The sequence below is a fragment of the Mesoplodon bidens genome, assembly GCF_964165515.1.
Source record: "Mesoplodon bidens genome assembly, chromosome: 4".
Lineage (NCBI taxonomy): Eukaryota > Metazoa > Chordata > Mammalia > Artiodactyla > Ziphiidae > Mesoplodon > Mesoplodon bidens.
Window position 1 is genome coordinate 158,920,035 of NC_138160.1, and position 114,634 is coordinate 159,034,668.

Sequence of the window (114,634 nt, forward strand, 5' to 3'; positions counted from 1 at the left end):
CGCCTACAGGTTTCTTTGTGGACGTAAGTTTTCATTTCTCTGAGATAAACAGCCAAGCGAATGTTTAGTTTTAAGCTCCTCTATTATCTAGCACACGTCTGCTAAGGCATTATATATGCAAAGACTTTAGATTTTGTGTTTTAAAGGACCGGGCAGTTAGTCATTTTTCTAAAGGGAAATCATCTTGTTCTCACACGGGTTTTGTAAATGGGGCTTCTTCTATATAGAATTTGAGTATGAAAGAATATTAATGTGTTCTTTTTATCCAAGAGGTAATCATTTATTCTCATAACCAATTTGAAAAATCGAGAAGAGACAGGCATTGTACTGCCATTCCACTTAGGATGACATGGAAACCAGTGGTTGATTTGGTTTTGTTTTTCAATCTGCCAGCCCTGAACTGTCCTAATGGACCCCCCATGGGTTTAATGGCACAGTTGCCCCTAAAGGGGACACATCAGCCACACTGGCAGAAGTGTCTGTGTAAAGACACGGCCTCAAGCCAGCAGCCTGGGCTGAGCCTGCCCAGGCACCCGCCTCCCTCCTTCCCTCCCAAGCCTGGGGGCCCCACTGTGGCTGTAGCCGCTGCTTCTGTGCACTCAGAACATAAGCTCCTCCAGCCCCGTGGCCCTTTCCCATCTGATGCAGTGGGCACTCTGCGACTGGCTATGGTCTGGCGTCCAGGTGATAGCACCGTCTTGGCTGCAGCCAGCATCTAGCCCAGACCAGCATCTAGCTCATCTAGGCCACTGAGGCTCACGGTGGCCTCTGGGGCACCACAGAGGCCACTGTGGGCCACCATCAGGGCTGCGCACACATCTGGGCTCCCTAAAGTTGACTCACAGACCAGGGGCTCCTGTGGCCCATGAAGAGTGACAGCCAGAGAAAAAGAACTAGCAAGACGGAAGCCATGATCTTTTGTAACCCATCCCTTTGGCTGTATTCCATCCGTATTCGCAGAAGCTGCCTGCCCCAGAGCAGAATGTATAGGAGGACCTTGTTTCATTTAAAAAAGAAAACAACTCACCATATCTCATCAAATCTAAGATGCCCTAGATTGTAAGACCACCACTGTTTTATGTACCACAAAGAAAGAAAATGTGCTGCCATTTAAACTACAACACGTGGTTGACTGTAAGACATCCTGAGTTCAGAGATGCTCACAGTAAAACCATGTGCATCTTGGAACTGATGGAATTCAGCATACAAAAATTAAGAAGCACTTCCTGGAATGTTAACAGCTCATCCCTCTGCATGGAGCACCCCATGCTCATCTGGGTGACTTCTATCTACTCTCACTGCTCAGCTCAGGTGTCTCCTCCCCAGGCAAGATACCCCAGGACATTTTGGACTCTATTCTGGGAGCACAGAAGTCGCAAAATGATGGACTGCATGTCAGTCTGGTGTAGAGATCTATTCTGTTTGGCCCATGCAGGGGTTTTTTGTTTGTTTTGTTTTGCCCATAATCAAAACTTTTTTGAAAAACTGACACCAAAATAGGAGAGTGTTGTTGTGTATACCTTAAAAATTAAATGTAATTATATTATCTTGGTAGACTAATTCGAATTATTGAACTGATAAGTCTTTCTGTGACAGAACACAAAGCCAGGCAGTCGTGTGGATCATTGGTGGTGCTTTCTTCTACATGAACACCCTACTGTGAGTCTGGCCTTTTCTCCTGTCGGCTGGCACAACACTGTTGAACAACCTACACAAAGCACCACCGTCTGAGCATGGCTGAAAACCGTGGTAATCTTGAGCAACCTGGACATTTTTCATCCATAAGGTAAGAACTTGGACTTTGAACCAGCGCTTCATTTTGCTTTTTCTTCTCCTCTTCCAAGGATGGATGCAGTAAATCTCTAGCCAAAGGCATGTTGATCCTCTCTCAAGCCCAGCCCATCCAGATCTTTAAGGCGACACCCGTAGAGAGCAGCATGCAACCCAGAGCGCAGCATCAACTTCCAGGATCCCTGCGGGGTGTTTTTGTTTGTCTGTCTTTTGGGTTTTGGCTTGCTTGTTTGTTTTTTCTTAATTAGCAGCTAACATCTATAAATCAAGAGACTTACAAAAAATTCAAGTATCTGGCTTTTCTAGGAAAACCTAAAAATGTGACATCACTGGGCCCAGGTCCCTTGGGCCTGAAGATGTTTGTGTTATGACCCCTGCCATGGGCTTTGAGGGTTTTTTTTTTTTTTGAGGTACGCGGGCCTCTCACTGCTGTGGCCTCCCCCGTTGAGGAGCACAGGCTCCGGACGCGTAGGCCCAGCGGCCATGGCTCACGGGCCCAGCCGCTCCGCGGCATGTGGGATCTTGCCAGACCGGGGCACGAACCCACGTCCCCCGCATCGGCAGGCGGACTCTCAACCACTGCGCCACCAGGGAAGCCCGCTTTGAGGGTTTTGAGGAAGGCATGGCATGAGCTTCTGAAAGAGAGGGGCTGATGTGTGGCACTGATTTAATGAGGAGGCCTGAGCCAGGCAGAGGCTGAATGTAGAAGTGGAGGCCTTAGTGTCTGACCAGGGAGAAGAGATGAAGATGAAAGAGACAGGAAACAGGTTGAATTTCTGGCCCAGGCACTGGGGGCCAGGGAGGATGGGGGAGGCTTCCAGGTGGGGATTAAGTTGCAACCAAAGTGAGCAACAATGGAGTTGGGAAAGGTTTTGACACCCAGCTTTTTTATCCTCAGTTACTGGTCCCATTTAAGCAGGCATCCCTCATCCACCTTCTGTGGTCAGGTGGGGTCCAGTGATGAGGCCGAGGATCAGGCTTAATGTCAAGAAGAGACAAATCCCAGGCTTTTGGGCAATGTTAATCCCAGCTCTGGGTAAGACCAGTTCACAGTCAACTGGACAAGTGGTGGTAAGAGGAAAAGTAAGCTGCAAGGGCCAACGGGTTGCGCTGGGGCCTGGGGTCTTTGCAGGGGGAGGTCTTTTGCTTTGGGGCCACACTGATGCAGAGGGCTCTTCTCTGAAAGCCTTGCTGGGGAGGGGGTTGGCCTGCCAGTCTCACCCTCTTAATCTCAGCCACCTCCAATACACAGGGGCTGTACCATTAAGGACACTTGGAGTTGCAAGCGACAGAAACCCAGAGTAGAAGTTAATTTTTGGCTGACCTAAATAGGAAGACCAGAGATACATCCGGTTTCAGGACTGGTTGGATCCAGAGAGTGGGCAAGAGTGTTTCCACAAAGGAAAATCCCCAGATGAAGGCAGACACAGCAGATGCTACCACGGGGCATTTGCCTCTCAACCCTGAGGCCAGAGGAAGGGGGACCTCCCTTCCCTGCCCAAGGGAAAGGAGTGTGGGAATTTCTCCCAGACCATCTCCTACCACAACCAAATAACCTCCTCTGTGCTCAGCTAGACCCACTTTCCCTACCCTTAAAGAAAGAGGGCAAGTATTATATAACTCTGGGTAGCCCGTGAGCCCCCCCGCCCTTGACTCGGCTCACACCTATTTTATGTCACTGCAAAAAAGAACTAGGGAAGAAAGCAATTTTGAGAAGGTTAAAGTACACGAGGAAAAACATTAACCTTGTGAGTGGAGGCTTGCAAGTCACAAGGGACTGGATGCATTTAGGTCAGAGGATTGAGAAAATTCTGGATCCCTAATGTTATCTGCTCAAAAGTACCTCTGCTATTTGCTTTCCAGGATTTTGGTTTAGAAAATGATTAGCAATTTGGTTTCAGGTGCTGCCACGTTCCTCCTAGGCCCTGGGATTACACAACCACCTTTGTTCCTGAGAACAGTTGATGGCAACACCTATAACTTGCTGGATAGAAGTGTTTGAAGTTAGCATGATATGGAGTAACGAGCAGCAGGACTGAAAGATGGATGTAAATATTATCCCTGAAAGCTCACCTTCCGGTGTAAATCCATTTTCCAGAAGGAAGATGTCTGCAATCTCTTTTCCAACCGGGGATGAGTCAGTGCCCCCAGCTGGGAGGGAGCTGGAGTTTCCATGAAATGCTTTCCTACCTGGGAAAGACACGTGTGACGGGAGCAAACTTTAGAATGGCGTGCCCTGCTTCCACCTTCCTCAGCACAGCAAACGTTAGAAGTCAAGACCCTACCGGTCTAGAAACCTGCAAACCACCTAAATGCCCAAAAAGGAATGGAGGTGGGTCAAACCATCAGGTCCATTCACTTACTCAATAAATATTTATTGAGTGCCTTTTATGTGTCAGCGATCATCTCCGGGTAGGAAGTTTGCCGGTGATTTTTTTTTTTCTTCTGTAGAATTCGTCAGTGTTTTCCAAATTTTCTCAAATGAGCCTGTATCGTTTTTATCATCAGAAAAAATCAGTGATCATTCAATAAGAACAAAATCAACAAAAGGAACTTCTGCTCTGAGACCAGTCTGGCAGCATGCACCAGTTACCTACTGCTGTGTAACAAATCACTCCAAACGTAGTGGCAAAATCCAACAACATTCATTCATTGTTAAATTCTCTCGTGGTTCTGGGGATTGTTGGGGCTCAGCCAGGCATTTCTTCCTCAGCGACTCACATGCATTTGCATTCAGATGGTGGATGGTGCTGGAGTCATTTTGAAGGCTTCCTCACTCACATGTCTGACATTGGAGACTGGCTATTGCTGGGACCTCAGCTGGGCTAGAACACTAGCAAGTGGGTTTCATGTGTGGCCTGGGCTTCCTCACAGCATAGTGGTGGGTTCCAATGGCGAGTGTCCTGAAAGAAAGAGCCGGATGGATTCTACATTGCCTTATGAGCTAGCCTCCGATGTCACACAGTGACACTTCCACTGCAGTCTTATTAGAAGCAAAAGTCACGAAAGTTAGCCCATATTCAAGGGGAGAGGACTCAGACTCCACATTATGATGGGAGGAATGTCAAGAAATATGCAAACATTTAAAAAAGGGATTGCACAGTGTTTTCCTGAAACACAGCTCCCAAGAACCTCTACAGTCCTCCAACCCTAACAGCCATCCTACCCACGACCCCATGAGTCCCTGTCTTACCTGTCTTCTCAGCATCACTAAACCCCACCTTGGACCCTCTGTTCTCAGCAGAAGACCTTGTCCCCCTATGAAAGGGAAACCAGAGACAGTAGATGTCCCCACACATACCTATTCTTAGGGCTGAATCTGAACCCCCTTCCCAAGGTGACCTCTCTCCCCTCACCTCCTCCATGACCTCACCCAACCTATTGGTCCATCCTTTCTCTCCCTTTTCCTTCACATTCTTGGAATGTGCTCAGTTTCTTTACCTTAAATAAGCCAGTCCCTCAGAGCTTGGGGGAGGGAACCATACAGAAAGTTATTGCAATCAGCCAGCCCAGGTCAGATCAGGGCGGTGGGCAAAGGCAGGAAAGGGTCAACCAAAGGAAAGTCTCCTTTGGAAATAGAATGGCCATCCCCTCAGAGGTGATGGTACAGGGATTTTTTTGAACATGACTTTGAAGTTTCCAGCTTTGGCGTCCCATGTATCCTGGTATCTTTCCTACTAAATATGTAAGACAGAGTTCCCTCTGTCCTCTTAAATCCCCGAGCAGCAAGTGGGCCTGTATCCTGCCATGAGGAGGCTGAAAGACAAAGCCTTTCTAGAGAAGCGCAGAGAAGGGAAGTGGCAGGAGCAGGGTCCTGGGGCCGAGAGTGCCCTTCTCAGAGGCTGTGTCACCTTAGCCTCGCCTAGAGGAGAAGGAGGATGGCAGCTGTCACTCACTGAAGATCTGCTGTGGTGGCGTGTAAAAATGTGTACCCCAAGCTCACGAGCTGAGTCAAAACTGGCTCTGGTGAACCTGCATGCAGTACCAGCAATGACATCAAAGCTCTGCAGGGACCCAGGAAGAGAATGGAGAGCCTGGAAGTCGCCTTAATGTTTCAGGGTCACAGTTCATGCTCATTAGCCTATCCAACACCCCGTCCAACTGAGTGGAAACGACTTCTTAAAAAGCAGAATAGCTTCTGAAGAAACCGTATGCCTAAGAAACCTAGGAGAGAAGTTGTGACGACAAGTAATAAACGAATACCAAAACAAATCAGGAAGGGTCATGTGTACTGGATATTGTATGGCATTATTTTGTGTTGAACACAAACATACTCACTTTATGTGTGAAACAGTTGTTTAAATGCCAGATACTATGCCGAAATGTCTGATGATCCCAAAATGCCTGATGAGTTGTGAGGATCGGTGCCTAAGAGTGTATATTTGCAATGATGTTTGGGGAAATCGGTCGGGATTTCTGGATGGACTGGAGATGCGGGACGGTCTTTCCCATTCAGATCAAGGATGGCACAGCCCATTGCTCTCTGAAGTCCACGACTCAGAATCCAGATTTTACAGAAGACCCCGAATAGCCAAAGCTATCTTGAGAAAGAAAAACGGAGCTGGAGGAATCAGGCTCCCTGACTTCAGACTATACTACAAAGCTACAGTCATCAAGACAGTATGGTACTGGCACAAAAACAGAAATATAGATCAATGGAACAGGATAGAAAGCCCAGAGAGAAACCCACACACATATGCTCACCTTACCTTTGATAAAGGAGGCAAGAATATACAATGGAGAAAAAGACAGCCTCTTCAATAAATGGTGCTGGGAAAACTGGACAGCTACATGTAAAAGAATGAAATTAGAACACTCCCTAACACCATACACAAAAATAAACTCAAAATGGATTAAAGACCTAAATGTAAGGCCAGATACTATAAAACTCTTAGGGGAAAACACAGGCAGAACACTCCATGACATAAATCACAGCAAGATCCGTTTTGACCCACCTCCTAGAGAAATGGAAATAAAAACAAAAATTAAAAAATGGGACCTAATGAAACTTCAAAGCTTTTGCACAGCAAAGGAAACCATTAACAAGACGAAAAGACAACCCTCAGAATGGGAGAAAATATTTGCAAATGAAGCAACTGACAAAGGATTAATCTCCAAAATATACAAACAACTCATGCAGCTCAGTATCAAAAAACAACCCAATCCAAAAATGGGCAGAAGACCTAAATAGACATTTCTCCAAAGAAGATATACAGATTGCCAACAAACACATGAAAGGATACTCAACATCACTAATCATTAGAGATAGGCAAATCAAAACTACAATGAGGTATCACCTCAGACCAGTCAGAATGGCCATCATCAAAAAATCTACAAAGAATAAATGCTGGAGAGGGTGTGGAGAAAAGGGAACCCTCTTGCACCGTTGGTGCGAATGTAAATTGATACAGCCAGTATGGAAGACAGTATGGAGGTTCCTCAAAAAACTAAAAATAGGACTACCATATGACCCAGCAATACCATTACTGGGCATATACCCTGAGAAAACCATAATTCAAAAAAGTCATGTACCACAATGTTCATTGCAGCTCTATTTACAATAGCCAGGACATGGAAGCAACCTAAGTGTCCATCGACAGATGAATGGATAAAGAAGATGTGGCACATATATACAATGGAATATTACTCAACCATAAAAAGAAACAAAATTGAGTTATTTGTAGCGAGGTGGATGGACCTAGAGACTGTCATACAAAGTGAAGTAAGTCAGAAAGAGAAAAACAAATACTGTATGCTAACACATATATATGGAATCTAAAAAAAAAAAAAAACAAGGTTCTGAAGAACCTAGAGGCAGGACAGGAATAAAGACGCAGACATAGAGAATGGACTTGAGGACATGGGGAGGGGGAAGGATAAGCTGGGATGAAGTGAGAGAGTGGCATGCACATATATACACTACCAAATGTAAAATAGATAGCTAGTGGGAAGCAGCCGCATAGCACAGGGAGATCAGCTCAGTGCTTTGTGACCACCTAGAGGGTTGGGATAGGGAGGGTGGGAGGCAGACGCAAGAGGGAGGAGATAATGGGGGTGTATGTATACGTATAGCTGATTCACCTTGTTATAAAGCAGAAACTAACACACCATTGTAAAGCAATTATACTCCAATAAAGATGTTAAAAAAAAAAGATCATACCATCTCTTACAATTCAACAATAAGAAAACAAACAATCCAATTAAAAATGGGCAAAATAGGGATTTCCCTGGCGTTCCAATGGTTAAGACTCCGCACTTCCACTGCAGGGGGCAAGCGATCGATCCCTGGTCAGGTAACTAAGATTCCGCATGCCATGCAGCGTGGCCAAAAAAAATGGGGGGGCGGGGGGGGCAAAATATTTGAATAAACACTTCGCCAAAGGAGATATACAGGTGGCATATAAGCACATAACATCATTAGTCATTAGGGAAATACAAATTAAAACCACAATAAATACTGTCATACACTGGCCAGAATGGCTCAAATCTAAAAGGTTAAAATGTTGACCATACCAAGTGCTGGTGATGACGTAAAATAACTGGAACTCACTCACACTGCTGGTAGGAATGTAAAATGCGGCAAACTCTTTGGAAAACAGTTTGGCAATTTTAAAAAAATGTAAACATACACTTGTATGATCCAACCAATACAGTCCTAGGTATTTTACTTAATGCAAATGAAAGCATAAGTTCATAGGGACTTCTACACAAATGTTTATATCAACTTTACTTGTTATAGTAAAAACTGGAAATAACTCTAATGACTATTATTCAGTTCTGATAAACAAACTGATATATTCATATAGTGAAATATTACTCAGCAACAAAAAGGAATGGACTATTGATACATTCAGCAACACATATGAATCTCAAAATAATTACACTGAGTGAAAGAACCCACACCCCCAAAATTGTATATATTGTATGATCCATTTATATAAAATGATGAAAAATGCAAAATATTCAATAGTGATAGAAAGCAGATGGGTGGTTGCCTGGAGAAATTTCGGGAGCAGTGGAGGAGCTGTGAGGGTAAATAGATCACAAAGGGTCACTTTTGGGGGTAATGGATATGCTGATCATCTTGATTATGGTTGTATACATATGTCAGAACTCATCAAATTGTACAGTTCAATTACGTGCAGTTTGTTATATATCAATTTTATCCCAGTAAAACTATTTTTAAAGTAAAAAAAAAAAGTTCGTACAATGTGATCCCGTATTTTTTGAAGAAGGTGGAAAAGAAAGAAAAAAAGATACATAATCCACTTCCAAGTGTTAATGGCAATTCTCTCTAGATGGGATTATGACTTCTTCATATATGTGGGGGGAGAAATTTGTTCTGATTAAATATATTTACTAGCTGTCCTGCAATTGGCATGTACTGTATTGCTTTCGTAATATGGAAAACCATTCCCGACAAAAGTATGCTCCCTCCTACAAAGGGATCATCCCCCAGCCTTCATAAATTGGGGTGAAGCCCCCAAGCTGACGTCTGTGAAGGGCTGACCTTAGGGTGGCTGGAAACTCACATGCACCCCATCACTACCCCTGAGGTTTGGGATCCACCCCGCACTGGCTACCCCTTCTGATCACAGTCCCCTGATTTCCCAGCGGGAACCGCCCCCTCCCGCCTTCCACTCTATGGTTGGTGGAAGCAGGGCTGACTCCAACCCCGTGCTGGGCATGTGACCTGGGCCTGACCAATCAGGCCATCCTGCCCCCCTGGCTGCAAGAACTAGTGCAGGCAGGACCACCCAGGGATTTTCAGGAACTCTTAGGGAAAAGGCTCTCTCTTCTGGGGTTCCAAGATAAGTGGATGTTAGTCTGAAGCTGCCTGTGGAGGAAGGGGGTGACCTGCCATGTCGGGCAAATCCGCCTGAGAATTAAGCCAACATGGAGAGAAACAGGGAGGGGAGATGAAGGGAGACCAGTTCTTAACATCGTTATTAGAGCACCTGGATCCAGCGTGATTAAAGCCACTTTCCGTGTTATATGAGCCAGTGAATTCCCACGTAAGCAAAAGCTTAGGTGACTGCCCCGTTCCTGAACTCCCCTTGCCAACCCCAGGTCAATAGGCATCTTCACACCCCTCAACCCCTCCCTCTCCATCCTCCCCTTTAGATGATTTTGGTTGCTGGGTGGGGTCTGCATCAAGGGGGAGCAGCTAGTGCCTCTGCCCCTAGAGCTTATTTGGCCTCCCTTATTCCTGCTGCTGAGAGAATTCCAGAGTCTCTGGAGCCCAACTGCCTGATGGGAACCCTAGATCCCCCAGTTCCTAGCTGTGTGACCTGGAGCATCTTTCTGGTCCTTTCTGGGTCTTAATTGCCTCAGCTGCGATAACACTACCTACCTCAGAGAATTCCTGGATTAAATGAAATGATAAGTAAGCACTCAGTAAATTTATTAACATCACCATCACCTGCTGAACATAAACATCTCACCAAATATTGCTTTAGGCTCTCATTATAATAGCTTACCATTAATTTTATTTAGACTACCATTTGCTTTTTCTAAGCAGTCTAAAGAAGTCACTTCGGGCTCCCAGGGTTTCCGGGGCCCTTTCTAGGACACCTACCACCCTCCAGTCTAACTGTCTGGCTCCGGGTCTGTCTTCAACAGAATGCAGTCTCCGCAAGGCATGTGGAATCTTACCCCTCTGTGCTCGGCGCCCAGCACAGTGTGTAGCCAGTGTTCACACTCAGTAAGATGGATGAGGTCATTCAGGAAGGCAGCCAGGAGCTTGCAGAGTCTAGCAACTCACACCCCCTTCATCCTCTCATCCCCTGATTCACAAACCTGTTCAGGTGGAGGCAGAGAATGCGTGGAAGAGCCATCTCGTGCAAACCATGAACACCCTTCGGAGAAACGGTGACATTTCCGTCAGAAGCATGCTTGTTTTTCATACCAGTTAAGCTGTCATATTAAAACGGATGGGCCATTTCCTCATTTTTTCAGCCCATATTCCTTTGCTACTTTATGCATTCATTTCATCCAGGAGCACTCTGCCAGCAAACAGAGCTGTCAGGGGAGGAGGGGAAGAGCGAAGATGTAAGAATAACAAAAAAGAGACCATTTTACACTGAGCTAATTCTACCCACTGCCTTTTGTTGTTTGGATGGACTGGGAGAGGTGACCGATTTGCCCCGGTCTGCTCTGTCCCCCTCTCAGACCTTTGCCATGTGCGCAACTCCACTCCATCCTTACTCCTGATTCCTTTCATCCTTTCCTTGGCCTAAGCACCATTTCCCCCAAAATAAGGTCCCAAAGAGAAAGGGGAATGGATGCAGTGGCCATTGGGGTTATGGTGTGAGCTCTTGGCCTGAGTTTTGTCCTTTAATCCTCCCAGTGTCCCTAAGAGGTCAGTGGTGTTGGCTGTCCCTGTGTTCCAGAGGAGGAAAAAAAGAGGGGCGATCCCTGCCCAGGACATAGGGCCAGGGAGAGCGCAATTCACCCAAAGCCCTCAATTTTGACCACCGTGCACTATGGCCGGTTGACCAATACCACAGGCCCTGGGGCCTCGCTGTTAGGGACTGAGGAGAGGGGATTGTTAACACCCAACTCCCCTCACCCCAGCCTGCAGCCCTCATTCCCGACAGCATGGCTGAGACTCCCGCCTGGTATCTCTTAGATTAGCCCCCAGCTATTTTTATTCCGCCCTTGCTTAGGGAAGAAATACAGATTGGGCAAACCCTCAGGCCGGGCCCCAGGGGAGACCGCCATTCACCAAGGAAGAAAACAGAGCTGATTTTACATTTTACTATCTTTTGTTAAAAAATCTTTTTTCCAAAAATCTTTTTTCCTTAGAAGCATCTTCAAATTGAGTCACCCTGTTAGATCCCCTCCAGCAGGGCCTTTTGAGCCCCTTAAACTCACCCACACAGTGGTGGAGGCAGGACTTGTACCTGTTGAATGAAGTCCTATCTCCTGGGCTGCAGGGAAGAGGAGTCAAGGGGAGGGGCTTGGTGGAGGGAAAAGGAACCCAGGAAGGGGAAATGAGAGGATGTCAGGGAACATAGAGAAGCCTGCAGAAGCTCAGGCTGTGTGTGGGAGAGGTCAGGGATGAGCTGAGGTGGAGGGACCTCAGGGACATCTGAATGGAGATGACGGGGGTGTCCAGAGCTCACCTGAGTGGAGATAAAACTTTGGTATTTTTTTTTCTATTTTTGAATTTTATCTTTTTATTAAATTTTTTTAAAATTTATTTTATTGAAGTATAGTTGATTCACGATGTGTTAATTTCTGCTGTTATACATATATACTCTTTTCCATTATGGTTTATTACAGGATATTAAATATAGTTCCTGCGTAATGCTATTTTTAAAATTTTTTTAAATTTATTTTATTGAAGTTGTGTTGATTTACAGTGTTGTGTTAATTTCTGCTGTACAAAAAGTAATTCAGTAATACATATGTATATACATATTCTTTTTCATATTCTAACTTTGAAACTCGATGATGTTCCTTTAGATGATGGTGACAGCTCTGGGGACATGGATGGATCACCTTGCCTTTGAGATATATGTAGAGCTGGAGAGGGAAGAAGATCTAAGCCAGCATTTAAGGCTGAATAGAAGATGAAGAAAGGGAATTCCATGGCGGTCCAGTAGTTAAGACTCCGCGCTTCCACTGCAGGGGCTGTGGTTCGATCCCTGGTCAGAAACTAAGATCTCACATGCCCCGTGGTGCGGCCAGAAAAAAAGAAGATGAAGAAAGAAGAGGGGGCAGGAGTTGCCAGAGAAGCAGGAGGAAAACCGAGAGAGGGTGGTGTCACAGAGGTGGGAGGTGTCTGGGAAGGAGCAAGGAGCAGCTGGTCAACGCTGAGGAGGTAGGGTGGGGCTAAGTCCTTCAGATCAGCAGCCTGGAGGTAACTGATGACCTTAGCAAAGCTTGCTTTGGGAGAATGATACTAGTAGAAGCCAGATTGAAAGGACCCAGGGAGTGGGAGGTGAGGAGAGGGAGATGTGTCACAGAAGTCGGGCAGTAAAGAGGAGAAAAGACGGAGCAGTGGCTCAAGGGGGGAAAAAACTCTTCTGTGTCCTGTCCAGAGGGACGCCCTCTCCCTGCATAGATACCCTCCTCCCCCCCTCCCTGCACCCAGGGGCACAGACACCACTGTCATTCTGTATTGCAAGGGTCCCTAACCCCCAGTACTGGTCCTGTTAGGAACCGGGCTGCACAACAGGAGGTGAGCAGCGGGCCAGCAGGCGAAGCTTCATCTGTATTTACAGCCGCTCCCCATCACTCGCATTACAGCCTGAACCATTCCCCGCCACCCCAAGGAAATACTGTCTTCCACAAAACCGGTCCCTGGTGCCAGAAAGGTTGGGGACTGCTGCTGTATTGTACTGAAGGGCAGGGGCCTCCATTTCTGTGCAGTCCTTGGGGGTCTAACACACAGGGGAAGCTCGACAAATATTAGATGCTTTGGATGACACTGACAACAACAGTGGAGACGATGATGAAAATATAAATTCTTGAATATCAGAAAATCTCCTGTTTGGGGGATTGAAAGATCAGTTAGACTCACCGAGAAGTCTGACTAGTCAGGGCATCCCTCTCAGTCCCGTTCGCTGGTTCCTCTTTTCTCTTCATCCTATTTCTTCTCTGTTTATACTCAGGTCTCTGGGTGATCTGATCCAACCTCATGGCTTTAAATTCTATCTGCATGCCAGAGACTTCCAAATGTACACCTCTAGCCCCAACTGCTCTCCCAAACTCCAGACTTACGGAGACACCTGCCTGCCTGTCATTTTTTTTTTTTTTTTTGCGGTACATGGGCCTCTCACTGCTGTGGCCTCTCCCGTTGCAGAGCACAGGCTCTGGACGCGCAGGCTCAGCGACCACGGCTCACAGGCCCAGCAGCTCCGCGGCATGTGGGATCTTCCCGGACCGGGGCACGAACCCGTGTCCCCTGCATCGGCAGGCGGACTCTCAACCACTGCGCCACCAGGGAAGCCCTGCCTGTCATCTTAATTGGGTGTCATCTTGACTCAACATGTCCAAAACCAAACTCCTGATCGCCTTCCTCCTTCAGTTACTTAGGCCAAAAATCTCATAGTTCTTTGCTCTCCTTCTTTCAAGAATCATATCCATTCCTTCAGGAAACCCTGTCTGGTTGGACTGGTTCTCTCATCAAGATACACCCAGAATATGACCACCTCTCACGACCTCTACTGCTATCAGCCAGATGCAAGCCACCATCACCTGCCACCTGGGCGGCTGCCATTGGCCTCCTAACTGGTCTCCCTGCTCTGCCCGTGTCCCCTTCACCTTGGTATCAACACATAAGTCATATGAAGTCACTCCTCTGCTCTAAGCCCCCCGATGGCTCCCTGTGTCCCTCAGAGGCCAATCCTTCCCATGACCTACAAAAGCCATTCATGATTTTGTCCTCCACTGTCTCCCTGACCACCTGCTTTTGTTGTTGTTGTTGTTGTTGTTGTTTATAAGTTTATTTATTTATTTTTGGGTGTGTTGGGTCTTCATTTCTGTGCGTGGGCTTTCTCCAGTTGCAGCGTGTGGGGGCCACTCTTCATCGCGGTGCGCGGGCCTCTCACTGGCGCGGCCTCTCTTGCTGCGGAGCACAGGCTCCAGGCGCGCAGGCTCAGTAATTGGGGCTCACTGGCCTAGTTGCTCCGTGGCATGTGGGATCTTCCCAGACCAGGGCTCGAACCCATGTCCCCTGCAGTGGCAGGCAGATTCTCAACCGCTGCACCACCAGGGAAGCCCCCTGTTGTTGTTTTTAATCTATGTATTTATTATTTTATTTTATTTCTGGCTGCACTGAGTCTTCACTGCTGCACGCGGGATTTCTCTAGTTGCGGCGAGCGGGGGTTACTCTTCGTTGCGGCGCGCCAGCTTCTCATTGCGGTGGCTTCTCTTGTCGCAGAGCGTGGGCTGTAGGCACGCGGGCTTCAGTAGTTGCAGCACGCGGGCTCAGGAGTTGTGGTTCGCGGGCTCTAGCGCACAGGCTCAGTAGTTGTGGCGCACAGGCTTAGTTGCTCCACAGAATGTGGGATCTTCCCGGACCAGGGCTCCAACCCGTGTCCCCTGCGTTGGCAGGTGGATCTTAACCACTGCGCCACCAGGGAAGCCCTCTCTGACCACCTGTTATTCCTCTCCCGCTCACACTCTGTTCTAGCCATGCTGGCTTCCTTGCTACTCTGCACATGTGCCAGTCATGCTCTGATTCTGAGGTTTTTTTCCCCCCACACCAAGCAATTCTCCAACACCAGCTGGGTGTCCTCCAATTCAAGTGAATTCTGACACCACCTACCTGGAGAGTATCAGATCCCACAGGTAAGGGCTCAGTCCCACAAGACCATCCTCCCATCCCCCACTTCAGACTCCAATCACAAGTCCAGGTTGTCACCTGTGCTTCTGACCAACAGGCTATAGATAGAAGGTTCCCACAAACTCCTCCTCCTTGCGTTCAATTAATTTGCTAGAGTGGCTCACAGAACTCAGAGAAACATTAGTTTACTAGAGCACCAGTTTATTATAAAAGGATATAACTCAGGAACATCCAGATGGAAGAGATGAATAGGGCAAAGTATGGGGAAAGGGGGTGGAACTTCCATGCTCTCCCAAAGTGCACCACTCTCCCCAGTCTCCAGGTGCTCACCAACGTGGAAGCTCTCTGAACCCCATCCTTTTGGGGTTTTGTGGAGGCTTCATTACTTAGGCAGGATGGATTAGATCACTGGCCATCGATGACTGAACTCATGTTCGATAGACTGAATCTCCATCCCCTTTCCCCTCCGTGGAGGTTGGGAGGTAGGACTGTAAGTTCCAATCCACTAATCATGTGGTTGGTTCCCCTGGCAACCAACCCCCATCCTTCGTGCTTTCCAAAATTCTCCTCCTGAACATAACAAAGGACAAATCTATCACTCCTTTATCGTAGGAAATTCCAATGGTTTTAGGACCTCTGTGCCAGGAACACAACGAAGGCCAAATATATATTTCTTATTATGAATCACAGTATCACAGATGCTCCCACCGTAGCCCTTTGCTCTAGCTGGTCCCTGTGTGGAACCCTATACCCTCCGCCGTCCACTCTGCTCAAATCTTGCCTGTCAATGTGGCCAACTGTGACCTCCCAACTTAACACTGCAAACCTGCCCTCCCCCCATTCCAAATCTTCATTAGCTGGGGCCACATTTCCCAAAACACTTATTTTCTAACATAATGAATGACTTATGTAGTATGTTAATTTTTTAATTGAAGTATATTCAAGTATTATTGATTAATAATATTCGTTTCAGGTATACAGCATAGTGATTCAGTATTTTTGCAGATTTACTCCATTTTAAGTTATTACCAGATAGTGGCTATAACTTTCTGTGCTATACAATATATCCTGTTGTTTATCTATTTTACACATAGTAGTATCGGTTAATCCCATACCCCTAATTTGTCCCTCCTCCCTTCCCACTCCACTTTGGTAACCACAAGTTTGTTTTCTAGTCCGTTAATTATCATCTGCCCACCCTCCCCCCACGTACTACAAGTTCCAAGACGGCAGGGAATCTTTGTTTTGTTCACTGAGTATCCCTAACAAAGTGCCTGGCACAAAGGTGTTCAGTAAATACTTGAATGAATGACCCCTTGAAGACTGTTCTAATACTTTTAATTCCTTGACTGTCGGCTAAGCAAAATGGAGAATATAAACTTGCCTTACTGCTTAACAGTGAAAATTAAGATGATTCATGAAATGTCTTCCAAAAACTATACAAGTAAACTTTGTACATTTGCATATTTAAAAAATATCTGGTATCTTTAAAAAAAGAAAAAATCCATGAGAGCATTTCATGCGGACGGATGTAGCAAGACCACAGAGCAAATGTGAGTACTGCCCCCTCCTGGTTGAACATGGAGGTGTGGCTTTCTGCACCACCAGCCCCACTGGGGACGACTTACGAACTTGGTGGGGTTGCGAGATATGCTATCGATGACATTTCAAAATGGGTCACATTCAACCCTATTTTCAGACGGAGGCAAGGAAAAGAGGAATAAAGTGTCAAAAGGAGAATTTCTAGGGAGTACAGAGCCCACACATTTCCATATTGTGAGGAGGATGTTGACAATTAGTGGGAAGTAGTAAAGAAAAACGTTAAGCAAGAAAATCCTAACATGATCACATCCATCTGCTGCACTTACAGCTGGAATCTGAGTGGGAATTTCCCATCTGTGCTTTAGTCTCAGCTTTAATTTGACTATAAATAAGACACACATGCACAACTTGCACTGAGCGCCTTTTGGGGCCAGAAGTTGTTTAAGGATGATATATATATATATATAAACTGTGTATACTTTAACTCAGAACCTACTCATTAAACTAGTCAGTCTGAGGTGTGCAGCCAGTCTCTTCTAACTTGGTCCCAGGACGATGTGACACTTCATAACTGAGGCCTTAACTGTTGACATCCTCTGCTCAAACAGATCTAAACAGAACTTCTGATGCCCAGGCCAGCTTCCCCTGGAGAACCTGGCTGTTTGCTTCAGGAAACCTTGGGGCCCAGAGGCCTGAAGGTGGCTGGATTTGGGAAGCCCATGGCTCAGTCAGACAGAAGCTGCACTTGCTACTTTACATTTTTGTGTGATTCTCAAATGGACTCTACAAGCATCTATATGGACTCTCACCCCCACTTTACAGGGGGGGAAGTTGAGGCTTAGTGACATAAGGTAACTTGCCCAGGGTCATGTGGTTCCTTAGTGGTAGAGCCAAGACTCAAAACCAAGTCTTTGAAGCAAGGTTCAAATCCACATGTTCTCTCCACTTTCCCCTCTGCCCCCACATTACCCTCCCAGGGCTTCTGGGGCTATAAATAGTGGGGGAGGCTGGGATTTTGTGTGCGAGGTCAGCCAGGCCTTTAGCACAAGGAGACACTAACATCTCCCAGCCTGGCCTAGCCTGGGCCCTGCTATCCCCCAGGCCTCAACAGAACTCAGGCCCAGACAGGCCCCAGCTTATCACCAGCTTCACTCTTGGTTATATTTAGCTCTGGACCTCAAAGAGAAAGGTGTGGGCCAGCCCCTGAGATAGTGCACACCCCCAGGCCAGGCCAGGGCCACTGTGCGTAGAAAGAGGGTGTCTGCCTCATCCTCTTCAGACACTGGTGTGAGCCTCCTCCAGGGGGTGCTGGGTGCACCCTCCTTCCTGAGAGTCTGCGGGACCTTGTTCGTCTTGCTCCTTGAGGGAGGGACCATGGCAGTGTCTGTAACACCCTGCATGTGGCTGTTGATTAATCACTCTTTGTTGAGTGAACGAATCAGTGATCCAAATTCATGTTCTAGAAATCTGGACATCAAGACAGGCACACGAATTCCCAGAGGGATACCTTAGAAAACCGAATGCATTTCATGCTGTTAAATAGTCAACTTGGGACTTCCCTGGTGGTGCAGTGGTTAAGAATCTGCCTGCCAACGTAGGGGACAGGGGTTCGAGCCCTGGTCCGGGAAGATTCCACATGCCGTGGAGCAACTAAGCTCGTGCGCCACAACTACTGAGCCTGCGCTCTAGAGCCTGCAAGCCACAACTACTGAAGCCACATGCCTAGACCCCGTGCTCCACAACAAGGGAAGCCACCGCAATGAAGAGTAGCCCCCGCTCGCCACAACTAGAGAAAACCCGCATGCAGCAACGAAGACCCAACACAGCCAAAAATAAATAAATACATAAATTTTTTTAAATAAAAAAAAAGTTTAGTCAACTTTATTCAAGGAATGGACATGAGTTTCCATCCTCCTCTTTCTCCCCCTTTTCTCTTCCCTCCTCCAGATCTGGCATTAAGGCTGCAGTGGGGGAGGGGGACCCAAGAAGGACATCAAATCCTGGAGGCCGGCCCGAGTGCCTCAAGTGGCAGCCACCCACAGTGTGGGACAGCTCTTGGAGTCCCTGTGTCTCTGCAGGTGTCTCGATGACAGGCCTCCCTCCCCTTGCTCTGTTCGCCCCTTACAAGCCAGCCACCTGCAGAAGCTCCGGGAGGCGGGGCTGAGTCTCCACCGGACCTGCTGAGTGACTGGAGCAGACTGGGGGGCGTGGATCAGTCTGGCGGCCGGGGCCAGAGCTCAGGAGCGTGGCTGGATCCTGACACTGGAACTCAAAGGGCAAAAGCTGGCAGCTCTCAGATCTTACAAAAACGGAAAGAGCCGCTTTTTCACAATATAGAGAACCGTAGCAAGAAAGAGGGCGAGCGCAAGGAAAATGAGAAGCTTGTCAGTCAGCTCTCGGCGATTATATTTTGTGATGAGCTTCCGTCCCAGCTGGATGGTCCCCGACATGGACTTGAATTCTTCATTTGCATCCAGGATAGTCCGTGAAGAATTAACTGAAACAAAAGAGGGAGGGAGCCTGACTAACAAACTGTACAACACCGGATCCAAAGACTCTGCTCTGCCGGCTGGGTTCCCAGTCATTAACACTGTGCTCGGAAGCAAGTTCCTCTGAGCCGGGGCAAAGGATGTGAACAGAGGCAACGCAGAGGAGCACAGAACAAGGACAGGGCAAGGAGAGGCACTTCCCTGGGTCCCATCCAGCTCAGGGAGGGATGAGGTTTGTTTACATACAGTCACAGGGCCATAACTAGGAGTCCTCCCAACATGGACATCATCAGGGAAAAGGGCAGAGGACGGTTCCTTTCCTCACCACCAATCTCCGCTTTCTGGAGGAGGCAGGCGCTGCTGAGAAGAACCCCCGGCCGCAAAACTAACGCGGGTGACCGTGGACAGGCACTGTGAGGTCTCTGTGGGGGCAGGGCTAGGGGCAGGACTTGCCGCCGGTGAGGTGCACCCGCCGGGACGCCTGGTGGTCAGATCTGCTCTTTGTGGGATCGTGAAGGGGCAGGGATGTCCTGGGCTCTGCCACATGCCCTCACACACGCCAGTCCTGCAGTCCTGGGACACTGGCTGTAGCTTTAAACACGTGACACCTGTGCTCCAGCCCCTGTGTGAAACCTACAAGGAGGCACGTGTCCCTTAAGGCTCCTTGTGCCCACATGTCAAACTAACTGGAGTGTGGGTTTCTGGACCTGACACTCGAGGAAGGTTTCCCTGGCAAGATTCCTCTACAAAGCATAACAGGGCATCGTCAGAACATCCACAGAATGAAACGTGTTGTCGGGTGAGAGGGTGAGGCATGAAGGACAACATGTGAAATGCTTCCATTTCTGTAAGAAACAAGGCAACAGGTAGCATTTAATCTGCTTGTGCTCTGCGTGCTGGAGGGTCTCAGAAGGCTGTGAAAGAAACTGGTAACAGTGCGCCCCTCTGGCAGCAGACCTGGAGGTCAGGGGCAGGGGGAGGTCAGAAGGGAGAGCAGTCTTTCTGTTTCCCTCCTGTACTGTCCAGGGCTGTGCAGCCCGGAATCACGGCCACTAGACACATGGGACACCTGAGTGTGTAAAATGTGTCCAATCCAAATTGCCATGTCTCTGTGGGTAAAATACCTACACGATTTCAGAGCTCTAGTGTGGAAAAAAAAAAAGGAATGTCAAATATCTCAATAATTTTAACTATGAATTGCATATTGAAATGGCTAAATATACGATTACAATTAATTTCATGTTTGTTTTTACTTTTTTTAATGTATCTAATGAAAAATTTTAAGTGAATGTATGTGGCTCCCATTATGTTTCCATGGGACAGTGCTGGCCTGGAGGTTTTTTCCTTAACCATGTAATTTATATTACCTTTTCACAAAATTACAAGTTAATTAACAAATAAAAGAAATTACCAGAGGAAACAGAGTAGCGTTTTGAAAAACACAGATTAGAGAAGAGCTAAAACCGATCCTTCTCAAACTCTTCCAAAAAATTGCAGAGGGAGAAACACTCTCAAATTCATTCTACGAAGCCACCATCACCCTGATACCAAAACCAGAAAAAGATATCACAAAAAAAGAAAATTATAGACCAATATCACTGATAAACATAGATTAAAAAACTCCTGAACAAAATACTAGCAAACAGAATCCAACAGCACATTAAAAGGATCATACACCATGATCAAGTGGGATTTATCCCAGGGATGCAAGGATTCTTCAATATACGCAAATCAAACAATGTGATACACCTCACTAACAAATTAAGGAATAAAAACCATATGATCATCTCAAGAGACACAGAAAAAGCTTTTGACAAAATTCAACACCTATTAATGATAAAAACTCTCCAGAAAATGGGCACAGAGGGAATCTACCTCAACATAATAAAGGCCATATATGACAAATCCACAGCAAGCATCATACTCAGTGGTGAAAAACTGAAAGCATTTCCTCTAAGATCAGGAACAAGACAAGGATGTCCACTCTCATCACTCTTATTCAACATAGTTTTAGAAGTCCTAGCCACAGCAATCAGAGAAGAAAAAGAAATAAAAGGAATCCAAATCGGAAAAGAAGAAGCAAAACTGTCACTGTTTGAGGATGACATGATACTATACATAGAAAATCCTAAAGATGCCACCAGAAAACTACTAGAACTAATCAATGACTTTGGTAAGGTTGCAGGACACAAAATTAATGCACAGAAATCTCTGGCATTCCTATACACCAACAACAAAAAATCAGGAAGAGAAATTAAGGAAACACTCACATTTACCATTACAACAAAAAGAACAGAATACCTAGGAATAAACCTGCCTAAGGAGGCGAAAGACTTGTACTCAGAAAACTATAAAACACTGATGAAAGAAATCAAAGATGACATAAACAGATGGAGAAATATACCATGTTCTTGGATTGGAAGAATCAATATTGTGAAAATGACTATACTGCCCAAAGCAATCTACAGATTCAATGCAATCCCTATCAAACTACCAATGACATTCTTCACAGAATTAGAACAAAAAATTTTACAATTTGTATGGAAACACAAAAGACCCCGAATAGCCAAAGCAATCTTGAGAACGAAAAACGGAGTGGGAGGAATCAGGCTCCCTGACTTCAAACTATACCACAAAGCTACAGTAATCAAGACAGTATGGTACTGGTACAAAAACAGAAATATAGATCAATGGTACAGGATAGAATGCCCAGAGATAAACCCACACACATATGGGTACGTAATTTACGACAAAGGAGGCAAGAACGTACAATGGAGAAAAGACAGCCTCTTCAATTAAGTGGCGCTGGGGAAACTGGACAGCTACATGTAAAAGAATGAAATTAGAACACTACCCAACACCATACACAAAAATAAACTCCAAATGGATTAAAGACTTAAATGTAAGACCAGACACTATAAAGCTCTTAGAGAAAAACACTCTTTGACATAAACCACAGCAAGATCTTTTTTGACCTACCTCTTAGAGTAACAGAAATAAAAACAAAGACAAACAAATGGGACTTAATTAAACTTCAAAGCTTTTGCACAGCAAAGGAAACCATAAACAAGACAAAAAGACAACATTCAGAATGGGAGAAAATATTTGCAAATGAAACAACAGACAAAGGATTTATTGCCAAAATATACAAACAGCTCATAGGCTCAATATCAAAAAAACAAACAATCCAGTTAAAAAATGGGCGAAGACCTAAATAGAGATTTCATCAAGGAAAACATACAGATGGCCAAGAGGCACATGAAAAGATGCTCAACGTCACTAATTATTAGAGAAATGCAACACAAAACTACAATGGGGTATCACCTCATGTCGGTCAGAATGGCCATTATCAAAAAATCTAGAAACAATAAATGCTGGAAAGGGGGTTGTGAAAAGGGAACCCTGTTGCACTGTTGGTGGGAATGTAAATTGATACAACCACTATGGAGAACAGTATGGAGGTTCCTTAAAAAACTAAAAACAGAACTACCTTATGACCCAGCAATCCCACTACTGGGCATATACCCTGAGAAAACCATAATTCAAAAAGAGACATGTACCACAGTGTTCATCGCAGCACTATTTACAAGAGCCAGGACATGGAACCAACCTAAATGTCCATTGACAAATGAATGGATAAAGAAGATGTGGCACATGTATACAATGGAATATTACTCAGCCATAAAAAGAAACGAAATTGAGTTATTTGTAGTGAGGTGGATGGAGCTAGAGTCTGTCATAGAGTGAACTCAGAAAGAGAAAAACAAACACCGTATGCTAATGCATATATATGGAATCAAAAAGAAAAAAACTGGTACTGATGAACCTAGTGGCAGGGCAGGAATAAAGAGGTAGACGTAGAGAATGGACTTGAGGACATGGGGTGGGAGGGGGAAGCTGGGGCGAAGTGTTAGTAGCAGCGACATACATACACGACCGAATGTCAAACAGTTGGCTGGGGGGAAGCAGCCGCATAGCACAGGGAGATCAGCTCGGTGCTTTGTGATCACCTACAGGGGTGGGATAGGGAGGGTGGGAGGGAGGCTCAAGAGAGAGAGGATATGGGGACATGTGTATGTATATGGCTGATTTGCTTTGCTGTGCAACAGAAACTAACACAGTATTGTGAAGCAGTTATACTCCAATAAAGATCTATTAAAAAAAAACACAGAGAAGGGGTAAAAACAAACAGTCATGTAACAAAAAGCCCTCTCAGCCCTCTTTCTCCACGCCTGCTGCCATTTTGAAAACCTAAGTAAGAACCTGTTAAGTAAAAACCTAATAGGCCTTTCTTTTTTAAACTTCCTTTACAGAGAATTTTAACCATCACAAAAGTAGATCGAATAATATCATGAAGTGCCATGTGTCATCACCCATACACATGAACCACCAACTCCCTGGCAGTCCTGTCCCCTCACGACCCCCATTCAATTCCCCACACCTACAATTTTACAGCAAATACCAGACATCATATCCTTAATGGGCCTTTTAAAAATAATTGTGGTCCTAAAAGACTTTTTTTAAGAAGATGTTGGGGGTAGGAGTTTGTTAATTAATTAATTAATTAATGGCTGTGTTGGGTCTTGGTTTCTGTGTAAGGGCTTTCTCTAGTTGTGGCAAGCGGGGGCCACTCTTCATCGCGGTGCACGGGCCTCTCACTATCGTGGCCTCTCTTGTTGCGTTGCACAGGCTCCAGACGTGCAGGCTCAGTAGCTGTGGCTCACGGGCCTAGTTGCTCCGCGGCAAGTGGGATCCTCCCAGACCAGGGCTCGAACCCGTGTCCCCTGCATTAGGAGGCAGATTCCCAACCACTGCGCCACCAGGGAAGCCCCTAATAGACTTGTGAATTTGTGAGTCATAAAGAAAGGATTAAGAACTGCATTCTTTGACTTCCCTGGTGGCATAGTGGTTAGGAATCCTCCTGCCAATGCAGGGGACACGGGTTCGAGCCCTGGTCCAGGAAGATCCCACATGCCATGCAGCAACTAAGCCCACGCGCCACAGCTACTGAGCCTGCGCTCTAGAGCCCGTGGGCCACAACTACTGAAGCCCGTGCGCCTAGAGCCCGTGCTCCACAACAAAGAGAAGCCACCGCGACGAGAAGCCCACACACTGCAATGAAGAGTAGCCCCCGCTCGCTGCAACTAGAGAAAGCCTGGTGCATCAACGAAGACCCAACACAGCCAAAAATAAATAATTAAAAAAAAAAAGAACTGCATTCTTCTTTTTTCAATGGCTATCTCTCCTACAAAATGTACCCCAAGAACGACCCTCATCACCCCAGAAACCATCAGGGTCTGTGCAGCCTTCTCACCACTTAAATATATGGTCTGTTTCTGATATACGTGCTGGGTGTGGGTGTCCTGTCACTCGCACCAGAGGCATAAAAGCCCTCGATTCCAAGGCCAGGCCGGCTCCTCCCTCTTACGTTCTCCAAGGCCTCTCCCCAGGCTCAGGCCATGACCCCGGTGCACACTCAGAGGAGGTGACCAGCTGGTTCCGAGCCTAAATGCCCAGAAAATTTTCAAACACGGGGAGTGACCTTGAGGCCAAGCTGCTTGCTTTCCTTTTGCTTCTGCCTGTTTTGATAGTACACTGGAAAAAAAAAAGAGTGGTTCAAAATTACAGATAGTTTTTAGGGGTGGTAATGGTATTGTGGTTTTGTTTTGTTTGTTTTTTGTTTCAAGAGTCTCTTATCTTTTAGAGAAACATACTGAAATATTTATATGGATGACGTCTGAGATTTGCCTCAAAGTAATCCAGATGGGAGCATAGTGAGGACAGAGTTGAAACAAGACTGGCCAGGAGTTGACAACTGCTGGAGCTGGGTGATGGGTTCCTGGGACTCATGTACCAGGCTCTCTACTTTTGTCTCTGTGTAAAATCTTCCAAAAGTCTTTCAAAGAGTAAACTCTCTTCCTGTTTTCCTACACGGAGGATCCTGGGCAGGGCAGATTCTCTTCTGTGTTATAAGGGAGACATCATGGAAAAGCTTTTGGGGAGACCCAGATGGTCTCCGGAAGCTTCTTCTGTGGCCTCTGACTGCATCTTTTAAAAGGAGCTCACAGGACTTCCCTGGCGGTCCAGTGATTAGGACTCCATGCTTCCACTGCAGGGGGCACGGGTTCGATCCCTAGTCGGGGAATTAGGATCCCGCATGTCGCATGGTGCAGCCCAAAAATAAAGAAAGAAAAGGAGCTCACAGTAAAAATAACATTGGGGAGTACAACTGTAAGCTGATGAAATCCTAGCAGACTAGCTGCCAGCCAATAACTGATCATCTCTCTGCCTGGCCAGGGGGGTCCCCAGAGCCCTAGATGAAAAACAGACTCCCAGGCCCCTCCTCCAGCCTTGCTGGCACCCACTCTCCAGGAGAGAGCCCCTGGGAGTGCTTCTGCACATTTTGATGAGGGTGTGTGGATCTTGTAGTACAACTATAAAAATCGAAAAGGGAAATGAGAGCAGCGTATCCCACTCTGGGTAAGACCAGGCTGTCAAAGAAGTGAGAAGCCACACAGATCAGTAAGCTTGGGGGCGGATGGGGGGCAGAGGTGGAGGAGCCCAGGGGCAAGGGCTCTGGAGCCCGTATCTCTGGGAGCAGCTTCCCATTGCAGGCCCGGCTTTACCCAGCGTCTGCATGGCTTCCTCGCTCTGCTGGACCTGCTGGGACATCATCCTGCTGATCCCCATGAGGCTCTCTGTGATGGCGCTGGATGTCTGGGCCAGGCTCTCTTTGGCGGTTTTCCTAGAAGTCCAGAGTGGGAGGAGGAATGTCAACAAAAGTCCGGCTTCAGGAAAGCCCCAGATTCAAATGAGATCCCATTTTTTAATCTATCGAATTAGTACATATTTTTAAGTGATCATAGTCAGTGGTGACAAAGGCGTGCAGAGAGCATGCTCTTGAAGACTGCTGATAGGAACGTAAACTGGTGCTACCTTCCGAAAGCCATCTGGCGATGATATGTATTAGGAGCCTTAGAAATGTTCACGCCTTTGAACCAATAATCTCATCTGGGAATCTCTCCAAAGGAAACATCCAGAATGTGGACAAAGCCTTATGTACTGACATGTGCCCTGGTGTGTTATTTATAATACTGACAAACTAGAAATATAAACACACACAAACAGGGGATTAGTTAATATAAGGGAATATTACATACTATTAACATTTTGTTTAAAGAGCTTTTTAAAAAAACATGTAAGTCTTTGTGCAATGATACTAAGTGAGGAGAGTAGGAGACTAAATTTTATGTATGGTATGATATTGACTTTATAAAAAATATGGAAGAAAAAATAATGAGAGGAGGCAATATATCAAAACGTTTGTGAGTAGTACAATTATGACTTACTTTCAGTTTGTTATTCATATTTTTATTTTACTAATTTACTACAAATAAGAATATATTTCTTTCATACTTGAAAAAATATTACTTATAAAATTAAATACTAATTTTATGCTGAAAACAAGAAGGGGTTCCCCACAGTGGGTTTTGCACCTTGCCGATTGCTCTTTATTCTGTCACCAGAGCCCAGAAAGACAAAAAGACAGGTACCTTTGCCTGAAGAGGTCTCCTCCCTGGAGAAGTTCTGCTTTCTCTAGGTTGTCAATAGCAATTTTGCAAGTGAGGTTTGCCTTCCTCCATGAGGTCTGATTGCTGGAATTAGAAGGGTCATGTGTGAGTTTCTGTTGATGCCACCAGGCTGTCAGTTCAAGTCACAGCAGGTCTTCCTTCCAGCCAGGGAGTGATGGGAAGGCCACCCAAATTTGGCCCAGGGTCCATCCCCACCTCCCACCACTTCCTCCTCTTGGCTGTCCCCACAGCTGCTCCAGCTCAGGCCCCAACACCTCTTGTCTGGATCCTGGAGGCCGTCTCTGAGTTGTTTTCCTACTGCCCATTAACTGTCCCTCTCCCCACAGGACAGCCACAGGGAGCAACCTGGCCATAGCATGCCTCTGTTTACAGCCCACAATGGCTCCAGATTTCAGGGTAACATCCAAACTTCCCAGCGGGGCACACGAGGCCCCGTTCAAAGTTATCTCTTACACATTACTGCCTTGCCTTGTGTGTGGCTTGGTTCTGTTCCTCAAGAACCATGCCTCACTCATCTTTGTATCACCAGTACCCAGAACAACAGTTATTGGCCCATTAGCTGCTCAATCAATATGTGTAATAGGAAGTAGAAAAATCATTATAAGACAGTCTTCTTCAGTATTTCTTCAAGATTTGTTGTTCTTTACATACCACAGACCAATCATGGACAACACAAACACACTGTATTAGAAGAGTCCAGTCTGACATGATTAATTTACATTTTTAATCTGATCTCCTTGTGAGAAACAACGCAAATTTGGTGAACAGTTCCCTGGAGTTCGAGTGGGGTCTTTTTTAAAAAAATATTTTATTGAAGTTGATATATAATGTTGATATAGTTGATATATAATGTGTTAATTTCTGCTGAATAGCAAAGTGACTCAGTTATACATATATATATATTTTTTTTCATATTATTTTCCATGATGGTTTATCACAGGATATTGAATATAGTCCCCTGTGCTATACAGTAGGACCTTGTTGTTTATCCATCTTATACATACTAGTTTGCATCTACTAATCCCAAACTCCCAGTCCTTCCCTCCCCCACTCCCCCTTGGCAACCACAAGTCTGTTCTCTCTGTCTGTCTATCTGTTTCATAGATACGTTCATTTGTGTCATATTTTAGATTCCACTTATAAGTGATATCATATGGTATTTGTCCTTCTCTTTCTGACTTACTTTGCTTAGTACGATAATCTCTAGATTTGTTGCAAATGGCATTATTTCATTCATTTTTATGGCTGAGTAATATTCCATTGTATATACGTACCACACATCTTCTTTATCCATTCATCTATCGATGGACATTTAGGCTGTTTCCATGTCTTGGTTATTGTGAATAGTGCTGCTATTTACATCAACATAGGGGTGCATGTAACTTTTCGAATTATAGTTTTCTCTGGGTATATGCCCAGAAGTGGGATTGCTGGATCATATGGTAAGTCTATTTTTAGTTTTCTGAGGAACCTCCATGCTGTTTTCCATAGTGGCTGCACCAATTTACATTAGAGTGAGGCCTTTGTTTGATGGACTATTAAAAGGTTAACTGGGCTCCTCAGAGAATCAAACTCATGCACTAGAACTCTTACGCAGCTGGCTCACATCAATTGTGCTAACCCCCCGGAATATTTAAAGGGGCAAATGAGGGTACACGAACTGATAGGGTGGTTTTGAATAGCACCTCTATGTTGAAAGTGTTCAAATGAGCTCTCTGATGCCTGACCAGCATCTGCTATGCCGTCTCACACCTGATACTTTAAAAGAATCAATTACATTTTCAACTGTTTACAAGGGAGTTCTGCTGGGCCCTGCAATGCAGAGATAAATGAACAAGAGTGCTTGCCCTCAGGGCCTCACATTTACTGGGGAGAAAGACAAGCAAAAATATTTACTGTATAGCGTGACAAGCACAATAACCCAGGTAAGCACAAGTACGGTTTCAACACAAAATCGCCAAAGTATTAATTTACTGCTTTCTCTCCTCTACCCTGGAATTCTACATCCTGAATGGCCACTCTCAACTTTAAACCCATGCTGAGGTGATTTTGCTGGTGTAACTTGCTCAATTTTGCACAAGGGTCCTCTTTACTCAATGTTTATAATCTGAGTACCCATGGTGGCCTAGGGAAAGGAAAGCCATCATGACACAAAGTCTCACTGGTCCCCACTCACACATCCCTCCCTCCGCACAGGAGCCTCTACCACACCCATGTCTTGGTCAGTCCCTGTCCTCCTGACGGCTGGGAGTTATAAACAGAGCTGCTGTCAGCAAGGATGATGCTGGAGAGTTACTCAAATCAGAAGCAAAGCCACAGACAAATACAGAGGTGACAGAGTTAGTCCAATTAACAAGGATGAAGAGAAAACCTACAAGGAGGGAGGCATTGACAGGGACTTCAAAAGAGAAGGATCTGGCTACCAGGGGCTTGGAAAAGTTGATGGGGCCCTCAAATATTTTTGCAATAACAACCCCCTTTTTGATTGTGGTGCAAACATCAAATGTGCAGGGTCAGGTACAGTTTCATGCTATCAGACAATTTTGTTGGATAAGTCCCCCAATTTCAATACCAAGAAATAGCACATACCTTCAGTTATATAATCAAGGATTAGTATATAGCTGCAATGAAAACCTCCATTTTATTTACCATAAGCTTATTTACATTTTTTTGTTTCATTTCTTAAGATAAAGTCCCATTCAAAACTTTCTACATTTTGGTCGGTCTTAAGTAGGTTCACTTTCAATGGACTTTTTAAGATATCAATTCTCTTTAGATTAACAAGGACCTTGTATTACTGGGACTTCCCTGGTGGTCCAGTGGTTAAGACTCCCTGCTCCCAATGCAGGGGACCTGGGCTCAATCCCCTGGTCAGGGAACTAGAGCTCACATGCCGCAACTAAAGATCCTGCACGCACCAACGAAGATTCCGCGTGCTGCAACTAAGAGCCGGTGAAGCCAAATAAATAAATACTTAAAAAAAAAAAAAAAAAAAAAGGACCTTGTATTACAAAAGCAACCATTTTCTGGCTTTTTGAAAAATATAAAATACAGTATAATGTTAAATACGCTTTTGTAAACTATGCACAGTCTCACTTACCCAACAGCCCCTGCTTGCCCCCCAGCTTTGAGAATTACATCCGGTCTGTGTATAAATGGCACAGTTGAGTCATTAAGCTAGGTTTATTAGGCAAACCCTGGCACAAGCCTCACAGGGAGCAAGCAACCCAGCCAAGGCCACTAGCAGGAGGCCAGGCCCTACCTACCTGAGCATCTGCTTTTTGTGATTCTCAACTTCCTGGAGCAGAACTTGCTTCTCCGACTCTTTGTCTTGCTCTTTAGCCGACTGCTCAAGCTCCTGTGGGGGGAAAACAGCTCTAAATTAAAATGACTTTAAAAGCTAATACAAAACTGGAGAGCACTTCGATTTCTACCAGTTATGCAACAGTACTTGAAAACCCTCCTAGGGACTTCCCTGGTGGTCCAATGGTTAAAAATCTGCCTTCCAACGCAGGGGACGCGGGTTTGATCCCTGGTCGGGGAACTAAGATCCCACATGCCACAGGGCAACTAAGCCCGCATGCTCTAGAGCCCGCGCGACACAACTAGAGAGCCCATGTGCTGCAACTACTGAGCCCATGCCCCACAACTAGAGAGAAGCCCACATGCCTCAACTACTAAGCCTGCAAACTCTGGAGCCTGCGGACCGCAATGAAGGGCCCACGTGCTGCAATGAGAGATCCCACATGCCACAACTAAGACCTGATGCAGCCAAATAAATAAATATTAGAAAAAAGAAAACCCTCCTAGAATGGAAGACTTAGGAATGCCAGTTCACATACAACAAACATCCTTTTACATAGATAGCTCAGTCTGCAGGAAAGTAAGGAGCATCCCCAGGACCACAAAACGAGAAGGGAACTAAGAGCCAGAGCGGTCTTCCTGTGAGGGATGTGAGGCTGCCCTGGAGCAGGAGATGCGCTTCTCTAATCTAGGGCATGCCTGAAAAGAAAAGGAAAACAATACAACTATACAGGAGCCTACAGATTCCACTCTGAAATATGATGGAAATACCACTGCTGTTGCTACATGCTTACTCTCGATCTCTGTACATATTTCATTTTAGACTGGCGGCAAAGAGGGTTTTAAAGTCCATGTGGGGGGACTTCCCTGGTGGCGCAGTGGTTAAGACTCCACGCTCCCAATGCAGGGGGCCCAGGTTCAATCTCTGGCCAGGGAACTAGACCCTACACGCGTGCCGCAACTAAGAGTTCACATGCCACAGCTAAGGAGCCGGCGAGCAGCAACTAAGGAACCCACCTGCCACATCTAAGGAGCCTGCCTGCTGCAATGAAGACCCAGTGCAACCAAATAAATAAATATTTTTAAAAAAACAAAAAAAAATAAAGTCTATGTGGGGACAGAAAATGAAGCCTTGGCCATTTGAGGCCGGGAGTTGGAACGGAGAACACCATAAAGCCAGGACCACAAAGGGATACACCCTCAGTGAAAAGGTGAACTAGGAAAATGTCTGTCAACCAGCACAGAGAAAATGTGGAAGCTTGTCCTTTTTTGCTGTGGGGTCTGGCTAGAGGGATACAAAATATCTTCCCTGAGAATATATAACCATGGAGCTACCCTCACACTGATCTAGGATTCAAATTCATACTCTCTGAGTGGTTTCAGAAGCTCCACGAGGAGAAATGAACATAAAAGTGCTCCCGGACTTGTGATAATCCCAGGAGACCTGGCAAAAGCAAATGCAAAAACCTTTGAAGAGACTTGCCTTCAACTCAGGCCACACAAAAGTCCCACCAGGAAGGGCTTCTGAAGAGGAGTACTCAGAGCCCAAAATAACCAAACACCAGGACCCAACCATCCACCACAGTGAGGGACAGCAGACCTAACAACCAGCTGTCTGAGACCCCCGAGAACTTCAGATGATGGAACTATAAGACAGACTATAACTAAAGATGTCAATATACCTTGAGTCTCATGTCATATATATATATATTTTTTTGCGGTATGCAGGCCTGTCACTGCTGTGGCCTCTCCCATTGCGGAGCACAGGCTCCGGACGCACAGGCTCAGCGGCCATGGCTCACGGGCCCAGCCGCTCCGCGGCATGTGGGATCTTCCCGGACCGGGGCACGAACCCGTGTCCCCTGCATCGGCAGGCGGACTCTCAACCATTGCGCCACCAGGGAAGCCCCATGTCATTTTTTTTTAACTGAAGTATAGTTGATTAACAATATTGTGTTAGTTTCAGGTATATAGCAAAGTGATTCAGTTATACATATATATATATATATATATATATATTCCAATTCTTTTCCATTATAGGTTATTTTAAGATTTGAATATAGTTCCCTGTGCTATACAGCAAATCCTTGTTGTTTATCTATTTTCTATATAGTGGTGTGTATCTGTTAATCCCAAACTCCTAATTTATCCCTCCACCACCCTTTCCCCTTTGTTAACCATAAGTTTGTTTTCTATGTCTGTGAGTCTATTTCTGTTTTTGTAAATAAGTTCATTTGTATTATTCTTTAGATTCCACGTGTAAGTGATATCATATGATATTTGTCCTTCCCTGTCTGGTCATGTCATACAAGTTAAAACAAGTTCCAGTTTTAATCAAGCTACTGATGCAAAAACATAAACTATTAGCTCATTTATATACTAATTTATTTATTTATATGCTTGTTTATACACTAATAAATGTTTGGAGATGCAGATTAAAACTGGGATGGAGTCAATATTCATTGACCATGTGCAAAATCATTAGGGCCTTACTAGGTGCCAGGGGTACACTGGTGCTTGAAGAGCTGATGATTGGGAGGGAGGGACATAACAAATGTGTAAATGTATTGAGGTTATCTTACTTAGTGAAGGACATAAACACTGGCTGAGCACACAGAAACTTAAACAGGAAGAACAAGGAAATACTTATACTTAAGGTGGAGAGTGTGGTTGGAGAGCTGAAGTCATATGAGTTGAAAAAAGGTCTTTTGTGGAATAAATTTGCTTTAAAAAGCAAAAAAACAGTCCAAATAAATGCCCTTTGACAGAGAACAGGCCAAAAATAAATTATGGCTATAAAAAAAGAATGAGGAAGCTTCCCAATACTGACATGGAAAGATTTCCAATACATGTTCAGTTTAAAAATGGTATTTTAGTCTGCTACCTTTTAGATGAGAAATGGGAAAGAAATAAGAAAACATTTGTCTTTTTTAGTATCTGAGTAGAGAAACTATGGAAAGATACATAAGTAACATATAAGAGTGGTTACCTATTTGGAGGAGGGGAACAGAGAACAAATAAGGAGGCACACCTAAGATTTTCACTGTACTTTTTCCTGCCTGCCAATATTTACACATATATACGCATAAATAAAAAACACGTGAAAGTAACAGCCTTTCTAAATTAAAAAATTAAAATGATTAAATCAGCACTAGAGATGGAGGCGGAAAGAGATCAGCCAGGTTCAGTGACATTGCTGAAATCTTAAAGTGAACTCCTTCGACAAAAACTGCACATTGCCAAAAATTGCCCTTGAAAATCCCTTAGGAAGCAACGCACAGGACACAGACATCCTGTTTTTCAGGGTCCAAACTGCCAGTTTTTCTATCATCTTTGGAACAGACTGTCTTCTTCTGGTAAACAAAAACCGGGTTATTGGCTGGCATTTGGGGCCATGTCATACAAAAAGCACAAGTCTTTAAATCCAAGAACCATATGCAGCGAGACCAGGTGCCCCAAGACCCAGATAGGAATGGCCAGACCCACGCCACCCATCTCACCCTCACTCAGGGCACAGCAAAGAAACACCTATGCTATTCAGACTGCTACTCTTCTCATTCTATTGTTTTGGGAGACAGCACATATACCCTAGTCGAATTCAGGATTGTTACATATGCATATGATGTGATTGGAGACTACAGAAACAGAGAGGAAGAGGCTGGGCAAAGTGACAGCATGAAAGAAAAAAAAAACAGGGGACACTGGTAATGGGTCGAGGTGGATGGGTTGGAGAGAGTGGTAGAGAAAAGAAAGTAATGCAAGTGACCTCAGAGTTTTCAAGTTGAAAAATTCCCAGGACAATGGTGTCCCTACTATCTACCTGTAACACAGCTGGCAGTGCTGTGCATTCAGAAGTCCCTCATCTTTACCTGGATAGCAGGTTAGTACAGTTACCTCCACTGTCTAAACGTTTACTACTCCCGTCTGAACATTTACTGAAGGAGCTGGACAGCTCTCGAGCAGAGGTTAGTCCCAGTTCCGAGCCCCGTTCATCGTTACCCAGTTTCAGCATCCCAGCTTTGCAGACACTCACCTGTATTCTGTGCCGCAACTGTTGAAACTTCTCTTTCACTTTAGTATTCAGTTCGGTAAGTGCACTTAATGGCCCTGAACAATCTCCAATATCCTAGGAGACATTGAAGAGATGAAGAGGTCTTTCTCAAGACAATGCAATGAAATGACACCAGCTGTACAGTGACAGAGTTGGCTTACAGCACAACTAAGTTTGGCCTACTGACTGTAATTCATCCTGATCTTTGCTGTTTACCTCTGCAACACAAGCAAAAACATTATAATTTACATCTTCTCATCCCTCTTTAGGTTAATTCTGAGCAAGCAACATAAAAGCATAGATAGAAACAAAATTGTCTTGACTTATTAGTTCCTGAAGCTTAACAAAACGCCACCCAGCCACTATGAAAGACTTAAAGCAGCTTATACAGCTGACAAGAATAAACATCCGAAAGAGATACTATAACTTTAGATCTTTCCAACTTGAAAATCAGGATGCTAAATTCCTGGCATCATATGACAAGATTAACTTCTCGATCTAATTTTACAAACCATCTATTATAAATCACACTGTTTATAGACATGTTTGAAGGCAGATGTAGAATTTGTTTCTGGACATTCAAAATTACCGGGGCCAGGTTTTTTGTTTTTGGTTTTTTGGTTTTTTTGCAGAAGGGCGGAGCTGGTTTTATTCAACAGTCTCATTACAAAAATAACCAAAATGTGTGCAGCAGCAGAATTAGGAAGGACCCTGCCTGACTTCTGCAAGAGTGGGCAGCCCCCTTTTCCCCACAGCCCTGCAGGGGCAGTCAGCTAGCGCAGAGAGCCTCAGGGTAAGGTAGTGGGCAGAGCTCTGCATGGGGGCCTGGCCTTGGCTAGTACTGTCCACTCTGAGCACTTCTATCCTCCCCGCCATTGGTAAACACCATGCTCAGGTCAGGTCTCCCAATGCTGGGCATCAACCCTGCCCCGCTGCTAGGTCCTCAACAGGACAAACTATCCTGGTAACTTCCTTCCATCCATCCAGCCAGGAAGGTAGCAAATAAGGGGTGACGACTCGAGGAAGGATGGGCCACCCCAGCATGGTTGGGGGCACTGCTTTCCCCCAACACTCCTAGGTGGGCTGTCCCTAGGCTGAAAGAGTTCCCAAAGAGGCCATGGCGGCTCCCCAAGGCTGAAGGGAGTTGAGGCTGTGGTGGGCCCAGAGGGGAGCACTGGATTTCATTCCTAAGACCCTAGAGGCCTGGGGAGGGGAGCCCTGGGAGGCTCAGGCGTGCTCCGTGGGGCCGGGGCCACCGGCGTGGGAGTGGGCAGGGGCTGCAGCCTGCAGGAGGCCAGCACTGGGCTCTGGGGACGCTGGCAGAGGGGCTGAGAGGCCGTCAGTGGAGTCTGTGTTGAGGTCCAGCCTCCAGTAAGCTTCACACAGAGGCAGACCATTAGCTTCGCAAAGACTTGAGCTAGACGAGTAATACTCCTCCTCCAGCTCGTAGAGGTCTATGGAGACCTCATCCCAGGGCCAGGTTTTAAAGCAGGCCCTAGAGCCAGATTATGTGGATTCAAATTCTGGTTGTAGCAGTTTATTAGCTGTGCAACCTTGAAAGTTAGAGTCCTCTGTGCCTCAGTTTCTTCATCACAACATACCCACTTCACAGACCAGGTACCTATGTAAAGGGCTTAGCAGAGGAGCTGGAACACAGTAAGAGTATGCTAAATCTAGCTATAATCAATTGTTCTCATCATGAGAATGCAAATGTTGGAAAGTGCAAAAGGGCGCTTAAGCAATTTAGATTATGTGAAAAGGCAATTTCATTTGTTCTGAATCTTAAATTTATTTTTCTAGAATTGGCCCAGATGTTTTGTAGTTTACACATGGGAAATGTGAAGTTCAAGAAGTTTAAATGTTTGCATCAAGTTGCCTCACTTGTTCTCTGGATTACTCGTTAAATCACAGTCCTTGCAACATATAATAAGCTATTCATTTGGTTTATTTTGCATCTGATTTCCATGGGTAGCCTTACGTTCCTTCACCTTTTACGACAGCTAGTTGCAAACTCTGAGTCTACATCGAATGTTTAGAAACATTTGTTGGAAATGGAAACGATCTGCTTAAAAGGAAGGCTTTAAACTTTTGGTTTCTTTTTGCTAAACTCAAGGAACCATTTCTACATTCCTAACTCTTGCCTACGTCAATTGGTTTACTGCAATACTACCTTCTACCCTTAAAATTGGCTTAAGACAAAGGACCTCAATTACCCCATCTGTTAAACGAAAGAGTAGACTCTTAAGTCTTTTCTACAGACTGACTTTCCCTGTCCGGGTCCCAGTTTTGCCAGTATCTGCTTTCTGATCCAAGGCAGACTAATTTCCTCATTTACAACAATCTCAACTACGGTCTAGGTGACGTTCGTTTCACGTAACGAACGGTGCCTCCCATGCCAGGTGGCCTTTGGTGCCACGGGGCATCGGACCCTGGGAGCTGGCCAGCAGGGGGCGAGGCTAATGGCTTCCAGGACGCTACCAAAGGATGGAGAGGACGGTGTCAGAAGGCGGGGCCAAGCAGGATGACAGGTAAGCTTTGAGGCTGTCGGGGGGGCGAGGCGACGGCCAGAGGTGTGTAGGGGAGGGGCCACAAAGGGGAAGGCTGGTCGGGGCTGAGGTGGAGGGGGTGTCCCGGAAGAGGGCGAGCCAACGGCAGCCGGATGGAGTATCAAGGCCAATGGTCAAGGGGACGAAGGGGACGGGACCAAGGGGGAAAAGCTCGGGAGTGAGACCGCCGAGCTCACAGAAGGAGCTTGGGTTTAGGGCTCCTGGACCCCGGCGGGGGTCCCGGGCATTAGTACCTGGATAAGCGCCTTCACCTCCAGGTCGAATTTGACAATCTCTTGGTTACAGATCCTGACGTGGACGTCTTGGGGAACCGCCATGTTGGGAAAGCCGGCTACGGGCTGCCGCGGTGCCCAAGTTCCAACGCGTTTTCGCACCGGCTTCCTTCTTCCCCGTCGGGTCTTGCGGCAGCGCCCCCTAGAGACCGGCCTGCGGCGAGCGAGGGTGGTAGCGCCGAGTCGTGTGGACTTTCCCTGACTCGTGGGAAAAATCAGCCGGCCTCTTGGTGTGGACCTAGTAAGACGGAGAGAAAGAGAGGAGGGAATTATCAGCAACGCTTTAACAGGGGCCTCTCCCCATCTTCCGCCCATCAGTCATTCTAATGACTGCATATTTTTTTGCATAGAGGGGGAAAAAACCTGGAGGAAAAGTATCAATTGGGATGTCTCTGGAAGGTGGAATTAAAACAGTTTTTTATATTTCTTTAAACTTTCTTGTATTTTTCATATTTTCTACAGTGAATATAAATTGTGGAGTGAAAGAAAAAAATGAAAAATGTTGTTATCATTACTTTTTTAAATGTACGGAATTCAAGGCAGTTTGCTAGGGTACTTCCTGTCAGTCCAGCCCATGGTCCAAGGGATCTTTCTAAAACGCACAACTGATCAAGTCACATTCCAGCTTACACCCCTTCACTGGCTCCTGGTGGTTGCCTTTTGTGTACAATTGGATTTAATAAATTTACCTCGCTGGAGTAGTTTTGATGGAAATAATTAAGAACAAACCCTCAACAGATGGAGGCTCTTTCATTGTATTTTTCTTATTAACTAGTCCAAGTTTCTTAGCTGGACCTCAAGGGCATCAGGTACCCCACACAGCCCTGTCTCCTTCCTGGATTCTTCAAGCTCTTTTTGGATCTGTAGCCTTGGAGGGAACACCCTCCCTTAAGGTGTTCATCACCCCACTGCACCTAATAAACAGGCTGTATATTGCAGGCTTGGGCAACTGCCCTGGCTTGAATCCTGCTTGACAACCCACTTCACATCTCTGTGCTTCAGAGGCTAAATGCTGGTGATCACAGCGTTGACTGAAAGATTAAAAGAGGTAATACATAAAAAGCACCAAGCACAATGTAGTAATGTGGTACATGGTAAGAATGCAATGCACATGACTGCTATTATTATATTACTAACATTTGTGGAGCACTTCCCTTGTGCCAGGTACTTTGTACTAAGTGCTTTATGTGTATCATTCTAACTTAACTCTCACAACAACCCTGTGAGGTAGAATTATCCATTTTTTTACAGATGAGGAAACAGGCACAGAGAGATAATGACTTGCCCAGAGCAAATGGAATTGCTAGGTCAAAGGATATATGCATTTTAAAATTCTGATACATGCTACCGAATTGCTCTTCATAGAAGTTATATCAATTTACACTCCCACCAGCAATGTGGTACAAATGCCTGCTTTCTCATGGCCTCATACACACGGTGTGTTAACAAACACTGGGATTTTTGCCAATCTGATTAAGTGAAAAATGCCATCTTTCAATTTTCATTTCTCTTATCATGAATGAAGTTGAGAACTACTTGCATTTATTTTACTATCTGCTCATTTTTCTATTAGGTTGTCAGTCTTTTTCGTATCAGCTCCCAGAGTCCTTTAGATATTAAGAGGCTCTGCCCTTAGAAATGAGCTTTGTCTCTTAGTCTACAGAATTTTGACTTGGCTTTTATGGTGTTTGGGGCCTTAAAAAAGTTTTATTTGAAATTTTATTTTTATTTATTTATTTTTTTAAAAGGGCTCTTTATTTTTTTTAGTAATTTATTTATTTATTTTTGCTGTGTTGGGTCTTCGTTTCTGTGCGAGGGCTTTCTCTAGTTGTGGCAAGCGGGGGCCACTCTTCATCGCGGTGCGCGGGCCTTTCACTATCGCGGCCTCTCTTGTTGCGGAGCACAGGCTCCAGACGCGCAGGCTCAGTAGCTGTGGCTCACGGGCCTAGTTGCTCCGCGGCATGTGGGATCCTCCCAGACCAGGGCTCGAACCCGTGTCCCCTGCATTAGCAGGCAGACTCTCAACCACTGCGCCACCAGGGAAGCCCTGAAATTTTATTTTTACATTTAGATCTTTACCCATTTTGAAATATGTGTTGGCTTACAGTGGGAGATACAGAGCCAAGTTTACTTTCTCCAGAGGGTTACCCAGTTGTTCCAACACTATTTTCTGAACAATCCATCTTTTTCTCACTGGTTTCAGATGCCACACTTAACATATAAATTAAATATAAATAATATATAAATTAATATTAATATAATTTATAATACATAAATTAAATATAAGTACATCTGAATCTATTTCTATACTTTCCATTCTATTCTGTTGGCCTATTCATTCATTCACCAAAATGACACTGTTTTAATATTAGTTTTACGTGTTTTAGTATCTGTTAGGATCAAACACCCCATTTTTTTCCCCCATGTGAACTTTAGTTTTTTGAAATCGTATTGGTATGTCTTATCAGGATGGCACTGAATTGTTCATTTAAGTTAGGAGGACTGACAGGTTTTATGCCGTTGACTTTTCCTATTCAAGAACTTGGTCTATCTTTCCACTTGTTCGTCTTCTGTATCCTTCATAGTATTTTAATGTTTTCTTCAGAGCTTGTACATTTTCTGTTAAGCTCATTCCTGGAGACATTTTAAGATTAAAACCTTTTAAAGAAACTGAGGTTGACATTTTTCAGGTCAAACGTTTTGGATCCTCAAGTAGAAGCTCCCTGTTCAGGACATTGAAGAAACCCAAACTCTGCACATGGTAGATCGGCCCACGTGACCTTGAGCCCCTTTCCCATCATGCTACTTGCTGGAAATTCCTCTGCAACCAAGAGTCGCCAATTGCATCTCCATGAGGCAATTAGAGAAAACATAGTTCCTCTTTTCTCCACCCTCCAACATACTCCATTCTAACAAAAAAGACTCAATTCTAAGGCCTTCAGCTAGAGGCCATCTTTGAGGGATAGATATACAATTTGGTGACCCGCACTCCCCATCACTGACTACTGCCAATGCTGTTTTGTTTCCGTCACCTTTACTTACTGATCCTGAGACTAGCTTTTGTTTACTGCATCTACTAGGTTCTGGCTTTAGTTCTTTCTGGTTTTCAGACCCTAGGCCCATTATCTCCCTTCTACACAGACATCCATCCAAATATTGCCAGTGACTTGGCCAGGTCCCTTACAGAGGAGTATGGAATTGTCTCTGAGTGCTGCAAGCAGACTGCCACTGAAATTGGAGTTCTGTATCATCTAAGCTGGGTCTGGGGTGAGTCCCTGCATCTGGGTCTAGTCTCTTCTGTAAAATGGACATGATCACCCACCTCACTGGGCCACAGAGAGCAGCAGGTTGAGTTCCCTGATAGGAAAGCACCTAGCAGGGGCTTAATGAATGCCACCCTAGCCTTCTAGGACTTTCTAATGCCTTCTTCCTATTCTGAACCTTTCAGCTGGGATATTAAAGTATTTCCCAACTAATGTTTTTCTAAGGTGCTCTCCTGGTTACAAAATCAATGTGGGCAACGAGGGACAATTGAACAGCCCATCTCACTGGGCACTACCTAACAGAAGGGTTGGTTTCTTAAGAGCTGTACTGGAAGGGCTGGCTCACCCAGCTCCTGAAAGTGTCCAGACTGTGACAGAGGCTCCTGTGAGGTCAAGTCCTGCAGCAGAACCAGTCCATGAGAGGCTAGGCCCACTTTGCTTCCTGACAGCCTCAGTGTCACGCAAATGAAGCAAAAAGGGCTTCTTTAAGGGACCAGGGATGTCATGCACACAGCCTGTCAATTCTCTTAACATACCCCACTTGATGTGGTACCAGTGTCCTTGCAAACACCTCTGTGGTAACGTACCTAGAACCCTTTGCGTGTTTAACAGCTCTTGTGGTGTTTTGTGGCCCTGTTCACACGTGGCCTCTCTCAGCAGACTAAACGTTAGGGGCGGTCTCTTTAGTTTCCTTCTGGCCAGTACGTAGCACAAGTCTTGGCAGAGAAAGTGCTAAACAAATGTTTGTTGGCCGAAGGAACACACTGCTACAGTGGTGTTTACTCGGGTCCCCTGATTTAACAGTTCTATGTATACGCCCAGCCTAGCTTGGGGACGTACTTAGAATTATGAAACACACAAACACATACAAAGGCTTAAGTCAGGAGAGACTCAAAATACCTTCTTTCCCTCAGAGAAATCGCTTGGTCAAAGAATCAAGGAGGAGAAATAAGGATAAACTAAACTATGCTCTAAACTATAAAGAATGTAAATGTTTTTGTCAATGAATAATTCTACGTAATAGCTAAATTTAACTAAAATATTGAAAAAGCAGCCCAAAGTGTTAAAAAAAAAATGTTAGCTGTTCGCACACTACACCAAGAGAGGGGCAGCGCGATCAAGAGTTCACTGCTGTCTCTAGTTTGGAATTTTGTTGCAGTGGGTTATTCTGAAGGGTGGATGATCACCTTGGAAAGCAACAGAAAAGCAACAGAAAAAGGAAGGACGAAAGCATGAGGCAAACAATTCAAAACCTTTTCTTTTCATCTTTTTTTATTTTAAATTACAAAGGATGTTGCATACACTGATGAATCTGTATCTGACTAGAAGTGCTGAGGAGTTGGAAGGTGACAGAAAACAAAGGCAATGTTTGAATTGCCTTTTCTTCTGAAAAGAAAAACTGCACAACTATTAACCAACATTTAATAGAATAATTTTTAAACAGCTCATGCGTCAACGAGATAAAATTCTTTCTAGACAATAGACAAGACTGAATCCAATAAAAAGTTTCATAGCTCCAGTTAGGGGAGTGGGGAACAAAACTACAGAATATTTATGATAGCATTACAAACAGGATCCTACGTAACTATGCAAAAGAGGTCGCCACATTGTATGAACAAACACTTTGAATTCTTGCCCTTCCGCTCTTCTCTTGTGACGTCTTATGTGCAGTCAGCCCTAGTATCACTGTTAACCACAAATGCTAAGTTATAGGACAAATCCTAGGGAAAGAAGGTTAAAAAAAAAAAAAAAAGCAGGCAGTGGAATACAGTGTCATAAAAATGTGGTGAAAAGGCAGATACAGTACACACATATACATTTCTGTTATTTGGTTCTGAAAAAAACAAAGGGCGAAGGGCAAGACACAGTAATCAGTCCCGCTCACATCCACCCATAACTTAATTAACTACACCACTGTGTTTACATTGTTATGAAAGAGGCAAACTTAGTTCACCCGAACTTGGCACATTGAAATACCCAACTTTGATGTTCCTCACTAGTCACCAAGTCATCAGTTCCAAAATACTATTCGGAAGTAGTTTTAAGGTTCTATTCCCTCACCACTACCCCCAAATCTCTCTTTTCTAAAGGAAAATGGCAATTTGGCATAATTCAGTTCCTAGGTGTAATTTCTACAATTTCAGTCAGTTTACTAAGCACGAGGATTATGCTTCAACACATAATCCCACTTGTCTATGGAAGTGTAAAACTGTCAGTAGTACATTTTCATCATCTTCCCCCAACATGCTAATTCCTTAAAACGAAACAACCATTCCTACAGTTGACATTCATGGTTACATCCCAATGTGTTTGAAATATTAAAAAAACATGGAGTCATCTTCTCATAATGCCCTTATTAAGATTACAAAGATTACAAAAGAATCCACAAGTATTACGGCACTGTGTGAGGCTTATTTGTCATGATCCGAGGGAAGAACAAGACTGCAGTTCTGTGCAAAGTTGTGGAAATGGCCTTAGTTCCATGGGAAATGGTATTCCACAATAGACTTCACTAGAAGGATAATTTGAAACTTTAACACTGAAAGCATAATTCAATGCGTTCTCAAAATTCAAGTTTCAAGATTTGGAGAGATGCTAACATTCTGTTACATAATTAACTAGAAAATACTTGAAGAAAATTTTAGGAAGACTATATAAAGAAAGGGAACGTAAGTTTTTGTTAATTCCTGCTGAAGGCAACTTGATTTCGTTTCTTAGAAAGTTAACTAACTCTTAGCAGCTAAAATATTTTGAAATGTATGGAATAAAGAAAAGCACATCCATTCTTGACATTTTGGTGAATAAACTAACAGCTTTATTAATGAAGGCAAACATCAGATAATTGTATGAATATTATATATAAAAAAAGAAATCCAAACTAACAGCATTGTATTTCAAAAGTACTGTACTTCTGTTTCTTTTAAAGAGACTTGTCATCTGTTTTATAAAACAAACAAAATGAGTACTCTCCTCCTAAAAAAGTCTGGAAAAATGAAAATAGTCAATTTCAAGCTGATGAACTGAACATACCTTTCTTTAAATGCAGACTATTGCTAAGGAGCAAATGAAGTCAAGCATCAGAAAGAAGATGTATGACAAATTCATGAAAGTTAGGAAAAAGGGATGTAGTGAAATTACTGCTAATCTCTCCCCCTCATATTCAAAGACCATTCAAAACTGGTCTTTCATACAAATATAAAATAACAATAAGGAGAGGGAATTTGAAACCATACCCATCTGAAATTCTTCATGATGTTTTTATAATAGCTCTGATTCTCTTACCAAAAAGGTCAAAGTGAAAGATTTAGGAAGTGAAAGGGAATGGAGATGTTTTGTTTTAAATGTACAAGTAAGGCACAATATAAAGCCACATCATAATCTGTCATGAAGGATATAGGAGAGGACAAGAATCGTACATGGTACAGTAGAACAAGCAATCATATTGACTGAAAAAGTGTGGCACCCAATTCAAAACTCAGACAAGATCTTAACAAGAACAACTGGACAGCATGCTTTCATATGGAGACAAACTCTATAAAGAATCCAGTGTATCTGAAAAGAGGAAGAACGTTTTTTGTTTTTTTAAATCATAGTAGTACTAGAGTCAAAGTTTATAATTGCTTTGGGAACAATGGGTTTATTTGAGGTGAATTCACAATGCCTTCACTTAAAGTAAAATTCTGGACTTCATTATGAGCTATCTGTATACCATGTATGAACACAGAAAACCTTTAGAGAGCTCTTCTCTAATGATCTTCACCCAAAAATACATGCCACAATTTTCAAAAACAGAACACGTACAATTGTTGGGGTTTTTATGTTACCCTTATAAGATTTGTTTGTGTGATACACTAAACGTATATATTTTTATGACAATAGAGGAAGCAGATTATTACTGGCATTAAAGTACAACCATTTCTAGACGGTTTTAAATGCCACAGAGTCCCCTGGTTAAAATGTAAAGCTGCACAGCTTGCCTATGTCATCTTTATGATAAAGTTAAAACAGCAAGAGGATTTAACTTTCACTCTACATTTTACTGCCAGGTTTTTATTTAGATCAAGTATCGCTGCAGCATTCTGACCAGCCCAGATTTAGCAGCAAATGGCAGGAATCATATAAAATGCAATTTTTTTAACAAAGTGCTTTTCTAAGATATACATACATATATAAATAGGTACAAAATAAAGTGTCAACATTAAAAAGCTCAACTATTTAAAAGCTTTTACCTATTTAACTTAAGTAGTACATATAAAACACTGAAATGCAAGGATATGGAATCTACCAAACAGATTCAAAGTCTTTTTTTGAAATGCAAGACCAAAAAATCAAATTCTGGTTTGCAGACAAGAAAAAGGTATAAAAAACCAGAATTCCTAACAGAGCAGCTAGAAAGGGGCAATTTTATAAACCTCATCAGCTGAATCTCTATCATGAAGTGATTTTCACCTGATTGCAAAACTGCCATATTTTGGAACATGTTTCAATTTCCTAGACACATTCTGTCAAAACTTCATATACCTCCAAGTTACAAACCTGTGCTTTGCCTTCTCCCACCTAAAAATGAAAAACTTTAAACAATTAACTTACATTCTATTAAACCATTAGATCTAAGCTTATCTGTTTAGTGTGAATGCACTAACCAGGTACATTTCCACCAAGCACACAGGGTAATCTTGTGCATCACACAGTTCAGCTAAGGTGTTAAGACAATCCTTCTTAGAGTTTCTTTTTCATAATGTCAAAGAAGCATGAAAGCAACATTGCTCACTTGTTACTGTGTGTTTTAGAATCAAACAAACCTTTATAAGCTATAGCTTCATGTGCTATCACTTACAAATGGGAAAGCGTGGTGGGGAGGGAGAAAATAACAGAAAAGGAAACACACTGTATAGACAAAATATAATTCAAAATAAATTCTCCAAGGGGTAATGGAGAAATAGTTGGAGAAATAGATACTTTCCCAGCAGCTAGGTCGGAAATTTTTGGTATTTTTTTTTCTGGCTAAATAGGGTTTTTTTTTAAGGTATAATTTTTAAGCTACCAGTTTTCAGAGTTCAAAACACAAGATTTGAAAATAAAACAGTAAGAGAGACAGGACGGAAAGATCTGTAGGGAAGGTTTATAATGTTGCCTTGACATAAGAAATTTCTCATCAAGAGGTAAAGCTTTAACACAGTTAAAACACTGACTAATGAAGCTGTTTTATGTGAACAAAAAAGAGCACCTAAAAACTAAATGTGTTAATATTTCTCAGTTCTAGAAACTATAGAAGAAGAATAAGTCACATGTTAAGTTTGAAGAAGCTAGTTTGAAAATACCTGTACAAAAATATAAAAATCTATAAATCTTTTTGTTTTTGTTTTAAGCTTGTGTTGATCTTTGAAAATATTACATGCACAATAATACATCAATTGGAAAAGTGGCAACTAAAGAATTAGATATTTTTAGCTTTTTTCTGTCTTTACATATATATATACATAATACAATAAAAATAATCTGTATTTTGGTTGTTTGGTGGAAGTATACTACAATAAGCTAAATAAACTTTTAAATTTTCAAGGTCAAAAACTATTTTACCAATAGCTTACTAAAATGAAATATATTAAAATTTCCTACAATAAGTGCAGAAATAAAAAGACTTATAGACACCTAAATGGCCACCAACTTATCTACTATGGAAGCGAACTAGAGGAACAGCAAAATAATATCTGTATGTGTGGATGCTCCTTCTGTAGATAATTGGACCCAAACAGAAATAAAATTCACAGTTCAGTAAGATCCCTAACCCTGACCTTTTCGTTTTTCTTTTTTTCTCCTTTTTTTTCATACATTCATACAGTATCATGTAAGCTGTGCAAAACTTTACTTAGACTGGCAGTATGCCATATCAGTTGCATTTGTCTTTGGTACAAAAAATAAAACAATCGCAATAATGTGCAAGTATTTGTCTTCTTCCGGTCAAGTACCGAAATATGAGTTTTCTAGAGCCATCTTTTTTTTGTTTGTTTTTTTGTTTTGTTTTTTATACAATACACAGACTCTGTGGCATATATCTACATTTCAACATAGTCCTATATACATTCAAAAAATTTGAAAAAGAGTTGGAACAAAAAAACATTTAAACCCCATAATTTTTCCATCTATATATCTTGTTTTTTCCTCATTAGGGTTTTCATGATACAAAATATTACCAGTTTTATAGTTTCCCCAAAATACAAGGCACAAAGAATATGCTTTTTTTTCTTACTTGCACAGACATTATATATATATATATTTATATATATATTTATATATACCATATTGAGCTCGGAAAATGAACATCTAATATGGCACATGGGCATGAGTGCTGGGTTGTGCCATGTACAAGTGAGATTAATGGTTGTGGAAAATTAGAACAAAAAGCAATAATTCTAAAAACAATCTGAACTGACTGTTCAAAAAAATGCTTCCTCAATTTTTTTTGTGTGGTTCAGAGCATAAACCTGCCACAATATTTGGCATTTACTATTATCTTCACTCTTCCAAAGTGTTTTGCTTTAACAGATTTTGTAATCTGTATCTAAACATACGCTTAAATGTATGAGTTTCAATTCTGATGCCAGTAGCAGTTTTAACCAACGGTTTATGCTCTGAAAATGTAATAATCAAGTATTTTGGATCATGCTTCACTTATGCTACTTAGTTCTTAAAACAATGTAACCTAATTGTAAATGTTTACATAATGCTAAACTGACATGCAAAACAGAATGAAAATTTACAATGAACAACGTGACAAACACAGACATTTCTGACCAGTGGTCCAATGAGGCTGATTACACTTTTGATGTTGGTATCCTTAGTCCTACAAGGCCTCCAGTGGGATTGCCTTCCGCAGTCTTCTCTAACACTTGGTTAACAAATTCTGAGGTTTGCCCAGCAACTGGGAGACCTGAAGAAAAGAATAATAGGCACACTTAGACACATGTGAAAGTGAGGAGTAGGAAAATCTGAGGGTCAGGGGTGACTCTCAGCTAGACACTGGTCCCAGATGAGTGTTCTGCCGTTTGCTACTGCAGCCCAGAAAATAATTCTACCCACCATAATTAGAGCCTACAAGATCAGAAGGATCAAACCACCAGTCTCTTCCAACTGCTCCAACCTCACTACATCTCATGGATGGGCTTCACCCACGTGTCTGAAAATATATACCTGAAGGATGTTTTCATTCATTTTTATAATGACTGGATCAATTTTGCTTTCCTTTTTCTTCATTTTAAAGAAAAGTGGATAAATAAGCAAACTTGGAAGAGAAGAGGGAAAGGTGGGCGACACTGCAGGTATGTTGATTTTTTCATCTTCCTCATCCTCTATAGCTGAGGTCAAAGATATTTGATATATTGATTTTACGTAACAGAGGTGTACGTGTTTTAAATGTAATACAAAACTGAGCAATTAAAGGAGATGGAAGCAGAAAAATACTATGCAGTAACTGCTCATAAGAAGTCAAAAGATACTGTAAAAAACAGAAAATTGACACCACCTTAACCATGTGATCAAAAACAGCCTGACCAATAACGGGACAAACTGATACTGTTTCTTGATTGACATAATGAGAAGGATATATAACCTACAATGTATTCTTGCCAAGAAAATTTAACTGTAACTAATCATGGGCAAACAGATGAATTCAAATGTTGGGACATTTTACAAGATCAACTACCTGGATTTTTTATGGAAGAAAAAAAGCCTGGGAGACTGATCTAGATTAAAGGAGACAAAAAAAAAAAAAAAAAGACACAACTAAATGCAACTCATGATCCTTAATTGGATCAAAAACAAACAAAAAGGTTATAAAGGACATTACTGAGACAACTGGAGAAATTTAAATATGGACTCCATATAGATGTCACATCAATGGAAGTTATACCAGTATTGTGTCTAAGTAAGAAAGTGTCCTTGTTCTTGAGAAATACATGCTGAAGTAGTAGTTATGGATGAAGAATCATATGTTTATAAGCTACCTTCAAATATATAGGGAAAAAAATGTACACAGAGGCAGAAATAAAGCAAATGCAGCAAAAATATTAACAGTTGGTGAATCTAGCGGAATGACACGCAGGTGTTCACTGGACTATTTCTTTCTACTTTTCTTGTAGGATTGATATCTTAAATGAAAAGTTGAAAAAAAATTAAGTATACATGTTATTAGCTAAAAAGTGAACCTGCAAGACAAAAATGTAGAGCTTGAAAATAATCAGAGGACACATACAAAATGAAACTATAATAATAATGGATCATACAGTGAATGACATAAAAAGACAAGAAAGCCATATGAACAAATCCTAACAGCTCTTTTGATAACAGAAATAAAACCAAACATACATCAATAAATAAAAATGAGCTGGGACTTCCCTGGGCACAGTGGTTAAAAAGCCACCTGCCGGGCTTCCCTGGTGGCACAGTGGTTGAGAATCCGCTTGACAATGCAGGGGACATGGGTTTGAGCCCTGGTCCAGGAAGATCCCACATGCTGCGGAGCAACTAAGCCTGTGCACCACAACTACTGAGCCAGCACTCTAGAGCCCACGAGCCATAACTACTGAAGCCCATGAGCCTACAGCCTGTGCTCCGCAAGAGAAGCCACCACAGTGAGAAGCACACACACCACAACGAAGAGTAGCCCCCACTCACTGCAACTAGAGAAAGCCCGTACGCAGCAACAAAGACCCAGCACAGCCAAAAAAAAAAAAAAAAATAGAATCCGCCTGCCAATGCGGGGGACACGGATTCGATCCTTAGTCCAGGAAGATCCCACATGCCGCAGAGCAGCTAAGCCCGTGCACCACAACCTGCGCTCTAGAGCCCGCAAGCCACACCTACCAAGCCCACGAGCCACAACTACTGAAGCCCACACGCCCTAGAGCCTGTGCACCACAACTACTGAGCCTGAGCTCTAGAGCCTGCGAGCTACAACTACTGAGCCTGTGCACCACAACTACTGAAACCCGTGAGCCTAGAGCCCGTGCTCTGCAGCAAGAGGAGCCACCGCAAACGGAGAAAGCCCGCACACGGCAATGAAGACCCAAAGCAGCCAAAAATAAAATAAAATAAAAATGAGCTAAACTCATCCATTGAAGAAAAACTACTAGACTGACTAATAAAATCAAACTACAAGTTACATATAAAAATCTAGGAGTGAATTTTATGGTATGCAAATCAAAATTAAATTTTAATTTTAATCTAATTAAGATCTTTTAAAAAGAGATGTATCTCATATAAAGTAATTCAGAAAGACTGAAAATAAAAGGGAAGGCTACCAAGCAAAGATAAATAATAAGAAAGTTACATTCATGATTGTGAGATCAGACAAGATTGAATTCAGGGAAAAAGCTGTAAACAAGACAAAAGATGTGTGCTTCTTGATGATAAAGACTATAATCCATAATGAAGGGGATGTAACGTACAGCATGGTGACTGTAGTTAATAATACTGTACTGCATATTTAAAAGCAGGTAGGAGAGAGGGTCTCATCACAAGAAAAAAATATTTTGTAACCTTGTATATTGACGGATGCTAACTGGACTTACTGTGGTGATCATTTTGCAATATATACCATTATCAAATCAGTACATTATACACCTGAAACTAATATAATGTTATGTCAATCACACCTCAAAAAAAATTAGAAGCAAAATGAAAAAATTAACTCCTGAAATTAAAACAAATCTAAAAGGATATAAGAGCCGCAAATAAACACAACAGATAACGCATTTAAGAGAAACAGCAGTGAAAAGGGAAAGAATTTTAAAATAAGAAAGAAATTAAGAGATTTTTTTTTTAATTTGAGAAAAAGTGAATATACTTCAGAAAATACTGAAGATAGGCAAAGAAGATCCAACCCACAAATAGTAAGAGTCCCCAAAGAAGAAAACCAAAGCAAGGGAACAAATCAAATAGTAAAAACATATGAGCTTCCCTGGTGGCATAGTGGTTAAGAATCTGCCTGCCAATGCAGGGGACACAGGTATCGAGCCCCGGTCCAGGAAGATTCCACATGCCGCGGACCAACTAAGCCCATGCGCCACAACTCCTGAGCCTGCACTCCAGAGCCCGCGAGCCACAACTCCTGAAGCCCAGGCGCCTAGAGCCTGTGCTCTGCAACAAGAGAAGCCACCGCAATGAGAAGCCCGCACACCGCAACAAAGAGTAGCCCCTGCTCACTGCAACTAGAGAAAGCCCGTGCACAGCAGCAAAGACCCAACGCAGCCAAAAATAAATCAATTAAATAAAGAAATTTTAAAAATAAATAAAAATTAAAAAGATGTGAAGCTACTTACTGAAAGAGCACAGAGTGTATAGGAGAATATCAACCTAAAATGACCAACTCCAAGACATGGTCTAGAAAAATTACTAGGATTTAAAGAAAAAGAATCCTGTTGACATCTGGGCAAAAATAGCAAACGGCATAAGGGGAAAAAATTAGGCAATTATTAGCTTTTCAACAGCAACACTTTATGCCAGAATAAAAATGGAGAAACATATTTAAAATACTCAAGGCAGGAAAATGTGAGTCAAGGATTGTATCTGGTAAAACTGAGAATCAGGTACAAAGGGAAAACACAAACTTATCAATATATAAGACCTTTAAGTTAAAAAATAAAAAGGCAGGAAGAATTTTTTCTTATAACATTAAATTCTTCTCTCTACCTAACACAGGAAGACAATGTAGAAATAAAATTCTTTTAAGGAAAAAAATTCAAATGTTTACGGTGTGGGCTTTCCTGGTAGCACAGTGGTTGAGAGTCTGCCTGCCAATGCAGGGGACACGGGTTCGAGCCCTGGTCTGGGAAGATCCCACATGCCACGGAGCAACTAGGCCCGTGAGCCACAACTACTGAGCCTGCGCGCCTGGAGCCTGTGCTCCACAACAAGAGAGGCCGCAATAGTGAGAGGCCCGTGCACCGCGATGAAGAGTGGCCCCCGCGTGCCACAACTAGAGAGAGCCCTCGCATGGAAATGAAGACCCAACACAGCCAAAAATAAATAAATTAATTAATTAAAAAATGTTTACGATGTAATATGGTAACATCAACAACTAATACCTACTAAGTATTGAGAATTTGTGTTCAGCAGTATGCTAAGTGCTTTACATGCACTCTTTCCATTTAATCCACACAACTGTCCACATTTTATATTATAGATGAATAAAATTAGGTTGAGGGAAGTGAAGTTACTTCCCTAGGGTCCTCAGGTAGTAAGCGGCAGGGCCAGGACTTGAATCTAGAACTGATTTCAAATATTCTGATTTTAACCATTATGCTAAATGAGCTTTTGTTTTTTGAAAACATATCTTAATTTCTGCACATGACCAGTGGGTATTGCTAGAGCCACAGAGAAACCACTAGCATTTTGTGTGTAAAAAGAAAGGAAACAAGGCATGCAGAACCTAAAGTACCTTAAGGTAAAGAAAATGTTTTAAGAATGAAGATAAATGCTCAAAAGAATCAAATGTTACACAGAATGTCAAGAAAAATAAATTCTCAAGTAAGTCTACTGGATGAGGCCATTAGTGGGCCACTTGGGAACTATACAGTTCAGAAACTATCTAGAGATGAGTGTCAGATGACAGGGCCAAGTGATGATGATCCATGGGTACAGTGCAAGCACTTGCAACTAGGAGCACTTACTTCTAGCTCCTAGTCCTGCCACCTGCTGGCTGTAGGACTTGTGGCAAGTTACTTAATACCTTGTTGGGCTTCCAATTCCTCAGCTGTAAAACCAGGATAATAATACCTTCTTCACAGAACTGTGGAAGTAAATCACTAAACCTGAGTAGACAGATCCTGGATCATAATAAGTACTATATAAATGCTAGCTGTTTATCCCTTCCTAGACTAAGGAATTCTCTTTTCTCATCTCTTAATCTCTCTTTTAGATCTTCTCCTTTGGCCTTTAAACATAAAAGTTGTCAAATTTCATGAAATTGTAGGGTTAAAATCTATATGCCTTGCTAATTTTACTAATGATTCCAAATTGCCCTACAGAAACACTAGTATATTTTACGTTCAGTATGAACACAACGCTGACAAGAAAAATTAATAAGATATTTCAAAAACCATAAGAAACTTACTAAGTGCATGGAAGCATTAAATGTGTATTTATTTTCAATTAAAGAAAATGCAATGATTTGGGTAGCAGATTTGGTATACAGGAGCATTTCTGTATAAGTAGAAATAAAATATTCTTGCTCACTCTACTGCATCTAAGCATGTTGTTGATTTCTTCATAGCAGTTACCACAATGTTATTATTATTATTTTTGGTTTTCTATTCTTTGCCTTCCATTTTTAGACTACAAGCATCTAAGAAGAGTAGCAACCAAGTCTCTACTTAATCCCTGTATCCCCCAACACCTGGCAACATAGTAGGCACTGAAAAAATTTTGTGGAATGAATGAATTTATAATAACTGGAAGTCAGAAAAATTGTCTTAACAAATTCTAAGATATTTACAATTAAAAAAATTTTTTAAATTATAGTGTTTGGCACTCTAAAATTCAGGTAAATAACTAATTAATGATTGAAAAGTAAGCTGTAATTCTTTTAAGTGACGTGATTCAATATACAGTCAGCATCCTGGGGAAAAATGAACTGGAAGAAAATTCTCAGGTAAGTGAAATTTACTACTCTACACAACAACTATGTAAGAACCAGTTTTTAAGAGACAGTCCTAGAATAAAAACTGTTAAACAAAGAACATATAGTTAAAACAATTTTATGATGCTTCAGGGTTTTCATGGCTTGTGTTATGCTGTAATGCCCTTGGGATGCCACTGATCATAGGGTGATTTGCTCCTACGGCAGCCAAGCTCCTGGGGCCCCTAGGGTTTGCATGTCTTTGTCTACATTAGCTACCTCTACCCTCCCTGTCAGGTATCACTCTGCCTGACTTCTGGATGCCTGCCTCTCTGTTCTTCCCCATGTGGTATAATCTGTTCAGGGATGGAAAACCAGATAATCAAGTCTGTTAGAATCCTGTGAAAGAGTAAAACAAATAGGTCAGAACCTCTATTGAAGTATATACTGAAGGCTTGACAAGGTCAGGGATCTTTATTTTCCCCACAGAAGGTTAAAGTTGCTAGAAGTTTATCTTTCCTAAGTGTTAAAATAGTTCAGTGATGAAGTCTAAATAATAAATTGTGGGGCAGTGCAACGCTCACCTGCCCGCTTGTAAGCCTAGTAAGCGTCCTGATAAATCACTTCTTGTCTATCAATCAATCAATCAATCAGTCAATCGTGGTAACCAGCAGAACATGTTTATGAATGCTAACTCTCAAAAGACAAATCTTCTCATAAAGGGAGGTAACTACAATGAGAGCACTTGAGTTTTTCCTTAAAAGAATTTTGAATATTCCCTTGAATCATATACCTTACACTATACGTTATTAGTTGTTATTAGTTTATCCAGTATTCTTCTTACCAAGAGTATCTTTAATGAGGATTTCAAGCTTCTGTCCCATGTTGGGTCCTCTCTCCTCTCTTGGATTCTGTACTCGGTTTACAATCTCTTGCTTGATGGAGTTGATTACAAACAATAAATTATCTGTAAGACAGAACAGGACAGTTGGAGCATGTCATTAACATGGAAGAATTTACTTTTAAATATGTAATAACAGGTACTCAAAAATGAAGAACATATAGGAAAACATTAAGCAGTGATGGTTGTAAGCTTTCTTATCCAAAGAGACTAATAATCAAACGATGTGCCACTTCTGATAACAGATTGTAGACATGTATCAATGTCCACTATCCTGTAAGCAATTTGCCCTACTTGTCTTCACAGCTATGACAATGCCTGGTATATTGACTCATAGGGTCTTAGTAAATGTTTATTAAATAAATCGAACAAAGCCCTTCAAAGACAAAGCTTTAAAAACAATTTTCCCGGGCTTCCCCAGTGGCGCAGTGGTTAAGAATCCTCCTGCCAATGGAGGGGACACGGGTTCGAGCCCTGGTTCGGGAAGATCCCACGTGCCGCGGAGCAACACAGAGTAGTTGTGGCCCGTGTGCCACAACTACTGAGCCTGCGCTCTAGAGCCCACGCTCCACAATAAGAGAAGCCACCGCAATGAGAAGTCCATGCACCGCAACGAAGTGTAGCCCCCCTCACCGCAACTAAAGAAAGCCCGTGCACAGCAACAAAGACCCAACGCAGCCAAAAATAAAATAAATTAATTAAAAAAACAACAACAACAAATTTCCCCACCTTAAGAAGCTTTACAAAAAAAAGAGCAAAGTTAACCAAAAGTAAATAAGGAGGGAAATAATAAAGATAAGAGCAGAAATCAATAAAACAGAACACAAACACAAAACAGAGAAAGTTAACAAAGCCAAAAGCTGGTTCTTTGAAAATATCAACAGAATTGATACCCACTCCCACCCTCATCCCCATCCCCAGCTAGACAGCTTGATCACCTCTACCTAGAATGAAAAAGGGGTTATCACTTCAGAATACACCCATTAAAAGGATAATAAGAAAATGCTATGCTAACAAATTAAAAAACTTGGATGAAATGGACAAATTTACTGAAAATGCCACTTCACAAGAAGAAATGGAAAATCTGAACAGCTCATTTCTAATAAAGGAATTGAATTTATCAAAAAGTATTCCCCAAAGAAAACGCAGAGGGCTTTAATGGAAAATTCTATCAAATGCACAATGAAGAAATAAAATTAATTTCATCAAACTTTCAAAAAAAAAGGAAGAAAGATTATGGCTGGATTCATTCTCTAAGGCTAGTATCCTCAAATACCAAAACCTGACTAAGACATTACAAAAAAAGAAAATCACAGACTAATAACCCTCTTGAATATAGATATAAAAATCCTTGACAAAATATTAACAACAGGATCCAACTTAAAATATTGGAATAGAATCTTACAAAATATTTTCAATAGACTCTAATAGAAAAAGGAAAATGCATCATAGCCAAATAGAGTTTATTCCAAGAATGCAAGGTTGGTTTAATAAAAAATTAGTTAACATAATTCACCATATTAACAGGGGAATATGTGATACATTACCAGAATAAAGGAAAACAATGTGATTGTTCCAATAAATGCAAAAAAAAAGGAAAGAAAATGACAGTATTCAATATCTATTCATGATAAATAAAACTAGGAAAAGAAGGAAACTTACTCAAAATAATAGAGAGCATCTCATCTACAAAAAAGCCTACAGCCAATATCAACTTAAAGGTCAAAGTTTCCCCTGCAAACAAGGCAGTCACCACTTTTATTCAAATGTCTTAGACATTGCAACAAGGCAAGAAAAAGAGTTAAAAGGCATAAAGATCAGAAGGGGATAAATAAAGCCATTTCTATTTGCAGATGATGACTGCTTAAATAGAAAATTACAAGGCATCTACTGGAATATCTACTACTGGAACTAATAAATTTAGCAAGAAAATAAGGTATGAGAGTAATACACAAAAATTCATTTTATATACTACCAAGAAAGAATTTGAAATTTCAAAAATGAGTCAATTTACAACAGCACCAAAAAGTATAAAATACTTAGGAATAAATCTAACAAAAGATGGTCAAGCACTCTACATTGAAAACTATATAACAAGTCAGAGAAAAATTAAAGAAGACCTAACTAGAAGGAAAGAGAAACCAAGTTCATGGATAGGAAGCCTCCATTTTGTTAAGATGATAATTCTCTCCAAATTGATCTACAAATTCAAAGCAATTCCAATCAAAATTTCAAGAAACTTTTTTTGTAAAAAGTGATAAACTGATTACAAAATTTATATGGTCATGCAAAGGACCTAGCATAGCCAAAACAACTTTGAAAGAATAAAATTAGAAGACTAACAAGGACTAACACTGCCTGACTTTCACAATCTACTATATATAACTACAGTAAGACACTGTATATTCACATAAAGATAGACAAATAGATCAATGGAACAGAATACAGAGTCCAGAAGTAGACCCATACATATAGGATCAACTGATCTGATAAAGGTGCAGAAACAATTCAATGAGGAAAGGAAAGTTCTTTCAATGACTGGTGCTTGATCAACTGGATATTCATATGGGGAAAGAAAATCAACTCTTAGCTTACACCATACATAAAAATTAACCTGCAAAAGATCTCATAAACTTAACTGTAAAACCTAAAACTATATAAATCCTAGGAGAAAATATACAAGAAAATACAATTTTTGGAGTTGGCAAAGTTTCTAATTAGAACACACAAAAATGTAAAATATAAAAGGAAAGACTGACAAATTGGATTTCATCAAAATTGAAAATTTTTGCTCTTTGGAAGATGTCAGTGAGAAAACAAAAAGGAAATCCAAAGACTAGTATAAAATATTGTCAATACATATATCAGACAAAGAGCCTGTATCTAGAATAAAGAACTTTTAGAAGACAAAATTTTTAAATGGCAAAATATTTTAATAGATACTTCACATATACACACAAAGTATATGAATAGTCAGTAAGTACAGTAAAGATGTTCATCATTAATCAAAGAAATACAAATTAAGACCACAATGAGATACTGCCACATACCACCCATTAGATTGGTTAAAAGTAAGAAGACTGACCTTGCCAAGCGTTGTTGGCAAGGATATGGACCAACTAGAACCCTCATACACTGTTTTTGAGAATGTAAAATGGTACAGCTACTTGGAAAACAGTTTGGCGGTTTCCTATACAGCTACTCATAGGTATTTAACCAAGAGAGATTAAAATATATGTCCACCCAAACACTTGTACGGAAATATTCACAGCAGCTCTGTTACAGCAAAAGCAAACAACCCAAGTATCCATCAATAGGTGAATGGATAAAGAAACTGTAATATATCTAACACAATGGAATACTACTCAGCAATGAAAAGGATTTAACTATTGATATAGATGACATGGAGAAATTTTAAAATAATTATTCAGAGTGAAAGTAGCCAGGCAAAAAAAAAGAGAATGTATGGTAGGATTCCATTAATATAAAATTTTGAAAATGTAAACTAATCTACAGTGACAGAAAGCAGATCGGGGCTACTAAGGGATAGGAATGGAGGGAGGGTTAGCTTACAAAGGGGCACTATGAAACTTCTGGAGGTGATCAAAGTGTTCATTATCTTGATTGGTTTCACATGTATATACATATGTCCAAACTAACCAAATAATACTGTTTAAATATGTAGAGTTACTGTACTTCAATTATACCTCAATAAAGTTGCAGGAGGGAACACATCTCCAATTTCAACAAACAGGATTCCTATGGTCTGAAATAAATCTCTACTACTTCAGACACTGCTTTGAAATCAGTGATGTGTTATTCCTAACCTTGTAATACTTAGAAGAGAGCAATCTAGACTAATATTGAAGAGGGAAGTCAGAAATAACTGGGGGTGGGGGGGTGGGGAGGCAGCTTAAAACTACATGCAGGGACAATATATATAAAACGTGTCACTAAACAAGGAAAGCACAGCTGACTCCCTAAATCACATGAAACAAGAAATTTATGCTTCTTCTCGAATAACTGAGAGTGAACACCATTTATTCAAATAAAAGGACATTTACATGAAGGCTGGACTTATAAGAAGCAATGAGGTTCCCCCATCTTCAACAGGTAAAGTAAATCAGGCCACTTTTAAAAAGAAAGAAAAAAAAAAAAACCACTGTAAAATCAAAATTGAAACAGAGCAGAACAGCTCTTCTCAACCTGGGCAGTGTCCATGCCAGGCCCTGGGGGGAGGGAGGGCAGAGGTGAAGGGTTCTAACAACATCAAAAACTTCTGGGTGAGGAAGCAGAGGCATCTGGCTCAGAAAGTGAGGCCAAACTTTAAATCTCTAACAGATCCCTCCTGTTTTGATTCCATGTTCATCCAAGAATCTTCCAGTCTTAATTTTCTCATGTAGCTTGCTTAGGGATAAAATATGTCAATCAGGATGAACGTCCAATCCTCTTAGTAGCTTTACTTTTCATTCTGAGTCAACAAATCTACATTTGACTCACGGAGCAGCTTCTTGCGAGCTTTGGTAGAAGGAATCAATAGGAGGAGGAGGTTCGGCAGGATAGGACGGGATGAGTAGGACAGTCCTGGGCCCTGAAGCTAGTCCTTGGAACGGTGCTAGTTGATGACAAATTTAAAAGGATAAGGACAACAGAGTACATTTTTTCATAAAGCTAACTTTACTCTGAAATTATACCTGTCTCAATTTTCTAATGCTAAAACATTCTTCCTTGTATGAAATGACAGTAATTGTAGATGATGTTCCTTTTAATGTCTTCATGTGGCAAAATATAAAGTTGGCCACACTATGGTTCCCAAGTCCCAAAATCTTTTTCCAATGTCACCGATTTGTAAATCACAAATTCTAGAAACCACTGGGTCAACAGATAGGTAACAGGGCTTCCCTGGTGGCGCAGTGGTTGAGTCCGCCTGCCGATGCAGGGGACACGGGTTCGTGCCCCAGTCCGGGAAGATCCCACATGCCGCGGAGCGGCTGGGCCCGTGAGCCATGGCCGCTGAGCCTGCGCGTCCGGAGCCTGTGCTCCGCAATGGGAGAGGCCACAACAGTGAGAGGCCACGTACCACACATACACAAAAAAAAAATAGATAGGTAACGGATAAAAGTGTTCCACAAAGCAGTAACAGAGTGACTCCCAGATATTTAGAGGAATCAAGGGCACCATTCCCTTGAGAGATGTATCAGAAACTCCGGGAAGAACTTTCAGACTACATGTGGCAAACTACACAGGAGTATTTCATTGCTTCTGAGATGTCTTCTAAACCAATAGTCGAAGCTGCTCTTCCCCAGACTGGAGAAGAGAAGCTAGTAAGACAGAAGTGGAAGAGAAATAAATGAATGAGAAGATCCTTTTCCTCCATGCTGACTAATTGAGAAGAAAATGCTACCTTTTAAATGTAAAGTAGCTAGCTACTGGGAAGCAGCCACATAGCACAGGGAGATCAGCTAGGTACTTTGTGACCACCTAGAGGAATGGGATAGGGAGGGTGGGAGGGAGACGCAAGAGGGAGAAGGAGATATGGGGATGTGTGTATGTGTATAGCTGATTCACTTTGTTGTAAAGCAGAAACTGACACACCATTGTGAAGCAATTATACTCCAATAAAGATGTTAAAATAAATAAATAAAAAATAAAGACAGGACTTTTCCTACATGAAAATATCTAGAGGCTTTAAGCTAGCTTTGGAAACAAGAAACATTTAAGGCCATCAAAAACTCAATTTGAGATAGAACAACACATTCAGAAATACACATATTCCTGGCCTTTACCAATTCCCCAATTGTTCCACACCCCAGAGTATATTTACATCACAGACAGAAAGCACGTGTGCGTGGGCATGCATGTACATACATACAAATGCAAAAATATATGGCCACACAGATGTACATCATTATGGATAAATTTATTAACTGAATAACACACAGATATATGCCTACATGTGTCCAGAGAAAAAGAGACCAGAAGGCTCCCAGGAGCTCAGCACATTTCCCTGCAGTGTGAGTCAGCTGGGTTCTAAAATGAAATATGAATGTCCATGACATTGCAATCATATATGTACTCACAGAGCTCAAGGTCAAAATGCTTCAATAAGCAAGAACGAATAATAGGAAAATGGGTAGATCTCCATTCCAACAAACCAACTATTGTTTCACCTAATTCGTTTACCTTGATTAGAATGCCTGTGTGGTCATTAATAAACAAAACCATCAGTTCCTTTCACAAGTTGTAAACATCACAGTTGGAAATCCTCCTTCTGTCCTCACAAATGGAAACAAGATAACCAAGATAAAGGATGAAGAAAAAACTCCACAACATTTACTGAGCACTTATGTGCCAGACATCATGCTGGACTTAAGAAAACCTCTGGAAACAAATAATAATCGATCATTTAGCCACTGTTCCACTTTCAGATACAATTTAGCCCAAGAGCAACACAGTGAAGAGGACAATTTTAGAGGCAAAGTAACATATGAGCTCTTATGCTACCAGGCTTAAGGAAGAGTAACAGAGCAAGGGGGAAAGAAGGGGTGGTTCTTATTACAGAAGATCAAAAGCAGAGCTTTCCAACCTGCTAGTTCGCGGTAGAAAGGTTCCAGGTGTATGAAATAATGATTGTCTCGGCCCAGAAGGGCCTCCTCCCATCAGCAGCCTACTCTGTTATACTCCAGGATGCCTCAGAGATGATAGTTTTCTGCATGTGCCATGATGTGAAAGATTGGGAAGCACTGATCTAAACCAATGGTTCCCAAATATGTACCAGGATGGTTGCATAAGAGTAATCTGGGGTAGGGGCTTCCCTGGTGGCACAGTGGTTAAGAATCCGCTTGCCAATGCAGGGGACACGGGTTCGAGCCCTGGTCTGGGAGGATCCCACATGCCGCGGAGCATCTAAGCCCGTGCGCCACAATTCCTGAGCCTGCGTGCTAGAGCCCGCGAGACACAACTACTGTGCCTGCATGCTACAACTACTGAAGCCCACGTACCTAAAGCCTGTGCTCCACAACAAGAGGAGCCACCGCAATGAGAAGCCCACACACTGCAGCAAAGAGTGGGCCCCACTCGCTGCAACTAGAGAAAGCCTGTGCGCAGCAATGAAGACCCAAAACGTAGCCAAAACTAAATAAATTAAATTTTTAAAAAAAGGGTAATCTGGGGTAATGTTAAAAATATGGATTCCTGGGTTCTACTTGCATAGATTACAGTTCAGAGTATCTGGGGAGAAGCCTAGAAATTTTACAGTTTAACATGTACACACAAATGATTCTAATGAACAATCACATTTGTAAAACATGTTTCTAAACTATCCACTCAAAGGTTAAAATATACATTAGTTAATAAAATTGGCTAACCCAGCACACAACTGTAAAATGGAAGTCAGAGATTACCCATGGTCACAAGAGGTGAGCTCTTTAGGACAGAGGTGAGATTTGGCTTGGCGAACCACAGATAGACATACTAAGAGAAGGACGTGAATGAGTAAGAGTGAGTATATACCTTACTGAATGGATGAACAAAAAAGAGGCTGGCCTAAGGCTGGGCAGAATACAGGGAAAGCAAATAACAAAACCAAAGAAAAAGAGAGTGGTCAGCAAGGTAAAAGGAAGTTAATCAAATTGTTAAAAGTGTAGGTTTACCGTATTCTGTGTTGAGGCCCCATAATTTCACTTTATTAGCTTCATACTGTGCCTTTTTCTTTAACCGACAAGCCCTGTGAAAGGAAGGAGCAATTAGTTCACTTTTTTTTTAAAGGGAACATTCAGAATATACTTCTTTTTGCTGCTGTCAGATATTTTCTAATAGCAACCAAAAATCACTGCCTACTGATGTTTGTATCAAGGGCCTCAATCATCACCCCAAAACATACAATATCATCATTTATCCAAACTGATTTTTTAAAGTTTCAGCATAGATTCAAAAATAAAGCTATGGTTAGTATACCAAAATAAGCAAACAAAAACTGACAATACCAAGTGGTGTAGAAGATGTAAGATAAGTGTAACCCTTGTATGTTACTGGAGGGGATGTAAAACAGTACATACAACTACTTCGGAAAACAGTAAATATTGTTTTAATTTACTTCATTACCTTGGAAATAGCTACTCTGGCAGTTTCTTATACAGTTAAGCACACACTCCTGGGAATTTACCCAAGAGAAATGCAAACTTATGTTCACATAAACAACTGCAGATGAATGTTTATGGTGACTTTATTCATAATTGCACAAAATTAGAAACCACTCAACTATCCCTCAACTGGCGAACAGATACACTGTAGTGTATCACTTCAAAGGACTAATACTATCAATACTCCTCCACACAACATGATAAATCTCAAATTCGTCCTGTGTGATATCAAAGCCAGACTCAAAAGGCTGCATATAATACGATTCCATCTATATTCTGGAAAAGGTGCAACTGTAGGAACAGAAAACAGATAGGTGGTTGTGAGGAGTTAGCGGTGAGAGAGGGAGTTCACTTTTACAAAGAGGCATAAGGAAATATTTTAAGGTGATAAAAATGTTCAATATCTTGACTGTGGTTGTGGTTACATAATTGGATATGCTTGTCAAAACTCACAGAAGGATACACTGAAAGTGAAGAATTTACCAAGTAAGTTATACCTCAATAAAAAAAGGTGACTTACTGCAAAACAAAAAATAAAGAGCTATGATAAAATTTTTCCTTTTTATACTATAAGGCACTTGAGTTCATTCACCTCTCCCCTTTAAAAACTTCTTCCATGAAGCATAAATACCATCATTTACTTTCAAAGGAAAAATTATAATACTCTCATTGTAGTATTTATAAAAGTATATTTCTGAAAAAAGGGCCGAGGGCCATCTCCTCTATGAAAGCTCACTGAAGTCTAACCTCACCTCCTAGACTTCAATCACATGAGTAAACATAATTACCATTTACCTGGAAGCCAGCTTATTTTTTTCCTTCCTTGACCTTGGCCGGGCTGTTAAGGGAAGCTCACTGACTGGAGTCAGATCACTAATCACCTTATTCAGTTTCCGTAGTTCATTGCCTATCTGGAGTAGTTTTTTAGGATTTGGAGTCAGGTCTTCCACATCCGTTCTCCGTGACTTCTTTACTGCATATTTTCCTATAGATGGTTTAAAAGAAGTTTAAGTGAGATCATTTTGTTTAACAAGAGATACATTTTATATAGCCATATGTAAAAACCCATCTCTCCCCTCCCCCCTTTTCTTTTTTCAGAGGTCTCAGCATGTGAACAACCTACGCTAGAAGGGCTGGCCTCCTCTCCTTCCCACTTTGTGATGGCAAGAAATGGGGGTAATGGAGCACAACTCCAGGCTTCTCCCAACCCTTCTCCACCTTAAGGTTTCTAGCCCTGGTATGATGGATTCTTAATGATCTGTATGGAAGTAATAATAAGCATCTCAAACCTCAGGACTGGAGTCCAAGTTCACCTGCACACAAAAATCAGGGCTAGGGTACAGTATATGGTCAGCAACGAATCTGGAAATTTTACCCAAACCAAGACATTTATGCTGCTATGACTGAAAATTTGTCAGACATATATACTCCTGTGTTGGACCCAAAAGTCCAACAAATAAGTATTGCCTTTTCAGAAACCACGTCTTCAGTTAGTTTGATCAATAACATTACAGAAGACTCAAGAAGACTTTCCCTACCACTGCAGGCAAGAGGAATGGCTCTGTCCTCTGAACTACAATACCCTGAACAACTTTCTTAGTACTCACTACATGCTACCTGGACCTATTTGTTGGACCCATCTTTTCATTTCTGGTAGAAAATTAATCTGAAGTCAAAAACTAGGCCTTTATTCACTGAAAGATAATAGAGTACAGACCTGGGTGCCAGTGGAAAGGGAAAATGAGGCACAAATATACTTCTGATACAACTTCTGTGTCAAAAATGCTTAGCAACTTATATCTGTAGCATGAGCAACTACTAAACTGTTTACTGGGCTCCAAGCCTACTAGTGTCCCTCACCTTCTCAGTACAGACTTTGGATTAAGGTAAAAACATCTGTGCAGAAGAAATTCTACTCAATCACATCCTCCTGGGTTCACAGTTCAAAATCTGGCCTACCTAAGATTATAAGCCTCTCCTGACTCTTACTATTCAATTCTTCCTGCTCCATTCCTTTTCTCCACAATTGTTCTTCCTTTCTTTCCTTTCTCTCCTCTTTTCTCTCCACCACCGTTTTGATTCCAATCTCTCTGTTTATATTTAGGCCTGGAGATTGGACAAAAATGAAAGACAGAGATGCTAGAGCCCATTCTCTTCTTCCCCAACCGTTCTTGCTTATGGCAACTGTGACAGGTCAGGAATCAGCAGGCTCTTCGGTCATTTCCTGGGTAGGATATATAGAACAAGAAGTGACTAGAAATCATTTTTACACAAGCTTTCCTCCCTGTTTAGGTGATGGCTCTCAATACTGATAAAAGCTATTTGTGAATGAAGAGCAGTCATAGCAAATACAGCAGCTCTACTGTTCTACTCTCCAATTTGCTAGGAAGGGTTGAATACCTACATATAATGTATAACGATTAAGCATTATGGTTTACTATCTCTATTTAAAAGTGACATGAAATATCCAGGACTGATGGTTACCAAGACTTATCATGGTGGTCATGGTGCATGCAAATGTCACATCATAATGTAATACACCTGAAACTGACATAATATTGCACATCACCTATATTTCAATAACAAGAGAAAGGGAGGGAGGGAGGGAGGGAACAGACATGATCACAATCCCCTCTTACCATGATGTAAGCCATTTTTCTGATACATGTTACTTGGCAAGGTATCTCTGTTCCATTCAGATGGCCTTAGCATCCTCTCTTGCTGTGATGGTGTGAGTTGTTCACTATACTCCCAGAAGTACCTCCTTTTACCTCTCTTCCGAGAGGTAATTGAAGTCATCTCCTTCAAGTCTTCCACAGAATCATTTTCATAGCCTTAAAAAAAGAAAGCCCCCCGCCCCCAATTTTTTAAGTTCCATAAATTTCAATAGACCAATCAGAACAAACAAAAAGATCCCCTCTATTTACCACCTGACACATTTCCTTTCATCAAAAACAGTATTAACATGTTAAAGATAATAAACCGAATCTATAAAATAACTTTTAATATAGAAAACTCTAATTCAAAATATTTAGAGATTAATAAACAGAGATAACTACACTGTTTATCTTCCTTAGGTTTCTCTTTGGTTGGTTAGTATATGATACTTTTTTTTGTATCTTCACATGAGATTGAGAGAATAATGAAATATAGCCAGAGGAAAACAAACAACCCAATCAAAAAATGGGCAGAGGGGCTTCCCTGGTGGTGCAGTGGTTGAGGGCCCGCCTGCCGATGCAGGGGACACAGGTTCGTGCCCCGGTCCGGGAGGATCCCACATGCCGCGGAGCAGCTGGGCCCGCGGGCCATGGCCGCTGGGCCTGCGCGTCCGGAGCCTGTGCTCCGCAACGGGAGAGGCCACAGCAGTGAGAGGCCCGCGTACCGCAAAAAAAAAAAAAAAAATGGGCAGAAGACCTAAATAGACATTTCTTCAAAGAAGACATACAGATGGCCAACAGGCACATGAAAAGATGCTCAATGTCGCTAATTATCAGAGAAGGGCAAATCAAAACCACAATGAGGTACCACCTCGCACCAGTCAGAATGGCCATCATTAAAAAGTCCACAGGGCTTCCCTGGTGGCGCAGTGGTTGAGAATCTGCCTGCTAATGCAGGGGACACGGGTTCGAGCCCTGGTCTGGGAGGATCCCACATGCCACGGAGCGGCTAGGCCTGTGAGCCACAACTACTGAGTCTGCATGTCTGGAGCCTATGCTCCGCAACAAGAGAGGCCACGATAGTGAGAGGCCCGCGCACCGCAATGAAGAGTGGCCCCTGCTTGCCACAACTACAGAAAGCCCTTGCACAGAAACGAAAACCCAACACAGCAAAAATAAATAAATTTAAAAAAAAAAAAGTCCACAAAACAATAAATACTGGAGAGGGTGTGGAGAAAAGGGAACCCTCCTACACTGTTGGTGGGAATGTAAATTGGTGCAGCCACTACGAAGAACAGTATGGAGGTTCCTTAAAAAACTAAATATAGAGTTGTCATAGGATCCAGCAATCCCACTCCTGGGCATATACCCGGAGAAAACTCTAATTCAAAAAGACACATGCACCCCAATGTTCATAGCAGCACTATTTACAACAGCCAAGACTTGGAAGCAACCTAAATGTCCACAGACAGATGAATGGATAAAGATGATGTGGTGTGTGTGTGTGTGTGTGTATATATATATATATATATATATATATATACACACACACACACACACACATATACATACACACACACACACACACCAGAATACTACTCAGCCATAAAGAAGAATGAAATAATGCCATTTGCAGCAATATGGATGGACCTAGAGATTACTGTATTAAGTGAAGTCAGACAGAGAAAGAAAAATAAGTATCATATGATATCACTTATATGTGGAGTCTAAAATATGATACAAATGAAGTTATTTATAAAATAGAAACAGACTCACAAACATAAAAACAAACCTATGCTTACCAAAGGGGAACGTGGGGGGAGGGATAAATTAGGAGCTTGGGATTAGCAGATACAAACCACTATATATAAAATAGATAAACAACAAGTTCCTACTGTATAACACAAGGAACTATATACAGTATCTTGTAATAACCTATAATGAAAAAGAATATATATATGTATAACTGAATCACTTTGCTTACACCAGAAACTAACACATTGTATAAATCAACTATATTTCAATTAAAAAAAAAAGAAAATACAGCCACAGGAATGTTAAAAAGTACCATTAGTTAACAGTACTTAGACACTATACAATTATTTTTAATGTCTTCCGTCTAATATTCATGCATCTGAAACATCCCCAGACAGAAAGCTGTGTGCATTTCTGGGATGGTATCCTATGAGGCAGAATTCTGTAAGGCAGCAGTGGTTTTCTTCCTACTTCCCACGATACGCTTTTTGTAAAAGTACAAAAATGACAGTTCTCACACAGGCTATTCAAATAAAAACTTATATGCCTATTCTAACTAATATTTTATTGGAAGCAATTTGCATTTACTTAACTTTTTAAGAAGTTATTTTCCCTACTAATAGGAAGTTTCAGAAAATACTTAATTCTGAGCTGTTAGAACTACTGGTCAGACCCAATACAGAATAACCTATAAATCTAAAATACCCTCAGAGCATGGCCATCTTAGAGGTTACTCCACCTAATTAGTACTAGGTACCTGGGGCAATGGAGATGGGCTGTGCACGGGGCGTATACAGCCCTAAACCTAAGGTAGCAAGGAAAAACTGGATGGCAATGGCCAAGCAAAATGACCATTTTCCCTCCTAAAAACATGACTCCTCTAGAACTGACACTAAGAAAGTGATGACATCCGCACATTTTGGAAATAAAATCGCATTTTAGAATTTTGCCAGGTTTTCTTCACATTAAGAGTTAATTAGGAACATGATTCCATTTATTCGACATTGTGGGAAAGGCAAAAGTACAGGGACAAAGTGGTTGCCAGGAGTTGGGGGTGGAGGGAGAGGCTGACTATAAAGGAACGGGAGGGAAATCTGGGGGGTGATCAAACTATTCCGTACCTTGATTGTGGTGGTGGTGGTTTCATGATTACGTGCACTCGTCAAAACTCAAAGAAGTGTACACTTAAAGAGGGGTGAATTTTACTGTTATGCCTCGATAAACATGACCTTTGAAAACATAATCAATTCAGAGAGCAGAATGATTTCGAGGCAACAGTAAAGGCAAGCTTTTGTAGCACTGCTGGCTTAATAGCATTATAATGCTCATGTGGTACTTTAAAACAAAGTAAAAAACCACAAACAAACAAAACAACAACATGGCAAGCAGTGTGACAGAGAACCTTAGTTCTTCTTAAGAAATGAGGCACAGACTTCCCTGGTGGCGCAGTGGTTGAGAATCCGCCTGCCAATGCAGGGGACACGGGTTTGAGCCCTGGTCCGGGAAGATCCCGCATGCTGCGGAGCAACTACGCCCGCAAGCCACAACTACTGAGCCTGCATGCCACAACTACTGAAGCCCGTGCGCCCTAGAGCCCGCATGCTGCAACTACTGAGCCCACGCACCTAGAGCCTGTGCTCCACAAGAGAAACCACTGCAATGAGAAGCCCGCGCACCACAACAAAGAGTAGCCCCCGCTTGCCGCAACTAAAGAAACGCCCACGTGCAGCAACGAAGACCCAACGCAGCCAAAAATAAAATTTAAATAAATAAATAAATAAGAAATGAGGCACAAGTTAAGTGATACAATCATTTTCGGAAATCTGATTTTTGAAAATTCTGTTAGATACATAAAGTAATAATTTTTTATTTACTTGTGTTAATGTATCACTTTAAATTAAAGGACTTTTATCTTATTCCAGTTATCAACCTAGCTTTGGAAAAGGTGCAAGGGCTACCTGCTTCCGCCAGAAATGGCCTTTTTAAAAAGGCCTTTGTTCCATGAGGCCAGGCTAAAATTACTGGCTCACAGAGACTACCCTAGTATGGCTGGGAACACCTCAACACAGGCAGCACCAAACAAAACACTCCCATCTTCCTATCAATGTCAAGAACTGGTGTCCCACATTTAAGTCTACCCCAGCCCAAAGTATAAGGGAAACATTTGCACATACAGCTTCCTCAGGCAACCCATCCCCTGACACTTTATTTGATATGCTCCCTTAGGTGGCCTAGATTCCTGGCAAAACACTGTCTCTCTCATTTAACGTACTCACGTATTTCATTCACAGATGTTTCATTTGAGGCTTCTAAGAACTGGGTAGGAAGAGGTTATTAACCCTATTTACACAAAGAAACATGCTCAGTGGAGGGTTTAAGTGATTTGGCAGAGCTGGGACTGGCTCAGGCCCCATGCCTCCAGCTCCAAATGGGCTTCCCGCTTTGCTTGTGCCTATCTAGTTAAATGGTCTAAACAGATTTTTTTCCCCACATATATTCCACGTTAAATCCAAAGAGTCATTAGGATTTGGATTTCTTCTCTACCACCCAAATTAATAACCAGTTTTATTTACTTACAAATGTTCAGCATTTTCCCAAAAAAAGTATTTAAGGGTTATCAGTTTTCTTTGACCTAATATTTTAATATTTTCTAATAGCATACACCATGAACTCACAATAACACACACACACACAATGGATTTGTTAAAGTCATCTGCCTTTCAATACAGAGACTACTGTTATCAAGTAGAATGCATGAAAATTATATTCCCAGATCACTGGTCTTGCACTTAAGGTGATTAAATATTTCTCGAAGTGTGTTCTGAGGAACACTATTACTATAAAATGTCTTCAATCACAAGTGAGTTCTGTAGTCAAATAAATTTTAAGAAACTCTTGTCCTGAATCTTTCTCTTGCCAAGTCACAGTACACATAAGATCAGAAGACCGAGAAATCATGACAGTAAATAAACGCACTCAACTCTAAGTTGCATGAAGATAAGGATCATGTCTATTTTGTTCATCTCTGCATAGCCAAAAATCTAGTACACACAGTGCCTAACACAAAAATAGGCACCCCCCACACACAATTTTTTTAACATATCAATGATTTGTTTAATGTAACATTTCCCATGGAGCCTTTTCCATTTTCTTTCCATTTGATGGATCACCATATTGATCTAACTCATTCCTTCCTGACACAGTTACCAAAACGTAGTCAAAAAGGCCTAAAATTCTGATCACACATCTTTGGTTAGTGCAGATTACTGCCATTAAGCTGGTAAAGTCAATCATGAAAATCCTTAATAGGGATTACAAAATAAACTCCCATTCTGGGGGCCTAATTCTTAGCCTTACAACCATGTAATTCCATGACCCCAAACAGTTGTAGCCTGTCCACAGAATAGGCTCTATTAAAACTTGGGAGCAAGTCCAGAGTAGGGACTGAAACTCCATTTTACACCTTTCCTGGAGCTTTGTAGGCTCAGGCACTGTTGTAGCCAACTGCCAAGAAACAGCATCAAGGGAGCTAGTCATCACAAAAGGGCCTTTGTAAACTGCTGCAAATTAAACCAATCAACCCACTCTGAAGAAACCATAACTATCCCACTTTTCTGTTTCAAAGAATTTCTTCTTGCCTCTCACCAATAACTCACATTTGTATTCTTGAAGTCACTTGTTTAGCTCTTTCTTCCAAAAAGAGGGGAAATTTTCATTAGCAAATGAGAATAAGCCCCCAAAATACCATAAAATATCATTGATTTGTGGATAAAGCATGTCATTCGTTGACATTTGTGAGAAGTGTCCAAGTAATACTAACCAAAGAGGTTTTACTTCAAGTCAACTGGAAGTGAGTGAATTAAATGCCATCCAAACATTTAGCATTGTTAAATAGTGCCAAGAAGAGGGCTTCACCCTGACAAATGCCAGCTAACACATCTCTGTTTAAAGCACTGTTGGTTTCTTAACACCAACAAACTCACAAATCAGGGCTCTCCCGCCCCACCCCCGACAAGAGTCAAAAGGCTAAGAAAATGGAAATGGGGGTCAACCTATCAAGTGGTTTCTCCTCATGGACCTACTCATCTCTCAACACATTTATCCACGTGAAATCAAGTCAAAAGATCAAGGATGAACTTAAACTGGAGTTAAAAGTCAAAGAAAAGCAGGAATTCCCTGGCAGTCCAGTGGTTAGGACTCCACGCTCTCATTGTCGAGGCCCAGGTTCAATCCATGGTCAGGGAACTAAGATCCCACCGAAAAAAAAAAAAAAAGTCAAAGAAAAGCAAAACTACAACCAGAAGTGGAATCAACAGTATAGTCCTTGCCTGCCTTGCTTGGTGATAGTGGGATTTACCGACTCCCTCAGATTTCTATATTCCTTTTAGCACCAGCCGGTAAAGGCGTTTTCTTCCCCACACTTCCCACTTCCTAGTTATCACCCTAGTTATCACTCCTTGTCTCAACCCTTACCCTCCCTCCTACCCTAATTCTAAATATGGGACTCAAAACAATAGGACTGACCTGTCAGGTTTTAAGGACCACTCATGGAGAGCACTCTGGTCTCCCTATGGGAGGGAGCTATATAACTTACTGCTAACTGCGAAGACCGTTTGAAACACCTCAAAGCAGAATTCATTAACTTGTTGAGAGAAAAGTTTTCCTGCTAAGCAGAAAAGACAATTGTTCTGTCTAGGCTATACTGAGTGCTAAAGTAAACCAAAGAAAAGGCATAAACCCTTTTCCTCCACCTTTTCCTTACTTGAAAATCCACTCAAGTCAAACAACTTAATTGTATCAAATGCATAAATCGAAGCATTTGTGCAATAGAAAGATTTCACTAAGAGAAAAGTCTCTGGGCAATAATATGCTTCACTGGCTACAATATAGCTACTATGGCTGAAAAAGCTTTCTGAAAACTAAATACCAATGTTTATACTGCCTGAAATTCCAACAATGAAAGGGCTCTCTTTCACAATTTATATTTTTCTTAATAACTTGGTCTTTTATGTAGAAGTTATAGTACCAACATTATTTTTGAAGAAAATAACTTTCGCTTAAATGTGAAGATCTTCACTTCTTTGTGCATTTAACTGTGTGCCACTTGGCAACACTATTTTTCATAAATAAACTGCACAAGCCAACAGTGGCAAGGGCCCAACCATGTACATGCTGAAGTGAACCAGTTCCCCACAGGTTTCATTTTCTTTCTCCCTTTTTTTTTATATGCACTGTATATAAATAGAGCAGAGACTCCTTCATGCTCATTAAATTATAGCATGTATTTTTCTTCAGTGGAAAAATACTGTGCAAATGAAACATGCAGCAGACACAAAGAAAAAGCTCTCTTTTACCTTATTCATTAAGTAGGCTTTGTTGGTTATTAGGGATGAGTAATATAAACCATCATTGCTTGGTTCACCATTCTAGGGACTCCAAACATACCTCAATTATAACAGAGGGACACATGCAGAAATAGGAATATTTTTTAAACCAATCAATTTTGGCATCTTTGCACAGCTGCTCAAGAGAGTGACAAATCAGATCACTTAACATAAGATAAATTAAGAAGAAGCCCTGGAGGAATCAGCATATGAACTACACATGAGCAAGAGTGATTATTTTAGAGCTGTTTGAATAGATAAAAGCAATTACATATCCAAGTCAAGATACTAAGTCATTTAATCCCCAAACTAAGACAAAGAAAGCATCCACAGCAAAACTTTCTATTTCAAGAGAGTAGCAAAAAGTCAATTCAGTAAGCCTCCAAGCACTACAATACCTGGTTCCGAGAAAGTGTCACTGATGTCATCATCCTTGTCATCTTCATAATCCTCTTCCTCTTCTTCCTCTTCCTCGTTTTCAGAAAGTTCGTGCTCGCTGCCAAATCCTTCATCATGGTCCTCATCGTCAACATCTTCCTCGTCCTCCTCATCTTCTTCAGGACTGCATTTGGTTGGCTGTTCACCCAAGGTGTCAGAGACAAAAAGGGAATAATTGTGCTCTTCTTTTTTCTGGGATGAATCTGAGACCGATGTGCTGGCAGAAAGGCTGCTACTCTCTCCTGCTGCAATAGACACAGGCCCCTCCTGGGGCAGGGGACTGAGTAATAGTTCCTGGGTTTCTTTAAAAGGCAAAGCTGGAGTGGCATGGCCCTGCAGAGGCTCCGTCCCTTTTTTCTCTGGTCTTTTGGCTACGGCACCACAGTAGCAGGTGTTCTCCTTTGCTGCATCTGCATGAACCTGGCTCAATAGAGGCCGGCTCTGCTGCACTGGGTTGATCTTTACCTTTGCCTTTTTCACATAGTCTTTACATTCAACATGAAAGTTCACTTTTTCATTATGATACATGTTGGTCTTCACCATGATTTGTGTGCTTGAAGTGGGTTTACTTGCTTTTTGGACACAGTCTGACAAAGGGACCTCAGCCTGAAGAGTCTTAGAAGAACACACAGGAGCCGCTGCTCTGCTTGCGATCTTTTTACCAGGGAATGATGAGGGCAAGGGATTTTGTTTGACACTGAAAAGTGAATCAGGGTAATAAAGGGAATCAGAAACAGACTGAGAGTCCTCGCTATTAAGCTGGGCCAAAGTTGGAGTTTTACTTATGACCTCTTCATCTTGATAAGGGCTAGAAAAGTCATCGAGACCCAAGTAATCCACTTCTTTTGTTCCCCAGATGTCACAGCTGGTTAGTTTGGTGTACTTCGTTAAGTCTTCACAGTATGTATCCCACTGTTCCCAGTTTGAGGTTAAAGCACCCTCGTTATCCAGGACATCTGTGAAAGACTCGAGATTTTCAATGTCTTTGCAGTCCTCCAAAGAAAGGAAGTTGTCTCTAGGATTTTGCTGGTAGTTCATCTCTCTATCCTGAGAAAGGTTTAAAAAAAAAAAAATCACATACCGTAATTGAGGAAAGAATTATTTACCTCCATCCTCACTTTCATGTATCAAATTGATAAATCAGTACTCAACCTGTGGTCTGCTTTTACAATAAAGACTACTTACATGACACTCTACCATTCCATTTAATATCATTTCCTCGGGCAAGGAAAGATAAAATAGGGAAAATATGTCCCCTGAGAAACTTAGGTATGGTTCAGGGCTCTTGAACTTCACTGTAAACACTCTTCCCGAAAAAAAGTATACATTTCCTGATCTTTAACTTAGAAGGATTTGGGGACCTTCTCAGAAACAAGCTTCAGTTATAAAGCAAATAACAAAGGCCTTACCTTCATCACAGAATATGTCTTCTTAAGTGAGAATTTAAACATAGAGGTGAAGAGCAATCCAAAGAGAGGTGCAACTCAGCCACAGAAAGATAAGATCTTTGGTAAGACCTGGTAACAACTCTTGGGCATGGAAAAGTACTTTACCTCCTCATGAATATGATACTCCTCATGAGTAGAGAGATGATTTTTTAAATGTCAGTAAGACTATGCAGCCATTAAAAGGAATGCGGTTAAGCTCTAATGTACTAGGATGAAAGGCCACTTACCATGTTTTTATGTTAAAAAGAGTTAAGTTACAGAATACTGTATCAATGATATGTCATCCAATTTAAAATATGCATATATTTATATATGCATAGAAAATCTCTGTTAGTGCTAATTATCGCTGGAGAGAAGGTTTGGTGGGTGGAGGCTCAGGAAGAAAATGAGGAAATTTTCAGCTTTCCAGTTTTTTTTTGTTCTGTTTTGATTTCTCCATTTGTTCGTGGGGTTTTGGTTTTTTATTTATTTATTTTTTTTTGGTTGCATGTATGTCTCTGTGTGTTTTAACAGCTTTATTGAAATATAGTTTATATACCACAAAATTCACCTCTATTAAGCGTACAACTCAATAATTTTTAGCAAATTAACGGATTTGTGTTAGTTTTCCAGTTTTTATATATACCTCCGTGTTTCTTAAGTTGCATGTAATTTAAATTATTCTTAAAGTCTTTTTCTTAAGAATCTTAAGTGTCTATTTACCTCAAGAATAAATGATTAGCATATTCAGATGTTGCTTGGAATTGCTACCTTTGTCTCACATTCTCTGTGTCATCTGCCTTGCTCAATGTTATCATTCCTAAATATCCCAGCTTTAAAGTCCTTTAGCAGTTAGGCATATTAAAAAGACGGCTTCTACCTTCATCATCAAAAACTAGGCTTAAGGATATTTAGATAACCTTTCCTCTTACTATTTTCAATGGGTTCATACACCCTTCTAAAATACCAGACTGATAGTGACAAGAATGAAATTTGGCCTGATCACATCATTTTTTCTTTTTAGACATTTATAAATAAAAAAAACGATACAACACCTTTACCTCAAATCGATTAAAGCAGAATCCAAGAAAATGTTACTTACCAGTTCATACATGAAATCTGGATCTGAACTGTTTGCTAAGAGATCTGTGCTCATCAGAGTCTGTTCTGAAAAGGTGTGGCTTCGAAAGGCATCCCCAAAAGGCGGATCCATTCCGCTTACACTAGGCTACAACAGAGTGATTTTAATTTTGGAAAGTTAATGACTGCTTCGAGACCAGTTTATTACACACAAGCCCCACCCTCACACCAACTAAATAATTATCTTTAAAACAATTTTGTATTTTTTCCTGCTTTTTAATTTTAGTACATTTAAAATATCTAACTAACATTAAACTGTGGACTTATATTAGGAAAATAACTAAGATGCATCAAACATTGGAAAAGGAATAGACTGGAAATTGTTAATTATACCTAACTTCTAAAAACTAAAGCTTATTTAGCCACCAGAGTCAGCATGTAGTACCTAATGAGTACTTTTATTTATTAGCTATGTAACATTTCTTCAAATCCATCTCTAACAACACTCACTGTTCTAACTCCAGAAAGTGGAGAATCCCCTGCCATTTCTTCGGGTCTGCAGAGGTAGCAAGATAGTCTCTATACTCCTAAATGAGTTCAATGTCTTATTTCCCAAAACAAGTGTAAGACCATTTGGGCATCTCTAGTCCAACAAATCCCTCCAGGAATGTGATGGAGACAGGATCAGCCAAATATCAAAAAATCTGCTGAGTGAGGCCAGTAACTGGGGCATGAACTCAGTAGCCTTAATCGTGATCCCTGAGAAGGATACAATTTCTATGATAAGTAAGAAAGGGAGAAAAAAAGACTCGGTACCCAGAGTTGATGCTCCTTCTTTTCTCTTTATCCCCCCTTTACCATTTCAAGGTGTAAACAAATCACTTCAGAGTGAAGTTCGGGCTAAGACTACTAAAGTGGCCCAAACAAGTCAAAGTCCTCACTTTGAAATCTAACTTGGATAAAGGAAGAAGATGGGAAAGAATACAAATTCCCTGTTTGCCTTTTTGTTCTTCTCTTGAAAGTTTCTGACAAAACTTTAAAAATTATATTAGTCTACTTGCTTATATTTCTCTATTCATATACCTTCTACCTACCACAGACTGACCCCTTTTCACACACTCTTTCACCATGTTTTCCTCCATGGGTACTTCCCATCCCATTCTTTTCTTTCTCTTACTTTCCGCAAGCTCGCCAGGTTGCAAGCTCAAAATAAGTGTTTTATAGACCTAAATTCAAGTATTCAATAAATAGCGAATGAAACCTTGAATGGGAAAGAACTCAAAATGGGTATCTGCAGTCCACTTGGTATAGTGGCTGGGGTGGAGGGAGGCCACTGGTCTTTTTACTATCAGCTAGCAAACCCCCTTTTGCCTCCGCTGCCTGCCTCCAAATCACTGGACCATCTCGGCAAGTTGCTGATTTCCCATGCTCGAGGCACAGTTCTGCCTGGCCCCACATAAAGCCACCTCAGAGTCCCTGCCCTCTCATTATTTCTAGGTTCCTCCCCAGCATAAAAAGGGGAGGGATAGGGCTTCCCTGGTGGCGCAGTGGATCGGAGTCGCCCCTGCCAATGCGGGGGATGCGGGTTTGATCTCTGGTCTGGGAAGATCCCACGTGCCGTGGAGCGGCTGGGCCTGTGCGCCGCAGCTGCTGAGCCTGTGCTCTGGAGCCCGTGCTCCGCAGCAGGAGGGGCCGCCGCAGTGGGAGGCCTGCGCACCGCGGCTAAGAGTGGCCCCCCTCGCCGCGGCTGGAGAGGGCCCGTGTGCAGCAGTGGAGACCCAACACAGACAAAAAATAAAGGGCGGGGGGTGGAGGGATAAGACCTAACCACTGGAGGGGGAAGGGAAGAAGTTTGGATATGCAGAACAGGGACTAACAGGACTTCATTTATTGTTTCGGTGATTGCCTCAAACCAGAACTGAGCAATTCAAAGTAGTTACCATGATATAAATAGATACAGTCATCCTTAGACATGTTTTGTGGGAGGTAGAGGTATGTATGTATGTATGTATGTATGTATGTATGTATGTATGTATGTATGTATGTATGTATGTATGTATGTATGTGTGTGTGTGAAAGAGAGAAAAGTTGAAGTCCCTCACCATTTCCTCCTAACTGATTCAATGGGCATGAAGGGAAAGGAAAATTGGGAAACTAGAAGAAGATAGAGGGGATGGAAATGGGCTTTCTGTGGCAGATTAATTTTCAGGGGAGTTGGTTTAGCCCCCATAAAAGCCAGCACCTCTGCTACCTTCTAACCAACTTCTCCTTCGCATTGCTCCCTGTGTCAACCTCATTAAATTTTAAAGCTATAGCAAAGGAAGGACATGTATTCAAAACCAGTTGAGATCAGAAGCAAAATGTCTTTAAAAGATAGTATAACAAGTTGTGTTAAGATTCAGAGAACTTACTGAACCAACTGCAGTGGGAAAATATAAAACTCTGCACCTACTCTGTATGATTTACCTGAGGCATTTCCAAGCCCAGATCCTGTGAGTCCGATCCCAAACTTCTTTTTTTTCTCGTTTGTAAATTCCTTTCCAGCTTTACTTTTAATTTCAAGATCAAAGATGATTTTCACAATAAACAGCAGGTTTCCCAGAATGCCTTCAATTCAACTGCTTGTATCACTGTTGTTTTTTTAATAATTCTGTGCGAATCTGTCAACAACACAAAGTAACTTCACTGAAAGCCACTAAAAACAAGTTGACCTTTCAAAAATAACATTAACAAAGAACACTTTAAAGGAGTTAAGTACTGTGATTGTACTATCAAGAATTTAGGCCATTTTTTGGTACCAACTATTCTGAAACTCACCATCCCTCCCTTTATCTGTTTCTACAATAGGACTGGTCAATAACCAACTGGCACCATTAAAAAAAAAAAAAAAAAAAAAAAACGCTGACAAAATTAACATAGGCCTGGGACTTCCCTGACAGTCCAGTGGTTAAGACTCCATGCTTCCAATGCAGGGGGCGCAGGTTCTATTCTCTGGTTGGGGAACTAAGAGCCCACATGCCCCGTGGCACGGCCAAAAGGAAAAAAAAAAATTATTAACATAGGCCCATCTTTCCTGTGATCTAAAAATGTATTTTACTTAATGTTAAAATAAACCTCCCATTCTCTTCATGTTTTGTATGAGAAAACATAATGTCTCAGCAATTCTATCTACTGTATAATCATTACTGCTAAGTGAACCTACATTTTATATCTCTCAGAAATGTACAAGAAGAGCAACGAATATGTATCACCAATAACAGAATTTAATATATCCTCTACATTACATAAAATCATGTTCATATAATGGTATATGCAACATTATTCTTTGAGTTATAAGTGAAAACTGTCCTTGAAGTAAGAATTATTCCAGTAAGCTCTGAACGTGTATGTTGAGAGGGGAAACGGGGATAAGGACTACTTCGCAGAGTGGTTTCAAGGGTTAAATTAAATGACTGCAAGTCACCTGGCACAGGGTCTTGACTGTGGTAGAAACTGACAGGTTAGTTCCCCTTTCCCTCCTCTGTGAAGGCTTTAATCAAGAAGAACTAAACAGCTATACCCACTTCATCATCTCTTCCTAGATAAGTGGTCCTCAAAGTGTGATCCCAGGACCAGCAGCATCAGCATCAACCTGGAAATCTGTTACTAATGCAATTCTTGGGCTCCAGCCCAGACCTACTAAAGCAGAAATTCTGAGCGTAGGGCCCAGTAATGTGTTTTAACAAGCCCTCAGGGTGATTCTGCTCCTCTCTAAAATCTGAGAACCTCTGCTTTAAACTGAACTTCTTGCTCTTATTCATTCTAGATGCAGTATCATTTCTTAGACTGATGTAAAGAGCCAACTTAAGCTACGTTGCCCTCTGTAGTTAACACATTCTCTGGCCTAGAGCTTTAGAGCGATACATCAATTTCAGAGACCTCTTGCTGAGCAAATAAGAGATAGTCAACAGGGACGCAATAACTGTTCTACTCAATTAGATTAATAAATTGACTATCATTTGCATTTCCTAGATCTTTGCTGGGCTTTTCCCACTAGTGGGCTGTCATTCTCAGTGCACTGTTCTAGCCTAGGAAACACCCTCAAGTGCCCAACCTGGGCCCAGAAACATAATTAACTATGCGTCTCAATCCAGTGCTACAGTTTAAATGGACTGATGCCTGCCTGTGCCAAAGGCTAGTTCTGGCCCAATTCCTCCTTGGACATACTGCTGACACGTACTCTCAGTCCTAACTCTTCCCATGATTTCTGTGAGAAACAAGGTCAGTTGCCTTTTCCAGACCTATTACTTAGACCCCCCCCAAAAAACCAAATTATTCAAGTGATGCATTCAACAAAGTGGACTAGTATAATCCTGTACTATAACCTTGGATCTGGGAGAAAAGTTTGATACTCTCTAAAACCTGAAACTTTTCCTTTCTAGCAACAGGGCTGAAGAATCAAGAAGAGATTGAGTTCTCTTCAACATATATATTTTGGCATATATTTATTGACAGCCACTATAGACACCATGTACCAACAGCTTGGCTTATCAGGAAAACACTGGACAAAAAAAGGGCTAAGTTCTAGTCATTGCTCTCACTTGCAAACTCTACAATACTGGGTAGGTCAATCTTTATAAGACTCATTTTTTTCATCTATATAAAGAAAATAATATTACTCCTGGCTACCAAATTTTCTAAGCCATAAAACTTCCATACAAATACAAATATTTATGTAAAACGTTATTTTAAACACTTGGCATCGAAACAAATTTGTCAATGCAGTTAACAAAAAGAGCACTTGTTTGGAAGACAAGAGACCTGGATTCCAGTTTTGATTCCATAATTAAAACTAAATAGGAGAGTGGCCAAGATGGCGGAGTAGAAGGACCTTAAGCTCATCAACTCTCACAAGCACACCAAAATCACAAGAATCTGCAGAACAATCATTGTTGAAAAAGATTGAAACCTACCAGAAAAGATCCTCTACAGCTAAAGACATAAAGACAGAACCATGAGACTGGTAGGAGGCGTGGACTTACAATATAATCAAATCCCATATCCCCCAGGTAGGTGAACCCCAAACTGGAGAATAATTATATTATAGAGGTTTCCCCAAAGGAGCAAGAGTTCTGAGCCCCATATCAGGGCCCCCAGTCTGGGGGTCTGGCAACAGGAAGAGGAGCCCCTAGAGCATTTAGCTTTGAGGGACAGCGGGGCTTGATTGTAGAAGCTCCACAGGCTTGGGGGAAATAAGACTTCATTCTTAAAGGGTGCACACAAAATCTCATGCACACCAGGACCAAAGACAAAAGCAGTAATTTCACAGGAGCCTGGGCCAGACCTACCTGTTGGTCTTGCAAGGTCTCCTGGGAAGGTGGGGGGCAGCTGTGGCCCACCCTGGGGACGCAGACACTGGTGGCAGATACATGGGGGAGGCTGATATATTGGCATCAAGACCTGGTCACACCCAACAGCCTGTAGGCTCCAGTGCTGGGATACCTCAGGCCAAGCAACAAGCTGGGTGTGGACACAGGCCCACCCGTCAGCAGACAGGTTGCCTAAAGACTTCCTGTCCACAGCTGCCTCTAAACACAGCCCTAAACATGGCCCTGCCCACCAGAAAACCAAGACCCAGTTCCACCTACCAGGAGGCAGACACGGGCCCCTCCCACCAGGAAGCCTGCACAAGCCCCTGGACCAACCTCACCCACCAGGGAAACAAACAAAATTAAAGAATACAATAACTGAAATGAAAAACACACTAAAAGGAACCAACACTAGACTAAATGAAGGACAAGAATGGATCCATGAGCTGGAATGGAATACAGAGTAGTGGAAATCACCGCTGACAAACCGAAAAAAGAAAAAAGAATGAAAAGAAATGAGGACAGTTTGAGACTTCTGGGACAACGTCAAGCATGCTAATATTCACATTATAGGGGTCCCAGAAGGAGAAGAGAGAGAGAAAGGACCTGAGAAAATATTTAAAGAGATAATAGCTGAAAACTTCCCTAACCTGGGAAAAGAAATAGTCGCCCAAGTCCAGGAAGTGCAGAGTCCCATACAGAATTAACCCACAGGGGAATACACCGCAACACACTGTAATCAAAAGGACAAAAATTAAATATAAAGAGGGAATATTAAAAGCAACAAGGGAAAAGCAACAAATAACAAACAGGAGAACTCCCATAAGGCTATCAGCTGATTTTTCAGCAGAAACCCTGCAGGCCAGAAGGGAGTGGCACAATATACTTAAAGTGATGAAAGAGAAAAACCTACAACCAAGAATACTCTACCTAGCAAGGCTCTCTTTCAATTTTGATAGAGAAGTCAAAAGCTTTACAGACAAGCAAAAGGTAAAACATTTCAGCACCACCAAACCAGTTTTACAACAAATGCTAAAGGGACTGCTCTAGGTGGAAAAGAAAAGGCCACAACTAGAAACAAGAAAATTACAAGGGCTTCCCTGGTGGCGCAGTGGTTGAGAGTCTGCCTGCCAATGCAGGGGACATCCCACATGCCGCGGAGCAACTGGGCCCGTGAGCCACACTACTGGGGCTGCACGTCTGGAGCCTGTGCTCCGCAACGAGAGGCCGTGACAGTGAGAGGCCCGTGCACCGCGACGAAGAGTGGCCCCCGCTCGCCTTAACTAGAGAAAGCCCTCTCACAGAAACGAAGACCCAACACAGCCATAAATAAATAAATTAAAAAAAAAAAGAAAATTACAAAATAAAAAATCTCACTGGGAAAGGCAAACACACAATAAAGGTAGGAAATCATCCACACACAAAGCTAGTAGGGAGATTAAAAGATAAAAGTAGTAAAATCTGGACTTCCCTGGTGGTGCAGTGGTTAAGAATCCACCTGCCAATGCAGAGGACACGGGTTTGAGCCCTGGTCCAGGAAGATCCCATGTGCCGCGGAGCAACTAAGCCCGTGAGCCACAACTACTGAAGCCCGTATGCCTAGAGCCCGTGCTCTGCAACAAGAGAAGCCACCACAGTGAGAAGGTTGTTCACCACAACGAAGAGTAGCCCCTGCTCGCCACAACTAGAGAAAGCCCGTGCACAACAACAAAGACCCAATGCAGCCCAAAATAAATAAATAAACAAACTTTTTTAAAAGTAGTAAAATCATTTGTATCCAACAATAAGCAGTTAAGGGATACACAAAACAATTAGATGTAGAATAGAAAATCAAAAACAGTAATCATCAGGGGAGGAGAATACAAATTCAGGGTATCTAAAATGCGTTTGAAATTAAGAGATCAGCAACTTAAAATAAGCACATATAAATATAGACTCCTATACAAAAACTTCATGGTAACCACAAAACAAAAATGCATAATAGATATACACACAAAACAGAAAAAGAAATCCCAACATAACACTAAAGTTAGTCACCAAATCACGACAAGAAAACAAAGAATGGGGGGAAAAGCCTACAAAAACAAATCCAAAACAATTAACAAAATGGCAATAGGAACATACATATCGATAATTACCTTAAATGTAAATGAACTAAATGCTCCAACCAAAAGACACATACTGGCTGAATGGATACAAAAACAAGACCCATATATTTGCTGCCTACAAGAGACTCACTTCAGATCTAGAGACACATACAGACTGAAAGTGAGGGGATGGAAAAAGGTATTCCACGCTAACGGAAATCAAAAGAAAGCCAAAGTTGCAATACTTACATCAGGCAAAATAAACTTTAAAATAAAGACTGTTATAAGAGACAAAGAAGGACACTACATAATGATCAAAGGATCAATCCAAGAATATACAACAATTGTAAATATATATGCACCCTACATAGGAGCACCTCAATATATAAGGCAAATGTTAACAGACATAAAAGAAGAAACTGACAGTAACACAACAGTGGGGGACTTTTAACACCCTGCTTACATCAATGGATAGCTCATCCAGACAGAAAAGCAATAAGGAAACACAGGCCTTAAATGGCACATTAGACCAGATGGACTTAGTTGATATTTACAGGGCATTCCATCCGAAAGCAGCAGAATACACATTCTTCTCAAGTGTACATGGAACATTCTCCAGGACAGATCACATGCTGGGCAACAAAGCAAGCCTCTGTAAATTTAAGAAAAGTGAAACTGTATCAAGCATCTTTTCTGACCACAACACTATGAGGCCAGAAATCAACTACATGAAAAAAACTGCAAAAAATACAAATACGTGGAGGTTAAACAATACACTACTAAACAACCAATGGATCACTGAAGAAATCAAAGAGGAAATAAAAAAACACCTAGAGACAAATGAAAATGAAAACATAACAATCCAAAACCTATGAGATGCAGCAAAAGTAATACTAAGAGGGAAGTTTATAGCAATAAAGCTTACCTCAGGAAACAAGAAAAATCTCAAATAAACAACCTAACTTTATGCCTAAAGCAACTAAAGAAGAACAAACAAAACCCAAAGTTAGTAGAAGGAAAGAACTCATAAAGATCAGAAGAAATAAATGAAGTAGAGACTAAAAAAACAATAGAAAAGACCAACAAACTAAAAGCTGGTTCTTTGAAAAGATGAACAAAATTGATAAACCTTTGGCCAGACTCATCAAGAAAAAGAGAGGGACTTCCCTGGAAGCTCAGTGGTTAAGAATCCACCTGCCAACGCAGGGGACACGGGTTCAAGCCCTGGCCTGGGAAGATCCCACATGCTGTGGAGCAACTAAGCCCGTGTGCCACAACTACTGAGCCGGTGCTCCAGAGCCCGTGAGCCACAACTACTGAGCCCATGTGCCACAACTACTGAAGCCCGCGCACCTAGACCCCATGCTCCGCAACAAGAGAAGCTACCACACTGAGAAGCCCGCACATTGCAACGAAGAGTAGCCCCTGCTCGAGGCAACTACAGCAAGTCTGCATGCAGCAACAAAGACCCAAAGCAGCCATAAATTAATTAATTTTTAAGAAGAAAAAGAAAAAGAAAAAAGGGGAGAGGGCCCAAATCAATAAAATCAGAGATGAAAAAGGAAAAGTTACAACCAACACCACAGAAATACAAAGGATCATAAGAGATGACTATGAGCAACTGTACACCAATAGAATGGACAACCTAGAAGAAATGTACAAATTCTTTGAAAGGTACAATTTCCCAAAACTGAACCAGGCAGGAATAGAAAATAGGAACAGACTAATTACCAGTACTGAAATTGAATCACTAGTTAAAAAACTCCCAACAAGCATAAGTCCAGGACCAGATGGCTTCACAAGCAAATTCTACCAAACATTAAAAGAGTTAACACTTACCCTCCTGAAACTATTCCAAAAAATTGCAGAGGAAGGAACACTTCCAAACTCATTCTGTGAGGCCACTATTACCCTGATACCAAAACCAGACAAACGTATCACAAAAAAAGAAAATTACAGGCCAGTATCACCGATGAACGTAGACGCAAAAATCCTCAACAAAATAGCAGCAAACGAAGTCCAACAATACATTAAAAGGATTATACTGGGCTTCCCTGGTGGCGCAGTGGTTGAGAGTCCGCCTGCCGATGCAGGGGACACAGGTTCGTGCCCCGGTCTGGGAAGATCCCACATGCCGCGGAGCAGCTGGGCCCGTGAGCCATGGCTGTTGAGCCTGTGCGTCCGGAGCCTGTGCTCCGCAACGGGAGAGGCCACAACAGTGAGAGGCCCATGTAACGCAAAAAAAAAAAAAAAAAAAAGGATTATACACCATGATCAAGTGGGACTTATCCCAGGGATGCAAGGATTTTTCAGTATCCACAAATTAATTCAGTGTGATACACCACATTAACAAACTGAATAAAAACCATATGATCATCTCAGTAGATGCAGAAAAAGCTTTTGATAAAATTCAACATCCATTTATGATAAGAACTCTTCAGAAAGTGGGCATAGTGGGAACAAACCTCAACATAATAAAGGCCATATATGACAAACCCACATCTAACATCATACTCAATGGTGAAAAGTTGAAAGAATTTCCTCTAAGATCAGGAACAAGACAAGGATGCTCACTCTCACCATTTTTATTCAACATAGTTTTGGAAGCCATAGCCACAGCAATGAGGAAGAAAAAAAAAAGAAAAGAAATAAAGGAATCCAAATTGGAAAAGAAGTAAAACTTTCACTGTCTGCAGATGACATGAAGATACAGATACATATGCAGATACATAGAAAATCATAAAGATGCTACCAGAAAATTACTAGAGCTCATCAGTGAATTTGGTAAAGTTGCTGGATACAAAATTAATACACAGAAATCTGTTGCATTTCTATATACTAACGAAGAAATATCAGAAAGAGAAATTAAGGAAACAATCCCATCAAAAAGAATAAAATACTTAGGAATAAACCTACCCAAGGAGGCAAAAGACCTGTACTCCAAAAACTATAAGCCGCTGATTTAAAGAAAATGAATATGATACAAAGAGATGAAAACAGGGCTTCCCTGGTGGCGCAGTGGTTGAGAGTCCGCCTGCCAATGCAGGGGACACGGGTTCGTGCCCTGGTCCGGGAGGATCCCACATGCCACGGAGCGGCTGGGCCCGTGAGCCATGGCTGCTGAGCCTGCGCGTCCTGAGCCTGTGCTCCGCAACGGGAGATGATGCCACAACAGTGAGAGGCCCGCGTACCGCAAAAAAAAAAAAAGAGATGAAAACATATACAGTGTTCTTGTATCGGAGGCATCAGTATTGTTAAAATGACCATAGTACCAAAGCAATCTACAGAATTCAATGCAGTTCCTATCAAGTTACCAATGGCATTTTTCACAGAACTGGAACAAACTTGTTTTTAATTTGTATGGACATACAGAAGACCCCAAATAGCCAAAACAATCTTGAGAAAGAAGAATGGAGCTGGAGGAATCACGTTCCCTGACTTCAGACTCTACTACAAAGCTACAGTCATCAAACAGTATGGTACTCGCAAAAAAACAGATACGTAGATCAATGGAACAGGACAGAAAGCCCAGAAATAAACCCATGCACTTATGGTCAATTAATCTATGACAAAGGAGGCAAGAATATACAATGGAGAAAAGACAGTCTCTTCAATAAGTGGTGCTGGGAAAACTGGACAGCTACATGTAAAAGAATGAAATTAGAACATTCTCTAACACCATGCACAAAAATAAACTCAAAATGGATTAAGGACCTAAATGTAAGGCTGGATACTATAAAACCCCTAGAGGAAAACATAGGCAGAACACTGTTTAACATAAATTGCAGTGATATTTTTTTTGGATCTGTCTCCTAGAGTAATGGAAATGAAAACAAAAATAAACAAATGGGACCTAATTAAATTTAGAAGCTTTTGCACAGCAAAGGAAAACCATAAACAAAACGAAAAGACAAACTATGAACTGGGAGAAAATATTTGCAAATGATGCCATCGACAAAGGATTAATTTCCAAAATATACAAACAGCTCACACAGCTTATTATCCAAAAAAACAAACAACGCAGTGAAAAAATAGGCAGAAGATCTAAACAGACATTTCTCCAAAGAAGACAGACAAATGGCCAAGAGGCACATGAAAAGATGCTCAACATCACTGATTATTAGAGAAATGCATATCAAAACTACAATAAGGTGTTTCCTCACACCAGTCAGAATGACTATCATTAAAAAGTCTACAAATAATAAATGCTGGAGAGGGTGTGGAGAAAAAGGAACCCTCCTACACTGTTGGTGGGAGTGTTGGTGGGAGGTGCAACCACTATGGAGAACAGCATGGAGGTTCCTTAAAAAACTAAAAATAGAGTTACTATATAATCCAGCAATCCCACTCCTGGGCATATATCTGGAGAAGACTCTAATTTGAAAAGATACATGCACCCCAATGTCCACTGCAGCACTATTTACAGTAGCCAAGACATGAAGGCAACCTAAATGTCCACTGACAGAGGAATGGATAAAGATGTGGTATATATATATACAATGGAATATTACTCAGCCATAAAAAAAGAATGAAATAATGCCATTTGCAGCATCATGGATGGACCTAGAGATTATCATATTAAGTGAAGTAAGTCAGACAGAGAAAGAAAAATACAGTATGATAATCACTTATTTGTGGAATCTAAAAAAATGACACAAATGAACTTATTTACAAAACAGAAATAAACTCAGACATAGAAAACAAACTTATGGTCATGAAAGGGGATAGCAGGGGGTGGGGGAGATGAATTAGGAGTGTGGGATTAACATATACACTATTGTATATAAAGGAGATAACCAACAAGGAGCTACTGTATAGCACAGGGAACGATACTCAATATCTTGTAATAACCTATAAGGGAAAAGAATCTGAAAAAGAATATTATATATACATGTATAACTGAATCACTTTGCTGTACACTTGAAACTAACACAACGTTGTAGATTAACTATACTTGAATTAAAAAACAAACAAACAAACAAAACTAAACGGCTTTATGAATTAGAGCAAGTTAGTTAAATGTATGCTTTAGCTCCCAGACTGAGGAATTACAATTATTATCCCTTAACTATGTAATAGAGGTGTTATGAGAATTGAATGAGATATTAAATTAGGATGTAGCAATGAACTAAATCTGAAAGGTGATTATTATCAATAGGTATATTTTGCCAACACATTCTTTTCTCCCACAGCTATTCCAGCTCAAAAACTCAACATCTGTGACAGCTGTTGGCAACAAAGCTGTATATTTTAAAGACACCAATTCCGAAAAAGAGGATATCCACCATATAGAGGGTTGAGCTCGTCCTCCTGGGATAAAGGTCCTTAGCTGCTTCTCCTAGCCTCTTAGGTGGCAGCAAACAGGATGGGGGGGGGGCAATTCTACCCCAAGCAGTAGAACCTCTTTTCAGTGATAAACTCTCCCAGTCTCTAAAACTAATGACTAAAGGTCACAACACCAACTATCCTCATCCCCAACATTTTGCACCCATTTTCCAGAAATGCTTGGTACTGTTCCAAATATCTATTGTGAAACAACCAAGAAGAGCAAAATTCCCCACCCAAAAGTGGAAGGAAAAAAGAAGAATAAGGACTTCCACAGTAGTTACCATTACACAGAATCTTCCATAATGACACTGCTCCAAAACTACCTCCTAGGGCTTCCCTGGTGGTGCCATGGTTAAGAATCCGCCTGCCAATGAAGGGGACATGGGTTCGAGCCCTGTTCCGGGAAGCTCCCACATGCCGCGGAACAACTAAGCCCGTGAGCCACAGCTACTGAGCCTGCGCTCTAGAGCCCACGTGGCACAACTACTGAAGCCCACACGCCTAGAGCCTGTGCTCTGCAACAAGAAAAGCCACCGCAGTGAGAAGCCCATGCACTGCAATGAAGAGTAGCCCCCGCTCACCGCAACCAGAGAAAGCCCGTGTGCAGCAATGAAGACCCAATGCAGCCCAAAATAAATAAAATAAATAAATTTATTTTAAAAAACAAACAAAAAAAACTACCTCCTATACCAGGGAGCCATATACAAAAGGCACATTAATACTTAGATGGCCAAGTGACACTGAGGAGCAAGGTGTAACAACATGCTTTTGGGGGATGCCATCACACTTCTGTGGGCTCAAGAATATCCATATTTTATTCAAAGTTTTTGATATTAAAGTACATAAAAAGTTAATGATCTAATTTCCCAATGTGTGACCTGAGGGATATTTGTCCCTATGAATGTTAAATGGTTACTCAACAAAAGGGTTGTGAGGTTAGGAAAACACCACATTAACCAAACTGTTAAACTGCCTTTATGCAGAATTTCTTGGAAACTTTAAGATGCTAGGTGTTAATGTGCACTATAGATCCCCAATAGGTGAACAGAGCAGATCTCATTTCTCAAACTTATTTGATCAAAAAAATCCTCCACCCTGCCCTCAAGCTGACCTCAAGGACTAGTAGTTATTCCGAAAAAACAAAAACCCAACGACGACAGCTAGGGGAAAGGCTAAATTAATTCCCCTAGTTACTACCTTCTTATTCACAGCTCTGGCTCACCAGTCCCAATACAGTTTTGTGAGCCTTTCAAGGGAGAGAAGACTGTGGTCCATCAGAAACAATATTTACCAATAGATTTTCTGTACCTGGGCTCATTCAAAACTACGCAACAACAGCTCGTAGGGGCAGGAAGACACTGCAATAACAGAGAACTACCTCTCTAAAGCAATGAGATGGGGCAAATGATTTATTTATGAGCAGCAATGGTACCACCTGAAGAGAGCCACAGCTTCAATCTCTTTCATAGCCCTTTCCACCAGGTCCTACCCTACGTTTTTTGGTTCTCCGTTTGAAAACATGTTGAGGCTTACTATGTACATTAGGCAAGGCAAAAGGTCAATTAAAATGATAGGAAAGGTCAAAGGACTTCTTACAAAGGTTCATCCCCGGGACTGCTCACAACACTAATCCAAACCTTTAAAAGCCAAATCCAAGAGCTGACTGGTGTGGCCCAGGCAGCTCACACATATCCAAGGGCTCCTAAATTGTGCCCCTTCCAAATCTGAGGGTTTCAGCTGATTCCTAAGAGTCCACATATTTTACAAAAAAAAAAAGGTTAACATCAAGAAAAATATAAACCTCTTTATAAATAAAAATGTCTATGAATAAGCAGATACTGCATATGATGGCTAGAATCCCTGCAGCTCCTCTTTTATATGTCACTGCCTTAGGCCACTGCTCCCTTTTACTATCTTGAGGGAACTGGTTCCTCACAATAGTAAGCAGCACTTCTGAATCATCAGAGTAGATGTTAAAAGTTTTTGACATACTCATCAGGATGGCTGTCATCCAAATAAGAGAAAATAACAAGTGTTGGTGAGGATGTGGAAAAATCAGAGACCTTGTGCATTGCTGGTGGGAATGTAAAACAATACAGCTGAGAAACAGTTTAGTAGTTCCTCAAAAAGTTAAACATAGAATTACTATATGATCTAGCAATTCCACTTCTGGATATATACCCAAAGGAATCGAAAGCAGGAACTCAAACAGATACGTGTACACCCATGTTCAGAGCAGCATTATTCCCAATAGCCAAAAGGTGGAAACAACCCTAGTGGTCATTGACAGATGAAAAGATAAACAAAATGTGGTATACACACACATTGGAACATTATCCAGCAATAAAAAGGAATGAAATTCTGATACATGCTACAACATGGATGAACCTTGAAAACATCATGCTAAATGAAATAAATCAGATAGAAAAGACAAATAATATACGATTCCACTTATATGAAGTACCAGAATAGGTAAATTCATGGAGACAGAAAGAGAAGAGAGGTTACCAGAGGCTGGGAGAGTACAGTTTCTGTTTGGGGTGATGAAAATATTCTGGATATTTCAGAACAGTGGTGATGGTTATACAAAACTGTCAATGTACTTAATGCCACTGAATTGTACACAATATGGTTTAAATGGCAAATTTTATGTTTATTTTGCCACAAGAAAAGTTTTTATTATTATTATTATTTTTTTTGGCTACGCCGTGCATGGCTTGCAGGATCTTTGTTTTTGTTCCCTGACCAGGAATCGAACCCGTGCCCCCTGCAGTGGAAGCACGGAGTCCTAACCACTGGACCACCAAGGAATTCACCACAAGGAAATTAAAAAAAAAAAAAAGTTTGTGGTAAGACAGGCCAACGCATTTATACTGTTATATACCATGGTTTATTCTGATCTTTCCTAAACTCTGCTAGTTCATGTTCATCCTTTCTTTCAGGTGGCAGAGTTCTTGGGTTCTCTCTCTGCAGGTGGTAATTGTCCTGACCCCTAATTTAAATCAGTCATTCCTCCTGAGACTTAATCCCCAAGATGAAAGAAAGGGAAGAGGGGGAGGGAAGGAGGAAGGACCCCCACACACTCCATCCAAACTGCTATACTTCAAATGTCCCACTCAACAATTCCTTTCTTTCTGAAAACTACTTAGCAAGAGTTGAACAAAACAAACCTTCAGATGCGTACTAAATCAAGCCACTACCTGTTTCATGGTACAGTAGAAATCAAGAGATCCCCGAATCTCCAAACCATTGAGGAGGAAGAGGCTGACTATGCAAGGAACGCATTGGAGAAAAGGCGGGGGCTGCGTTCTCCCTTCATCATGTAATATAAATCCTGTGAACATGACCGCAGAGAAATTGCTACTCTCTGCCCTTCTACAGCAGTTCTCTAGACTCCAAAATTTGAAAAACAAGTAAATTTCAATCTAGATGGTTATCCTAATTAGATGTTAATACAATCGGGATATGAATCCTTCTGCCATAACACCTTGTGAACTCTTTATCCCTGGGTCAACCCAAATAGTCTCCTTTTATCCTCACACTCAGAGTTTAAAAAATAAGGGGGTAAATTAGGTTGGCCACAATATCTTAATTAAATAATTAAAACCACATTTTCCTGAGGATCCTGAGGAGATAAGAAAACATACTAAATCTCAAAAGTGATCTCTCCTTGGAATGCTGTCTTAGATAGACACAAGCCCTCTCAGAGAATTTTATTCAATTCTTTTCCAAAGGCTTTGGCCCAACATTAATCTTTAATCTTTGGGCTACAGAGACAACACACGAGAGCTTATTTAAACCACTTTGGGAACCAATAAGAAAGATCATTAAAGCAGGTTTCTAGATCAGCATGAGGTGAATGGGAAGAGTTTTTATTTCTGAAAACTACTGACGGTTAAGATACTAGTAGGGTCTTTCTGCAACCTTGATACCTGCCAATTAAGTTGTTCAAAGCACAAGAATAAGAGCATGAGACAGTTTTAGATAGAACCAAAGAAGGCACTTCTAACCCCAGCCACCTTTGATTACTCCTGGCAACAAATATTCACAGATTATATTTGATGTAACCGTTTACATATTACAGAAACACTGCTATACCTTGTCATTTAACAAAACCTGGTGAAGTAATTAGGGTTAGTATTAGCACCCCCCACCCTCTGTCTAACCACTTGTACATTAATTTAAAAAGTTCAGCAAGGACAAGAGTTGTCCAAGGTCATCCAGTAAATGGATGCCTCTGTGCAGACCTATCATCACAAAGACCATCTCTACTCTCAGTGCCTCAAAAGTCATCTCTAGAGGACTCCCGAATCTACCTCTTCATCCTAAACACACCAGTGCACCCTCCCTACCATCTGAGACCCAGGTATTTCCCTGGATCACTCACATCCCATGACATCGGACACAACAAGCCACCTCCCTACCCAAACGTTCCTATTCTGCCAATAGTATCATCACTCTCAGACATCCAGGCGTGTAACACTGATCTCAGCCTTGACTCTTTCCTTCCTCCTCCCCACTTGCTTTGTTATTAAATCATGCCAGTCTCTTTATCAAAAATACACTGACGACTTACCTTGTACAGAGCATGCATGTACCTGTCTGACTTTGCCTTTCCCACCTTCTCAACCCTTGCTTGGACCTCATCATTTTCTATTTACCATCCTAATATTTGCCCTGCATATCTTCTTGCTTCCAGCCTCTCCCTCTCTCCAGTTCTTATGCCCCATTGTAAAATTATTTTCCCTAAACTACCACATATTAGCACTGTGCTCATAAGTTTTTAGCAACTCCCGTTATCTCTTGGATAATATTCAAAATACTCAGACACAAGGAAACTATCTTTCCAACCCCATCGTCCACTACTCTTTGATAAATATAACATTAGTATTAGTGTGATCTTACAATTTTCCCCAAAATCCTTGAAGTACTTACAATCCCACTTCACTCCACTAAGGATGTCCAGCAGTGAGACTCCAGCTTTTCATGCCTTTGCCCATAACGTTTTTCCTCTTTCTCCTCTCCAACCCCTTGCCTCTTCTACCAGAGATTGTAAAATTTTTGAGCATGACCATTACATCTCATGTCTGTTTCACTACAGTGCCAAAAGCAATGCTATGCCCAGCACAGGCACGCAGACAAGAGTTGACTGACAGCAAATAGGAAATCTGCTAAGACCACAGGTCATTCTGGATAAGGAGTCAAGAGGTGCGACGTTCTTCATGTAGAAAGAGTACATTACAAAGAAGTCAGTCATTCAGTATATATTTATTAAGTATCTTTTAAGTATCTTGTACAAGCTTGCTCCGAAGTATCTTGTACAAGCTTGTTCATTTGAGTCTTGAACCACTGTAGTATTGTATAGTAAAAATATTTAACACTGTACTCCTGAATTTTCTTTTAAATTTCCAGGAACAGCAGTGTTTGAGTTTCAGTCAATTTTAAAGACCTGAAATAATTTTTGTCTATGGAGGAGAGGGTAGAGGAAAGAGTAGGATTAAAACTTATTTAAACCAACTGAATCCAGGCACTGGACTAATAACATGTTCTTTTTTATTTTATTTTTTTTTTGGCCACGCCACGCAGCATGCGGGATCTTAGTTCCCTGACCAAGGATCAAACCCCGTCCCCTGCATTGGGAGCACAGAGTCTTAACCACTGGACTGCCAGGGAAGCCCCTGGACTAATAAATGTTGTACTATTGTCTCTCTTTTTTTTCTCTCTCTCTCTCTCATACACACACATTTTTAACTAAGGCAAAGTACTTTATCCAGGTTGAACACTGGAGTTTTAAAGAATCATTTCATTTTCTGAGCTGTTCTGCAAAAATCTACAAGATGTAAAAAGGGAACAGTACAATTAAACGTAGCAGCATAAAAACAGCGGTGCACGTTGAGATCACACTTGAGCCGTCCAGCAAGATTCCAGGGAAACATCCATCTTAGAGGACACTGGGGACATACCTTAACAACTTCAGTGCTCTTGTTATCAGGGATCTGGACCCTTCCTCAAAATTTATTGGGCTTCCCTGGTGGCGCAGTGGTTGGGGGTCCGCCTGTCGATGCGGGGGGCGCGGGTTCGTGCCCCGGTCCGGGAAGATCCCACATGCCGCGGAGCGGCTGGGCACGTGAGCCATGGCCGCTGAGCCTGCGCATCCGGAGCCTGTGCTCCGCAGTGGGAGGGGCCACAACAGTGAGAGGCCCACGTACCGCAAAAAAAAAAAAAAAAAAAATTTATTGTCTCCTCCCTCCCTTCTCAGAGTTGATGCTTTTCACAAGTAGCATGAATGTATACTAGAGACAATTTTGAAATTCCCTTCGAATTCCTTCCTAGTGTGAAATGGGCTATATAAACCACCAGCTCAGGACTACAGAGGTACAGAGGTTGTGGCGCAGGGCTACAAAGAGGTTGTGAATACAGTTTTGCAGTCATTTCTTTCAAAACTGAGAAAGGCTGGCTGCCTCTTTGGCTCCAACACTCCTAAAGACTTGCTCTTTGAGAAACAAACTCTAGATTCAAGATAAAAGGTTCTGCTTTAAAACTGAGTATTTGGAATTTCATTCCAGATGCTCACTTGCCTTCTTTTATTTGTAAATACAAGAATTCCCCCTCTTACTTTGCAGAGATATTGTGATTCATGATAATATGTAAGGAATCTAGCCCTGGCACAAAACAGACAATAAATGGTGGCTATTTTTTGTTTCCTGATTCCTTCGTCAGTGTAAGATGTTCCTGGGATGTGGCTGCTGCTGAATGTATAAACCTAAACTCAACTCAGAATCCTAGGTTGTCTGAATTCCACACTTAATTATCACAAACCCCAACTGCCTGGAACTAGGGTGAATAAAGGATATGCAGGCAACACAGGTCATTTAACACCCTTGCTCCAGCTTTATGAGGGTGAAGTGTTCAACATGCTGGTTTAATCAGAAAAAGAATCTTTGGAGTCACAAAGTAATTCATAAAGTTGCAAACTAGTCATCTCTATACACAGTAAAGAATTGGTGGATAAGTTACAAGGGGAAAGGCTTCTTCAGAGAAATTACTGCTCTTATTGTTCAAAAAATTACATACAATTTATCTCTTTTTTATAGTATTTATACTGGCTTCACCAAAGAGCTACTCGAGGGAATGGATTTATACAAAATTTATCTTTGTACTCGTAATACCTTACAGTTTCTAACGAACACACACACAAGCACACAGTTTAATCTATACTATACTTGTCTCAACAGGGTTCAGAATAAATCTAAGGAGGCAGACTATCCCAATTGCTGGGAAAACATAGCTTTGAATAGAATCAGCAGCTCTCAGAAGAGAAATACAAAGAGTAAAAAGAATCTGGTCCCACCCTTCCATTAGACACTCATAATTCTTATATCCCCCTACAATCAGAAAACAGAATAAAATTCATTTACAGTAATTCATTAGTTTTTAACTTGGGAGACAGAAAATCAGCAAGTTATTATTCTAAGCTATAAAACAAATATAACAAGGTCCTAATAAGTTCACTCTACCAAGAGTATGAACATTTTAAAACAAGAGACAAAAAACTGAAGGCTTTGTTTTTTTGGCCATGTTGCATGGCTTGCAGGATTTTAGTTCCCCAACCAGGGATTGAACCTTGGCCCCAGCAGTGAAAGCACCGAGTCCTAACCACTGGACCACCAGGGAATTCCCAAAAAACTGAAGATTTAAAGCAAAGATCTCAAACTGGATTGCAGCCACAAATCAATGCCTACATATGAGTTTTGTTCAGCCCACACGTGTTTTGAAAAAATTAAATTTTAACTGCCAGCACTTAAGTTGCAAATTTCATATAAAATTTCTGTATCCTGTTATCAAATGCCACTCCCTTGGGGGAAAAAAATCAGACCTGACAACATTGGGTACATATTCTCAGGAAGATCACTTGAATTGAAGTGAGAGTTATCGCTTGAAACGGGCCTGTGCTTTCCAGCTTGCTCCAATCTCCAACCAGTCCCATTTTACAAGTAGGGAATCTTAAAGATTCTCAAGGGCTTCCCTGGTGGCGCAGTGGTTGAGTCCGCCTGCCGATGCAGGGGACATGGGTTCGTGCCCCTGTCCGGGAAGTTCCCACATGCCACGGAGCGGCTGGGCCCGTGAGCCATGGCCGCTGAGCCTGTGCGTCCGGAGCCTGTGCTCCGCAACGGGAGAGGCCACAACAGTGAGAGGTCTGAGTACCGCAAAAAAAAAAAAAAAAGATTCTCAAAACCACAGAATTCTCAAAAAGCTTGTTTGTGAACACAGCTAACTCCAGGACTTTCATTCTTAACCACTTTGCAACTCGACCTCCAAATGAAAGGGAATGTGAAAACAGGTATTTAAAAGAACTGTACATGAATGTCTACTGCAGCTTAATTCACAGTAGCCTAAAATCTGGAAGCAACCCAAATATTCACCGATTGGTAAATGGATAGACAAATCGTGGTACATCCGTATAATAACAAGTACTCAATTGATAACTCGAAACAACATGAATCTCAAAAGCATTATGTTAAGTAAAAGCAGTCAGACTCGAAAGACAACACATTCTATGATTGCATTTATATGAAATTCCGGAAAAGAAAAAACTACAGTGATAGAAAGTAAATCAGTAATTGGGGCCGGGGTGAAGGGGGGCATGAGGGAACTTCTTGTGGTGATGGAAATGTTCTATATCATGACTGCAGAGGAGGTTAAATAATTGCATACATTTGTCAAAACTAAAAATTGTGTGAATTTATGTAAATTATACCTCAATAAAGCTAGTTCTAAAAAGAGGTGTTCAGGGCTTCCCTGGTGGCGCAGTGGCTGAGAATCCGCCTGCCGATGCAGGGGACACGGGTTCGTGCTCCGGTCCAGGAAGATCCCACATGCCGCAGAGCGGCTGGGCCCGTGAGCCATGGCCGCTGAGCCTGCGCGTCCGGAGCCTGAGCTCCACAACGGGAGAGGCCACAACAGTGAGAGGCCCGCGTACCGCCAAAAAAAAAAAAAAAAAAAAAAGAGGTGTTCACAAAATGGTATAAAACTAGAGAGAAGAGTACTGCCATCTCTACCTCGGAAAGTTTGGGAAAGTTTCAGGAAAAGGTGAGATTTGAATTGGGTCTCATCACAGAACAAGTTTAAGGCACATAAGAAGTAAAAAACACAAGATATAACTAGTAATATTCTGCACTGTAGCCTATGAGAAGTGACATCTCTGAATACAAAGGAAAATGCTTCGAAAAAGGAAATTCATAGAGATGGATAATTAGTACCTAGATAGGTATCAAAGACAAGTTGATTTCCCAAGATTTCCCAAGAGGGAATCAACTCAGACATATATTGTCGTTCATATGCAAAATAAACAGTAATGTGAAAGAATTTTTGTTTTCTTTTTAAATAGAGCAAAATGAAAAGTAAGACTCAAAAAAGGGAAAGGGGGCTTCCCTGGTGGCGCAGTGGTTGAGAGTCCGCCTGCCGATGCAGGGGACACGGGTTTGTGCCCCGGTCCGGGAAGATCCCACATGCCGCGGAGCGGCTAGGCCCGTGAGCCATGGCCGCTGAGCCTGTGCGTCCGGAGCCTGTGCTCCGCAAGGGGAGAGGCCACAACAGTGAGAGGCCCACGTAACAAAAAAAAAAAAAAAAAAAAGGGAAAGGAAACCTAAAGAGAGTAAAGGAAGGGATGGCGGCCAGGAGATGAAGTAAAGGTAAGGGACACACTGGGTCAGAATCAAAGGTACCTGGTGACCACAGATGAGAAGACAGAAGAAGGGAGGCATGTCAGACCTTGATGAGGGGCTAAAAGAAAAACTAAAAACTAGGGGGAAAGAGACCAAAGTCGGAGCTACAGAGACCTGACAGTGCAAAGCAGGCCCTAGAGAATTAAAGGACAAGAGAAAGCAAAAATGTTCTTTCCTCCTAAATCTCACAAAGTAGTCCCTTCCTCTTCCATCTCCACCTCTGCCTTAGTTGAAGCCTCCTCATACCCAACCCCACCCTACACATCTTGTACACCTTTCAGACTTCCCTGACTTCCTTCACTAGTCTTCAAACCCAGCTCAAATGCCATCTTTTCTGGGAAGCTTCTCCAACTTGCCCAGGCAGAGTTAGTAGTCCATCTTCCATATTCTCAGGACGTGTTGTTCTAAATACTATTATGTTGAACTGCAATGTCTGTCTCCTCTACTCGTCTATGGGCAACTCCAGCAGAGGATTCAGTAGTAAGGATGTAAACCCTTCCTAAAAAGCAGTTTAAAAAGCTATAAAGTCTACCTCATCTTTTACAACACAAGTAGGATGTTTGAAGCCTTGCTGTTTAAAGGGTACAGGGAGGGAATTCCCTGGCGGTCCAGTGGTTAGGACTCGGTGCTTTCACTGCCAAGGGTCCAGGTTCAATCCTTGGTCGGGGAACTAAGATCCTGCAAGCTGAGCAGTGAGGCCAGGAAAAAAAAAAAAAGGGTACAGTGAATCTTTCAGAGTATATCTACCCTGCCCCTTGTTTCTCCCTATAACATCAAGGACATTTTAAGTTTTGTTTTCATAATGCTTTAAATTTCTTGGTCAATGGCAAACATATAATAGGGAAGAAGGCAAATTGTACCAGGAATGGTGTGTAGCAGTCAAAGGAACTTCCTCGACAAAACAAAAGGGGCAGCTGAAATTCGCCAAGACAAAACATTATCTGGAAGAAAATAAGTGTCAACAAAGAATCTGAAGAAAACTGAAGAAGGACAAAAAATCAGCAAGCTCATGACGCTTTTGTCAGAAACTTGTCAACGTCAACAATACCCAAAGATAACTAAGTGAAAACATGACTTTGTAACAAAAAATGTAAAAGTGGTTTTGGCGTTAAAAGGACAGAATGACAGGATGATCAGAGTTGCTGGGAATTAGTGGGGAGATGAGTAGTTTAGAAAGCTGTTGGGGGAGGAGAGTTCCAATACAGATTTTGGAAGGAATGTCATGAACTGGCATTGAAAAGATATACTGTCATGAAAAGGCACACAAGGCTTGGCTGGCAATGGAATGGGATTGCAGTCACAAAGTACCATTTTCTCTCTCCCTCTCTTTTCTCTTTCAAATCAAAACCGCAAGTCCTGAGACTGACAACCTGCGACAGTGACTAGCTTCATCCGCTGACAGGGCTGGGGCCTGGAGGCCCCTGGAGGGGGTGGCCTTGGCGAGGAGACGGCCTCTCCCAGCCGCCCTGGGGCCAGGCTGGCTCCTCTGGGCTTCCAGGGAAGTTCCATCCATCCATTTTCAAAGACATCAAACCACCCTTCTTTCTATGGGGCCTCCTGTCAGGGCCAGACCAGGGAAGGCTATTTTCTATTCTGGGGGACTGTTGTAATTTAAATGATTGTTTTAATAAAAATTCTAAGTTGTAAAAAAAAAAAAAAAAAAAGGCATACTGTCATGAAAAGGCATACAAGGCTTGGCTGGCAATGGAATGGGATTGCAGTCACAAAGTACCACTGCAGTCCCCTGCATCAAACTCCCTCCACATCTAGCCATCCCCATTGGGGTAAATCAGACTTATTAGCCAGAATGATTTTACAGTGCTTCTCCCCCAAAAGGGACCCTGCTACATAGATGAATAATTATCCCTAACAGCTAAGAAATAAGAGGTTTCACTCACATTTGCCAAACACCCAAAGACCAAGTGTGTCAAGAGCTAATGACAAATCCAAGGACAAAGCACAAGGTCTTTTTGTTGTTGTTTTTTGGGTGGGTGGGTATGTGTGTGTGCGCGCGCGCACACACACGCACACGCACGCACATGGAAGGAATATTCAATGAGTCTAACTAACGGAATGTACCTGAAAAAAATTAACAAAAGAATTCAAGGGGTTTTTAGACATCTTCGAAATAGCTTCTCTATAAACTTTCTTACAAGAAAGGGTCAATTTTAACATGAAGACTTTTTGTATGAGCAGATGGTGATTAATTACTCCCTTCCAACTCAGAAAGCCCAACATCTCTACTAATAGCAGACTGACTTCATTGCCTTCCAGATAAGCAGTTTTTAGCGATTCACTCATTTATTTAAGTAGTTCAGAAGCACTAAAAGGTGTGAGGCACTGGAGATATAGAAATAAGAGGCAAACTCTGACCTCAGGTTGCTCGCTGTTAAGTGGGTAGAGAAATGCTGTAGGGTGGGGAAAGTCCTAATAAAGAGAAACTGAGAGGCAATCAGTAAGAGAAAGAAAACTGAATCCAGATTTGGGAGATGGTTTCAAGTGGCCTGAAGCATTAGCATATTCAAAGTACAAGAGTTTGAGAACACAATAACTAACAATTTCCCAATATCCCTCTATGAGATAGAAAAACATCCCCACTATTAACAAATTAATAAATTGAATTACTCACAGTCACCCAGGCAAACATAGGCTAACTAGAACTAGAAACAAGATTGAAGGCCACATGATGCTTTTCAGCTTTAAGAGGTCAATATATTCTCTTTCCTGAACGTTCATGCTCACGCTTGAAATCCAGTTCAAATCAACAAGACTGGTGAAATATTACATAAAAACAAAACAAAAAACTACACATGAAAAAGTATTTGCCTGTGTAATATTTTTAGTTACGGCATCTCCGCTTCATTGGGCACTTAGCACCACCTGACATTTTCCAAGGAAGGGGAGGGGCGGCAACCTAAAATTTTGGGGGTCTTGTTTGAAAAAGCACTCCACCTTATTTAGGTAATTCTAGAAACATCTCAGGCAACAACACAATCAATGTGGCTTCCAAATTAAATGTGTGTGTGTGTGTGTATGTGTGTATATATATATATATATATATATATATATATATATATAAAGAGCTAAGTGTGTTATCTATTCACTTGACCAACTTCTCTTCAAACAGCTGTACAGTTTTGTTACGAATGATGTGTTAAATGCACTTTTAAACCTCAATAGGACCATACCCTTGAATATACTGAGGTTCTTAGATACATCTTAAAGCCAAATTTCTTTTCAATCACAATGCATCTCTAAAATAAATAGGACTTAATAGTCCAACATTTGCTTTAAATGGTTTTTCAGGGAAACACCTATTTGCAAATAAAATAAAAATATAGAATACAATGTTGCCATGTGCTCTTACTCTAAAAATTCTTCAAGGCAGGAGATATGTACATTCTGCAAGTGCTCAAATATTACTCGAAGTTCATGTTTATATATGCTGCAATAAGTTAACATCTAAGTACTTAAAACCCAGAGACTGATGTCTTGGAACATGGGTTGACAAACAAATTACAGCCTTCAAATACAGCCTGTTCTTATAAATAAAGTTTTACTGGATTATAGACCCAAAATATTGCCTATGCCTGTTTTCATGCTACAATTTGCAGACCTCAGTAGCTGTGACAGACACTACATGGTCCACAAAGCCTAAATATTTACTACTTGACCCTGTACAGGAAGTCTGTACAGGTTACCCTATCTTAGAATCATTAGCACCAATGATCTGACAAATTTATGTCCAGTCTAAGAGTTTATCTACCCTGAAAGACAAACTACTGAATACGGTGAAAGAGGATTCGTCCCCAAAACATTCAAGTACAAACCCACATGGAAACAAACCTCTGCTGAATCACTGAAAGTCACGTAGTTGTCAATCTTGACTAAAAACTAAACTTTAAAAGCGAACAGTGAATTTAGTTCTCTTAATCTTTTAAAACTGTGCTACATTAATAGAATCAATATGCAAACTCAGTGTATTTTCATTGTCACTTGTATTTAGTTCACCACCACAAGGAGCCATTATTCCTTTATTCCTTACGCTGGCATCCAAGAACCCACACATGTTAAACTAGTAAACCAGATGAGACATAGTTTTTGTAAAAGTTTGTTTCCCCCTGTCATGACAGACAGAAAATGGGATAGTAAGTGGAGGACCCCAAATCTCTTCTTCTGGATATATTTAGCCTCTTCTATGCTTACTAGTCTGAAAATTCCGAAGATGCTTTATCAGTCATATAAAAGAATTACATCCAAATAAGTCCTGTTGGATCTATTTACCATTCTTAGAATAAGAGAAAAAATAAGGTAATATTTTTGTCATAAAAATTATATTTAATAGCTAAAGTCTATCAAATAATCAGATTATATTTTTATATATCATTCTTAACAGAACTGTGAGTCAATCATAACAAATTAATACAGAAATCGATAAATCATTTATTTACCATTATTCTTCTCCAATTAACAAAATAGGAGATAATGCGAATTCCTAAATAAAAACAGTCAACTCTTGAATAGCCCCTGCACGATATACCTAAGGGCATGTTCCTAACCATAAGTGTTTAACCAAAGATGCAACAACAGCCTGGTACCCTTGACAATACCATTGCAGTCACAGATTGTAAGGTTATGTTAACATAAAACTAAATTAAGCATCTAATACGGCGGACAAGATGCTAAAATAATCGTGAAGCAAATAAAGTAAAATAAGTTATTTTCTAATTACTCATACCATTTCATCTTTGGTGTTTCTCCTAGCTATTGTGGGTTACAAGAAAATGGGAAAAATAATATTTAGAAGTACAACCAAGTGACAAACAGTTTACCACAAATCACAAGATTTACAAAGAAATCTTACTTTCTGCTTTTTTTTAAAGAAATAAGTCGGATCTTGATCCTATTTCTCACCTGCAGGATATTCGCAAGACAGAGTCCTAAAGAACCTCCAAACCTAAATAATTTTCTCCTGGCTCAGTTTTCTCATGAAGCTAATTTAAGTGAGCTACTAATTTATGTAAGCAGGAGGGGCAAATTACTACTAAGCTAGGGCAAACACGAGGGGCCTGATCTTTAGAAGGTATCCTGAATGAAAAAACGGAGACCCCGCCCAGCCCTTAACTTTCTCGGCTTTTCTAGTTCTGGCTTCCTCTGTGCAAAATCCAGAAAAACATAACTTCCTCCTCACTGCTTCTATCTGAGGCCTGGTGCAGAAATTTAGACCGCTAGTTATCCAAGTACCTTCTTAAGGCTCAAGCTCGCTCAGAAACAGCAAAAAGGTTTGCCTTCTTGGGTTAAAGGAGGGCAATTACAGGGTTTGGCGGCCGGGTTTGTCAGGAAGCGTAAGGCCGAGAAAGAGGGCGAATCCAGAGACTGAGCTCCATCTAGTCCCAGGAACCACCCCCAAGGGGCGGCTAGACTGCCCTCGGTACTTCCCTGCCTCCTCTGCTCGGGTGGGGAGAGCGGTGGGTCGGGGTCAGGCTCCCCTGAGCTACTTCATCGTCCGATATGACTCGCCTTCGGACACCCGAAACGCCCCCGGCCCGGCTCCCTTGCCCTTTGCCCTGTCTCCTCCCCTCTCAGTGACCCACCACCACCGGTCCCCTCCCATCTAACATGGCCGCCCCACCCGGCCCACCCCGGCACAGCCTAACGGGTTGGGGGCCCGAGGCACCGCCTCCCCCACTCTCATTGGCTTGGCAGCCTCCGTCCGCCTGCTCCACTGGATAGTATGGCCTGCCACTCTGCGCAGAAAGCTCCGCCTCCAAGCCGCTTCAAGCTGCTTTGAGAAGACATATAAACAAATCCCGGGAGGGAGGCCCCCTCTCGCCAGTCGCTGGGGCGGGGACGGGAAGGGGAGCGGCCACCCCCGTGACACCCCTGCCTGGAGCCCCCCAACCCCCAGCCCGCGCCTCCTCGTCTCTTGTCAGCCTGGTTCCAACCTTCGTGGCCCCGGCCCTTCCTCACACGCCCCTCTCTCTCGTCCTCCCCCGCCAGCCTCGCCTCCCCTCCCTTCCCCGGCCCCTCCCACCCGCTCGCTTCTCTGACAGGCCGGTTGCCGGCAGCCACGGCCCCGGGCTCCGAGGTAGCGGTGAAGGGCCGGGCGGCCTGGCAGGGAGGACGCCCGGCACTGCCCACCCCTGGCCTAGCCTGCCTCCCGCCCGTGGCTCCCTCTACCGCCGCCCCGCGCTTTTATATAATCGTCCCGGGCCGGGGGTGGGGGAGGGGAGCCAGAACCCCCGTGACCGGCAGGCGGCAGCCTGCGGCCCGCGCGCCCCCAGACTCTGCCCTGGTCCTGGCCCGCGCCTCGCGCCGGCCCGGCCCAAAGCCCCGGCGCTGCCATCTCCTAGGTCAGCGGCCCTCCTCCGCCCCCCGCCCGGCTCGTCCCCTAGTCCTGGCCCCTGCAGGCTCCGGGTGGCGGGCAGCGGAGCTCACCTGTGGGTGTGGGGGCGGCTCAGGGGCTGGGTCCGGTTCCGCTGCAGGGGCCGCGGCCCCTCTCCATGCTTCCTCGGGTTTGTTTTGTTTATGTCCTTCCTGACGGGTTCCCGGAAATCGCGTGACTCGCCCCCCTCACGTGGGCCGCGGCGAGGAGGAGGAGGGAGGCGGGGGCCCGCCGGCCTCGGGCCAATCGCGAGGCGTCCTGCAGCCCGGCTAATCAGGAGCTCGGCCCGGTGAAGCACCCCTATCACATGACGCGGGAGGGGCGGGTGGCCGGGAAAAACCAGGAAGAGGGGGCGGAGCGGGGGCTCGGCGCCTGCAGCTGCATTGTGGGCGTGGGCCGTCTGATAGCCAGCTACCCTCACGTTTCTCGGCGCTGTTCGTTTACAAATGCTCTCACGTCCTGCATTCTATCTAATCTTAGAACTACGCTGTGAGGCCGGAAGTGCCCGTATGCCCATTTTACAGTTTAAGTTCACTGAAACTTGAATCTACGAAAACAGAGGGCATTAACTTAGGAGGGGGATTGCATCCACTTTCTGTTTTATGCATGTCCTTCCCATCTGAACCTCTCAATTCACTGAGAAACTGACCTTGCCTTCAGTCGTTCGATCATTCTTTCAACTAATATTTATTGCGCACGTTTGCTCCAGACGCTGGAATCAACCAGATTTCGTGCACCTTTGAGACAGCGATCTGTACACAACCGTACAAACAGAATGCTACCAGAAGCGCCTAGACAAACAAGCCTTCATAACACATGGGCCTGAGTGTGTGTGTTTCCTAATTCTATTAATACTAACACGCAGTGCTAATATACCAATTTTTCAGACGGGGAAATTAAGGCTCAGAGAGGTTAAGTTACTTGCTCAAGGTCAGGCAGTTTGTAAATGACCCAACTGGGACTAGAACCCAGTTCTGTCATCACAGCTGCGCTTGCAGACTGCTCTTTATTCTCCTTAAGGGCACAGAATTCATCTTCTGAGCACAGAAATCTAAGTTTAGTAAGCATAGGGAAAGGAGGATTGGGGAACAGAAATGCTTGACTAGATTCCTTTAGGATGCCAGTTTCCTGTCAGGAGTAATTGCCTTTGAAAAGGTGGCTCCTCTTTGCACACATGCAGGAGAAGTAGTCATGTCAATGTCAAAACCATGGACTTTTGAATCAGAGAGTTTTATAGGTCATAAGCTTCAAGAGGACAAGGACCAGCCTGTATTGTTTATCCTCTACCTTTCATGCCTGCCACATAGTCATTAAATACTGGTTGAATAGCAACCTGGATTTGAAACCTTGCTCTACCGTCCGTGAATCAGCACAAATTATTTAACCTCGTGAGGCTCCACTGTAAGTAGCTCATGGTGTTGATGTGAGAACTGAGTGAAAATAATTCGTATAAAGCACTTACCATAGTGCTTCAAATATAGTGAGCACTTAATGAATGATGGTATGATTAGACTGTTTCAAGGACATTATTTAGAAGATCCACAGCAGACTAAATACAAGTAAGGATAACTTCAGACTTCAGCAGTTAAACAGCTACTGAAATAATACTTTTGTACACCATATTAATAGATAAGTATATGTAGATACCAAAGAGGATTTACTTTTACTGTAAAAGTAAAAGTAAATCTCCCTCTGTATCCTTCAAAATGCCTTAGGGTCTCAATACCCAATGAAGGAATGAGTATTTTCCCTATTGCACAGGAAGTAGCAGGACTATAATTATTTTCCTAAGTCTAACATACCACCTTCTAATTTTCCACATCAACTGGAGTTTAAAAATGAAACCCCAATAGAAAAACTAGCTTGGGAAGTTTGAGCCAGGTTCCTCTCACTCATTCATGAGATTCATGCATTAAATCTCTGTAGGTCACAGATAATCCTCTCTCGTAATACTATATTTGGAAAAACTCCAGCAGATGGTTAGCTTTTCCACTGTTACTGCCCTTTGAACATAGGTATTTTCAACTCCTCTACTGGGCAACAGTTTCTTGGGCTCAAGGACCACAGATTCTTCTCCCAGCACGAGACTGTACCCATTGAAAGCACTTACTAATGAATTATGTTGTATTCCCGCCTTTGCATCTTCTGTTGTCTTGGAAAGGACAGACTTTTGGCTAACAAGAGACCTTTCCATCAAGGTTTATTAATGACTATATCCTGCTCTGAAGTGAATGAAATCACTGACTCCTAATTGATTTCTGTTTCTCTGGGCTTTATCCTGCCAGTCAAAGTTGGCAGGGAGTTAGGACTCTGGAATAGCACTGCTTTGAGTTTCAGAAGGCTCTTCTTGTTCTAGCCACAAAGCAGTAACCAACTGCCATGACCACTTCCAAAATGCTTAACCTTGATACTGCAGAACCATTTACATACTGGGATAGCCTGAGACAGAAAAATATGTTTTACCCAAATATGAGTCAATGGGGTAAAAAGGTAATACTTAGGACTCCACTGAATTCTTAAAAATAATTTTTATTGTTTGATTAGGTAACATGTTTACACTGTACAAAATTCAAAAGGTACGAAAAGTATTCAGTGAAAATTAAACCTCTCTCCCACCCCTGTTCCCCGGCCACTCATTTCTCCTTCTCAGGACCAACCACGGTTACCCACACTCTCTGTATCCTTCCAGAGACATTGGAAATGCAGACATTTCACCCACTTTAAACCTTGATGTATTTGAAACACTGTTCTTGGCGCCAAGACCCCAGTTGGAGCTCTACCACCAACTATGAGACCCAGGGTGAGGGGCTCGACCTCTCTGGGTTCCAATTTCTTCACCAGGAGGAACTGGACTAGAACTGGATATTCTCTATGGTCCTTCTAACTTTGAGTTCTCCTGAAAGCATTAAAATTGCCACAGGTCCTAACTTTCCTTTTGACCTAAAATTTGCACTGTGTGTAATTTTTCATTGGAGCACAGACTGAGCCCTGCCTGCTGGTCATGCACGTATCTTCTAAATGAGTGTTTTCCTTTTGAATCTGTGTTTTCTTTCCAGACCCCTCTGGACCTGTGTGACATGTTAAGATTTCACAGCTTTAGAAGTGAGATTAAGTAACTCAAGATTAATCAAGATCTCCAGGAAAAGCTGTGTCCTTCTGACACTTTTGAAAAACAATTTTCTTCCTGAGAAAACTGGAGCGTTGCTGAGGGTGAATCTAAAAGGGATACTAATTGATGCCTGGCAATTGGCACCCATCCCTCATTCATCCCTCCTAAAAAATATTCTTTGGGGGAAGAGAAAAGATCAGTTCTTCCCATTGCCTCAATCTCTCAATAGGATGCAGTGTTCTTTATGTGACAGCTCTGAGCTTCGGCTTCTTACTCCTCCTGGGAGGCACCAAAGTTCAGCCCCAAGTGCACTTCCCTAGTCGATCATTTACTTATTTCCCCTGAATCCTCGTTCTCCAAACCCAGACCATACCTGCCACAGGATAGGAGCTTGTTAACTGCTTGTGGTCAGAAGGCACAGATTAACCTCTAAATCCAATTCATCCTCCATGGCTGAAGACCCCATATCTTTTATGAAGTTTATTTCTATCATATCTATTTCTGCCCTCATTAATCTCCTTCCTTCTTCCACCCAACTGAGCGCTTAATGTACTTACTGCTTTGTATTATTCGTAACATGTGTGTTGATATTATTTCCTCGAGTAAATCAAGGGACACAAACACTAATACATCCTTGAATTACAGAGAATGTCAGGCACATCATTAGATAGCAGATTCAAGCCTGCTTAGTGACAGATAAGGGAAGAGAAGGCAATAAAGAAACTGACATTTGTTGAGTGCCTAATGTGTACAGGAAGACACAGCCTCTGCCCTGGAGGAACTCAGAACCTAGTGAAGGAGACTGACTTGGGAAGCTGACAATACAAGGGTTTATAAGAGGGGAAGCCCTGACCTGGCTGTTAAGAACATGACACGTGTTTCAGGGCCACTTTCTTGCTAACTGATTTGGGCAAGTTCCTAATCCATCTATCCCTTGATTTCTGTCATCACCTGCCTCACAAGTTGATTTTGAGGATGAAATGCATGGCCTGATGCCTAATAGGTGCTCAACAGTGTCGGTCTTCCCCTCCTCTACCTTCCAGGGAGGAATGGGATGGAAGTTTCTTGGAAGAGAAGCAGCGGCAGAGAAGGGAAACTGGCATGGCAAGAGAGGGCAGCCAGCAACTCATACTGTTTGGGGATGCCATTATCTTCCAAGGCAGCATTCCTGTCAAAATTGTTCTGTCTGTTTCACTAAGACTGAAAATTTCCAGGACACCTAGTAGTTCTGTGGGGTTTTCGTTTTTTGGTTTGGTTTTGGTTGTCGGCGCTGAGCTGAAGATACAGTGTTACTATCAGCCACTCTGAGAGCTAACCAGGAAGCCAGGGAGTGAGAACAATCTAGTGTTTGTTGTAGGAAGGACTCCCAACGGACAGGTACAATAAGACCTTCTTGTTGGGCAGGCCAGAAATAGGACAATAAAAACAGAAAGTGGAGGAACAGATTGATAAGAAGTAGGAACCAAGACCTGTAGCCAGATAACAGTTTGTTGAACTACAAATAGAGGCACATTCCAAAAGGCCCAATCTGGTGTAAAACTGTGAAGCTGGATTTCTAAACACAGGAAGTAAACAGTCCAGAAAAGGTCACTAAAGGAAAGAAATAATAATAATAAGTTCAGGGAATTGAGGGTGAAGTTAGGGGGTCCTGTGTATCCAAGGTCCCCCCACCCCATAAATTCACAAGGTCATAAATTTCCCTCATGCTACAGCAAAACCAGGGATGGTGCTCACCAGCTATGAGTTTCCAGCTTGTTTTCACAAGGTCCAGCCCAAGAGTGAGATGCATAAAATAAATGGGTGCAGTGTACCTGAATTCACACTCCAGTCACAGTGAGACATAGAGCACATTAACAAACCTGAATGCCAGCTGTGGACTCTATCCTGTGTTAAGAGGGCAGTACTGGGAGGAAGCCTCATTAATCTACCCCCATAACTCAGTGCCCATCTAGGCTCCTGCTGGGCTGCTGGCCTTTCCATACATATCCTAAGGGCACCGGCTCCCTGCAACCTGGGCGGTGCACCCACCACTCAGGCTTAGGTCAGGATTCTGGTGGCAGAAGTCCTGGTGAGCTGGCTACAGCTCCTTCTTGGTGCCCTGATAACCAGTCAGCTTGATGTGAAGAGGCTTCTTGCCCACTTACGCAAACACCTCTTCCCAGTCTGGCGAAAGAGGAAGTCGCCTTTGGGGAACTTGGGAGTAGCAGAGGGAACTGAAGGGTGGATCAGGACAAAGTAAGCGGTGGTTCTCCTTTCCTCCAAAGGTTCAGGCTCCTGCCAACTCCATAAAAGAAGGGAGGACCAGGTCGGTGGTTTTCTTCCCTCCTCTGGTTGGGTAACAGGAGTAGGGAGTATTAGAAAGGAGTGAAATGTACAATACTGCTCGTGGCCCTGCCCCAACCCAATTACACTCTGGTGAGGCGTAAGGCAACACAGGTGAAGTCCTTAGAGTCTGGCACACAACAAGCCTAAGTGAAGGTTAGCTATTGCTGTTATTATTAATAACAATGGCTCTGAACTTCCCTAGGGGTCTGATAAAAGCCATAGACTTGCTCCCCAGAAAAAAGCGCACATGTATACACACACCTAATTTTGCAGGTGATTTCAGGGGGTGTGCAGATATTTGTGTAATACTCTGATTAGGACCCACTGCGGTCAGAAGGACACACTCCAGCCTACAGAACAGCTACATAATTTGCAGGTCCGAGTACAAAATGAAAATGCAGGGAGCCCTTGTTCAAAAATTATTAAGAATTTCATGACCACGAAAGCAGAACATTAAACCAGATGTGGGACCCTTCTCTGCATAGGGTCCTGCTTGACTGCACAGGTCCCACACCCAAGCAGCTGGCTCACCAAGACCTTAGAGCTCTAGGTCAGACCACTGTACCTTTGCTTTAAGCAAACTCAGTACCCCAAGAATGGAATTTACATAATGTGCATTTGAAAGCTGGCCACCCATAGGACTCTTATTGAGCAACTACTTAGTGCAAGGTTGTAGAGATCAAACACTTGAAATGAACAAGCCACAGATCCTGCACAGCAAAGCTTTTGCAGCCTGGGGGGAAAGACCTGTAAATTACACAGCTGTGATGACAGGAATCAGCCACAGTTGCTGTGGGAACCCAGAGGGGGCACAATTTAGGAAGAGAGGAGGTAGGAAAGCGCCCCCAGGGCCTGACTCTGGGGTCAACACAGCAAGATGAGAAGGGTGCGAGGTGTTCTAGGCAAATGGAGGTGAGAGAGGAGACGATGTTTTACCCAGACCCGCACTTTCTGTGCGTGTGCTACCTTATGCCTGAAAATTCCACTTGTGACCCTGCTTTTCAGAAATGCCGGCAGAGAGCAGGAAGCGTGCCCCCTCCCTAGGACATGCAGGTGTAGGTATGGGCTACTCCTTTACCACAGGTACCATAGAAACAAACCATGGGGAAGCAGCTAAGACTGCAAGACCCCAAAGGGGTCACGTGAGGAAATTTACCCTGGGACAAAATGCCATGGAGGCTCAGCAGCAGCCCGGGACCTTGCGATCAGACTCCTCTGGGTTTAAATCCCCTTATGTAGCAGCTTGTGGCCTTGGGCCTCAATTTTTTCATCTGTAAAATAGGGATAATCCTAGTATTTACCTAACAGGGTTGTTGTGGGGATTAAACACATTAACATATGTGAAGCATTTAGAACAACATCTTGCTTACCCAACTGCTACATAAGTGCTAGCTATTATCATTAGCAATAGGACTGATAACAATGAAGGAAAAAACACAAACTAAAAAAAAGCAGTTGCAAAAGAGCTCCCGGATCTCAGAGATGGGAAGAGGCTTGGGTGTGGGTGAGTAGGAAGGTTGGAGGCCCTGTAACCATACCCGCTGAAGGGGCAAAAAAAACCTTTGGAATGTGATGACCTTTGATGTATTATAAAGACAGACCTCTGGGTGGAATTGGCTAAGTCATGTAACCTTTGTTGACCTCAATTTCTCCAACTGTGGAATAGGAATAATGTGTCCCCACTTACTTCACTGGATAACATATGTGAAAATATTTGGTAAGCTGGAGGTGAAGGTGGTGCCGACTATTGTCTAAGCCACAGGGTTTACTAATGATGTCATTTATAGACAGACCCCTCTTCCTCTGCCTACCCCTTAAGAGTGGGTGCTTCTCAGGTCTCCAGCCTAGACTGCTTCTCAGCCCCCATAACCACACCCATAGCTTCAGTAATATCCATGCTGGTGCCTAGCATCCCTACCTCCAGCCTGGTCCTCCTTCCCAACCTCCAGGCCCATGTAAAAAGTACCCACTAGGTATGTCCATGTGGATATCTCAGGCACCTGCAAACTCTCATTGTCCATGATTGAACTCATCATGGCTCCGTATCTCAGTGAAAGGTTCCATGGTCCAGCCAGCAGGAAACCTGGGTGTAATCCTTGACCTCTCCCCCGACCTCTGACATCCATCAGTCATCTGTATGTGCTAATAAATATGGCCCCAGTGCAGCTACTTCTCTGACTTCATTTCACTCCTATTCCCATAATCCAGGACACCTCTCCCTTTCCTAGACTCCCACAACTTCATCACTCATCGGCCTAGAACACCTCACTCACTCCTGTTTGCCTAGCTCTTACTCATCCTTTGGGTTTCCCCTTAAAGGTCATTTCCTTTAAAAAGCCTTCCTCCACCACTCGTTGAGGGTTCCTAGTGCTCTTACCCAGCAACCTGTACTTGCTAAGATACTGCACCTACACTGAGGTCCATTGCTAAACTCTCAGCTCGAGGAGGTCACAGGCTGAGTTTCTTCCGCTTACCAGTGTCTCAAGCAGGTAACATCAGGACAAAGAACAGGAGCTGAAAATACTTGTTGAATGTTGCTGAAAAGCTTACATGGCTTGCAAAGTCACACTTAGCTCCTTAACTCACAGTTCCCCAGACACAGCGCTTACTTTTACAAAACATCTGCTCCTCGCGTTCCATTTTGGGGTGGCACCCACAGCAGTACCACTTTGGACAGTGGAAAGAAACTATGGAAACCATGTCAAAATCCTGATGGCAACTTAAATAGAAGCTTGGCTGGATTCACGTGGGTAGCAGTCTTCGTCGCTGAGCATCCTCAGCTAGAATACTCCTGTTTTGGAGTTGGCCTAGGAAGGGGGGCTGGGGAGAAGTAGTGGGAGGTGGGGAAAAAAGGGCCAATACATTTCACAAGGAGGGGGTTTGAACTGAAACAGCAACATAGCCTGAATGAAAGACTTGCTTGGAGCAGTTGGGAGTGGAAGAACAGTAGGGCTTTTTCTACCCGTGTGGGACCCCAGAACATTCATACCCCAGGCTTCCACTTTTCTATGTGGGCAGAATCAAAATCAATGCTCCCTTTTCATTTCACCGCGCGGTCACTGTGAGCACCTATACAGAGGGAGGCTGGCGTTTTATAAGCTGAATGCTCTGCACTCCATCCTGCGCAGTGCAAACAGTTAATCAGAACTGCTGTGTGAACTCGTGGATCTTCATTGATTCAGAATAGCTTTAGCGTTTTGATAAATCTAGCTGACTTCATTTCCCTGGGCCCTGAATTACTCTTAAAATAAAAAAAAAAGTGTGTGTGTGTGTATGTGTGTGTGTGTGTGTGTGTGTGTGTGTTATATAATCTTTGAAGGAAGTACTAACACTATTCTGACAATGTTCCCCTGCAAAACACCATTTTTCTCCTGATTGTAAAATAACGTGCTCTTTGTGGAAAATGTGGAAGTACACAAAGTTGTAAAAGACATAATCACAATCAACATTTTGGTCCATTTCCTATCAGGTTTTTTTCTGTGCATGTAAGTTTGAAATCCTGTGGGGGTTTTTTCCCTCTTAACATAATATCCTACTATCTTTTGTTATTAAAGAAACTTATTGTTTTTCTTTTTGCTCAAGTATCACAGCTTCTTTGGAGAAAATGCTGAAAAGGAAAAAGAAAATTAAAATCATTTGCAATTACCATCCAGAGGCAATGTTAATAGTTCTGCTGTTTGTCTTTTCAATCTCGTTTTCCAGGCATATATTTTGGGGAAAAAATTATTAAATGCACCAGGATATTCCTTTGTTTGGATGCTTATGTAAGAATCTTCTTTTGTTGAACATTAAGGTTGCTTTCCATCAATTCTGCTACAAAAAATATCCTTCACGACAGCATTTTACATTGTGCTTTTTTCCTTAGAAAATTATGGATTTTCTACAATTAACTTCATACATTCAATTCTTGAGAGAAAACTGAAATAAAGGGACAGGGGGAAAAGTAAGACATAATTTTCACTTCAGAGTCCACCTCCATTTTAAATACATTTGTTCTCCAAACAGAAGAGAGCTCTTGCATAGAGGGATGGGGTGACGAAACCATTCTAAACTGCCAGATAGATATTTTTAAATGTAATTTAAATATAGTTGATAAAGGAGCAACTGCCTTCAAATTTTTGGAAGATGAAATCCAGGGCCAAATCTTCCATGAGTCCGAGCAACAGTTTAAAATAATTTCTCAATTCTAAATTTCCCTCCACATGGCAGAACACCTACCAGTGCTTAAAAAAAAAAAAAAAAAAAAAAAACTGGCCAGAATAAATAAACAAAAAGGTGCCACTTCTGAAGCAACACCAAAGGAAGATATAATAAAAAATTGTTGGGTCAGTGATAAGGGTACAGACATCATATGTTTAAAGAAAACAACAAAAACAATGTTAAAAGAAACCAATGACCCTTGAACTACATCTTCAAAAGCATGCCAGAAATACTCCCGTTCTGGTATACGAGCTGGTAGAGCCTGGAAGGGCAGGAAGGATGTGGTCTAGACACTTATGCTATGATTGTTTCTAAGAGATCCATCTCCCTGCTCAGAGATCAGGCCTGGATTCTGGTGTGTGCCTTTTATTTTTCTGTAACCCAAGTACAAATGACTAAACAAAAGGGAAACCATATGTTTAAAAAAAAAAAAAAATCAGTTGGCTGCCCCTCTGGGGCCGATCTTCATAGAAAAGTACTGTCAGTGGGTCCTAGGGATTTTACCATTTCTTTGAAAAATACCCTTTGTGTATTATTATAATTTACAAATCACCTTCACCACCACATTTGGTAACAACCTCACATAGCAGAATGGTCAGGTATTATCCCCATTTTATAGATGAAAAAACTGAGGCTCAGATATTAAATGATTTTACCCAAGTCACATAATTAGCAAGTGATGGAATAATTGCAAAGCTAGGGCTTCTCCTAGTCTGATGATCATCCCCAGGCCACACCATGTTCACCGGGACTTTGGAGGAGAGAAACACTTCCAGTATCCTTTTAAAGCGCTGGATGGTGCTCCTCCCAATCTGGGCCCTAACAAGCACTGGAGCAAGGGCACTGTCAAAGGAAATAGGATTCACAGGCATCCATCTCAGATGCTGGGTCGTTTTAACAAAATGGTTCAATTATTAGGGAGGAGGTGAGGAGAAGACATATATCTGAGTTTACCTGGCTGTTAGGAGCTTGCAATCAGTCTTTGGGTAGGGAGGGGTGGGAGGGTGGGGGGGGTGGTCTTTGATCTCCAATCTAGCTAGGAAATGAGCTCCTTTCTTCTTCACAGGCTTTATACTGAGGCCTCATTAGGAGTGAGACCTAGTAGGGTTTGGAGAAAACCCTCTAGATTCAGGCCTGAGCTGCTGCCTTATTAGGGCCTTTTATCCCCCTAGAAAGTTTACTGAGCAGGATTTTCAAAACCTCCCTGGCACATCACCAGGCCCTTCAGTGCTCATGTCCCTGTGTCTCCCACTGCTGTCAGTGCAGCCAACACATAAATCTTCCTTACCCGTCTGTAAGAATTGGATCCCACCAAATGGCAAGCAAGCCCGAGTGCAAAACGCAATGTAATCCAGTTTACCCCCTAATGTCTTACAGCGAACAAGAAGTATGAAAATGGATCCGTACAAAGTGACAGAATAAGGCAGAACTCAGGGACCTGGATCAGCCAGGGTTGCGACCTCTGCCTTCAACCGTGCCATTAAATCGGAAATGTGTCAAACCACGATCGTGAATGAGAAGAGCCCCCCAAGAGCTGCCCTCCATCACTGCTGCAAGCACG

At 42.1% G+C, this 114,634-nt stretch overlaps 2 protein-coding genes, 1 long non-coding RNA gene and 1 pseudogene across 6 annotated transcripts; 1 reads left to right on the forward strand and 3 right to left on the reverse strand.

Annotated features, from left to right (window-relative positions):
- Positions 1-1,622: 1,622 nt before the first annotated feature.
- Positions 1,623-1,932, reverse strand: LOC308615451 (small ribosomal subunit protein eS27-like; annotated as a pseudogene). The gene has a single exon. The product of its transcript is annotated as a small ribosomal subunit protein eS27-like (transcript).
- A 16,557-nt stretch (positions 1,933-18,489) lies between these two features.
- On the reverse strand, positions 18,490-37,300 carry BNIP1 (BCL2 interacting protein 1). Its single transcript, XM_081232573.1, has 6 exons — positions 36,866-37,300; positions 34,048-34,140; positions 29,978-30,069; positions 26,673-26,774; positions 25,746-25,864; positions 18,490-19,127 (listed from the first exon to the last, which is right to left on the reverse strand). Exons 1-6 carry the CDS (start codon positions 37,217-37,219, stop codon positions 18,931-18,933), a joined length of 957 nt encoding a protein of 318 aa, XP_081088699.1. The 5' UTR covers positions 37,220-37,300; the 3' UTR covers positions 18,490-18,930.
- Positions 36,512-36,958, forward strand: LOC308616289. The gene is made up of 2 exons (XR_014015719.1): positions 36,512-36,593; positions 36,918-36,958. It is a non-coding gene; the product is annotated as an uncharacterized lncRNA (long non-coding RNA).
- CREBRF (CREB3 regulatory factor) lies at positions 37,006-103,599 on the reverse strand. Of its 3 annotated transcripts, XM_081232571.1 has the most exons (10): positions 103,493-103,599; positions 77,033-77,226; positions 74,589-74,714; positions 72,020-73,106; positions 64,465-64,659; positions 62,621-62,810; positions 61,337-61,410; positions 53,628-53,750; positions 46,963-47,098; positions 37,006-37,142 (listed from the first exon to the last, which is right to left on the reverse strand). In XM_081232571.1, the coding sequence occupies exons 2-9, from the start codon at positions 77,039-77,041 to the stop codon at positions 46,983-46,985; spliced, it is 1,920 nt and encodes a 639-aa protein (XP_081088697.1). In that variant the 5' UTR covers positions 77,042-77,226; positions 103,493-103,599; the 3' UTR covers positions 37,006-37,142; positions 46,963-46,982. The 3 variants fall into 3 exon arrangements, with proteins under 3 accessions (XP_081088697.1, XP_081088696.1, XP_081088698.1); XM_081232570.1 differs by lacking the exon at positions 37,006-37,142 and having other exon boundaries at positions 41,451-47,098; XM_081232572.1 differs by lacking the exons at positions 37,006-37,142; positions 103,493-103,599 and adding an exon at positions 101,969-102,603 and having other exon boundaries at positions 41,451-47,098.
- Positions 103,600-114,634: the final 11,035 nt, after the last annotated feature.

What these genes read in the sequence shown, in the direction of transcription:
- BNIP1 (XM_081232573.1), bottom strand. Translation starts at nt 37,219, where the DNA reads ATGGGCGGAAGATGGGGAGAGGCCCCTGTTAAAGCGTTGCTGATAATT. An exon ending in CACAAAAAGCAGATGCTCAG is followed by an intron (nt 26,775 to 29,977) that starts GTAGGTAGGGCC and finishes TTCTAATTCCAG; the next exon opens with CAATCAGACCTCATGGAGGA. An exon ending in GGAGACCTCTTCAGGCAAAG is followed by an intron (nt 25,865 to 26,672) that starts GTACCTGTCTTT and finishes CTGGACTTCTAG; the next exon opens with GAAAACCGCCAAAGAGAGCC.
- CREBRF (XM_081232571.1), bottom strand. An exon ending in CAGATTTCATGTATGAACTG is followed by an intron (nt 73,107 to 74,588) that starts GTAAGTAACATT and finishes AACCTTTCTCAG; the next exon opens with GATAGAGAGATGAACTACCA. An exon ending in TGACACTTTCTCGGAACCAG is followed by an intron (nt 64,660 to 72,019) that starts GTATTGTAGTGC and finishes TCTTTTTTTAAG; the next exon opens with GCTATGAAAATGATTCTGTG.